This window comes from Neolamprologus brichardi, chromosome 1 (assembly GCF_056152115.1).
Source record: "Neolamprologus brichardi isolate AB-2024 chromosome 1, ASM5615211v1, whole genome shotgun sequence".
Lineage (NCBI taxonomy): Eukaryota > Metazoa > Chordata > Actinopteri > Cichliformes > Cichlidae > Neolamprologus > Neolamprologus brichardi.
The window spans coordinates 12,198,088-12,328,981 of NC_142104.1; the positions used below are offsets into that span (position 1 = coordinate 12,198,088).

Sequence of the window (130,894 nt, forward strand, 5' to 3'; positions counted from 1 at the left end):
GTAACGGTGTCTCATAGTAACGCGAAAGGTACCCTTCTGCATCTTTATGAGATGCTCTGTGTTCTCAATTGAATCCAACAGATTGCCGCTCGTGGCATTAACATACGCTTAGGGCAGAGGCTCCAGCCGTCCATTCCAGCCCTAACACTAACCTTAACCCTAACCTTAACCCTATCACATAGTGTTTTCTTAAGTGATTCATGATCAAAACGTAAAACACATTTACAGTGGGGCAAAAAAGTATTTAGTCAGCCACCGATTGTGCAAGTTCCCCCACTTAAAATGATGACAGAGGTCAGTAATTTGCACCAGAGGTACACTTCAACTGTGAGAGACAGAATGTGAAAAAAAAATCCATGAATTCACATGGTAGGATTTGTAAAGAATTTATTCGTAAATCAGGGTGGAAAATAAGTATTTGGTCACCTCTAACAAGGAAAATCCCTGGCTCTCACAGACCTGTAACGTCTTCTGTAAGAAGCTTTTCTGTCCCCCACTCGTTACCTGTATGAATGGCACCTGTTTGACCTCATCATCTGTATAAAAGACACCTGTCCACAGCCTCAACCAGTCAGACTCCAAACTCCGCCATGGCCAAGACCAAAGAGCTTTCGAAGGACACCAGGAAAAGAATTGTAGACCTGCACCAGACTGGGAAGAGTGAATCTACAATAGGCAAGCAGCTTGGTGTGAAAAAATCAACTGTGGGAGCAATCATCAGAAAATGGAAGACATACAAGACCACTGATAATCTCCCTCGATCTGGGGCTCCACGCAAGATCTCATCCCGTGGGGTCAAAATGATCATGAGAACGGTGAGCAAAGATCCCAGAACCACACGGGGGGACCTGGTGAATGACCTGCAGAGAGCTGGGACCAAAGTAACAAAGGTCACCATCAGTAACACACTACAACGGCAGGGAATCAAATCCCGCAGTGCCAGACGTGTTCCGCTGCTGAAGCCAGTGCATGTCCAGGCCCGTCTGAAGTTTGCCAGAGAGCACATGGATGATACAGCAGAGGATTGGGAGAATGTCATGTGGTCAGATGAAACCAAAGTAGAACTTTTTGGTATAAACTCAACTCGTCGTGTTTGGAGGAAGAAGAATACTGAGTTGCATCCCAAGAACACCATACCTACTGTGAAGCATGGGGGTTGAAACATCATGCTATGGGGCTGTTTTTCTGCCAAGGGGACAGGACGACTGATCCGTGTTAAGGACAGAATGAATGGGGCCAAGTATCGTGAGATTTTGAGCCAAAACTTCCTTCCATCAGTGAGAACTTTGAAGATGAAACGAGGCTGGGTCTTCCAACATGACAATGATCCAAAACACACCGCCCGTGCAACAAAGGAGTGGCTCCGTAAGAAGCATTTGAAAGTCCTGGAGTGGCCTAGCCAGTCTCCAGACCTCAACCCCATAGAAAATCTGTGGCGGGAGTTGAAAGTCCGTGTTGCTCGGCGACAGCCCCAAAACATCACTGCTCTTGAGAAGATCTGCATGGAGGAATGGGCCAAAATACCAGCTACTGTGTGTGCAAACCTGGTAAAGACCTATAGTAAACGTTTGACCTCTGTTATTGTCATTCCACCCTGATTTACGAATAAATTCTTTACAAATCCTACCATGTGAATTCATGGATTTTTTTTTTTTTTCACATTCTGTCTCTCACAGTTGAAGTGTACCTCTGGTGCAAATTACTGACCTCTGTCATCATTTTAAGTGGGGGAACTTGCACAATCGGTGGCTGACTAAATACTTTTTTGCCCCACTGTACGTATAGGTTCACTGCAACTGCCTCCCATGCCCCTGAATGCGTAACATACTGACGATTTGTCACATGCGTCGGTATGTTACACGCTGGGATGAGAACGTGTTGTTCCTGGCTACCTTTTGGATTTTAATGCAGCAATCTCAGATAACATTTTCTATGCAGTCAATGTATAAACCATTCAAAAAGTCTGAGTTCAGATGTAGTTTTTATTAGCATGTTAGCTAGAATGTGCCTAATTGTGTGTTCAATTAGACGCATGCAGCTAAGGCATCAAAAAATCCTGGTGATTCTATACTGTTTTTAAGTCCCTGTGTCGCGACTGAAATTGAAGTTAGTTTAGTTAACACTTCAATATGACCACATGATCAAGTGTCTACCAGGTTATGAAAACTGCTTCTCAAAGGACAAGACAGCAACACAGAAACTCTGTGAAGCAGAAGCGAAGCAGACTCACACAAATCAACCTTGGCTCACAAACCACTGGATGACACCACAATTGCGTCATTGTAGCAGGGCGCATGGTACATTGCTTTTTCCTTCCAGCAGCCTGGTTGCGAAAAAACAATCTACATTCCTAATGCAAATTTCTATTCAGCCACTCAAATGGCAGCAACTCGATGCATTTAGTAGCATGGTCGCTAATCTGAGTCGTTCAGAAACTGCTGATCTACTGGATTTTCTCTTACAACCACATCAAGGATTTAAAGAGCATGATCTGAAAAAGAGAAAATGCTCAGTGAGTGACAGATCTTTGTACGAAAATGCTTCAATGATGCTAGAATTCAGAGGAGAATGGCAAGGGTACTTTAACCTTATAGTAAGATAACAATAACTTCAGCACCACAATGAGCTTCAGCATCAGAAGACCACACTGGGTTCACCACTGTCAGTAAAAACAGGAAACTGAGGCTACAGTTTGTACAGGCTCATAAAAATTTGACAACAGAAGACTGGAAAAACATTGGGTAGTCTGATGAATCTGGATTTCTGTTTCAACATCAGATGACAGGGACAGACATGGCATAAACATTAAAACATGGATGGGTTCAGGCTGATGGTGGTGTGATATTGTGGGATATATTTTCTCGACTCACTTTAGTATCAGCTGAACATTGGGATTGATTGCAGACCATGTCCCTGACCACAGTGTACACATCATCACCATGTTGCCAAGTTTAAATTTCAAATTGGTTCCTTAAACACAACAATGTGTTTACTGCACTAAAATGACCTCCACAGTCCCCAGATTTTAATCCAACACAGCACCTTCGGGATGCGGTGAAATGGGAGATTCTGTCTCGAAATCTGTGACATTTATGACTCAAACTGTAATGAGTCACTCCAATCCCTCCAGCCACCAAATATGGACTTTCCCCCCCTTTAATAAGGGAAACTATTAATTTCATTATGTGAACATGAAATCAGTAAAAACAGGTCTGAAGAAATTAAAAACCTTGGTCAGGACACGAAAAAAAAAAAAAATCATATTCAGAAACACAAATCAACTGATTAAAGGTTGTGACTATTTGTCTGTGAAGGTTGTGACTATTTCACAAACTGCTGTGTGGCTTCACTGCGTCCACAGAAGCACACATGGTACCCCTGCAGATTAAAAGGGCTATAGACCTTTGGAAACTATAAAATGTTAATTTAAAGTTTTACAATAGGGAATTAAAAACAACACTACATTCATAATTTTCACTTTGATTTGATCAAAGTAGAGACAGGCACACACACTTATTAGAACACTACATGGGCACCAGCTCACAATGACTCCCAAACATAGACAATCAACATGTGAAGCATCTAAGCGAAGCCTTCTGACTTGCACATTTGTCATGTTTTAAGAGAAAAACAATCAGCCTATTCTCTTTGTCTGCGTGTGTGTGTGCCACAGCATGATGCCTTGCCTTTGAAGCTTGATTAAAGTCATCGCCTTGTCAAGAGCTGTATTATATATTATATCCAGGTAATCACACTTGAAAGTCAAAGGACTGGAGACATAAAACGAGCTGCACTGTGTCTTATCTTGGAGTTTAACACTGTTCATTGTGTTCCTGTTATTCAGCCGGATGATTGGAGCTGTCTCATCCTGAGCTTTATGTGGGGAAATAGAGAGCACAGTCATTCACCAAGCTATGGTTTTCCCGGAAGCTCATAGGGGTCCTGATGACTCAGTCAGGCCACAGACGTCATGTTATTCTGGTTATGCACCAGCTGCGTGCAAAAAGGAGTTAGAGAGAGAATATAGGGCAAAAGATCTAACATGAGAAAGGGGCTTCAATAGAAAAAAAGCATAATATTACAAAAATCTTTTTAAGACCCTTTTGGTTTTGTATGTTATTTATCTATACTGTAAATATTCTGATCTGATCGATATGCTGCCAAACAGACTGGACACCTGCTCTGTTGTGATGTGACTGACTGACAGTTAAAGTAGTCATAGTCAGTGAGCAGGACAATAACAAGCAGTCAGGATTGCCTTGATTTCCACCTGAGTACTCCATTGGCATTTTTACAACTTAAACTGGAGAAAACATCATGTTTGTTCATATTAAAGATACTTAACTGTTTAAACTACCAACTGAACATAAATAAAGAATTAATTCCTGTGTCTTTTAACCAGTATGTCTGTGTATTGTGTTGGAGAGACATTAGATGGAGTTGACCTAGGGCTGTACTTGAATATAATACGAGTATTTCCCAGCAAATCAGCACAACCTTTGTTTAACCCCACAAGTCATTATTATTGTATAATACTGTCCTGGCAAAAGGAAATTCATCCTGAATGAACAGTGGTAGTTTAAAAGACATATCAAAAATCAGCACACATCCTAAAATATCTCAACACAGCTACTGGTAAAATGCTGCCCCCTTGTTGTGAAGGGTTTAGTCAAATTGTTCCAAGTGTAAGAACAAAAAGTATCATTAATGCACAAATATTCCAGCTGATGATGGCTTTCTAGAAGAAGCCTGTTGTACTGTTTTTGATTTATTACATGTTGAAGTTCTATTTGGTAGTTATAAAAGGTTTTGTGTGTATTTACACTAGGGCTGGTTCTCTTGTTCCCTCTCGCCACTCGCCTGCTGGCCTGCGCTCACACTGTGATTAAGCCTCTGGATATGCCTCAGTTTGTCTTTTTGATCTCTTCTTTATTTTACTCCACTGCTCCTCTCTTTGATTTTCATCACAGAGATGACACTTTATTAACATGGTTTGTTTTTGAAGAAAAACTCTAAAATAGCACAATGAACTTCATGATTATATTTACTTTGTGGTGGGAATTGGTGAGATTTAAAAATAAAAACCAAAAAAACTTAACCACTTATAAAACTTTTTTTGGGTCCAAATTCTACATTTTCCCCTGAAAAAAACAAAACAAAACAAAGAGAAAAACAAGAATAAACAATGAACCACCAAGAACTAACAGATGCCAGCTGGATAAAGAGTGTGAGATTATATGGTAAAAAAATAAGAGAAACATGCAAAATCAAGGACTTTTTGTCGTATTGACTTATTTGACTTATTTAAATGGAGGCTTTCCCAGCTGTCACAGGACAAGAGGTGGAATACACCCTCAACAGGTTTCCGATGTGTCCCAGGGTTAACACTGAGGGATAAAGGATTATTTACACACTCATTCACACCGGCAACCAATTTAGAATAATAAACAAGCATGTCTTTGGATTGTGGGAGGAAGTTGAAGTACCTGTAGAGAACCACAGGGACAATGTGCAAACGCTAGACAGAAAATCCTCAGCTTGTCTCTGGATTCAAAGCCATGACCTTCTTGCTGTGAAGAGCCACTGCTAACCCCTGCACCACTCTTCCACCACTAGTGTTCATTCAAAATGCCTATCTTTACTTTGTGGTTCAGTCATTTGAGGTGTTTCTTTGGCTCTGGCACATCTGTTCAAGCAAGCCAAACCATGGTATTCAGCAAACACACAAGTCAAGCTAACTGGACTTACACTTGGGGTCAAGTGTTTGTTCACCCTTACAGACTGATGACCCTTTGTCATGTGAATGTGGACCAGAGGCTCTGTTCAGGTGGCCGATGGACCAAATATGCTCCGATCAGGCAGACTTGAAAAGTGTTTTTAGGTGATGATTTCTTTTAATTGTTAGTAAAAAGAAAAGGATCTCCTTAAAAAAAATAAAAAATAAAAAGCAGTTTGCAGCTAAAGAGCCTGAATGGATTAGACTCTGTATGAAGAAGGTAATAGTATTCACAGTGGAATGAGCCAGAGAGACTAAAATCCAAATTCTTTACTAGGGTTATGCATGAGGAGGCGGTCAGACAGGTGATAAAAAATGGAAGGCATGAAGGCAAAATAAGGGTAGGCTGGAGAGTGAGTGGATGAAGGTGAGTATTGGGCAATTAGACGCAGGTCTGATGGAAAACTAAACAAAGAGAGGAAGTGGACGTAGTGAGCAGAGAGCAGGAATTGCATAAGCATAAACATAAAAATTCTAACTTTTGTTATATTCAGCATTTGACACAAAAGTGTACTTTTTTCATATCCTCTGTGAGGTCTAACATCTGTTTTGCAGTACTCAAACTGCGTCGTTTCAAGATGAAGGCATACAATAATGAACTCCCACACAACACACATTGTGTTAAGTATTCATCATCATCTGCATAACATAGGCTTTTATAGCTGAAGAGCTCTGGGAGCTGCGGTAAGACTAAAGGAACACGATGCATCTAATTCCATCCTTCATAATATTTGTCTCCACGTGTCCTCTCAGGGAAAAGGCACTGTGGATATTTGTTACTCGTCACGCCAACAATAATGGGCTTCACTGTACAGAAACATGCTTCTGTGCTCTCTCACCTCTGCTCTGGTCCCCGGGGCCCTGTCTCGAGATGGGCAAGGGATTCCCATGTGTCCTGCCACTCAGCTAATTGAGGCCTGTGAAAGGCGAGTTGCTATGGAGGAAACTCCCACATGTGGGATGCTACTTTTAGTGACAATCTTTTGGGAACATGGGTAGTGTGCCGAACACACACACATATTTGTGTATTTTTTTCATAAAATCTTAGTACAATTTAGTACATGTCTGAATAATTATATCTACACTTAGTGCACTTTAACCAGAGAAATTGGTTAGTTGTTAACTAGTCCAATGTACCTGTAATAATTATATAAACAGGTGAAGAATTAATTAGTTTAAATGTTTTTCCTAACTTATTTTCTCCTTTGTTAACAACTCACTCAGCAGTGCAGCGTAATAATGCTGTTTCATATCACATTTCGAATATTAATCTTAATATTTCAAATGCATAAGTGTGCTCACTCAGATAAGTACAACTATTTGAATTGCGCTAAGAAGAGCTACCTACCTTTTAACTCATAATGGTCAGCAGTAGGGCTGGGCCGTTTCATACCGTTCACGGTAATACCGGTATAATGTTGGGCAACGATAAGAAAATAAAATATCGAGATAGAATATGGGTAAAACGCGCATGCACAGTGCCTTTTTTTCATAGGCACATGGCGGAAAAAGCATGGCGGTGACGGAGAATGAGAAGGGCGAAAGCGGATCGTTAAATGAAATGAATGAACCAGAATTGGTTTGTAAAAATGCTGCAACTTCAGTGGTGTGGAACTGGTTTAGCTTTCGTCCATCAGACACACAACAAAGCACTATTTTTGGTAGAGCATGCTAGCGGGCCGTCGTTGTTACCGTGTTTTTTGGAAAATACGGCACACTTAAAATCAATCCTTTGATTTTTCTGAAAATCGACAGTGCCCCTTATAATCCCGTGTGCCTTATGTATGAATTGTGGTTGTGTTTACTGATCTCGAAACAATTTTATGTACACGGGGCTCGAAAATCTGTCAAATGTTTTAGTACAACTTTGCTAAGCTACGAAGCCACACCGCTTGATGGATTGTTGGAGCATTACGGCTGTCGTAGGCAGGAGCCTTGTGCAGTAATATGTACGGTGCTTCAACATAATATTACCGTATTGTGTGTGTATAACCTCTTTTTAAGTTTTGTGGATATTATACATGGTTATACTGAGGCTATGTTGGCCAATTTCCACTAGAAATGCCTTTTGGTTAAACTGTCAGCAAGGAATTTGCATTTGCACTGTTAAATTTTTATATAACTTAATGCACATAAAAAAAACAGCTGCTTGTTTAAGTGAAAATACATTGATGCTTTTTGGGGGTTTTTTGCACTAATAAAGTTGTGGAGTTGTAAAGTATTTTGTCTAGTGTCAATTATATTGTCAATTACATCGTTATCGCAAATTTTCAAATGTATATCGTGATAAATATTTTTGGTCATATCGCCCTGCTCTAGTCAGCAGATTACATCAGTACATGGTGGATGATAGAGCGGATAATAGCACAGACGGTAAAGCCAGTGGCAGCTAGCAAACTAATAGCAGGAGATTTTAATCAGCAATGACACTGACTTGGTGTCTTTATTGCAGGAAGGTTAACAGGCTAACGTTAAACAGGCTGTTGTGAGTGGGCTGAATGGTTGTTCTCCTGTAGAACTGTAATCAGAATGCTTTATTTTTATCTATTATTTTGAGTAACTAATAACTGCTAAGCCACTTTGTTGACTGATTGAGGGCTAATTCCACCCTTTGACAGTTGGAATGGTCCCTGTTTTGACCTGAAGTGAAATAAATGGTCAAGAAAATCGATTTAAAAGATGTAGGAAGTCAACCTTCTGAAGTTCAAATTGAACACAGAATGGTCCAAAAAGGAAAAAGTGAGCTGTAGTTCTCTGGGAGGAGAGAATGGCAAGACTGCTTACAGCTGATAGAAATGCAAGAGTAATTCAAATAATGTCCAAGGTATACAGAAGAGCATCTCTTAACCTGATTGGGTACAATTCACAGGAGCTCACCAAAAGTGGACAACAGAGGTTTGGAAGAAAAATTTCCTGCTCTGATGATTCTTAATGTCTGCAGATGGACGCAGAATTTCACATAAACAGCAAGAAAGCAGGACCCCATTGTCCCCAAGATGGCAGTGTGGGGTGTATTTGTGTGGGGTCCCTTTGCACCAACTGTCCTTCATTTAAATACAAATTCAATTTCTAGTGCCAAATCACAACAACAAACACCTCAAGGCACTTTATACTGTAGGTGGAGGACAATATTAGAGAAAAAACAACAACAATTAGACGAAGATGAGCACAGTGACAGTGGGACGGAAAAAACTCCTTTTTAGCAGCAAGACACCTATGGCAGACGCTGGTTCAGAGAAGGGCAGCCATCTGCAGTGGCCAGTTGGGGGTGAGGGAAGGAAGATAGCACCGAGGACACACTGTGGAAGAGAATCACAGCCTTCCTGAGTATAGTTTCTGACCATTTTCATCTCGTTATGACCATCATCCGATGGTTGCTCCCAAAAGGATAACCCACCATGTTACAAAGCTCAAATCATGTCAAACTGGTGTCTTGAATATGACAATAAGCTCACCGTACTCAAATAGCCTCCACAGTCACCAGATCTCAATCCAATAGAGCACCTTTGGAATGTGGTGGAACAGCAGATCCACATCATGGATGTGCAGCCAACAAATCTGCAGTAACTGCTGCCATGTCAATATGGACCAAAATTTCTGAGGAACGTTTCCATACTTTGTTAAATCTGTGCTATTACGGCAGCTTTGTGTCACGATCTATGTGTGATTTTTTTGTGGGAGGACCCAAACGCAGAAAGAGGAAGCTGGACTAAGACTTAACCAAAAGTAAGTCGTTTATTGTGGCTGGTAGCAAACATGAACAAAAACTGAAAAACCAAAATGACTAAAACGGAAATAACACCTACCACCTGAAATCTGAAACACTAGGAAATAACGAGGGAACATGGAGACACGAGGGATGATTAACAGGCGATTTGCAAACGCACCGACAAAGGACAAGAGGAAGGCCGAGACAATAAATACACTAAGGGATAACGAGGGAAGTGGAAACTTGTGGGAACACAGCTGGAGGAAATTGGGTGTGACGACACAGGGGGAAGCAAAACTTAACACAGCGAACACAGGACGAGAGACTGTCACAATAAAACAGGAAACACTGAAACGCCGACTTAAGACACACAACTTGACACAGCAATGGGGATAAACAAGCAGGGAGGCAGATGAGACACAAGGAGAGGAACGGGAAAACAGATATGGAAGACGAAACACAGCGATACAACTAAGATTCACGGAGGGGCGAGAGGCAAAAACACGGGTGACACGACAGACTTTTAAACTCGACAAAGGGATGAGACGGAGACACAAGAGAAACCTAACAGACAAGGAACCACAAACTGGGGATGCAAGAAACTCAGAAACATAGAAATAACTTGAGTCTAACTGTAGAACTGGAACTAAAACCATCTTTATAATAGAAAAGTCACAAAAAAACACAATGAACTCAAAACCCTGACACCTTGAAGGCAAAGTACTAATAAGTGATACCTAATCAAATGGCCAGTGAGTGTATATGGCTGGCTCTTCTTGAGTGGCCCATAGTGAATTTAAGTCTGCTACTCCTGTGGTATAAAGATATCAAACATATAAAATCAAACTGTTATGACTTTAAGTTGCATTCTGTCCCATCTTATTAATCTAGTTTATGTTTTAAAATATGTACAAAAACCCTTTAAAGCTCCCTTTTTTTGCGAGAGACACCCCGTTGAGTTCACTGGAGTCTGAAACATGCTGTGCATACAGAGTATTGTCAGTGATTCTGCACTACCTGCCACAGAGATAGAATAATTTTCTGCACTTTACATGCAGAGTGAAGAGCCGTCAGTCAGGAGACAGAGACGAGCTTATTCACAAAGACAGATGGGGAAAAAAAGCAACATGTTTACAAAAATAAGAGATTGTGATCCATATTTTGACAACTATGAGTGGGCTTGTGTGTCTGCTCTGGTGCAATTATCCCTTTCCAAACTCAATTTGAAATTGAACCATGTAAGCCTGTCAGAAGCATTTGGTATGATCCAGCGCACCATCCACTGTTATGTAGTCATCCCTAAACTCTGGACATCATGCATTAGCTGAGAAATGGTAGTTACCTTGGCAACCATTGCCAAACACATCATCTGGACAATGTCACATTTTCATTTCATTATTGTAATGAGACCGGTCTTTTTGCTCGGCATGTTGAAAAAACGGTTAATGAAAATCTATAAAACCACCTCACAGATTCATGTTTCTTCTTAGTCGACTGCTTTAATGTTGCAAAGACTAAAGTAAAGAACAGCTGATTTAACGCATGATGTTTATATGCTGTGGTAAAACCAGGTTACAAACAAAGCAGGACTAAGTGTACATCTGATGTAAATTTAGAAAAGTAAAGCCATCATTTTCTCCTCGGATGATGGCTTTTGTTCCGAGGCAAGTAAAAGAACATTTAATTAAGCTGTATCAGAGGACAGGTTGTAATGTTTTGCTCCTCACACTGCAACATAGCTCAGTAAAATCTAAAAGTGGCTGATGGGAGCAATTTTGTTAAACAGCAGATGAAATTACATCGGCTGCTTGGTTGTTATTCTCATAAAGTCCACACGTTGTGAGGTGTTATCACGTGAGTAGTGTTTCTCAGCACCCATTTCCCCTCACAGTCTTAAGCTTTCAAGTTAAAGGTAACTAAAGTTCTTTTCATATTCATGATTGTTTCACGTCTCAAACAAAAAGCTTTTTCACTTCTAACAGCTGATGGGGAGTCCCAGGTGTTTTACCTCTACTGTGTTTGTCATCTCAGACGTCATCATGAGTCATAGACCCACCGTATTGTCAGGTGAGGCGTTAGGGTCACATGAGTGAGCAGTGAAGTGGCTGGGAAGGGGTCTCAAAACTGCATTTTAGGAGGCTGATGGTGTTGTAGGCTAACACTTCTGTTCAGTGGTGCTCATTCCAGGTAGATGCAGCTTCCTTTATTCCTCTCTTAAACCATTCTGTTGTTCTCGGTCCAAAATGTTAACTGCAACTTGTCCCAGTGTGTACACAGTATTCGTAAAGACACGGACGTGGACATTTTGGCTGGGGCTTATAAACATAGCATAGCGGTGTTTAGGGGTATAGTGTGCCAAGAAAATATCCCCCACACAATCACACCAACAGCAGATCCAGAGGTGTAGTGGTATTTGTTGAAGTAGCAAAACAATCACGTGCCCATGTGCACATGTAGGTGTTATTTGCTTCTAAGATTATTGCATAATGTAAGTGACAAGCTTACACTATTCAGCTATAACTGAGTAAAAGTGACCAAATGTCAGACTGAAATTTAAGATAATTAAATCCTCTGTCTTATCATCTTCAGCACCATCATACTGCTTACACCTGTGTCCTCTCTGGATTTATCTTCTGTCTTTTTCATTTATTTATGTGGGTTTGTTGGGTCTCTAACTTTGATGCCCTTTGATGCTCCTTCACTTATTTCCTGGTGAATTTTGAATTCTACCACCTCACACATAAGTCAGAGATATAGATATACCTGACAGCTTAGGTGTAGCAGAGGATTCATCTAGAGGGGAGCTCCTTTATTACAAACTACTCCACCATGTAAACCTGAAATATATGTTGCAGCTGACCTATACAATCGTCAATTTATATACTGCGAAATACTCTTTAGTAATAATACCAGTATTTTCTTTAAACTGAGCAGAACTGATGCAAATTGAATTGTGTTTCAGATTTTTTGTTACATCTCTAGACAGATGTGTAAATAACTACAGTATCTTTGCTCAGCAGTGCACACACAGAGAGATTTTCATGTATTTTCTTCTGTTAACTTCTCTTTATTGGAGCTATACATACATGAAATGTCTGTCAAAATTATAACACCTGCAGCTTCACATAGCCTGCAGAAAAACAATGGCAATGCATGCACGCATTTAGGCACGTGGCACAGTAACAGCACGTTCCCTAACACATCGATGGCTTAGGATCTCACGGCAAATAATGTTTGGTGTTCTTCTACAGATTTCAGGTTTAATGGTGAAAATGTTTGTTATACTGTGGCTCGCATCTGAATAAATCCTGTGCTCCATCTGAGTCTAAATCCTCAGGACCTCACACACAGAGCCCCCAGCAATTTGTAACAGATGAGTTCATTCGTATTGAAAGTTATATTGATTCTCCTTCAGCCTTCTCTTGTTTATCATAATTGCCACGATGTTTTCAGCAAGAAACACGTATAAAACCTTTCATTGCACTGTATTATTTTTGTTAGCACTCACTCCCTCGCTTAGGTGTGGTCATTTTTGAGCGACTAATTTGTGCTGCTCTTGGCTGGTAATTATTTCAATATAATTAGAGCACTGTTAGTAGCTTACACACATGACTTTCCACTTTCATGGACGCATTTTTGAATGCATCATCAACCTAATTTGCCCCACAGTCATAAAACTGACACTGTGCCTCCTTACATGCAACGTTAATACCTGGTTACACCCAAACTCCTGTAAGAGAAATTCAGCTCAGTCTAACCTCCAACCGCCAAACTGTGTTTCCATGGCACAGGATCGGCCAGGGCAACATCTGCACTCCAGGGCAGATTATTGTTACACTCAACACATCCTCATTTGTCCCCAACTTTTGATCATGTGCACTAGCTTCCCGTCAGGCATGTCAGGGTTAAACAATGGCTTCCAAATCAGGTGAAATTGGAGTGAGAAGTAGGAGGGGTTCCTTTTGTCACGCTACAACAGCAAAACCCTCCCTCCACTGACAAGAAACAGGTGGACGTCAAAGCCTGTTACTGGATCTGTCTCACAGAAGTTTTATTTTTGAAAGAATATTGATTCATGTGCTGTTTCCATTATGTCCCAGAAAATATTGAGAAAAGGAAAAGGAAAGATTTATGTCCCTGAATAACTGTTTTACTTCAAGCAGTGCATACATACAAAAGACTTCCTTTTTTTTTTCTTGTTAAGAATTGATCTCATTTTGGCAGAAAATCCACATCACATGCCAGAGTGCACTATCTTTTCCAAACCATGTAAAATATTTCCACTTTTAAATGGTATTTTCCACAGTAAAACCTGTGTTTATACTGTAAAAAGTTCTCTGTTTGGTTCAAAGGAGGGAAAAGGCACAGGTTATAAAATAAAGGGTGATAGAGGTCTCTCAATAGTGTGATGCATAATGGAAATGGAGAACGTTCGACTTCAGAGGAAAAGTTAAGCCTTACCACTACAACAAACACACCCCAAAAGGTGAATATTCTTAATTTCTGGTTCTTGTTACAGTTCTCACAGTTTCACCACAACTAAATAAAGCAAACTTTATCTCTGTATCTTTGAATTAATATCATTCATTGTTAAAATGTTAAGAGTAAACGGCTTCTTTTGCTTGTTTTGATCATAATTTTTCCTTCCCTATGTGTCTTAGTGGTTCTTAAACTGTAAGGGACACTATTTTGGTGGGGAATAAACCCACTGTGTGAGAGTGTGCATGCATGCATGCGGTATGGTTTATGATTATTTAGGGAAAATAAAAGCTTGCATGTGTGTTGACCTTAAAAATTGTTTTAAAATGTTTTGGGGTTGAGGAGGGTTAGCTGTTTTTTTGGCTCTAACAAAGGTTATGCCAGAAAATGTTTGAGAGAGTCAGCTGTAGATATTAAGTGAAAGTTAAAAACAAAGAAGATCATTTTGTGGTGGGAACTTTAGACAATGTGTGTAAAAATGGTCCCAGTGGATCATGTATTTAGTGACTTTTATGTTGCTAACTAACAATTGTGTAAATAACGTTCTACAAGAAACAATAATCTTTTACTTGAAGAGATATGTAATAGATTACTTTTTTGAGTAATGATAGCAAAACTGGTGAAATTCTGAGACAGCATTTTGGGATTTTCATTGTGAACATGCTCGCATGCTAACTTTAGCATTTAGCTCAGATATAATAATAATAATAATGGATTGGATTTATACAGCGCTTTTCAAGGCACTCTACAATGCCACTATTCATTCACTCTCACATTCACACACTGGTGGAGGCAAGCTACGGTTGTAGCCACAGCTGCCCTGGGGCAGACTGACAGAAGCGAGGCTGCCATATCGCGCCATCGGCCCCTCTGGCCAACACCAGTAGGCGGTAGGGTAAAGTGTCTTGCCCAAGGACACAACGACCAGGACAGAGAGCCCGGGGATCGAACCGGCGACCTTCTGATGATCTATCAGAAGGTCGCCTTCTGATAGATATGCTGATCTATTTTTGTACAAACACTCATTTGTTACAGATATTCTGAAGGAACGGAGGATTCACACTGAATACAAAGCAAAGTTTGACCTTGTTTTACTGGCATAAATTCAGTCGTGATCCTAGGTTTCAGTGTTGGAAACCTATGGATACTCACCCCCTTTGTCTCTATACACAAGAGAAGAACTATTCAGTTCCAGCTCAAACAGTGTAAATAAGGTTGTCCTCTATTTCAGATCACTGGTGGCTGTCATCAGGATTTGAAACTGTGCGTGGTGTGTCTATGATGACCTGCAATTTCACCACCAAAACCCTAAGCAGTGCAATTTCTCTCTCTCTCTCTCTCTTTGTGTATTGATCCATTCTCTTTGAATCAATTTGAAGGATGGTAGTGGAGGACAAAATGATTTTTTTTAAAAAGATAATTCCATTACTTACAAAACCACCAGCCCTGCTGGCAACTATCAACAAATTTTATTACGAAATTCTTGGAAAAACTTGCAGAAAGTCAATTTAGATCGGTATTATGCAAATTACAGATTTCTCACTCTTTTCAATGTGGTTTTCAAAATCAGCACTCCACTCAAATCACTCTTATAAGGATCTATAATGATCTTTTAATGATATCTGATTCAGGGAATTGTTCTGTACTCAATGCAGCCGTTCATGCTGTTGAATAGTATGTTACTTAATAGGCTTAAGTTTTTAAAGTTGTATCTCCAGCTCAGCATTAGACTGATTTTTCTTCTATTTATCTGCCTTTCTCTGTTGGGCTAAGCAACCCCATTTCTACTGCTGCATCTCTAATCTGTGAGGTTCTATAAGGATCAACCCCAGATCCATTATTATTTTTATTGCTTTGGCTGGCATTATTAAATCTTTTAACGACATTTATTTTTTTTTCTGATGATCAAGCTTTTCAGTTTGTGGCAGCAAGGCTACGGAATGGTCTCCTACATCATTTAGCTGGATCTGTTGACTCCTTTAACAGCTATTAAAAACTCATTTAATGTGGCTTCCTAATAATAGTTACTTTTTAAAATTATTTTTTCAAATAATTTCCCCTAGGGATCAATAAAATATTCTGGTTCTGATTCAGATTTTTTTTAAATTTTTCTTTTATTATTATTATTTTTTAAATTTTGTTATAACAGCTATAAACCGTAATTGAATTTTCTACTCCATTTTATTGGCATTTGTCTTAGTTTCTATTATTTTGATTGTACAGTGCTTTGCGATTACATGCCTGTGAAAAGTGCTTTATAAATAAATGTTACGTACTTACATAGAAAATGTGTTTTTCATAACAGTGAAAGAATACATGTAGAGTACTTTCAGTATAGAGTGTGCAACATAATCTTATAGCCTCCTGTCAAAATTAGCTCCCAACAATCAGGGCATGAGGGATATTAAGGGAATGCAGAAGATGGGATCAGCAAGTCCCATCAATCATCGATGACAGCGGGCAGGACTCTGGCAGCGTGATGGATGACAGCGGTGAAATGAGACAGAGAGGAATGCACCATACGTCCAGCTTGTCACACTTAGTCTATACTGCCACACATCAGTGCTTCCAGCACTTCATGATCAGCGTGAACAGAGATTGGTCCAAACAGTGTAGCCTATATGCATGAAGACAAATTTGGAGGCGGATTCAGTGGAGGCTGTCTTGTCCTCACGTCACATTATACACACTCCATGATTTCATGAATCATCTGTCACCTGTTGGTCTAAAAAATCCCAATCTGTTGTACAATCATTTAATATTGTTTCTTAAAGCTTAAATCCAGGTGCCAGTATTACTTTTTTGCATCACATAGCCGAATCTGTACAACAATTTTTTATATGCACAAATTGAACTTCTGAATTAAAATAGATTTCTGCCACAGCACATTTCTATGCAATGACAGGAAAAAGACTCTTACTGTTAATGTTAAATTTTCTGGTTAAATATAGTATGAAATTAATGGAAAACTGGCTTCCCCTCCCCCTATCATCTCCCTTTGATTAAATTGGAGACACGGCGTGAGGAGCACCAGTTTCACAAGGACGGCATTAACAATTAGAGGCTTTGTAAAGCAGAAGCAGTCAACACTGTCAAAATTACCAGGTGGTGATAATTGCACTCGGAGACAGAAATAGTTTGCTTTAAGCTCGATGCTGTCACTGCAAGCAGCTGTGGGGAAAACAAGTCATAGGCAGACATCCTGGGCTGCCCTGCGTCGCCAGAAGCCCAATAAACTGACCACAGTGTTTGACACTGCTGTTCTACAGGCGGTTAAAGTCTTCACACTCCAGCACGCAAGTGGCATGATGAAGCCATGGCTGTTTACCCACTAGATCCTCTGCTTGCAGTCGCTAAAAAACTATCTCCTAAAATTGAATCCCCCCATCTAGGGTATTTATCAAGTGATATATGAATGATTTTGGTAAAAGATGATTGCATTTCTGGTGCATAAACAAGAAAGTTAAGACAATTCTAACCCCTTCATGAAGGGACTGAAGCCGGACAGCATGATAATGTAAGTACGATTCCAAGGAGAAATAGATGCCTGGTAATAATCGCTTCACTCTCTTTGAATATGTTAATAAAACGAATTCAAATATATGAGCATGAACATTCCTAAATATAGTATGTAGATCACACTTATTACTTCAAGACACATGGGTAGCTTTTGAAATAAAAAACTGAATTTGTCCCCATCACCAGGCTTGGGTGAAAACTGGCTTTTTTAATGGTTCCATTTTTACTTTACCAACTTTAACAACCAAATCACAATAAATGGAAGCAACAAGTTATTAAATTTGTGCTAAGAATCAGATGAAGCCTAACAAATCTGCTGCTGGAGAAATGAAGCAGATCAAATGGTAAATCTATTCAAGTTCTGTTCTGTTCATGATCTGCAGTGAATGAATCATTATGATTGTGGAAAGAACTAAATAAACTGCAGCATTATTGCCATGTTTGGCCAATACTTGGTTTAAGATCAAATACTTGCACTACAAGTGATATTCACACCAGCCTCAGCTGTATTTTCTTTAATATCACAGAACATTAACACGTAAAAGGAAATAACTAAAGCTACCAGCATAACATGAAAAAACAACAAAAAACAAAATTAACTGTTAGCAAAACTGCAGTAGCTTTCAATGCAAGCATGGTAAATCTCTCTTTTAGGGTTGGCTTGGTCAACATGGCTAAAGTTTCTTTCTTAGAGACAATAAAGTTTTATTACAACATTTATTCACACTGGGCTTTCTTCTTCAAACTGAAATAACTTTCAGCTATTTGGAAAAAGAAATTAAATCCAAAAATGTTTCATTAAAGCAACTACTCCTTAATATGTTTCTTTAAATAGGTATTTTTTAATGTAACTCCATCTGAGAATCCTTGTGCTGCCAACACTCAGCTGCTGGCTGACTTTGAGCTTGGAGTTATTTGCCAGGTTAAGCTCAAATAAAATATGCTGCAGCAACAGCCTACAGTAAAAATCAATACAAAAACAAGCATTCTCTTTGCTGCTAAAGGTGCATAAATTGCACTCCAGCCAGTGATGTATGACTACCTGTCACAAGGACATTTCCAAGGGACTGTTCATTATTTTTGTGGTAAACACATAATTTTTACCTGTAGGATTTAATGAGAAAAAAAGGGTATTTGATCATGAGTAAGTTTTTAGCCCAGCATGAGGAAATAACATGCAGAGAGAGCTGCAGACCAGAACAAACTTACAGAATATAATTACAGTCTAAGAAGACCTTATTCTTCACCCAAATAGACTGTTGGCTAGACAATTGCAGCAGCAGTTTGATAGTTCATTGTATTCAAACAGTAATTATGTCCCTAAAATACAGTATTTGCCTTTGAGAAAGAAACCCAACCCTGTCTTCATTTTCCTCCTCCAACTCATTTCCACCACTATAAACACAATTTGGGATTTCTATTTTTAAAAAATGCACACACACTATAGCCGACACTGGACTCTGTTTCAGTGTGTTGTTCAGTTTGTTTCATATTTTTATATATCAACATAAAATAAGAAGTAAATACATAAGGGTATTAGGCAATGCAAATTATGTCTTTGTCTATTCATAGCGGTGGTGTCTGTGTACAAGTTCAGTTTTGGGCAGACATGACTCAGTCATTTAGTGTATTTAGCAACCAGACAGCGAGTAAAGAAACATGGTTTTCCACTTAACAAGCCCCCGTTTTGCTATTCGCCTTAACAGAGAAATGTCATATTTTAGATGATTTCAGAGAAGTTACTGTAGCTTTTTGTTTCAAGAGTTTTACCTGATCTTATATGTTTTTGTATTATTATTTGATTGAAGCATTTTAGATATGGAATAATTAGCTTTGATATTTTTATAGTTTAAATGCTTCGTATAAAGTATGTAAATCTCCAAATATATTGTTTGTGACTTCTTTCCAAATTTACCTTAGTATAGTCTGCCACCTACTGGCATCTTTGCAGTCAGCTTTTTAGGAGTCACTCACCATCTCAGAAAACTCTAACCGATCTTTCATTCTACTAAATCAATATTTGTAAGCATCCTTTGCCAAATTTGGACTGCATCTTGTGATGTTTCATTACACAATACCATTAAGGAGCATCTCACTGGTTTCACATTCAGTGGGTAGGCTTGCATTTGGAAAGGAAAGTTTATAGTTTTACTTTGCCAAATGAAAAGAGTCACATAACAGGAAATAAAAGTGAGTACGAGGTAGCAAAATTATTCAACATGCGGTCACTTGGAATCAAATCAAATCTGATGCTAGAGAAATGAACCACAACAAATTTTAAACCTACCTCCTGTATGTATTAGATGATTTGAAAATTATGAAAATTATGGTGCCAGTCATATTCTTAAAACAAATACTACTGTAGGCAAATCCAGGGTGCAAAGAGTTGAAATGCAAGTTTTATAATATGTCTTCTGTCTCCTGCTGTTGATCAAAAGACCAATTAGGCCAATCAGGATTCATTAGGAGTCACTAGGATCATCATTTCATTGTGTGAAAAGTCAAAATCTATAAAAAAATAAACAAAAATATAACAAACATTTATGATCAGCGCTGCTTTATAGTTGGAGATGACTTGTAGCCTTTGTATCCATGATGAAAATATTTGTGTGCCATCATTTACTTTAGTATAGTCTGCCACCTACTGGCTTCTTCGCAGTAAGCTTTTTAAGGAGTCACCAACTTTCTAGGACAGAGGTCAGCATTCAATACTAACAAATGTTTTGGCCAAAAAGAAAAAAAGGAAATCTAGCTAAAGACAGTCACACATGTTTGGACAAAAGCATTCAGCCAAATCTTTCCATCTACCTCTGAATATTGGTGTTTTTGGTCACAGCCATGCAGTCTTCCTTTATAAATATTTGAGAAATTAAAGATGTAAAGTGTATAGAATGACACCATTGCACCAAGTTAGGTCATGGATTTTCAACTCTCTCAGATAATACACAATCAGCTCTAAGTGATATTACTGTAAAGTGGAAGGGCTGGTTCTAGACCCTTAATCTGGCAGAAAGGTCATTCAATATTTGTAAGCACCCTGTGCTAAATCTGGAGTGGTGTGCAAGAATCTTTGTAATATTTAGGTTCTCATTCATCATGTAATACCACCAGAGCGGCAGCTGACTGACTAAACCACTGATACAAGGCAGACTAAATTCTGATTACTGTCATCTCTTGGCATCCTGGTACCTTCTCTATATTTCTCCACCACCTCAAAGCGAACATCAGATCTGGAGTTTCATTCCTTCTTGGAATGAAGCCGTACTGCACACAGATTCTTAACTCTCCTCTTTACTTAGCTTTAATAGCTCTTTACCATAACCTAATGGTTTGACTGAATAACTTTATCCCTCAGTATATAATTATTTTTTTGGCTTGTATACTGAATTTCCTATTTTCCTAGTAAAATATAAACCACTGAAGGGCATGTCAAGACTTTTGCTGTGCTGTATTTACTGCATATACTTTGTACTGTACATACTCCTTTAACATGTCTGTTAAGGTTCTCAGTCATCCAGGTCATTGTGGTCAAAGGAGCTTGCAAAGAAAAGCGTCTGGACTTCTTTAAGTTACTTGAAGACGTTTCACCTCTCATCCGAGAGGCTTCTTCAGTTCTAAGGTCAAATGGTGGAGAGTCCCAGATATAAACCTGGTGGGAGTGACCATTTGACCTTAGAACTGAAGAAGACTCTCGGATGAGAGGTGAAACGTCTTCAAGTAACTTAAAGAAGTCCAGACGCTTTTCTTTGCAAGCTCCTTTGACTACTCCTTTAACAGTTTTTCCACCATTTAAATTTTAACACACCGATTTTGCAGTCCTTTGCTGCCTCTTTCCCAACCCTTTTTGGTAGCGTCATATTGACAAGCATACATTTGAAAGAAATAAAAAAGCGTCATAATTTGAACATTTTGTATACGGTTCATTGATGGTCTTTGTATTTTTTTTAACACGTGGACTACATGATTTGCAAAGTCCTTGCAAAATGCTAAAAAGTAAAAATAATAATAATAATTTAAAAAAGTCACCCCTTTGCAACTTCACCGTCGTGGCATGTTGACGACTAGACTTGACGCATGCGCGTGGCTAAACGGAATGTTCTGGTTCTCTTGCGGAAGTCTCGCGCATATTTGGCTCGCGACCAAACTGAAAAACAGCAACGGGAGCGTCGAGAAGGGAGTCAGCGGCCCTTTGGCTGAGCTCGTCTGGATTTTTGGGGGAAGAAGACTCGATCACTAAAATGACTAGTGAGTACCGACATTTATTACGCTCTGAGGGATTCATGTATTTGGTCGGATGCTTGTTTTCCGTGTTTGTTATTTTTGACCGATGGTTGTCGTTGATCGACTTGGGTTCCGTCTATTTCATGTAACATACATTATCCTATTTGACAGATTCTATAGAGGATTGTCGTTTTGGGCAATAACTTAAGGACGCGATTAATTTGGCTGTTTTATTTGGTTTAATTAAGGGCATAGACTTTTGCTAACATGTGTTACATAACGTCCCGTTGTACGTGTGTTGGCTTTGGGTCGCTTGTTGTCCGGGCGTTACTCTGAGCCCTGGCCTGTATGTGTGGACGCAATACAGAAACAAAATATGGGTGTTCTGGTCTAAACGCAGCTTCCGTGTTTTTACTAGTAATATATTTTTTTCAATCCTGCACATGAACTTGGAAAAACCATGATAGCAGCGGATTCTTTTGATGCCCTCTGTGCTGTTGCTCTGGTTAAGAAAATGCTCCGGAGCGCCTCTCTGCCACGTCGGCTGCTTTTGGGCGATGCACCATCTTCATATTTCATCGTGCAGATCATAGCATACTGTTTTTCTTTTAACTATTCGACTTGTAGACACACATATTTCATTTTTTTTCTTTTTTAAATTCAGCTTGTGTTTTACTTCTTTTTTGCTGGAAGCAACTTAAGTCAAGTGTCTCATTACAAGGCGCAGCTTTTTCATCTGATTTGTTGTTGTTTTTGTTTTTACCCTTTTTATTGACATGACAGGAGGAAACCAGCGTGAGCTTGCACGCCAGAAAAATGCTAAAAAGCATACTGAACAGACTAAAGGCAAGAGAAATGAGGATGGGCTATCTGCAGCTGCCCGGAAACAGAGGTAAGCCTGCACTCTGCAAGAGGTTAAAGAAGTGTAGGATGCACACAAACTAAACAAACCAAAGCATAGTTTTCTAAACAGCACAAGGTGACGGAAATGGTGCGCATGTTAAAGGTAAAATGTACTAACAATTAGAAGAATTCATTCGTTTGTTTTTTAATTATTTTATTTTATAGTTGTATTATAATTGTCTAATTAAAATGTGTACATTATTATATAATATTTATGAAAATACAAAAATTATAAATGTATATGTTACATATTTTATACATCATTATAATTATATATATAATAATATATATTCCAAGGTTTATTAATTCCATACCTAATTATTACGTTTTTAAATAATTCTTAATTTAAAAAAAAAATTAAGGGAAAAAAACCCTGTACACCATATTCAGGGGTGTCTGGCTTTTTCACTGGAACTTTTGTACATGTAAGCACTGGTTCTTGTATAGTAAAGGCAATGAATCAGTGTTGTCTTACCTAACAGAAGTTATTTATCCTATATTTCTGAACCGTTATTAACAACAACAACAACAACAACAACAACAATAATAATAATAATAATAATAATAATAATAAAAAAAACCAAACACACAAAACCATCTTATGCTTGAGTAAATTAAACCACACCAAAAATCCCCAAAACAAACAACAACAAAAACGTGTGTTGCAGTACTTTAGGCAAGGAATTTGTCTTTCAAACAGTTAGACATATATTACACATAATGTGACTGTTTGTGTGTGTGCGTGCACGTGCGTGTGTGTGTGTGCACGCACATTTCAGTCTCCTAATAAAGCTTGTCCTCTCTTGAAATGTCTCCTTTTTCTCCTCCAGGGATGCAGAGATAATGCAAGAGAAGCAAAAAAAGGCAAATGAAGCAGGGAAAGGAAAGACCAAGTGAAGAATGAAGTCTTGAGACGAATTCAGCTCGGTGTCTCAAGAACCTGTTCAGCATTCTACCTGATATTTATAAGAAAGGATCTTTTAATTTTTGTCTAAACTCAAGAATCCAGGATCTGACTTTCCTCTCTATGGCAAATGACATTGCTTGTTGGATTTGTTGCTTTACACGATGAAATTATGTCTGAGCAAGTTAGCGGTTGTGTCACTTTGGTGCTGCATGCAGGGGCGCATCAGTGGTGTAAGGAGCAGAATAATGATGAACAATTCTCAACACAAAGCATCTGTGTAACAGTTGTGTATTTTTGTACAAAGATGTCCCCTGCTGGTTTCAAATAAAGTGTATCTTTTTTTTTTGTTTGTTTCATACTTGTTTGACTTATTATCAGCATGTCAATATTAACAGTGAGTCTTTTACCAAAGGACCTTTGTAATGGTGCCACATGTAGGTATAGACTGAGGGACAAAGTGGGGTTATAAATGCAGCTACAAAAGGCCTCGCTCCAGATGTGTTTATAGCTGTTTACTTGTATACTAGAAGGGAGAAAACAGGTCTTGTAAGACAGTGTCTACAAGGCTTAAAATTGGCTTAAACCTGGATTGAGCAACAAGAGCAAAAGATTAAAGATATATGGAAACAGTCCAGTATGTGTGGTCATTTATGACCATAGCAACCGTATTTACTTGAATTGTGATATTTGTAATTGTAAAAGTGTATCCTGCCATTAATTATTCAGTCTACTAATACAACTTTTCATAGTTGGGGTAGGGTACTGGAGAGCTGTGTTGGGGTCATTTGTGACCTTGGAAATGTTTGGTTTTTAACATAAACCTTGGTTTTGTTTGAAATTTTATATTTCACTTTTGTAGTAAACCATGGTTAACAGAACCAGCATCAACACCAGAATCATAGTGAACTGAAAGTGGGTGTTTAGGGGAAAAGACACTGAAAAAATAAATAAATTGGATCCTGAAAGAAACATACTGTTCACCCATAAAACTAAAAGGTAAACAGGAAATGTTCTCTTCTCTCATTGTGGTTAAACAGGGTGTGTTTTTGTTACTAGGATACTATGTGATCCAAAGTTTTGTTACGTAATGCCTATTCTTAACATCTAAAAACCTTTCCCTGAGAAAAAACCCATAAAGCTAAACTGAAACAGAACATTTTCAAGCAAAAAAACTAAATGGAAAAGGGCAAATCCACTCAGGAAACTGAAACTAAACTCAAGTGTAGGTGTGAAGTATTGTACTCCATGTAGCATAGCTTAACGCAAAATTAGTGCGTTCCTATTGACTATGGTAAAACATTTCTTTCTCACTATTTTCAAAATGATATTCATAAAATATCTGACTCTTCTTGCGAAGCCACCAAAACGGTGCTCAGAACTGCACTACTGAGTGTTCAATAGGCATTTGTTCAAATAATAAACATATACATAAATAAATAAAAGAAAAATTGAGCTCCAGAAAGAAATAGCTAACTTTCTGAGGCCATCATCAGTTCCAGCGTGCAGTAAATAAAGACAATAAATGTAGTGAGATTAGGTGAAGGTGTGTCCCTCTCGATTACATTGAAGATCTGCATAATGAATTTTTATGTTCTATGTTGTGCTTGCAGTGGACAGGGGAGCCCTCTATGAACCTAAACAGGATAACCAAGGTCACTGAAGGTTTGTGTCCACAGTATGGAGCTTTTCTAGAGTTGGTCATACTTGCTGATGATCAGTTCATCAAATGCATCTGAATAGCAGCACCTGGCTATAGTTGCCCTATATATATATATATATATATATGTCATATACTGTCATCATTTAAATAATTTAAGAACCTGCTGAGCTTCAGATGATTTTTATGCACTGATGCATATAACTTTATAAATAAAAAGACAATTATTCAATAAGAATTCATTGAATTAATTACTCTCATAATCAAAACAAAGAACCCTCTCTCATAGTCTGTTTTGTCCTTGTGTCTCTGCATTCTGGTTTTCTCTCTTTTTGAGGCCGATGGTTCTGCTGGAGGTGTCTTCCTGTATAAAGGGAGTTCTTCTTCCATGCAACTGCTACTCATGGAGGATCACTGACAGCACTCGATATGGTCTTCTGCTGCTTTGGGCCATTGTTTTCCAGGTTCCATGTGTTGTGTGATCAGACATGCTCTTCTGCATATCTTGTTTGTAACGAGTGGTTATTTAAGCTGGCTATTTTACTCTGACATCCAGCATGAACATGGCATTTTCATCCAGAGGATTGCTGCTCACTGGATATGTTCTCTTTGTCAGACCATTCTTTGAGTAGAGATGGCTGTGTGGGGAAAATCACAGTGCCACATGCGTGTTCACATGCCATGAACAAGAACATGGTCTTTCATAGCTGCTTAAAGTTAATGAGAAATAACTGTTTTCCTTTTCTTCCTCCACTACTCATGCACTCTTTCTCCTCTGCCTCTCAGATTCTTTATATAGATTGTTAAAGTCATGCTGGCTGGGCTCTCTGACCTGGTGTGTATTAGTCAAATTAGTTACACAATTAGGCAATAAAGACAGATGAGTTGTTGTGCGTGTCACTGTACAACATGTTTTGATTTTAGTAAATTAGAGTGTGCTTAGAGCTTTATAGGAGTAAAGTGATCTGTAAGCCACGTCTAATGTGACGAAAGCTATTTAACTTATGACAGTGAGCATTTAGTTAAGAAGAGTTTGTGTTTTATCAGTTAGGGAAATAAATCATAATAGTACATAATTGGTTTCCACCTTATATAAGATACATAACTTGACGTCAGGGAGAAGAGACTTTGTGCTCTGCTTGTATACAAAGTGTATACTTTGCTTGTACAAACAAAGTGTATCGCCAGACAGCGAAGCACCGCAGTGGCATAGTTCCACCACTAGGTGGAAGCAAACTCCATTGTATTTTTGAAAACAATTATCCAGTAAAGGAAATCCAGACTCTTTTGGGATATATTTTATGTTGCGTTCTCATTGCTCGGTGCAGGGCTAAGAATCAGTTAAAAAAAATTAAGATATTTTAATTGCTTTACTGAAACATCTGCCTCTCTTGAATGCAGATAACCCGCTGGAGCACTGCTGCTGTATACTGGCCAAATCTAAGCACCAGAAAGTCCATATTGCTGATATTTGATTGCATGCAGCTCTGCCTATTTATAGTCAATAATCGGTGTGCCTACTTACTGAAATCCACCGACTTTCTCTCCTCGGTTCTCAGATTACAGGGCGTATAATTAAGTCACCACTTTAGCTTTTTTCCGTCTCCGATAGCAGGAGAGCAGCTGAAGAGCTGAATACTGATGAGGAGCAAATGCTAAATCAGCAGGTTGCTTAAATTCAAGAGATTTCAAACCTTATCCGCTCTCATCCACGGCGCTCTGCTTACAACTCGAAACAGATCTCAGAAAAATTCAAGCATAAGGCCCAACAGACTGACTGTGGGTTCTGGCAGGTTTTCTTAAAACAGACCATGAGAGGAGCTCAGAAGTAGTGAGAGAAGCAGAATGCAAAGAGAAGCAGAAGTCAGCTCCTCTAATTAAATTCATCTCTTTAGGCTCTCTCTGCTCAATTTATTGAGATATGGAAGCTTTGGGGAAAATGCATTGTTGTTGCAGGGCTCTTGCTGATAGGAGGGTACTTTATTTATGCTATTTACAACATTAAACTGCTCAGTGTCAAAGCACAAAAATGGGGAAGATGTACTGCAGCTGCTTAGATTTACATATGTTAAATATGGGCTCGAATTATCCAAAGAAAAGACAAGTGCGTTTCAACCAAATTTTAACTTTAATTATACATTTCACAATTTTAAAAATGACCCTCAGGTGCAGTGCAGGTGAAATTTAAAGAAAGAAAAGAAGCCCCAGATAAAAATAAATGGTATATCAGAAATGGTCTGAAGCTGGTCACTGTGCAGAATGCTTGTGGTAACTTATGTAGCTGAATCCCATCTCTACAATGTGTTTAAATGATTCAACAATGTTAAATTGTTATGAAGATTCAATAAATTTACATCAACAGCTTAACGTTCCCATTGAAACACAGAGTTTATATCTCAGAATGGCAGGAAAATGCAGTTTAGACTTAGATGGACTTGGAGGATTTAAGATATCTCCCATTCTTCAAGAACCATGTACAGCTCATAAGATCCAGTCCTGATATTTTTCACTCTCAGGAGTCAACAGTGTAAGGCTGTGGTTGTATGCAGGAGCTTAGCTGTGTGAATATTAGAGCACACACGCTTTTTTTATCACCTAGGTTGAAAAAATATTTTTTTGGAAAGGAAAACAGAAAATTCTACCAGTTTTGATCCCATTCCAGACTGCAAATGGACTAATTTTTAGAGAGCCTAATGGATACGTTGGCAAAAGCGATATTGGTCACTTCAGAAAGTATTTGGAGCCCTTTACTTTTTGTACTACATTTAATTTAACATAACTAAAGCTATTTTCCCCTATCGGTGTATATTCATGGATAATAGATAGTGACAAAGCAAAACAATGTTTTCAAGTATATTAAAATTGTGCTCATTTAATACCGATAAAGAAAAATAAAATCAGCGTCACTGCGCTGTATTACCACAATGTCACACAACTGGTAGTTAAAACTGTTGCCTCACGACAAGGAGATCCTGGGTTTGAATCCACCTGCCAGCTGGGGTCACCCTCCCGACGCCTGCTGGAATCCCTACACGTACTTCCTCCCATACTCCAAACATCCATATTAGGTTAACCGATGCTTCTAAATTGGCTGTAGGTGTGAATGTGAATCTGAATAGTTGTCTGGCTCTCTGTGTTGGCCCTCCAGCACACTGGCAACCTCCCCAGGGTATACCCTGCTTTTTGTCCTGTGACAGCTGGGACAGGCTACAACATATTTTTTGTCTGTGTACAAAATTCTGTTGGGTGTAATTCTGGGCTTTGGCCCACTGACACACTCCTGGACACTCAGTCCTGAAGTACATGCAGGGCTGTTTTGGTTGCTTCGGGTCACTGAAAGAAATGAAAGATGAATGCCCGATGTTTCCCCAGCTCACTGCACTTACATTTTCCTGTGTTTCACCTCATTCACTGTGAAGCTCTTTCATTGCATGATTCTCCCACCATACATGCGTCGCTGCATTAGTCAGGTGGGGAGGAATAATGGCCATTAATAGTGCTTTTAGATTTGCCCAAAGTATTTATTTTTCTATTCTGATAAAAATCTAAAATAAAACAGTTTTTGCTTATTCACACAGAGTCTTTTAAAATCAAGTTGACTGTCCTATCTTTTGATTTACATCAAGCTCCTGATTAATGAAGAAGACCCTTTTTCTCAGTTACTCATCTTGGGTGAATGCTGAGCTCTCTTCCAGCTCAAACTGGAGGCCTCTGTGCTTCCAGGGACACCCAGAAACCGTTTTATACCTTTGCCCCGATCCAAGTCTTGATTAGAGAGAATTTCTGGGACTTCATAACTTGATTTTTTTTCTTTGTCCTTCAGCAGGATGGAGGTGAAACGTCTTCAAGCAACTTAAAGAAGTCCAAGCGCTTTTCTTTCCAAGCTCTTTAAACTACCATGACCTGGATAACTGAGAACCTTCACAGACCCCAAGTTTTTTAATCATTGTGTCAGTTTAACTTTTATGATTTGTAATTTAGAAAAAAAAGCAACATGTTTTTAGTCCATTGTTATGGATGATTACATACAGATTAATGGGAGGAAAATGCCACTTTTATCAGTCGACCAATAGATAGTGGGGCGTCTTGTAATTTTATTTATTTTATCAATTGAAATTGAAATCCACAGCAATATAAAGTGGGCAAAAAGTAAACACTGGTGCACTCTTCCTGAAGTGACTATACGAGCAATGTCACGCTTGTCTGCTTACAGCAGTTCCACACAACCTTATGTTACTCTGACAACATGTGTATACAAGGTTCTCCATTAAGAAGAAGTGTGATTATCACATCATCATCATCATCATATAGCTGATAAATGTAGCCACAGGCAGGTACTCCTCCTGCTTCATTTTTTCAAGGGTGAAAGCAGCACCGTGTTTCATCAACCCTTTAAACAAGATACTGGTGTGCCCATTTATTTGGATCATGACTGCACGAGGAATGATGGATGTTATAAATTATGTATCTAGTTGATAGCAACAACGTGTACACAGCGCCTTATGTTATCACAGAAGCTGTCTCTTCAGAGTTATATTACTACAAATAATGACAGGGCAGGAGGAATATGTTATCTGTAAGCTCTCAGGCGCACCTCATCCTCCTACACTGTTAAGCTGCTGCTTCAGCTCGAGTAAATGAAATCAGACATGTCTGTAAATATTTAATCATTTTATATCGATCCAAAGACATGTCAATGCATAACACTGCACTGATATATTGTAGAGAGAAACTTTTCCAACGATGCTTCGTTCTTTTAATAGTTTTCTTGATGCGTATCCTAACTTTTACACACGACTACGTCTCATGATAGAGAATTGAAACCTGAGGCTAAAAGAGTATCTCTGAATTATAAAGTTTGCCAAGAAGCTGAAAAGTAAGCACAAAAATGTCTGCAGGTTGGCAATAAGGACTTTGTATCTGCATGAGGGGAAGTCTGTGGCCTCTTAAGATCCACCAGACCATTAGTGACCCATCTATTCTTATGCTTGGATAACGTCCACTCTTTATTTTGTAACTATTTTTCCTGTTTTTGACAATCCATGTGAAAATTCTTTTAAGAGAATAACTTTAAGATCAGAGTCAGGGTATTAGACTTCCTTTCAAATCTAACATCTCCTACTGTCTGAAACAAAACGCAATCCTAGCCTCAAATGGGTCACTGGTCATTTGGTGAATGCTAAGAAGGTAAACGTAGTGTCGACATTAAAAACATCATAATTCATATCTGAAAACAACATAATATCTGATGGATCCCAAACCCTTTTCATACAAATCTATTATGTGTAGTTAGAGATACGTTCATAGGTTTTTGCACAAGAGTATTTGTGTAATTTTGCCCCTGTATCCCATGTAAAGACCTCTGTACTGTTCTGTTGCCTTTGCAGTATACGTTGGGTGTTTATCCATTTGCACAGTGAAACACTGTCCAGTTGGTTTTCAGCATTTGGCTGAATCTGAGCAGAGAGTATAGACCTGGGCGCAGAATCCATCCTCAGCAGTCACACACTCAATAAGCATCAGTGGCCCGGTTCTGGTGCTGAGCTGGTGAGTGCATTCTTTCTTTGTAAGAATGCCGCCTGATGGGTTTAGTTGTGTTTTTCAGTTTATTTTAACTGACATGTCTTTGGTGTACAGAGGCAACATTTAAAAAAACTTCTGGACCTAACTGTGACTTCATAAATCGACTAACAAACTGTTAATATGAACCTGTGATTATCACTAAATCAGACAGTATTGAAAATGAAAAAGTATTAGCATGAAAGGTATGAATATTAATGGTTCAACATTATGTTAAATTCCAGTGCATGGAGACTCAAGAGAATGACTGCTTTTAGTTTATTATCTAACTAACAAATAAAACTGCAAATTCATGTTTTTATCCTTCTCGTTTGAAGCACATTCATAATCTGGACATGTTGCGTTAAGTTTCAAGTTTCAGTTTTCATGTCAGCTACACTAACTTTGTACAAGGTGGGCTAAAAGTCAACAATATTAATATTATAATGTGCTTTTTGAAGGGAGTTGAGTTGATGTATGACCTGGAAAGTTGAGTCGGGATTGATTTAAAAGATTTTCCAGTTTCCTTCATGGACTGTGAAAAGTAAATCTGCTTTTCAATTTCACTATCAGCGAAGCGTTGCCATGAAATGTGCAACGCAATCGCAGCTGAAATGCACGCTGACTGTAATTGTTTTCAAGGCTGCTGCAAACAAAAGGCACTTTTCACAGTGCGGTGATTTGCTAATAATGAATAGCAAATTACCATCTTTGCTCTTCATCAAATGCTTGGTGACAACAGATGAGGTGCTGGTGTTGAAAGTAAATGGGATCTGTCACAGGGCATCAAAAGAGAGACAACATGCAGAGAAGCAGTGGGAGAAACAGAAAAGAAAGGCTGACACAGGCGTGGGGAACAACAGTGAGAAAGAAAATGCCAGGACAGCGCAAAAAGCTTTTTATTTAATTATCTGTGAGTCATTCTAGGGATGGATTTGAGATGAGAGTCCTCTGCCTAGTCACAGTCAGATCTTTACCAATGTGACCATCAGAGCTTTTGCACACATGAAGTCTGTGAAGGGAAGAGGCCTATTATTCCCGCTAGCAGCTGATCTCTATCACAGCAGGGGTGTTGAGCTATCAGCAAGGTGAGATTTACTCACAGTGCACCACTGTGTCTGAGACTTTCCTGCAGAAGATTTTGTGCTCAATAATACTGGTTTTGTCTAAACAGATTACCTACACTGGGATGACCATAAGCATCCACTTTCACATTAGTGTAGTTACTTACTGGGTGACTTGAGTTGCTTTCTTTCGTTTTAGAGCCCATCTAGTGCAAACAACACATTTATTTATTTGTTGAGAGATTAATTTGAAATTGCTATAAAAACTAATGTCAAAGTTGTATATACAGCATCTGACGGAAAGCAGGAATAGTTCAGCTCTGGTTTTCTTTGGTACACAACTTAGAGAAGAAATATTTCTTAACGATAAAACATTTGCTTAGTTAAACACACGGACTTTCTGCACAGCTCTTTGCTCCATACAAATTTACCCAGTTAACTGCAAATGTGAGTTGGAAACAAGGCTGAATAGGCCTATTAAGGTAACAGCAGATTGTTCCAGTCACATTTGAAGAAAATCAGAAAATAAAAGCCCTCGCCAACATTTATTCTTACAACAAAACGGTGAATTATCAAGGTAAATAAATTAAGAGATATGCAGAGCAAAGCCCTTATCTGCCTTGGTTTGATGGAAGGTTTGTCACAGAGAAACGAACAATATCAAAACTGCAGAGGTTGTGCACTCTGCACAGCACAGCAGCACAACAGAGGAGCCACATTTACTCCCAGTTCATTTTCTGGACTCCTCTTTCTTTGCTTTTTTTCACTGAAATTTAGTCATTCCTCATTAACATTATAGAAATCTGCACATTGTATTAGTTTCAAATGAATAAAATCACCAGATCACTTCACAGACAACTTGATCACTGAGTGGAGTGTAGAGGACTCAAATGCAGGACAGGAAGACAGGCTATGTAAAACAAAACTAAGCTGTTTAAAGAACAAAATCTAAAAACCAAAACAAGAATCCAGACCAGAAACCTATAGGAAGCAAACAGACAGTACAGTGAAGCCCAGAGACAAACAATCTGACAAGGACAACTGGGGAGACAGGACTATTTATACAGACTGGGCTGATTAGGGAATGAGAAACAGAAGGAGAACAAAACACAGGTGAGGGTCAAGACAACCATGACAATTACAAAGGAGGAAGCAAAGCTGACATAATGTGTGAATACCTGAATACCTTCAAAGTAAAACAGGAAACAAATAAAAGACAACAAGAAAAATAAGAGTGGATATGTCAGGGGGAGAAACAGACCGCCAACTAATTACAGTAAAGCTCAAAACCCTGGATTACAAAACTGAAAATCCTGGATAAAGCAACCATAAGGTAACTTCAGGAATTACAATACACTCTCAATACACCAGAATCATAGAAGAATCAAAACAGGGATCCGAAGACGCCACAAACAAGCAAGCAAATATTAAAACATCAAACAGTAGAAAAACAGCAAAACCAAAACCCAAATTTAAACATTAATAAATAATATACACCAAAACCCCAAAATACCACAAAACAAAGAGAAATTCTTCTTTGTAGTTTTAAGAAAATAAAACTACTTTTTATAAAAATGTTAAAATTAGACATGCATTAATTTCTGATTTGGTAGATAAAGAACCCGCTAAAGTTTATTACTGGAATATGCACTAATGGGGTTAAATATAGACAAAACAAAACAACTTCCACCCTGAAACTTTGGAAAAATGTGATTAACATTATCATGTAAGGAAAAGAAAGAGAAAGAATATAAGTTGAGAAATAATTTGTGTGTTGAAGATAACTTATCTAAAGTTCAGAAGCAGGACTATACTATTTACCCTGTCCCCAGTGGGACATACAGCTGCATGTTTTCTCCACTTAATGCAGTCTTGGCCTTAAGCACTCTGCCTTCTCTATACTCTTCCAGGGGTTCTCCGGCCTGCCCCCCTTTCATTTTCCAACATGGGTCCATTTCAAGGCAGATTTATCTCACTGATAATTTAAGCTATCTTTGATGTTTCAAACATGGTTCACACATTTCACGGCACCGGCCGGATAGTGGTTATGGGTCCCGGATGAGCTTTCATCTGAAGCTGTCATAGTGCCAATAATCTGGTTGGAGTCCTCTGCTGGTACACTGGCTGTTGATGGTGTCCTTATTGCAGTCTCTAAAGATGATGGAGATGTAAGCATGTCAGGAGAGGGACCACATCCCCAAGTACCCCCCTATGAGTATAGGAGCAACCACCAATCCTCATGAAGACCTTCCACAGAATGCAGCTTTCGGTCGATCTCATTGCTTTGTTATTGATAAAGGTTTAAATTTCCATTTAATTTTTGCCAGTGAAATTAAGATGAACTGGTTCAGGGGTGAATCTTGTCATATGATCTATAGGTACCATTGTCTTTTTAAGTTTTCAGTAATGTTGGTACCACATACCATATTACCCCTGCCAAATCACAACCCTAAGCATTTTCTATTGCAGTTGTTCTCAATCTCTATGTTGCTGTAAAATCTTAAAAGTGGCATTCATACAGCTCTAGAAGTGCTCACAAGTTGTCATAGGAAGAGAATACAAGCCCAGTGTGCTGTGTTTCAGTGCATTTGTAAACATGAGCGATGAGTAATAACCCTGGTTTCGATATTCTCTGAATAAAATATGCTTCAGTGAGAATCTGGTATTTGAGGCCAGATGGCCAAAATTTACATTCAAAAACTGCACTCAGTCACTAATTTTAAGCACTTAACCACCGCCTGGAGACCAGCGGCAGGTCAGATAAAAGCTGTCATTACACAACAATGACAGATGATATATTTTTTCCTTTCTCTGAAGAGACATCTGCAATCTGGCCCTTTTATAAAGCAGTAAATTGTGAATCATCCAAACAACCTGGATGTTTGCAGATGTTTTGTGAAAATGATGGTGGGCGATACAGAGCACACATGTTGCAGGATCTGAATACTTATACTACTCACATTTCTCTAATTTCTGCCTCCTCTGTCCACCGTCTTCCTGTCTGTGACCCGATAATCAACCTCGGTACACTACGCTAAAGGATGTCTCAGTTTCTAAAAGCATCTGGAGGATAGAGGAGACAGCAGGAAGACCTATAATTGAGCGTTCACAGGTGTATCATTGAGGAACTGTATAGCATAGCATATTTAATAGCGTGACACATTACTACACCTTGTTATGTATTCATTAAAAGTGGCCCTTAATATGACAAGTGTCCCAAAATGGTTACAGCTGACATCATTACATGCAACTCTAGCTTGGTCATGATTAAAAAATGCGTCATACTGTTGTGTCAAACACCATATTTAACTGACATCACTTTAGAGTAAGGCTCAGAGGTTGGGATCTCTCATTTTGTTAAACTGGTGCTGCTTGATTCTCTTCTTCACCTCTCCTCTTCCTCTTTCAGACCAGTCTCTGTAAATCCTAGAGATGATTTTGTGGGAAAAGTTTGAGTAGATGAGCAGCTTTAAAGATACACAGCCAGCCCAGCTCATATCAAAAACCATACCATGTTCAAAGTCACTTAAATCACTCTTCTTCCCCATTCTTTGTTGCTCATCTTAACCACCTTGATGTGCCTAAATGCACCGACTTGCTGCCACACTCATTTATCTGCCCATTCTCATACACACACACACACACACACACCTTCATACATCAAGTTACTTTTTGCACAACCAGCTGTCTTTGTTGCACTTTTCTATTGCACTGTTGTGTCTGCATCGTTTTATTCTGTCTGGTGTTGCACTGTTTTTGTTTGGATTTGGGGTTGGTTTTTTTTTTGCAATTTTTGCACACTTGCATTTTATGTAGTCCTGTGTTGATTGTCTGTTATAGGTTACATGTTGTGCCATGATCTTAGAGGAACACTGTCTCACTTCACTGTGTACTCTAAATGAAATGAAATGACAATAAAGCCACTTGACTTGGAAAAAAAAGTGTGATTAGCTGACTAGATATTTGTGTTACCAAGCAGTTGAACAAGTGCAACAAGTGGTTTGACAAGTAGCACTAACATGTAGACTTTAAACAAAGATGGGCACCTGCTCGTCGTCCTGCTGATGAAAACATCTGATTCCAACATCATCTTGAAATTTAATGCCAATCCTCAAGGTTCACATTATTTTGCCCCTCACAGACATAAAACTGGATTTAGTTCTCTAGTTTTAGGATTTGTGTAAACATCTTATGTGTTGCATTTATATAGAAAACATGCAACTCTGAGCATATTTAAAGTATAAGGTTATATAGAGTCACTGCTTTGTTTCCACATCTAAAATGTCACAAGAGCCACAAACTAAACTGTAATCTGTAGTGCAAAAATGGACTTCCACATGCATGTGTCAAAACATGTATTTATTCATTTATTTAAAAAAAATTAAAATAAAGTGCCTTTTATGTACAATATAATAAAAACAACAGTCACAATCTCAATGATACAAAAAAATACAGTTCACAATGTTATTTGTACACAACAAATAAAAAAAAAGAAATCATGCAGGCAAGACCACATTTGTCTAATCGTTATTCAGTCAACTAAGCTTATGATGTTCGATACGCTGAGGCGAGGCTGTCGCCGTCTCATGGCTGAGCTGATATGGAGGATCTGGAGCTGTGCTTGCATCTTGTTCACGTACTATACCATGCAGCACAAATGGTTTATTAACTGTATGATGTCGTTTCTTTGCATTTATGACTGAAGAAATAAAATCCTAAAAAAAGATGTTGCAATGGATTGCCTACTTAAGCCATTTTAGGAAAATATACTGCAGTACGTGTTCTACAAATATATAGTTGGCTACATTCATATCCAGTACAGTATGTTGCATTAATAAGGAGCTACTCAAAACTGTTGTACTACTGTTTGCCTTTTATGGAAAAGGCCCATCATTGATAAATATGCAAAGCTATCACACAGTATATATTTCATCTAAGCTTATTAATTGGCAAGGTCCAACTGCATTTTAACTTCAGCATTTCTAAACGAGATCAGGTGGTGAATTGTTAAATAGGTGACCTCACCAGAGGAAGTGATGCTTCCAATGTGTACAGTACCATTTTTTTTTCTTAGATGAGCAAAGGCTGCAGAATGGTACAAGATTTTGAGCAGCTCCCAGTCTAGTTAGCAGGTTAAGTTAATGGTGGCTTAGGTGAATTTGTAAATCTACTGTTGACCCGTGTTGCGTTGTGGAGTTAAACATGCCCACTGAGGGCTACAATCACGCCATTCACCATGTTTCTGTTGGTGAGGTCACTGCTGGGTAGTGTACAATGTGGCACGTGGCTAAAGGCAGAGCAATGTGATATCCAAAGGCATTTTATGCTGTGAAGTTATCCACCAAACATATCAAAGCAGGCTACCAAGATATCATATAGTTTAGAAAAATCTGTGTTAGCAGAAATGGAAAAACACAAGCCTTCTGGAATCAGTTTCATTTTGGTTATCCATCTGTTGGCAAATGCAATACTCTGGTTTGTTTGCTCGGTCTCAGCTTGCAATAGTTTTGGAAAAGAATATTTGTTTTCTTGCTGAGAGTTAGATAAGATTGATATCGCGCTCGTATTTATGCACTACAGCTAGAAGCCTGATACCCCAGCTTAGCACAAAGTCTGAAAAAAGGAGGAACCAGCTTGTCTGCTCATACCAGCATATGCAAAGCAAACGGCAGAAAAGACTGCATCTGCTTTTGATAAATAGTCTAAAGCCAAAGTGTGAAAAAATGATACATTTTCAGGGAACTTTTTAGACTGACACCTAAAGAACAATTTGTCTAATGGCTACTTGAGGCTGGACCCAAAGATAAGTTAATCCCCATGTCAAAACTCCCAACTTCAAGGCAGAATAATCATGTACACAGCCTGGTACAGAAATGACTTGAGTAATTTTCCCGTTTAAATTCCATTAAAATGATATTTATGAAAGTGGCAGCTTGAATGACAGATCAATGCTGACACAGGCGCTTGTAGCTGCTAGCTGTATGCTCGTTGCTAAAATGAGGGGTGTGCTAAGGTTATAGTTTCGCAGCCATTTTAAGCAAAAAAATCAGTTTTCAGAATCATAGAGGAGGCTCTCCTTTCACCTGGCTAGATCACTGTGGTAACTTCAGATGAAAATAGAACCCTAACCATAATTATACGTTTAAAGTTTCAGGTTAAAATAGTTATTTTATTTATGACATGCTTCAATGTCTGATCTAGATTTTCTTTTGGGAGTCGTGCTTTATATAAACAACCTGCTCAATCATTGTAAGTCATTTTTAAACGATCAAGTTTCAGAGTTTGAACGTGCAGCTGTCATATGAGAAATAAACAACAGCACTGAAACTGCAATAAATAAAAAAAAAATACAAGTTGAGTTTATTCATTTTGCCACTTGGTACCCTTGTGATGATCATGAATTCACAAGATTAACAACTTTTGGATTATTACTGTCATTTTCTTCGCAGCTCTGGTTTAGCAATTTACTGTCATTTTCTTAAATAATAATCTTTAGAGATGTGCCCACTCCTCTCATAATGTGACTGGAGTAGATGTGACTCAGTTGATCCTTTTCGAGTGGAAGAAAAGCCAAATGATACGTGAAAAGCTCCTTTTTGCATGAGCAGAACCTGAAGCAGAGAGCTCGCGGTAAAACTGAAAATTGATAATCATTGTGATACTCGTCACCTCTGACGCAGGTTTTAGGTTTTGTGAAGCCCACTAATGCAAAGACTGGCTACGCTGAACTTGATTGATAGTTCACAGCTGTGGACCTTTTAATTATGTCTGTGGTGCATTTTGAAGGTTTCAAATGCACCAATAAGACAAAAATTATAAAATGTTAAAATCAAGGCTTCATAAGAGGGCTTTAAAACCAATGGGTAGACTTGGTCCATCTTTTTTTATTATATACGGTTCATAATGGCAGACTAAGATTACCTATGGACAAAGTCAGACAGAGTTTCTCCTTTTAATGCTAAGCTAAAGTAACTAACAGAAAGCTGTGGTATCACATTAGCTACAGGGAAAAAAAAGATGTTGATCTCTTCATCAAACTCTCATCAGTAGCATGAAAAAACCCCATCTCTGTCCTGCTTTGATGTGCTTGAGTGAAAACCAGTCCAGATGCTAAACTAACAGTGTGGTCAAATGTTTTCTAAATTAGGCAGTAAAGCACTATTAAAGAAGAAGAAAAAAAAAAAAAAAATCACCAGTGTTCACTCTCTAGTTTCACGACTATCTCTACAACACATCTTGCACAAGGTCCCTTAAAAACACACAATATTAAGCACAGGTACTGTATATACACAACAAAAACCTAAAAAACAAAGGAAACACTGACCACTGTTGCGCAGTATGCTGTGCAGTTACTTTGTCAACTTGTAGCAGTTACATAGCATTTCATCTGCTCAGTGTTTGAAAAAGCAAAGTTTTGATCCTGCATGACACTGGAATATATATTGTAGGCTTACATAATCAATACAGTGACCTGGTGTTGTAGTCTAAGACATGTGGTGCCATGTTGTCCTTACGGCTGTGTAAATGTTTCTCATTCAGATTTACACAACATGATCGGAGTTCTGCATCTTTGGAAAATTCTGCTCGTTAAGTCTCAAAAGTCTAAGCAATGTGGGTGCGAGAGTGTTTGCGATGGCTGCACTGGTCCCTGTAATAACTGATTTCTAAAAATTTTCCTTAGCAGCCATACCGTCCACCTCAGTAGTTGCATTTCTTGGAACAAGCTCTGATTTTAGTGAAATGTGCAAACCTGTAAGTATTCAACACCCTGATTACTTGTGCTTTCACATTTATGTCACCTCGACTTCTGACTGAGTGTGGCGAGTCTGGGACCTGTAACCTGGTGGGGGCGGGGTCAAACTGAGCTAATACAAAAGGTCTGTGTATCTATGCCATGATATCATACAGCTGTAGTCTGGACAAGAGAACTCGCAACATTTCCTGTCCCCTACAGCAGCATTAGTTATTACTTATTCTGTAAGTTTTACATTTCGAGTGGCTTGATTAGCACTTAAAGTAGACAAGCTGAGCTCAACCGTCTCAGATGTGTCTCGGTGAGATGGCAGAAGGAAAACTGGAATATTTTCACACCTGACAACCACATGGCACGTAATCGCCATGTAAAACATTTGGCCCCGGTTCAAAATTTACAACAATTATTTTGCCCAACACAGTCCGTAAAGTCTGCTATGAGCTAACAGTCTTAGAAATCCCCAACCTTGCACTTTACATTTATTTATTATTAGTGCCACAATACTTTTAGCGAAACCCATCCCCTGGGTCCGTCATCATGTGCTCTTTGACAGTGATCAATGCTAACACGAGGCATGAGATGGGCATGTGAGAATGGCACTATTGCATTTAGATAAGACAATCAAGTTATTTTTGTTTAGCTTTTTTTGGCACAGTGCACAACGATGATTTTGGTGCTGCCCCAAATGTGGTGGAGGTGTAGCTGTCCCCATTTCTTTTTGTTCCTTTGCCTCTCTGCACTTGGAATTTCAGTTCCATTAAAACAAAACAAACAAATACGCACACGCACATAAAAAAAAAGGGGGCAGCTGTTTTTAAGTCCATTTAGAAACCCATCATGGAATCTGCAGGTCAACACTCAAGAGCAGGGCTGACTCAGATGAGCGAAAATGCAACCGTCTCTCTAAATCATCTGTGGTGCAGTTTTGTTTGAGTGAAACAGACTTTCTCTCGACGACAACATACATTCAGGAGGTAAAGGTCAGCATATAGGCGTAGCATCGTATATAATTACACATATTCTATCATCTTAACGTTGCAGTCCTTTTTCATTGAGACAGTGGTGTGGCGTATTCTCCTCCTCCGCTTCAGCTTTCATCTTATTTATCCTCATACAGTCATGACGTTTATTCAGCGAATGGGGACAAATGTGTTTATGACTTGTGTCCATAATGCGTGGATCTTAATGAATATGCATTTCATGTACTATAATACTTCTAAACCTGAACTCTTGGTCACCATGTAGCTGTAGCTTGGCTCTAGTGTGCATAATAACAGACGTGTGGCTGCCACACTCTGCAGAGAATGTGCAAGATTACTCAAACAGGGCTGGGTAAAATATAAATATTTTTAAATTCGCTGTCTGTGGTTGTAATAGTATATGATGTATATCTAGACTAGACAACTTTTTATTGTTGCATACCTAAAAAGACAGTGTGATAAACATTGGAACTAAAAGGTCTTCTGTTTATCTTTTTATTTTATTTTTTTAATCCCCCATATTGCCCAGCCTTATGCTCACCCACATATGGTGTTAGTGGCCATGAGAATGACTCCAAGAAAGAAAAAAGTAATGTGTGAGAATTATTCTTAGCAGCTGCCATGGTTCCTGATCCTGGCTCAAACTGGAGTATTGTGCTGCTTCATTTTATTCTGCCTTACACAGCAAACCGGACCGACCTCTGGCTTCGGAGTGGAAATGACTAAACAAAATGACCTCCACACTGATCACAGAACTAAGATGACAAAAATAAAAGATGTGCTGTGATATAGGAGGATGTCTGGGTCTCCTCTCCTTTGCTCGGTGGCCTGTATCCCTCGTGAAGATACAGGGTGTCGTCGCTTAATGAATGCTGTGCTCTCATACGATGGAGTCTTTGATCTCAGAGCCTAACCTCACTCTGGGCCGAGGGCAGGTTGGGGAGTATTCCACGTGGCTCTCTTTCAGGTTAAGCGGCCGCCTGTCGGAGGCCTCGGAGAAGCTCTTGCTGTTATCTGGCGAGGACTCGTGTGTCGGCGTGCTGCAGATGTAGTTGTCGTTTAACGTCTGGTAGCCCTTGTGATCTGAAGTAGAAACGGGGATTGTGTTACCGTTGAGCGGTAAACTCTCTGTGGGCTTTCCAACTATCCGTGGCTTCTTCTGCTGCATGTTAGGGCACTCGCCCTGCTTCAGCATGGACTTCATGTGGTCACGGTTCCTGTAGATGACGAACAAGGAGAACACCACGAGGGAGAAGGCCAACAGAGCGCACACCACAATCAGCTCGTTCCAGTACGTCTTCGTATGGACCTGCTCAGAGCGAGACTCGCCAGGCAGGATGATGGTCTCCTCGCGCATGATGTGAGGCGTGCGGGAGTGACCAATCAGAGTGGTACTCTCCTGGCGTGGTTCTGCCCTCACACAGTAGTTAGCCAACAGCTGGTGGAAGCCTTCCTCTTCTGACCAGCACTGATAGGTCTCAATCCTTTCAGACTGAGCCACAACTACCAGGTTTCCCTCGGGGGTAGCATAGAGGAACTGGCTGGCGCTATCACTGTAACGCCACCTCCTCTGTGCCAGGTTGGACCGCAGCTTACATGGCAGGACTCTAAATGTGTTGGCTGGGATGGTAATGAGCTGGCAAGGGGAGCCACCTACAAACAAAAATAAAAGGAATGTTGTTTCAAAACACTGAAACATGCCAGTAATTTGACCAACTGCATACCGACTTGGGATGCAATGAATCTTTTAACCCACAGTTTGGTTCAGACCTCAGCTGAGTAGGGATTGAATAGGGAAAGAAGAAAAAAACCACTTGCATGATCACTTGATTAATTACTGGCAATTAGCAATAGCATATGTTAAGACCACTAAGCCTATATTTACACACATGCTGTGTAAACCAACACAAAACATCCTTAATAAGACAGACAGAAGACAAAACATCTAACATGAGTTTTTTTTGTGTTTCTATCACAACTCATCTTGGTCTTATAAACCTGGCAGTCATGATGAAGAAAGTCTCATTTGAAGGTGTAGTTTCACATTCCAACAATGAGGGGATCAATTAATTTTAAGCTACAGCCAGGACGAGTTAGCTTAGCTCATAGCTTAGCTCATAGCTTAGCTCATTAGCTTAGCTCATTAGCTTAGCTCATTAGCTTAGCTTAGACCGACTTGAAAACAAAGAATGTAAACAGAAAGCATGGCTCTTTTCTTAAATAATAAAGAACCACCGATGAAGCTAACAAATTAACACCATATTTCTATTTCTATTACTTAAATCCATTTAAAATCTTATGTGCATAAAACACATCAGCAAAAACATTTTAGTTTCAACACCCTTCAACTATTTTCTGCCACTTATCTGGGTTTGGGTCAGCCCTACCTCCCCCCAGCCATCTCCCTCCAGCTTTTACAGGATGACACCAAGGTGTTCCCAATCCAGCTTAGAGATCTAATCTCTAGTCTCAGTAGGACATACGGAGAAAACCTCACCTAGCAGGTGTCCAGGAGGCACCCTAGTTGGATACCCAAAATCACCTGAGGGTAGGAATATAGATGGGATGGTAAATCAACAGCCTTGTTTTCATGTACAGGACTCTCTTCCCCATTTTAGACTAGTACAGCACCCGTATCACTGTAGATGTTGCACCAATCTGTTTCCTGCTCCTCTCTACCCTTACTTGTGAATAAGACCCTAAAATTCCTCAACTCCTCTATTTGAGGCTACACGTAATTTCTCAATCAAAGTGGGGAATCCACCTTTTTACAGCTGTGAACCAAAGCCTCAGTCATGGAGGTGCTGATTTTCATACACACCGTTTGAGTCCACGACCCACAGGAAAGAGAAATATGACGTAGTGCTGGCATTAAGAACGAAGTTCACACTGTGGTTGTACAGGAACTGGAAAGCCTGCAACAGCTTACCCAATATCCCATACTCCTGAACCCCCACTAGACAAGCTTAGGGGTGTGGTCAAATGACTTTTCCCCAAATCCAGGAAACCCATGCAGTTATACAAACTCCTACAGACCCATGAATATCGTCAAGTAGACAGATCTAGGATGAAAACTATTGCTTCTCCTGTATCTGAGGTGCAAGGTTTAGTAGACAAATTTTTAATCTTTAATCTTTTTTTTCTGAATGCTGAGCCAATTGTCTTTATATCCATTAAATATAAGCCTGACGCTCCTACTACAGCACTTTAAATTCAAAACTGAAATTTGGAAAACAACTTGCATGAATATGCAACTTGTTTTTTCTTACAACTGTATGTGCATGACTTGACAGTAGTGGCAACATGTTTTTGTGAACTCTAAGTGCATGCTGTTTGTGCGTGAGGTGACAGACACACTTAAATTAAAGGCCACTGTGCAGAAAGAACACACTCACGAGAAGCTACTGGTCTGGCAGATCTGGGGTTAGGAAGAGTCCTGTTGCAAATAGCTGATGTGTCAGCCTCCTCCACGTCTTGCTGCCAGTGGCTGAGGCAAAACATACCAAACAAAAACAACAGGCAGATGTAATGACAGGCACCTTACATTACATTACTGATGTCTCCTATCGCAATCGCCAAGTCTTTCATTTAAAACTTACTAATACAATGACTAATGTTGCTCTGGGACATAAAGCAGATCCTTGAATGCTTATTTTGTGTGTTTGTTTGGGTAGACGTTCAAAGCAAAAAGCACATTCGTAGAAAGGACATAAGGTTGAGCAACGAGGAATTTTTATCCTTGCATATTTTCCTGCTTTTAACAGTAAAAGGCACAGTGTAATTATGTCTTCCTCCTGCGTGCTGTAGTTCTCACCTGTCAGGTGGAGCCATCCTGACATCCTGGCACAGTTGTCCGGTCCAGGCGCAGTAAGGGTCTCTGGACAGCACACACTCACCACAGCTCAGGTAGTTGGAGCAGTTAGCTACAGGAACCTCCACCAGGCCAGAGTAAGATGACACAAACAAGAGACCCTGTAGAGGAGGAGGGAGGGAAGGGGGTGCATTTCAGATCTAACTACAATATAAAAGGTAAAAAACATTCTGCTTTTGGTTGCAGAGTAAGACGAAAAATGCTAAACAATTAATTACAACAGAAAAGCATAACATACACAATGGAGTAGTTCTGACCAGCTGTTCTCCTTGATACCATCTGAGAAGCATCTTTAGCACTTTTACTACCTACATCTGTGCATCAGATATGCATTTGCAACATTAATGTTCCTGTCATACTGACGCACAATTCCCCTTGTTCCTAAATATACAATCTATATTTAGACCAGCTTTTCTGGCCCTTGTATTAGACAGACACCATATGCATTCTGTCTTAGTCTTTCATTTCCCTATTTGGAGCTAAGAATACACTCACAAACAGTATCTCAGACTTTATTAGAATTACATAATCTAAGATAAGATTTCAGTTTGGCTGCTCGCCCCGAGAGAGGCCATTATGTAATAAAGAGAGAAAAGGTAATGAAATTTAGCTCTGGGTAAAATGCCAGAGAGGATCATAAACTCTGTTCCAGACGGTGCTATAACTTACAGGAAAACTCAATGGAATGGCCCCTGTGGAAAGAAGATGTCTGAAGCCAGTTTGAGGTCTGATAAAGAGCGCTCTTCCACATTTTCATTAGTTGTAAATTAAACACCAAACATTAAAAAATGGGATAAAGTATTTATTATAAATGGATACAAAGCAACACTGCCACTATGGTTGTATTACGCTGTTATTAAGTTGTAGTAAATCAATTTTACCTTATTTTCTGCTTTAAATATTGCTAATGATCAAAAAGACACCTTCAGAGTCTAACAATAAAGGCAAGAGAAGAGTGCGCCAAAAGAAGGGCTAGCTATTTTAATGTCCACAGGATAGCCGGTGAACTCAACCTTTAAAACATTCTTACCATTTAAAGTTAGCTTTGACTGGTGGTTTTGACTGACAGGTGGATGCGGACACAGATGTCTGTATCTCGTAGTCGTTTCTTAGAGTTAAACTCTGTTAACTGAAGCCAGTGAACTTGAACTTTCGACTGCTGTTATGGTATTTCAGGAGCATTTTTAATAGAATCATACTTTGTGATCAAGTGTACCGTATTTTACACACTATAAAGCACACTTAAAATTCTTTAATTTTGTCAAAAATTGACAGTGCGCCTTATAATCCAGTGTGCCTTACTGACCTTGAATTGATTTTATGTAGTACACGACACTAAAAAAATCAGTCAAAAAATGTTTTAGTACGACTTTGGTAAGCTACAAAGCCGCACCACTTGATGGATTGTCAGAGCATTACGGCTACCGTAGTCAGGAGCCTCGTGGCCATCCAGTTCAGGCCCCAAAGTCAAACGAACACTGCGGCATCACTGAGAGTTAAAAACTGTCTAAATTCTTTCATCTTTAATAAAATGATCAGCATTGCTGCTTTACCAGGTGTAACAATTAAGTTTAACATCCAGGCATCCATGAAAACAGAATTTATTACATTTAGCGGAGTTAAGTTAGCAGGAAGTTAGCTCGCTAGTTTCCACCTAAACATGATGTAGCATGTTCTGACTGAGAGATTTCTGAAAAAATTAAAACGCACAGCTCTGCTATCACTTCCAACATAAATGAAGACAGAAAACTAAACAGCAGTGACTTTTTTAGGGTTACTGAAGTTGGACTAGCTGTTATATAATGATGTGGTACGTGATCGCTAGCAACACAGCTATGCTAGCATAACATAAACACAGTGAAGTTGGAGGATGAACGCTAACTTTATTTCCACTCGATTAAAGTTAACGTGAGGGTTCCCGATGGTTAGGGACAATTGCATGGCAATTCAGTCAGGAGAACAACTGAGACAATCCATCCATAATACGAGGTTAGTCATTAATATAGTGCAACAAAATGGGAATAGAGCAGCTGCGAGAGAATTCAACATTAATGAATCAATGGTACAGGAGTGGAGACAGCAAGAATAATGAGTTGAGTAAAATTTGACTTATGACTTTTTGTTTCACTTAGTGCGCCTTATAATCCGGTGCGCCTTATGTTATGAAAAATACGGTACTAAACCAAATGAAGTCTGTGGACTACCTCAGGTGAGTGAAATTTTAGGTTTTTGTTTTATATGTTACTCAACAATAATGACCAGCACCTGTGTGCTGATGAGTTCTGCTAAAAAAAGCTTGGCAGTGTTAGCTGATAAGTTCTCACTCTCTCTTGTCCTAATATGGTCACAAAAAAAACAAAAAACAAAAAACATGGAGGCAGCAAAGACACTAAATTTAACAAATTGGGAGTAGTTATGTTCATCTTTTATATACAGCGTATATGGTAAAGGTGGTGATTTACCCTTTGAGGATCAAGCTCAATGTGCTGCACTGGCTGCGGCTCAGCGAACAGAATCATCTCCTCTATAATGTGCATCTTGTCATTGGCATTGATGGCCTTATGGAGTTTTCCATCATCTGGAAGACACAGAGAACAAGCGGAAGTGAGATATATAGTTTTCAGAGGACAGTTTTCTTCTGCTCTGTTTTTGCTCCTATTAAATGAAATGCTTGTAGAATATATTAGGCTCCACCTGTGCCAATAAAGAGCACATCATAAGCTCTCTCCATGCCCTGGATCTTGTGCACAGCGATCTGCGTGTAGCGTACGCTGCGTTTGAGCAGCAGCGGCGTGCTGCGGATCGCGCTGTCCATCAGGAAATGGTCCTTGACAAAGTTGAGCACTTTATCAGGCATGTGCAAGGATGACTGGATTCCCATTTGCCTGGCGTGGTTGGTCACGCACTGTGGGGAGAGTAAATAACAAAAAGAAGAAGAAGAAGAAGAAGAAGAAGAAGGAAAAAAAAGAATCTCTGCTTATTATTTGAGCAGTACTGAAAAATAGATACAATACGATGGGGTGTTGAATTACATTTGACCTTGGCTTTAATTACTTAAGAACACAGAAATGAAAATGGAATCAGTGAGATAAGGAGCTTAAAACTACCACATTGGCTGATGGGTTTAATCATGTTCTTAAGCTGTATGTACTATTTTTATGCTCCGAGGCATTTCTTTGGCTCTTGTACAACCCACAGCAGGACAGTACTTTCTGTTTTCCAGCAGACAAAGAAAATAAATGGGGAACATCTGCTTCACATCAGACTTGTTCAACAGCCTAAAATAACACTACAGGTAGGACGGGATGTTTTGTTGGTGTGTTTAATATAGCTTTTGTACGCATGACAAAGACAGCTCTTTGTTGTCATTTTATCTGTTACTGAATGAAGAGCCACAGAAAGAAGTTGTGTCTTGTTGCAGTAAATTGCACTGTTTGTCATAAGATATGGCCTTCACAACTCACCGCCCCAGGCCGTGGTTCTGGTACAGGGTGGTTGTAGGTGTACCACTGCTGTGTCTCCCTGTTAACCTCTCGGTAGCGCCCGCTGAAGGCTTTTTTCACCTGCTCCATAGTGAAGGCACAGACCGCGGAGCTTCCCGAGGCGCCTTTATACCTGTAAACGTATTAATGAGGATGTAAGGGTTTCAGCTGGGAACAACTGGTCAATGAACCAAAATGTTAACCTATCAGAACTTGACATTACACAATTTTCCACATGTTCTGAGATTTTTTTTGCAACGGCAAGAAACTGGAATGGCAGTTTCTCAATGGAGAACAGTTGCAGAGTGGGCGCCGAGCGATTTCCTTATGAAAACCTTTATTTTGTTGATACATTAACTAACCATTGCGATCACATTGGCTCGTATTAGCAGTTAAGCACATTACAGCTGCTCTAAATTCAGAGGAGCCAAGTGAAAAAACAACAACTTGCCAAGTGCGAGCGCAGATATTAAATAAAAACTGGCTCTAGATGGGGTGTGTGCGAGCCGCGCTTGTGTGTAAACTTTGACTGTAACAGTGTGACAAATCACAGTGTGTGTGCGATTTATGTCACTGTCACAGCTGACATACAGCACTGTCACAGTCTCAACCATCGACTGCATTTGAGTCGTACCACTGAGAAGTGAAGACGCCGTAGAACACTGTGCTCTCCCAGCTGTCTCCCGTGGGCTTCAGGACAAACATGTCTTGGATAATGTTGAAGGGGAAGCCGTCATCGGGGAGGGAACACAGGAGCTGAGCCTTCAGGAAGGTAGTCCACTTTTTCTGCAGGACTCGCTCACCCCCTTTATCACCCTGAAAAAAAAAGAAGAAAAAAAAAAAGATTCAGCAAGTTTATTAGAGGACTTTATGTCCTTGTAATAATTTTTTATTAGATTCTGGCAGGGTTGCAATGGTTGTACAAGTCTGTACTTATTTTTGGACTTGAGTTGATAAAAAGTATTACTTAATTATGACTGCATTATTCTGATATCTCCAGTTCATCTGAAGAAACCTTAAACATTTCACTAGAATCCTTTAACCAGGCTTTAACAACAGACAGCTGCACAAAGCTACTAGCAAAGACAACATGAGCACATGGTTAGATAGGATATCATTACATAACGCAAGTATCTATTTCACAACTACAATTACACGTCACAAAATAAATAAAACACACGATGACTACATAAAGACAAAAAACGCCCCGTAAAAAAAAAGCCACAAACTCAAAGTGATCCCTTCATTTCCCAGCCATGTGTCACATGACTGTGACATAATCCTCCTGGTTTGTTTGGGTTTACTTTCCTAATTTTTGTGTGAAGAATGTACGAAGGTGGAGGCAGGTTTGGTGGAACATGTGGATATTTGGCTTAGAAATGTGTTTTCTCCATGAGATAATCATGGAACACGCTGATATCTTGCGATAAAAGCAGGAGGAGTGCAGAGTAGTTGAGTTCAGAAGGTCAGAGCTGTGGCAAAATCTGGGAGTTCAACTTTGCTATGACTAAAATCTGCTTTTAGCTGGAAAGGCTGTGGCTGTGGCAGGAAGGGAGGACACCATGAGCTTTGAGTCAGCTCTGGACCAGGAGCCTTACAGAACCCTGCCCGAGTACACCTAAGAGCTCAAGTGGATTTTAAATTTGCTGTCAGAAGCATGAAAAAGCAAATAAACCAGATAGCAAACAATGTTCTATATGAACCACAATAACTTTCCCTAGAAAAACTTTTATAAAAAGCTAAGAGCAAACTGCATTAAGTTCCCTAGATGAGTGTGAAAACAGCCCCAAACTGTCAGATCATGAAGGCCAAACATTCCAGTGAAATTACTGAAGGGACTTAAAATATGTTGCAATGTACGAGCTCCTTGAAAAGGCACGCATTACTTTGGAGCCCATGTTTTGCATCACAGTTGCAATCCATCCCCTTTGCTTCAGAGGGTGCTGTTGAGAAACGGAAGACGCTCATGACCCTCCTTTTTATTTATTTTTTATAGCATTTTAACAATAAAATATGTAACACAGAAAAAACAAAAATAAAACTGCTCTGCGTAAAAGATGCTACAGCATAAAATATCAGCTCCCCTTTGAAGGAGAGAGCATAGCGAAATAGAAAAACAAACAATGGTTAGTTATTAATTACAGCTTTGAAATAAAGATCAGTCCTTCATGCCTGACTTCACCTGCAGCTCACAGACAAGGCATTCGCTCTTCTTTCAAGCCGTTGCAAAATATTCCCATAAATACTTATCAGAGTTTTCTAGGACTAGCAATTATCAAAGTGCTTGTAAACACACACCAAAAGGAACTCCTCCCAAATACAGCGAGCAAGCTCGAAAACACTAGAGGAGCACGACTAGGAGGAAGGGGAGGAAGAGCAGGACCGAAAACAAGAGACCTCGCCCAGGCTCAAGACAGCTTTCCTCCCTCAAATCCAAATGTTCCCGTCAGCATGGCCTCCCAAACCCAGAGCAACTCCTAAATAACCACACAAGGAGTAAGGAGGTAATAAAGTGCAAAACTATAACTACCTCCGTTTCCTCCTCCATGTGCTGTCACACACACAAACAATCACATTGCTCAAGAGTGAGGTGAAGCCACCCTCGTGGGAATGATGTAGGGCCTGGGAGCCAATTACTAAGCTGAGGTAGTAGCCCGTCCACATAATGAGGAGACCACATTCCTGCTCTCTCAGCTGTCCACTGCTATTGTTGCCGTGCTCCGATGCACAGCTTGTACAATCGCATCGACCACTCCCCTCTGATAGCTGCCCTCTGAAAATAAACCCGCTTCTTTGTGCGGCATTAGCCGACTCTCATAGTATTTATTGCATCCAAGATTCTCATCAACCTGAGATGTAATAGATCACGAGGTAAAGAAAATTGCGCCATGCAGTATTTATAACATGCCCACTTTTCACAGCCCTTCAGAGCGCACACCTGAATAAACAAAAGAAAGGAGGAGGGCAAGAAGGGAGCGGGGGCAGGGAGAAGGAAAAAAAAAGTAGTAGAATAAGTAGAATTATTTGGAAAATGTAAGTAAAACAGTAGTTAGAATTCCATTAAATTAATCTTATCTAACAAGAAACATACTCTCTTTTTCTAAGTGTCTGTCAAGATAAACTATGACACGCAACATGGTTTTGATATATTAAATAAAACCGCATACCAACATATCAGGAGTTGGCCTGACACAGAAAGAAAAGGGAGTGCATGTTTTCTGACAGTTTGCAAAAGTGCATTAGATTTGGAGCCTGCCAAAAGGGAGGGGTCTTCATACCTCAGCTTTACTTAATCTGAGTTTAGCACTCACTCCTCAGCAGAGGAGGAGCACACAAGACGCACATTTAAATGTGATACACTGACATAAAAAAAGAAAAGAAAAAAAAAAGTGGGAATTTTTGTGCTGGTCTTGATTTAGTCTTAGATTTTCTCTACTAAAGACACCTCCAACTGTGAGGTGCACCTTCCTAAGGGGTCATGGGAGAGGCAGGGATACTACACATGGTGAAAGGAACAGCTGCTTACTATCATTCTCAAAACAACAGGGAGCGTGTTCTACACTGTGGCCGCCGAGATCACTGCTCACCTATGCAGTTCACACACAGCTCACAGAGGCAATTAAACCCTCATATGCCACAGTGACACAATTTGCAATCAAATATTGAGTCGTATACCTCAAATCTGAACACGTACAAAATATTTTTATATTCTGAGTGAATGACCATTTCAGAGAACTTCATTATCTCAGAGGTCTCCTGCAAAAAAACAAGTGTAAATCTGTCATCTTAGGTTAGGAATCTAGCAATAGTTGTTTGTACATGCATAAATATTTTGCATTGGAAACAGGACTTCAAATAGCTGACAAGGCCTTTAGTGAAGCCAAGACGCCAAGAAACAAGGATTTTTCTGTTTTTAAAACATGCTTTAAGTGGTCCTATATTTCTTTATTTATACTGTTGGACAGCATAAACATAGCCGCCATTTTCAGGTCAGCGGCTATACAAGTAATCCCTGTGAATCACTGGCTCAGACTTTAGACTGCTCGATCTTGACGCGAGTGGATGCCCCTAATGTGGTCATCTCAGCTGCAGAAGCTCCACCCATCTGCTATTCAAACATCTGTTTGAGAAGGGCAGCCAATCAGAAGTAAGTTGACTTTAAGGAAAGATGGCCTTAAAAAAAAAGGGGGAGAGGAACTAAAGTAAAAATGTGGCGCTGTAAATAATCGGGCCACCTAAGATACAAAAAGAAAAAAAAGAAAAAAGAAAATGCAAATCACTTATTGATGCATTATTTATCCTGTAAAATGGGTAATAAACCACAAGCAGCACTACCATATTGCTATAGAAGAGCTTCAACTGAAAAGACGTCAGAAAGTGAAAAGGGAGCTGCTGCATTCCTGTGAAATAATGGTGCTTTACAGAGCAGAGAAAGCTATTCTTCTGTCTCTATTGCACAGTTCATCTGCAGCAAGTTGCCACAGTCTGGGGGCACTTCTGTCAATGATTTCCATATATAGAACCCAGGAGGTGCTCTGCCGGCAGCAAGAGGTGCCGCCGCACCGAGTTCCAGAGCCTAGTAGGACTAAGTCATTAAGCTGTCACTTAAGATTACATGCTGTCCCCACGATTACTCACATTACTGCCTCCATGAACAAGAGACATCAGTCAGGTAGGGACGCTGAGTGCATGTATATCATGCAGCTTCATAGCTTTTTAACTGATCTGACGACAGGTGAAAGGGAATGGAGTTTGTGGCTGATTACCCAGGCTGATCAACCAAACTGAACTCTCGAGGAGAGAAGCGGACGGAGGAGGAATGACGTCAATGGTTTAAATGATCCCAGTGAATTCTGCAGTTGCTACAGTTTGCATGCAAGAAAACAGGCCATATCGTAGGGTGGAAGAAGCATTTCATATTGCTGTGAAGCACTCTTGAATACTAATAATGCCTGCAAAGCTCAAAGGGCTGGCGGAGGAACGGCAAGGAGCTGGAGGGATGGACGAGTGCAGCTGACATTGTGAGGGAGATGGAAGGAGAGTGGGATATGACATTGCAGAGAAGGGGGAGGGAGGGAGCCTGAGACGAGGCAATGATTCAGGCAAGGGGAAACTATATCTGCTGAAAACATGCCTGTACAGTTAAATGGAGAAAGGTTTAAATGTGCCAGTGACATGTTTCCATTGCAATTACTCAGGCATAATATACAGTTAATGTTACCTAATGTGCTTTGACATGGGAGTGTCCCATCTTGTTTTGAGGCAGTTGTGCCAGGATTAAGGACAGGAAGCTTGAGCCCTGCTGTGCCTCATACTTTTGCGTGATCATTTTGTGTAATCGCCTCACCCTAACCCCGTGTACATTACCTTACACACGCGAGCAATCCTCGACACTATGGTGTTGTCAAAGAAGTCAAATTCTTTTCCCGCCTCACTAAAGAAGAAGTAAATCTTGTCGTCGTCGCCCACAGAGTTGCCTATAGGCTGACTCTCCTCGATGTAAGCTGACCCAACAAAGACGGGATCTGTTAGAGATAGAAAAACACAAAAGCAAACGTGTGGTTAGACAGCTGCGTTGCACCTTTATAATCGACACAAGGGAACCTTTTTTTCCCCACACTTTTTTCTGCCATCATAAATTTGGAAAAAGTCAGTGTCTGCACCAACAAGCTGTGCTACAATCCTGCAAGGGAAGAGGAAACAGAATCCTCTTTATAATTGTACTCAGATGCCTCATCAGGAGCAGTCTGCATGAATTACCTAAAGATCAGAAGACAAGAGGAGTCTTAATTGTGCGCAAAGTGCAGCTTACTCTGGCGAAAGCAGTGGCAGCCGGATGAGGTTGTTTTGATGTGCATGTGCAACGGCTGATAGGCTGGGCTCCCGCAATCTACAAGCACTTGTCTTTGCTCTCCGTCTGCATGCATTAGTGAATGTGCCTCGCTAATGATCGCTGCTTTTTGGAGCTTATCTGCAGTGGTCGGTACATAATGGAAGATTTGTGGAAGGAAAAAAAACACATGGGAGTTTACCTTGCAGCCATTTTAAGGAGTTCTCTGTCTTCAGAGCAGTTCCCTGACCCAAACTCTTGTAAATGACTGGTTCATTCCCTTGAAAGTTACTAACAGTACCAGTATATAATTCACCATCTGGAGGAGAACAAAGGAAGAGAAAGATTGAACTGAATTTGGAATCAATAAAAATAACACACAACAAAGAAATAATAACAGGCTGGAGCTGAAGTCGGTAATAAAGTGAAATGTTAGCACATAACAGTCTGAGTGAGAATAGACAAATCATTTCTCCTCTTCATATCCAGTTCAATTATTTACTAATTGCTTGTTAAAGAAGTTGAACAAAAACAATGTCTGCTGCTGTCCGGCTATTTATCAGAGAGTCTGACGCAGACAAACAACATTAGCAGGCACATCATGACTCATTACTGAATCAAAGATGGAGCTGCCATCAAAATAGTTTCAGAAACAGCTGCGCCCGCTTTCCCCGTCTAAAAGGAAGCCATTCATATAAGTGCGCATTAATACATACCAACAATGATGGCAGTTGATTTATACTCTGGATTAAAGGGGCAGCGACTGCGCCCATCTTCCATCATGACCTCGCCCTCTTCATCTCTCTCCAGTGTGAATGTTGACGTATTCTGGAGGCAGACACAAACAGCAAACGTCCCTGAGGCTCAGGCCAATTAAATTCTACTTATAGTAAAATGGTGAGTTAAAGTGAGCTCAGTGGTCTCAAGATAATTTTCTCCTTTACAATACACGCTGACATTTTGGATGTTTGGTCGCTTGAAATCGCCGTCGGACCATTGACGGGCTGTCTGATTAATAGAAGGTTTCTTCTGTGTACTCTCTGTCAAACAGGCTATTTCATTAGTATGAAAAGGAAAACTATATCTAATGCGCCAACCAACTTTAAAGAAAGATATTAAGTGACAATAAATCAAAAATCTCACAAAACTGGACAATAAAGGCATCTTACCAAAAGATTAACCTCTGTAGCAGAGTGCTGACATTTTATTGCTGTTGAGCTGTTGTCTAAAAAAACATCACTGAGCTGCACTTTGCCTTCATTACTGTGAACACGGCTACCGTACTTTATCCTCAGCTCTACTTCCATAAATATTCGCTAATCCCTTGCTCCAAATATTCCCTGAAACATTTCCGACATGGGTCGAGAGACATGCTTTTCCAAATTCTGCAGTGACCAGCTATTCTGGCAAATTATTGCTTTAAAAACAAACAAACAAAAAACCATAAAATTTTGATTTACATCATAAGCAGGTACACGTGAATTTAGAGCCGTGTGCCAGAGATAGCAAAGGCAGAAAATCATTTTGACTCAAACACAAATGATTCATTCATTGTAGAAATATACTTTATTTATCCATCTTCCAGTGTTTCTCATCATTTCTGATTTTAATTTCACAGTCTCTCCCAAAAATACTTGAATACTTAATACAAAAACAAAACCATAAATAATATGAAGAAGCTTCTCAGAGGAGAGGTGAAACCCTCAAGAAACCCCAACAAGTCCAGTTGCTTTTCTTTCCAACCTCTTAGAGAAACATAAATAATACACACGTGAAACAGTTACTGAACTTCCACTGAAGTCTGACTTCAACAAAACAAGCCTGTATCTTTAAATGTTTCAGTATTTTTAGTGACATTTTGAGTTTCCACAGACATTTCTTTAAAACCCTCAGTCAAATAAGTCTAGAAACTCATCAAAGATCTTTTTCCAATCACAGGTCACTGGGGAAAAAAATCTGTATTCCTGACTGGTTGGTGAGTGGTTTTCTGGAAGCTGCTGCCAGTTGCAAGCTAAAATTGTTTACCAAAAAACTGCTTAAGATTGCTTTGGCTGCTAGCAGGTTGTTGCAGGCGTCCTTAATTTGAATGAAAGATGCCGACTTGCCTGCAAACATTTCTCGAGTACTAGTGAAACTCAAAAAAAAATTCAATGCAAACCATGAAAGGAGAATGTTCCCCTTGGCAGTTGGGCACTCACACTGGCCTTCAAGCCTATTTGACTGAGATCTTATCAAAGAATGGTTTGGTATGAAAAACATACTGGTCAGACTCTGTTCCCAGTGCATGTATATTAAAAACTTCTGCAGCCAGCGAGACCGTGGATGCTTTAAATAAGTTAAATGAGTTAAATGATGTCATTATGTTGTCTTGTTAGGAAGTGACTTTCAGTGATTGGACATGTCAAATTCCAATAGCTCATGAGGTCCACAAAACTGAATAACTCATCAAAATGGACAACTTTTGCTGTGGGTGACAGACACTGCACTGAATCAAAATGCAGTCAGTCTATCAGGCTTTAGCCGGTGCCTTTTCAAAAGCCTGACAAAGGGAGCGAGAACAGTGAATTACAAGAAAATATATAGAGAACAACTGACGTTTCCACTGCTACACACTGTGGTCTGCTCTGTGTAAGGGAAAAAGTGACAGCATGTTGGCTAATCAGAAAGCGTGCATCGTGACGCTTTCATTTGAAGCGTCCAACACTTGCACATGCATTTGGAAGACATGTCGATAAAACACCGAATAGCCTCAGACTTGTATCAAGAACGCGTGGCATAAGTTTATGCACTGAATCTAAATGTAGCTGGTCCGTCAGACAGCATTCGACCTTGTTTGTCTGAGCTTCTAGTCCTGTTTGATAAAGCTAACAGAGGGTATGAGGACACTGAATCACAGAATACATATATGGAGAGCAATTGCAGTTTCCACTGCTACACACTGGTCTGGCTAATCAAAGTGAGCTTCTCATGAGGTCTTCATTGTGAACAGTTTTAGAGCCTGAAGCGCTCTGAGGTCTTAAGGCTGCAAAAGCTTGAGCTTAACTTTGTAATACATTTTTACACAGGAAAAGGATGAAAGATTTTCCATTCCCATCACTTCATTTATATAGTTTTAAAAAAGAGATTCCTCTGCTGCCACACAGCAAGAACAATTACATCTATCGTTAAAGCATTTAATGCACACATGGGAATAGGAGCATTGTCACAGGACGCACATAAATAATATATAAAGATAATTTATAGCATGGAGTTCCTCTGTTGCTGAGAAATATTCCCATGCTTCTTTATTATTACATGTTGTGTTAATCTTAAGCTTGTTTAAACTTGTGTCTTTAATTTGATTGTTACTGTATCTTTTTGGCTGACCATAAAACGTTCTGTGAGAAGTGGTAAAAAAAAAAGAAAGAAATAAAACATCCCTCACTGGTAATACTATACATCTCAGATCGTCTGGCCGCGAGGAATGCCCTGGGTGACACACAGAGTTGTGGACTCCATCAACAAGACGAGTGTTCACCCAGACCAACTCAGACTTGCTTGGAATCCCAGATCAGGGCCTAACGTCCTGCCAAGCGATCCTCAGTCTGAGACTCTGACGTCAAAGGGCAGAGTTTAATGCCCTGCTTTGAGAAGCTGCGCTGTTGCCAAACTCTACTGCTGGTTACCATCACTCCAAAATGTACTCATCTGCTAGATAAACAGACCTACTGCTTCCCCTCTATCTGGAAACCACACAGCTCGTGTACCCCCTGTTGACTTGTCTGGCTCAAGTGCCTCAACAGGATTTGGTAACGCTTGGATAACAACAGATCCAATACTGACATGGTGGATAAAGGGGCTTGATTCCTAAAGAGTACCCCTAAAAAATATTTATAAAATTCAATCCTGTTCTTGTGAGAGGAGAGGAACGGAATAAATTAAGACTCGCTTTAATGATGGGAGAAAATCAAGTCTTGCAGGTGAACAATGGGTAGATTGAGAGGTCATTACTTACTATGTAGGCGCAGACAGGACTGAAGGCATAGGTGCCACACACATAGAGATGAGTGCTATTCAGCCGCAGAAGAATTTTGATGTAATTGAAGCAATCAGTCTGGAGAGAACAAATGGAGAGCGTGTCAGGTCCATAAAAATCACAAGAGATTCTAAGAATTGAATGTGATCTTCTCGAGAGCCCCTTAAAAATCGGCCTATAATACTCCTAATCATAAGCAAATCTTTCAGAGCAGGAAATGTAAATATTATTCGACAGAAACAGAAAAGTATTCCTCCTCTCCTCAAATACTGCTGGGAAAAACCTCTCACACAGCACTTTGCCTGGTGAGTTTTTTGTATTACACAGACCAGAGATTTACACAGATTACTGAGGCTTGTCGCCCAGAGATACAACAGCTGGCATGACAACAAGGTAAGAGACAGACAGAAGAAGAAGAAGAAAGAGCAATTCCCCAGTGAGCCTGCACACTTGATGAATCCATTTGTAACTGATGGAAAGGTTTGTCAACACACAGCTCCACCGGAATTTTTTTCCCCCCTTACAACACTACTCAAACAAACAGAAGAAAATGTCTCTCACCTCCAGGTTCTTCCCTTTGAAGCTACACTCGTCTCTTTTTCCAGCAGGAGTGCCCCATGTCAGCTGAAGCAGAGAAAGAAACCCTGAATAAGTCATGTGATAGATAGTGGAAACCCACAGATTCAGAGCCAATGTATAGAGAGCATATCCACTTCCACTGTAATAAAATGGGCTTCGATTTGCACGGAGTGGTTTTAAGATCGTCCTCGATTAGTTGCTAAAATATTATTTTTACCTGATTTTAGAGAAGAGTTAGATTTTATGCTGAAATCCAAATGAAAACACTAGTGACATCATTTCATCTACTCTTAGAGAGAGGTCGACTTTGTCTATAAAAAAAGAGTTCTGTTATTGTACGCTGACTGGTTAAGGACTAACGACAAGACGTACTCCCGTAATGGCACCCACTGTCAAACAATAACTGTGGCAGATCAAACAAAACAGAAACTCAAATGTGTGCATAAAGCTGTGGTTGTGTCTGACGCATTGGCCACTGCTCGCACAAACTGTGACGTCTGCACATCACCATAACTGTTTATGTTTGCGCTCAAAGTTTTTATGACTCGCTGCAGTCGTCTAAACTGTGAGCGTCGCTGCTCTGAGAAAAGTCACCGATTCATAGCAACAGAAGTCCAAATAGTAAAGAGACTGAGCAGGTGTTTGCACACTTTTTTTTAAACTTTAATTTAACTGTATCTACTCTCTTGACTATATAAAAAAAAAAATATGGTGAAAATTGCCAGGATTTATTTATTTAACACCATCGGCCTACAGCTCAAATTAATGACAAGTCCATAAAGTGGTAATTCAGGGCTTTAGATATTCTCCCTGAACTATCTACCAGCAAAATTTGTCACATGCGCGAGCCTGGCGAACCAGCAATTCGGGTTTTAAACATGCAATTTGGACTCGGATGAGGCATTTGGGATTTTGTTACACTCACGTTCTTCTGTAACTTGATTTTGCTGATGTCTGAGAGGCTGAGGGCGAACAGTGCCTCCCTGGCTCCCACATACAGCATGTCGTCTTCCTGGCTGAGCAGCAGAGAGGTGTAATTAAAGACGCCGTTTGCCGAGAACCTCTTAGCTGATCTTTCCTTTGCATCTGGAAAAAGACAACACAGACACACACAGACACACACACACACACACACCAGATTATTATCACACAGCAGAACAGAAAGGAACAGATTAGTACAGAACATGTCCTGATGCTCAAAGCACAGAAAAACAGATGACTGATCTGATTTTATTTTTAAGGAGGGGGGGCTTTTAAGTCCATGCACTCAGTAGCACTTAATCATGGACACCTGTTTAACCCAGAACTGTCAGTCAACCCTTGCAGAACACCATGACATGCATCCCGCTTTTCTGCAGGCCTCTGACATTCAAATTCCAACCTGAGATGAGCAGAAGACAACTGCTCCTTAAGCTGACAGGAACTTCTGTTTTAGCACTCCAAAAAACTGAGAATCTCAAGGTTACATAAAGAACCACAAACCAAAACTACAGCCAACACTTGCTTGCGAGATTCAGTCAAATTAATCTTATGACACACAATGTGAACTCTTATCAAACCCGTCTTTCTTGAGCCTCACTCTTGGAGGCGACCGTCTTCTTCGCTTCTTTAGTCGCAGCCACCAGCTTCTCCATGAGAAGACACACACCACTGAGCCACGTCTACGCTTCTCTGTGCTGGCCGACCCCCTTTTCGTTCGAATCATTACTGGCAGCGGGGTAAAAGCTTCCTCTGCTCAACACTAATCTAAATCTCCCTGATTCTGCAGCTTCTTCAAAAAGATCTCTTAAGCAGTGGGCCAGAAGTCAAATGAGCTACTTTTCCCCCACGTTGCTCGATTTCCTGCAGCTTCAAATGATTCTTCTGATTAAATACAGACTTGATGTACACATTGCTCCTTTTATAGCATTCCCCTTAGCATCACAGAGGACTCAGTGTTCTCAATAGTGGCATCAGAAGCTTTTTACTGCTTTCTACTGTGAAGAGGATTGGATTCATTTTTGGAGCCAGCTTTTATAGGCAGCAGGAGGTCTGACAATTGGTCACTTTTCGCTTGGACTAACCGTATAATACACCTCAAACAGACCAAATATAAAAGCAAAACAAAACCCAATAAAGCGTTTTATTCAAAACCTTCACGGTTTGGACAAATCACAATCAAGTGGGGCCCATCTTTTTGTAGATGAATGTTACTGCGTCATATTTGACATTCGTTTTCTCAGCTCAGAAAAGCTGACCAAGTGCATGTAATATAAGATCAGTGTATTCTCTGCCTACACGCATCCCACTCTTTGCAGCTTTTGACCATCTATGTAAATGTTTATCTCTTGCCTCCCGTTCCAAACATATTAAAACACACTCTGTGTCCTTTGCAAGCCAAAACACTGGAGGTCACGGACTCCATTTGCTTGTCCAAATAAGATTACTGGCTTGAATCTGAGGTCGTAAACACTAATATTTGCTGCAGTTAAACCATTTACAGCCTTTTCCACATGTATAACCAGTAAGCTGGATTCAAATTTAGACACTTCTGACAGAAAAAAAAGACACCAGCAAGAAGTTTTCCCTCAACACTACCAGGTGGTGCATTGGCCTATAATGCAAATGGAGCTGATAAAGCTGCAATAAATGTTTACAACCCTACAACCCATGACTTAAACTTTTCAATATGCTCACAAACAAATCTAACACTCAAGGCACTTTGGCAGATGATGGTCTTCCCCTTGTGGGAGTGAAAGCCAGCTGCACAAGCCACATCTTGTCCACAATCAAAGTTTAGGCTCTTTCTGCCGTTACAGTGCTCGTTCTGTTGAAAACATTGTGACATCTGGAGTCAATGGAGACCAGGGCCCCATCATTAAAATTATGGTGAGGGGATACAAAATAATTATAATAATAAAAGCATATTTCCTATAGTCATGCAGGTGTCCTTCTGGACAGGAAGAAATTGAATTTTTCCTGTAAAGAGAACGAAAAACTGGTTTTATTTCAGGGTAAATTAAATGTGCTAAAATATCCTTAAATGCTCATAAAGTGAGATACACTCAGTCCCAGCAGACCCTGCAGACAAAGGAGTGCCATCTCTCCTCTCAACAGGGGGACATATCATAGATTGTGATTGTCAGGATTCCCCTGGCTTTTGGACATTCACTCGAACCAAAAACAGACTTTCCACCGCATATTAAAACTCCCTGACATAAATCACAGTGACAATCTCTTAGACAGACAATGGAATAATGAGCAAGGAGGAGGGCAAAGTCATGAAACTTTTACTCTGGAAGCAGGATGAGGCAACTTAGCAGGAGGTTGGGTTTGAGGTTGGGGTACTGAGTGGGAGTTGTGGTAACCAGGAAGACTGGATTGAGATGTTGAACTATGAAGAAACATGCAGACGGAGGAAAGAGAGCTTATTTTCAAAGCACTTTGAGATGGATTTCTGATAAGAGCAGAAGGTCAAGTAGTAACAAATGTCAGAGTTGTGTCAAGCTGCAGTGATTTCAGAAAGAAAAACCAAAGCTTCTCCCTTCAGAGGCTGGTTTTTGAGGGAGATGTCTGAAGTCTACGATGCAGTAGATCGCTTGTGTGTTTTGACATGATTGCAGCAGAACACCGGGCATCCACAGACAGCAGCAGCAACTGCAGGTCATTCCACAGCCAGGCTCCAGTTCCATTCATCACCCGCTTGTTTAATCAGCTGGCTGTCACCAAGTGAGGCCATCAACCTCTGCCAATGGTCATCACATCACACCTACCAGCAATATAACTGTTTTATTACTGGTGTTAACATGCTGAATTAGTTATCAGGTTCTCTGAATTCCAACATGGAAGTCAAATAAGGTGATTTGCCTGAATTCTCCATGGTTATGGAGAGTGCAGTTAGAAGAACAAGGTCTGCATGCAGCACTAACACAGCATCCAAGAGCCCAATGTCTGGTCTCCACTGAGACTTAATCACCTCCCAGTTATTAATTATGTGGAATTCAATTTTGCAAGCGTATTAAATGTATTTATTCACTGGGATTTTCTTCATTTCACTGGAGCTAGAGATGGCAGGAAGAAATCAGATCACAGAGGATTTCAGCGAACAGATGCTTTGTGATTACGGAACTGTTTGCTTGAGAGTCAGGGAATCAAACTAATTCTGTGCGCACACAATGAGTGGCTACATACGTCATGAATTTAAGAAGATATTTGGAAGCCAGCCAATGCAAATGCATATCCTCCTATTTTTCATATATTAAATGTGTTTATGGAGGGGATTTAATATATTCTAATATGTATACAAGCCTATAGATATGAATTCCAGTGTGCACGACCGAACCTAAAATGCGATGTGTGTATGTGAATGTTGCAATGTGAGCAGTGTTTACTGGTTTCAATAAAAATGCTTGGAGAAAAAGCTGAAAAATGCAAGTAGTACTGGAGCATACCCCCCCCCCCCCCCCCCCCCCCGCCAACATACCTATATTATATGCATAGCTATTGTGACATCACCTCTGATTTCTATAGTCCAATTTTGAACCCTTGAGATGATGTTCCTAATGTCATCATTGTGGTTGCAAGAAAGTGGATGTCACAAGGAGGACCGTGTTCCTCATTGGCTAATGGATTTCAGGCACTTCTGAGTTGGCTTCAAAAGCCCATTGGTCTGCCAGGATTTAAATATGCTGGCCTGCTTTGACCCACCACCACGGGTGGTGCTAGTCGTTAGCTGTCTGTTACTTTGATGGGTTTCTAGCGCTAGGAGAAACTAGGAGGTGACCTTTTTTGATATGTGTGACTTTGCGCTTTTTCAGTGTAAGCATCAGACAAAAATCTTAGTTTACTGTGTAGTTAAATGTAATTAAGTTACTTAGCACTAATGCACAAGTCTGTGGATGCACCTTTCAACTAAGCTAGCCAGTGTTAGCTCATAACTTCATGATTACCTCTCACTCAAACGTGACTTCTGGCTTCAAGAAAAAAAAAAAGTGCATGGTAACATAATAAACTCAAGGCTTCAGCAGAGCACACACCAGTTGGTGGAGGTCACAACATATGTCCGTTTTTTGTATACAGCCCATTACCTTTTATTTCCTTGTTTACAGCCTTTATGTGGTAAGCCAAGTGGTGCTGCAGCTGGCTGAAGGTCATATTTATAATGCACACATGAGAAAAATCAATCTTCTCATGCAACTTTCAGAAATAAACTTTCAGAAGTACAGTTCTAAAAAAGGTTCATCTGTTCTTTTAACAGGAACCCAGACCTTGAGAAAAACAAAAGGAATACACTAGGATTTACTTTCCTCTGAATCCCTTTATTCACATCACAGCTGCGCAAGTTCAGTGGGTGCTTACTCACCATCGAGGTAACTAAGATATCCTCAGGGCGCCAGCTTGCAGACGCAGTGTTACTGAGAAATACTATTCATGGTAGCACTTTGGCAGGAATCACACTTGGGGGGGGGGGGGGGGGGGGGGGGGGGGGGGGCACAGGATAAATTTTTTTCCAAAAGGTTTAATGGGAGATTTTAGGGTGGGGTGACTGATTGGCTGCTTGGTAGGTATACGCCTGCCAGAACACTGAGTGTAAACATGCCCCAGATTTACTATAGCAGCATGAGCCAAGTCACAAGGCACAAGGGGGCAATGGGGACAAAGGGGCTCGCTTGCAGCTAGGATGAGAAAACCAAAAGGAGGAGAGGGTAACAAAGCTGATATCAATCTCAGACAGAGCTTGGCTTATCTTGCATGCAAGGCACCAATTTATATATTTAAAGAAAAAAAAGAAAAGCAAAGCAAAACAAACACTATCTCTGCCCTCAGCTAAATAAAGCTACACAAGAGTGCACAGCTTCAAGGCTCTGTTTGACATGATTTGACAAAGGGTTTGATAGCAGTGCTGGAGCTGACAGAAGCCGACAGAAGTCGCTTCAAGGTCATCTCAACTCTGCTGCTTCCGATGCTTAGGCGAAGTGATGTTATTTCATCGCCAGTGACTACTGGCAACTAAAAGCAGAGCGGCTCTGATCTGATCTCTACTGCTGTAGTTTACCTGCCAAGTCAGCACCGAAACAGTTTGTCTGCACAGTCGGACCTCTGATGAGGAGACAAAGTGTGTTAGAGGAGCAGGGGGTACTAACTGGGAAACACCACAGGAAAATAAAAATGACTAGGGCTATCCGAGTAGATTCCGTTTCCGTTAAAGAAACGTGACGCCAATTCTGGGAGATATTTGAGTTCTGCACTTCTTCAATGTCACGTGTATGTGGCAGGTTTGCAAAAGCATCTTTATCCAAGTAGTGTCTAAAAGATATTCCTTTTAAAATGAAAAGTGAAGAAAAAAAAAAAAAAAGGGGAAATTGACTTTACTGGATGGGAAATAAAGCTGACAGTACTGAACTCTACGGTATCCACAAAGCCAGGCCATGAGGCTTACATGTACTGTGGTGTTTGTAATAACGGCTTTGCTGCACTTGTAGATGTGTGAGTGAATATGCTGTCTGTTCTGTTCATGTCTTAATGTGTGTGTGAGTGTGTGCATGTCATACTGAGAGACAGCTGGGCCTTGCAGATAATAACCAGAGCCTGACAGTGTGCAAGTCCAGTGTTTGTTTGCATGTGAGGATTATTTTTTTTCTTTTTTTTCTTTTAATGAAAAAAAAAAAAAAAAAAAAAAAAAAAAAGGTGTTAATAATGCCATATGGTTACAGGTGCATAAATACATCGGAGCAGCAACAGAAAACTGCAACGGCAGAATGTTTGTTTGAAATGTGTGTAGCCTACAAGCCATGCAATTCTTGAAAAAGCTTCCTTCACCAGCTGAAGAAGAAAACATCTGTCCAACACATATGTAACAAGGATGAGGTCAGTGCATAAAGCACAGCATAGCTCTAAAAGCAGAGGAGCTGACAGAGACAGCATGCTCTGCCCTGTAATTAAAGGCTCTTAGGTGTCATCCTGATGCACTCAGAACTGGCATGCGCCCGCCCAACACTCAGACCAGCAAGGCGATGTGGCGCAGTGTTCCATCCCAGCTGAAAGCTTACAAAATCCTGATGATGAGGTATCTGAGTGAGTTATTCAAACACAGACCTTGAAACTCAGAGAGGGAGAGAGGAGGAGACAAATATTTGGCATCATTTTCCTCACTCAATTCAAAGCAGACGTGCCTGTGCTTGTCGTGTGTGGTGCCTTTTCAAACACTCCTCCTCCATCCTCTTTAGTGGGGGTGGGCAATACCACCACATTTAAGATATTAACAATAAACTCCTGCAGTGTTTACAGTTTGCCTGCTTGCTTTAGCTCCAAGGGCACATTTGGTTCAAGTCCTGTATGGCACAAGTGGGTGGTGGGCCATTAGCTATTCTGTGTCAACAGGAAAAAGTAATGCTTGTCATAGCGATGTAATGTTTCAACAAAAACAAGTGCTCCTATAATTTGAAGAAACAGATGGGAAAACTAGTTTTAGACTCCAATAGGTGTGAAATCTCCGCAAGTGCTAAGAGTTGCTATTGCATACAAGTGACGCCAAGATGTAACAGTAGCACAAATGCACATACCCCTGTATTTATGTGCCAAGAACTAAAATGTGTGATGAATCACTGAACTCAATACTGAGACTTTCTCGCAGTAGTATCAGTGATTGAGGGAATTAAGCCCACCTCTATTATACAGATTTTAAAGCTGTAACAGGCTGATGTGATTCATATGATGTGCAGCTATAAATGTTTCATATCGCCCAGCACTAAAGCACAGAAAAGGCTAATGGGAAGGCCAATTTGCCAGGTGTTTCAGGAGGGCACTGAAGAGTTTTCATCAAGCATCAATTCAGGATGTTAAGTCCTGAGAAAATTAGGGAACTGCAATAATATTTGGAGGAGCTAATTAGCTACACAAAAATTTGTGGCGAAGTAATTGCCGTTAAAATATTTAATGATATAAGAAAAAAAATAAAGAGGGTAAGAAAAATAATGATTCACCCTTCTTAAAAAACAAACAAACAAACAAACAAAAAAACACAGGTAATGGTAATCAATCCAACCACTGTCATTTTTGCTTGCGCTAAAGAGATTCACTTACACTCCCTTCTATAGACGGGAGTGCTTACTGAATTGCTTGATAACTATGTCCCACCCAATTGGATTTGAATAGGGGGGAACAAAAAGTCATGCGAGTCCATAGCACAAATGTCCAAATCTAGCTGGTTTGCAACACTTACAGATTAGTTTCTGCTGGAGTTAGAATCCCATCAAAGTACATGTCGATGGGCACCAGTGGAACTGCTCTCAGTTTACAAAGTACACACACTTAGGACTGGCATGTGCTGAAAGTCTTTTAAAGTGCTACGACAGCATATAAACACAACCTGGTGAGTGCGTACGTGTGTGCATGCGTCTCTCTGGAGAGGCTCTTGATGAGAAGAGCAGGCCGGAGTCGCACCGAGTCTCATGCTCTCCACTCATCCACCACATAGTGACCAAGGATGAGAAGTGGTCAAGCACACTGGTTTACACTAATGGCTTTTCACCCACACACTCAGACACACCTTGGATGAAGGGCTGCATGCTTTTCCTCTTGCTCTTCTACCGTCATGTTTGTTTCTAATAGCCCTGCTGATATCAGAAGCCTGGTGAGTTCAGGATCAGCTGCACTAGTCTCCACACTTGAGCATAAGGGTTACATTGACCTGCCATGGTTCAAAAGCATCACAACCTAAAGACAGATCAAGTGGCTGATTTTTATTTTTTATTTTTAAGCCAACTATTAAAAGAAAAGAAAGGAGAAAGAAAAAAAGTGACTTTATCACATAAAACACAGAAGATATGCAGTGAGACACTGCACTGGAGGACACACGTGAGTCTCTTTTCCACACACATCCACTATAGCAGGAGTAAAATGCATATGGAGTGCATTAAATACTGGAAGCAAGTCAGGAAAGTTCAGACTTCTAATGAAAGATACATGAGACGGCTGCTTTTAACCATTTCAGTACAGCCTAAACTGAAAGGTAAAATCCAAAGAGTTTCTTGAAAAGTGCAAGAGTAGACACCTTTTTTTTTTTTTTTTTTTTTTTTTTAAATAAAGTGCACTGCATTCTGAAATGTTGGTGCTGTTATATGAATCAGTTCTGGCATATAATCATATCACCATATGGACACCAGGTTTTAATGCAATTTATTCAAAGTACTTTTTTCCAGAGGGAAAAACCCCCAACAACCAGAACACATGTGCAATTCAATAGTGAGGGAAAAGGCGTTGCTATTCAAGTGGCTTTAAGCACAAAAAAAATAAATGAATAATGGAAAGATGTCAGAAGTTCCACAAATTTCAAGTCATCATCAGCAGAATCCATAGGAAGTCAAACAGTCATGGTCTCTGCTAGAGGAGGGCAAACCTGCTCTGAGCTAGCCATTATGTACAGTTAGACCATTACAGACACACGAGTGTAAACAATAGAGCCAGCAGAGAAGTAAATCTCCTTGTGATGCAGCAGGTTTAAAGGAGTTGCGATTTGAAGTCATTTCTGGTAAACCAAACATTTCATGGCCTTCAGGCATTCGTCACACTGCAGTTTGTGGTGTGTTGTAATAAGTCAGTTGTGTTGCTTTCCGTGCAGACACAACTCTATAGCACTTGTTGCATAGGATTTGTTCTTGGTTAACATCACTTGCCCTAAATCCAAAGCATTTCCGAACAGATGATCTGCTTCAGAGGACGAGCTCTCCGCAAGCCATGCGGTGCATGATTGGCATTAGATGGTCATTTGTGAGGTCCAATATCACATGCAATATCATATGATAAAATTGTGATCAAGATTAAAACGTAATTAATTGTGCAGCCCTACCTTAAGGTGGGTCTACATTCTACTTGGTAGCAATCCTGAAAGAAACATTTTGAAAACAATGAACGGCATTATTTAATTTCATTTCTCAAATGCCAAATAGCTGGAACGGTTGTTTAGGAAGAAAAACTCATGAAAAACTCAAGTGTTTACAAAAGATGTAAAACCTTTCATTAATAAGCAGAACATGTATAAAGACAAATGACATCCCGTTTGTTTCAAGCTATTTAGTCTTTGTGTTTTATTTTCAGGACTGTTTGCTGTGTCTGTTCATTTTTTCCTATGGAATGAGTTGTTTTTACTGCAAATTGTCGTGCATGGACAATGAGCAGTAAATTGTTGTTGGGCGTCTTTTTCCCCCCAGTGGTTTTCTTTTTGTTTGTTTTGTCATTCTGGTTTGAAATAAATAAATAAATTCTTGAAAGAATGCCTTTTCGACAGAAATGTGTGCAAAAGCCATTTGTTCTCAGACAAGTCCACTACAATGCAGATTCAGCGCCACAGAAACCAAATGAAAGCTTTTTCATGTTACAGTCGAGCAAGAAAAAGCCTTTTTGTGTTATAGCAATGGAAAAACTCAGAACCTCTGCTGTTAACTTTTTAATAGTGATTAGGCTAACCAAATGTACACTCCAGCACAGCTATCCAAAATTGCCTAATGACACTCTTTAACCTCACATTCCTCGCTGTCCATCTAAATTATTTGCTACGACCATCATTTCGCGCTGCTTGCTATTTCCCTTAAATCAAATGTTCCTAATCAAAATTTGAAAGTTTAAACTTTTCTGTACTTTCTCTGGACCGTGCGAGTGATGAGTCCATTAAAACATCTGAAAGAGACAGGGTTGATGTGCTGCAATTATCTTCCATTGTTGTGGCTGTTATGGTTTTTGTATGCAGGCACTTGTGAGTGCCACCTCTGCTGGAAGCCACAGACCGCTTTTCTTTCAGGATCAGTGGGCGTGTCCTTGCTGGGTTTTAGGTGGCCATCGGAGCATGTCTAAAACCTCACCAGCCTTTGCTCTGAACATCCACCCCCAGCACCCCAGCCCCACCCCTTCTTGCTGCCCCTCCTCTGTTTTTGAACCGCGATCCACACACTGCCAAGGTCAGTGGATTAGCATGCATGAGAGAAAGCGGACAATATTCGCCTAACATAAACCAAACGTACACAAGAAAGGACACTGTGTACACAGAGCATACACAGCATGCTCTGTAGCTTGGCTTAAATGGGCATTTTCATTTGCTCCTCTAAAAGTGTTAAAGCTGATCTGATCTGTGCCCTTTGTTTTACACAGTCTATACTGCTGCACATGAAAACACTAATGATAGAAAACAGTAACTGACAGACTCTCTAGATGCTACTTGTGTTCAGAGCTGGATTATGTATCTTTTGTTTTAGAACCTTTCTTCCAGATTACCTCTTAAAATTATCACAGTAAAAGCAGATCTTCCCGTTGTAGGCAAAAAAAAAAAAAAGCATTCAGGAATCGTAGGAAACTTACACATTAGATTTAAATATAGCAGCAAGAATTGATTTGAACTCATCTGTGTTGTGTCTTGTGCCTTAAACCAACTAGAAACCAAAAAGCAGTAATAAAAAGGGAACAAAGGAATGGGTGGAGGGAGGCGATCAGCACCTAATCACATTAAAACGCACCACTGAAGTACTGTGTTTAATGTAGAACACGATTATCTGGCATTTAGAGAGCTTGTTCAATCTGTACAAAAATCCACTGAAATGTAAAAGCACGTTTTTCCTTCAGTGTGAGTAAGGCTACAATGTTTTCTCTGCTGTCGCATTATCCCTAACAGACAGACACTGCTATGAGGCAATCATTTCAAGCATCTCTAAGCATATTTCTTTAAGGTCAAATTATTGATTCAAGAGGAAGATGATTAACAGCACTAAAACGATGATATTCAATTTAGTTCCCCAAATAATTAGACTGTGGTGGCGGTAGGGGTACAGGGTGTGTTTGGGCACGCATGGACACAAAAGCAAGCACAACCACACAATCTTAAGATACCATATACTTTTGTTACCGACTTGGTTCATAACCTTTATGGACAGACTTTCTAGGCACAGCCAAGCAGCAGATGGTTACCAGTTTGGTGACCTCAGGATTACCTCTGCCTTTTGCGGATGATTTCTTCTGGATTCATCAGTAGCTGACCTCAGCATGCATTGGAGCAAACTGCATCCGAGTGTGAAACAACAGGAATGTGAATTAGCATCTCCAAGTCTGGTGCCAGAAGAAGGTGATGTGCCCACTCCGGGTCAAGGCAGATTGCTACTCCAATGGTAGCAGTTCAAGTATCCTGGGGACTTCTTTACGACAGAGTAGAGTAAAGCAGTAAATGCAAACATTGGCATGGATTGGTAGTGATGTGGATTCTATATCAGTCTGTTGTGGTAAAGAGAGCTGAGTGTGACAGCAATGCTGCTGATTTACCAGTCAATCTACGTTACAACTTTAATCTATAAACATGAGCAGTGGTTGCAAGCGGCTGAAACGACCTTCCTTTGTAGGGTGTTGTGGAAAAGGAGCTTTATGGGAGCTCTCCTAGTACCTTCACAGCTCAGTTTAACTCAACTTGGATTTTAAGGTTTCTCAATTAGGTTGTAGGACCTGGTACAGGGTATCTACTTAGACGGTTTCCACTTAATCTGAACTGATCCAAAAATGAAACGTTGGACTGTATGCCACCGGTGGCCAGTCAGTGACAAATTTTGATGACTCATGAGGGTGGCTCCTCACAAAAATCCGCCAATTTTGAAACATGGCAATGAAGTAAATGACTAAATAAAAAAAACCCCAATGTGGTCCTTCAGTCTAACAAAAAGCCATACACCGAGCAGCAGAATACCATATCTCAACTTCCACTGTTATGCAGTTTGTGTCGCATACAAATGATGTCATTTGCTATAACAAGCCCACGCACATTAGTACTCAATTGTAATGGGAAACAACTGAAACCCCGTACTTTTAAGTTGAGTAGGTACTAGCGGAAAATGTCTATTAGAGAAAGGGTGAAGCGTTTGGTCATTTGGGAGGGGCTCAGAGTAGATCTGCTACCCCTCTACATTGAAAGAAGCCAGCTGATGTGGTTTGGGCGTGTCCTACTGGCGAGAGGCCCAGGACACCCTGGGGGGATTACTTTGTGGTCTAGGAAAGCCTCTGTGTCCCTTGGAAGACCTAGAGGTGGCCAGGGAGAGGGAGGTCCAGGCAACTCTGCTTTCAGGGGTGGTAGTCTAAGCAGAGAAGTGGCAGAAAATGGATGTAGAGGTGGATGGATACTACTCTCCAGTAAGTTCCTCATCCTGTGGACGGAAACTTTACGGTCTCCACAGCAGCAAAAGCCCTTCTGCTGCAGTCATAGTGAGCTCAATTTAAGCCCCTTTTTCCATTAGTACATACTCTGTCCTACTTGCCACAACTCGACTCGGATCAACTGGTTTTCCATTACAATCGTGTCCCACCTAATGTTTGCTGTTAGCTGAGCGTCCCGTGACGCAATTAGTATGCAACACAAATGCTACAACAAAGGTGGACGTCGAGGCAATGATATACCTGCTGCTTGATCTGTCACTTTTCAGCAGACTCGGGGACCACAGCACTGTTTTTTTTCCCCTAACCATTTCCCTCGTTGCCGGGTCTTAAAAATGGCAGATTTGATTTTTGTGAACGAGATGCTCTCATGACTCATTGAGTGTCTCCACTGACCAGTCAAATGGTGGCATGCAGTCTTACGACATCACATTTTAGTACCTGTCCAGTTGAGTAGGTACTATTGGAGCTCCTTGTACCGGCTACTATCACCTATTGGAAAACCTTGAAAACCTTGGCGAGTCGATCCGAATGGGTACTAATGGAAAAGGAGCTACTGTCAGTTGAAGCAGTTCTCCATCTGCTGAAGGTTTTGGATATACTACCCTTCTCATCTACAATCTATAATGGTTAACTTGAGAGTATGTTGGACAGTGGGCCTAGCTGGTTAGTGATAACTTTCCAAAAATAAAAGTGAGGAGTTTGTCCAGTACTGAAGAGACTGTGTCAGTGGATTGTGGGGGGGGAAAAAAAAAAAAAAAAAAGACAGATTGCAAAATAGAATTTAGTTGGGTGGCTCGCCCAAATATGTGTGTGACAAACACTGTAGTTAACGTACTCAAGTCTGAACTCAAATGTCTCCTTGATTAAACTGAAAAGAAAAGAAAATTAAAGGACAAAAATAATCCATCTCTTCAGTGCACCTCTTCAGAAAGTACTGTCTGAGAAGCTTCTGATAACTAACAGGGATACACGCTGTATGCCTAACCATTGCTTACAGCTCCAAGTCCCATGATCTTTTGTGCTGCTCTGCCTCTGCTCAAGAACCATAATGAAAAACAGACAAGCTCTCCCTTTGCAGCAACCACAAAAACCCCTACTCACTACACATGAGAGATTAGCTTGCTCATTAGGAGAGAAGGAAGGATGAGGAGAGAGGGAAGGAGGACAAAAAGGAAGAGGGATGCTTTTCAAGGAGGAGGGCAAGGGTGCTCTCTCCAGAAAACAGGCCGGGTCCCCCTTTTCTTACAGACAATGCCAATCAGAAACGGCGATGTAAAGAGGTGACCTGCTTTACATGTTTTGCAGCAGTGGTGGAGGTCAAACAAAAGTTAGTTTATATATGAAGCATGCTAGTGTTTGTGCAAAGCTGTTGTCTCATTAAACAGCTTATAATCAGTGCCAGTGACTTTTAAATAAGACTTTCTACACGAAATTGTCAGTTGAAAAGCAGTTTTCTCACACTACTACTTATGCTCTCCAGCTGACAACCTCAATCACTCATCGTTCATGTCAAAATACATGAATTTAAGATGATGAATGCCGCGTGGAGTGAGGCAAAGTAGGGGGGAAGAAAGAAACATCAGTGGTTTGCAAAACACTCACTTGCTGGGAACCAGCCTTGGGCCAATTTAGTCTATTCAGCTCTTAGAGAAATAAGCTAAATGGCTTAAGGATGTGAAAGGTTGTTCTTGGGTATGAGAGATGCTAATTTGAGGTGGTGCATGTGAATCACAGGATGACGGCTCACTAAAGTGGCTAAAGAGGAAAGGAAACAAACCTTCTGGGGGGGAGGGGCTTCAAATTCAGGCAGGTGTGCTTAAAGGAGCCAATATACCTCTAAACCTTTATGAACTTATGCTGTGGTTAATGTTTGACTAAACCATTTGCCTGGATGAGAACAGACAGATGAACGAATGAAGCGAGAAGCTAATTTTAAGGAGCATCTTGTTGGCCATGTAAAACTGCACATTTCAACAGCTCTAATTCAGAATGTTGAAATGTGTTTAGTGAGACTTTCCTGAGAGGAGGGGGAAAAAAAAAAAAAAAAATCAGTCAATTTCCCCTGTGAGCCACATCCAAACAGCTACCTCATTTGTCACAAGCTTCCATAATGCATCAATCAATTACCAAAAAGCTGTCGGCAGAGCAAATACAGGAAAACAGCGGCATGTGTTTAAATTATGGAAGCTTAATCCACAGTTGTTATAATAGAACGTGTGGCAGTGTGTGCGGAGTAATTACATACAATGATGAAGTCGGGTGCAAAAAGGTCTCCCATTCAATCAGTGGATTTTGCCAGGAGACACATTAAGTTTATATTTGTATCATAAATTGTTTCACTCAGTCGCACATTAGCAAAAGGTCAATTAGAAGCAAAAAGCGCGGAGCAACCAAGTGCCTTTGAAGGTATGATGCCAGACTGTATGTGCTACAGAGCAGCTACTGGGCCCCAAATTGTTGCACTTCATTTGCTCTGAACTCTGCAGAGTCACGTGTTATGCATATTTTCCCCCAATCTTTCTGTCAAGGCCCAAGAGGGGAAAAAAAAAGAGAAAGAAAACAAAACACAAGAGAGACAGTAAATTTTGTGTGAAGTGACATCTAATATGAAAAAAAACCCTCAGGGAACAAAACTTGTAATTTCATGTATCTATGCAGAGATGTTTGTAGTGCGGTTGTCCTTAAGTTGGCATATGTGTTTCTGGGCTGGGCCTGTAGTCACTTGTGGTTTCGTACATGTATCTATGCACACACTGCTCCACAGCCTCTTTCCCTGCAGACTTGTTGCAGCTGTGTATGTTGTTTTTGCTCATCACTGATATTTATTATGTTACACTGTGAAAAACTGGCCCTGCCCCCTTTATTTACTACCGTTATGTCGGTTACATATTCAGCACATAATGTTTTCAGTAGAAACAGCTGTGCATTCTCAACTTAATACTCAATATTTTTGTCTCTTTAAGTTCAGAAGAAAGATGAAAGCAGGTTTCTCATTTCTAGGTGGTGGCTTATCATTTGCTGAAATTACAACTAATGGGGCAGATTTCTGGCACTCACTGGCTGGTTCCCAATGAGTGCCAGTTCTGTGTGAAAATGGCTTGTTGATGCCATAGGTCAAAGAAGAAAGGCCCGATTCCAGCTGACAGGAAGGCCACAGTAACTCAAGCAATGGCTTTTTACAACCAAAACATGCAGTAGAGCATCGTTGAATACATTGAACCTTGAAGCAGCAGAAGCTAACACGGGGTGCCACTTCTGTCAGCTAAGAACAAGAAACTACGGCTATAGTTCACATGCACTCACCAACATCGAAAAAACATCGCCTCATCCGATGAGTCTCGATTTCTGTTGCAACATTCGGATGGTAGGGTCAAAAATTGGTATTAAAAAAACTAAACAAAGCAAAAACAAGCATGAATCTGTCCCAACTCGTATCAATGGTTTAGGTTGTTGGTAGTTGTGTAATAGTGTGGAGGACTTTATCCTGGCACACTTTGGGCCCCTTAGTACCAAATGATGGTTGTTTAAAACATTGTTGCTGTCCATATCAATCCCTTTGCAACAACAGTGTCTCATCTTCTGATAGCTGCTTTCAACAGGATAAGACAGCCTGTCATAAAATTACTCAATACCCTATTTACAAGACTGTTGCAGACAAACAAATTAACAAATACAAATAATAAACGATATCTCTCAGACACACACACAAGCAACACTCACCTGTTCTTTCAGAGGTGCAATCAGAAAAAAGCTGAAGTAAACTAAAATTGAGAAGCTGTACCAAGCCCCCAGAATACGATAAATCAGGGTTAATTTGAACTGAATCATGCATAGCTACCGTAATGAAGTACGAGCATAAAAATATAGAGCTGAAAATGAGGATAATAAAACCTCAGTAATGAAGTAGGAGCAAGTAAAAAAAAAAAAAAAAAAGAAGCACTGTTGTGAGTTCACAGTGCTGAAACGAGTCCTCTATTTAATTCTGTTCATGTTTTATTTGCTTGATTTGCAAACCGAGACGAGCAATATTATATTTATACTTTATTGTTGTGGCATTTGCATTTTATTTTAAGCATCCAAAGAAAAAGGCTTTTAAGACAGGGTCATTTGCATGTAATATTAAAAATTTCTCTTTACATTTGGTTGTTGTAGTTTTTTTTATGAAAGGATGTAAAAAAGGAAACCATTACGGTGATATGCACAGACCTGCAGATTTTGGAGAAATAATGCCAAAACTCACTCACAGCCACAATGTTAAGCCACAACTGGTCATCAGTGAAAACTAATTACACTTACTGTATGGGAAACTGATGCGAGGTATGACATCTTCCTCGGTGGCGATCACTGACTGGAGAAAGCTAGCCAATAGCAGTGCAGCAGCAGGAAGACAGTGGACAGTCCCAGTTAATGTCCACATGGTTGCCTGCTTGTCTAAGATGAACACGGATGTACACAGTTTGTTTTAAGATTCCTTTGAACACATTAAACTCCTATTGATGCCACAGAGGGTTATTTTCTCACTCCCATCTTCCTGCAAGTCAGAGGGGGGTGGATCGTGTCCTTGATTCGAGTCTTGTATTCCCAGTGGTCTTTACATACAGTTTGTAGCCTCTTAGTCTAGAGAAGGGGAATCCTTTCTGGATTAAAGGCTGCAGGATTTCATCTTCTCATAGTGCTCTGCGGTGGATCAGTGCTAAGCTCCAACCAGACTCCACTTAGTTAAAGTCATCTTGGATCTGTGGAAAGGAGAGAGAGAAGTTTTTTCTTTATGTGCGTTCCAACAACAGTTTAAAAAAAAAAAAAAAAAAAAAAAAAAAGATGAAACACAAGCTGGAATAACAGATCCTTATCCAGCGTATAACCATAAACTACAAACGTAAAATGACTAATACATTCAAGCAGGGGCTCATTCTAGAGGATGCTGTGGATTTTAATTCAAACAGCTGTTATTTGAGAGGAGTGTTCATTAGTTTTGCCAGCAACAACGGCATCACCCAAAAATGACCTTCCACATCCATCTGCCCCTCAGCTTTCAAAAGTGAACAAACAACCTTTTGTTTTAGTTTTTTTCTGCCACAAAGAAAACTCAACAAAACAGATCATTCAGCACTCTAACCAGCTAAAATGAAAATACTCATCATCTGGTAGCTTGAAGGGTTTCACAAACTTAAGTCTAAGTGAATATCCAATTTGCTGTTTGAAAGACGAAACGCCTACTAGATTTTTTTTTAATCTCTGTATTTAATTATGCTGTCAACAAATCGGTGAGCGATCCCCCTAGAAGATAATACGGGAGTCTGGCTCCAATTTTGTGGCTATGTGGGGAAATAAAAGAACAGTGACTCCCAAGACAGCCTGGTAATTTGTCACAAGAAGGTGCAATGAACAGCTTTTATTTGCTTTGTGTGAGTACACAGATCAGAAGCATGTTATGTAAATCTATACTGGTATTTTTGTGCTTTGTGGGCTGTCAGTTTTATTGAAAAGCACTTAAAGTAAGCACCAGCCCATTCGTTTCAACCTTCGGAGTTTTTTTGAAACGACATCAAACCTGTCATAATTTATTTTTGCTTGTTTGAGGACAACACAAATTGTTAACACCCAAACCTTCAAATATGAAAATGCATTATGTTTCCTTTGAGGTCACGTTTATTGCAACTAGGTGTTGAAACATTTCTGCCTTTGCTAGCCAGTGACAGAAACAGTGGTCTATTACAGTCATGGTCTATTTTTATTAATTACTGCCTGCTGGTTCAAAGAGGTTATGATGAACCGGAGCTGTAGCCACGAGAAAAAAAACCCCTCTTTTCCTGTGAAATAAAATTGTATATGAGCAAGGTAGAAATTAAGTAAATGACCAGTGCAATACTTTAAAGCAGGAAATGAGCAGCTTTATGATAGCTGCGTCAGACAAAACTAACACTTAACCATCCGAAGCCACCTGTCCAGAATGTGGACGCCAACCTGCGTAGAAGAAAGGATATTTGTGATTAGCACTTTCATGTTGGTCTCCAACAAAACCTGAGGAAGATGGCTTTTTGAGCTCTCTCTCAGTTTACTATCTAGTTGAAACTTTGCTTGTTTACCATTTGAAACTGAACACAGGTTGCACCTTTTTATGAGTTTTTTCACTGAAAACAAAGCATTTCTTTCACCAAAAGCAATGTCATGAGAGCACAGATACTGAATCAATAAGAGCTGTGAAAAAAAAACCCAAGAGCCTAGACTGTTTTTGTAAGCCTGGAGAAGTATTTTCTAAAATTTTGACCCAGTGATGATGCGAGTTGAAAGTCCAGGGGATCACCAAAGTTATTACAACCCTGTCTGAGGTGGGGTATGCACGCTTGCAATATATTTCAATCTTGGTCCAAGTGATGGCCTTACTGACTCCTTACAGCAATACCGCATGCCTGTTGTACACCCAAAATAGCCGTAGATCATATATTTGCCAGTGTTTTCAAACCTAAACCAGAGTGCAAGCTATTATTTGATTCTTATGAATTCACCAATAACCTGACCGGAGTACAGATGCCTCTGTTCAGTGAGCTCAGTAAAGCCCTCGTGTTTGATATAACTATAATACTCCTTATTGCCCGGCAGTGCTAGATGCCTCCCTGAAGAACCCACAGAGGTGGTTAGGTTTAGAAAGTAAACACTGCAGAGCACATGGCGTCTCTTGCATCATTGAAGGAACTCCCTGAAGACCTCATGCAAATATTTATGACAACCAATAAATACAGCAGACCAAGATGAGCGTGGGACAATAAGTAGCTCCTGGGCATCTGCGGAGGTAGGGCCCAGCTGGAAAGTACCATTTTAAACTTTTGAGCAGCCTGAATAATACTTTTTAACATACTCTGCTATCTGCCCAGTCTGAAGAGTGGGGAGCTGACTTGAATGCATCTGTATCTCAGTGTCACACCCTGGTCTCCCCGGGGTCTGCAGCATCCAACTAATATGTCTGTGTCACTCTTCACTTCACTGCGAGGCCTGCTGTGGTTCTTGCTGCTCCACTGAAGCTAGCTGAGTCACTGTAGGCTGAAACATCCACCCACGGTACTCTAACATTTCCTTTTGCCTCCGGTGGTCCCTCTCATGCCTGCTGGGACAACAAGCTTGGCTGCCCAGCATCTCTTGCACACCTCAAGCCTCCATGTTCCCAGGGCACATCCTTATGTAACTGCAAGTGTTTTAAATTTTAATGAAAAGAGAGGCGTGCTGTTAGAAGTGTTTCCTGCCACTCTGCTTAAAAGCTTCCTAATTCATCAAACTCTTTAGGGCAGTAATGCATGAAGAAATATCTCAACACACTTAAATTGACCTTTTACCACCTCAAAAATGTAGCTAATGCCCACCAAAAATTTCACCCAAATTTCAGTCATGAGTAATTTGGTTCCAATTTAATTGGTTCAGAACACATTTTATACAGTCGTGTTTGCTTAATTACAGCAAAAACATTCAGACCTATCACATACACACCTAGTCGTGACTTCTACCAAAGAATTAAGCCAAAAAACAAAAACAAAAACACATTTACTTTTAGTTTTCAGTCAGTTTACTCATCTGCCTCCTTACAGAAATATTGGCCTCAATAAAAGAGAAAATAAAAAGTTTGTTTTGTCTTTTTTGACAAAACTACGCCAATAGCAAGAGGCCCATGCACCCGAATAGGAAACAAGGTATCTGGGGAATCCAAGACGCATGATGACTCATAAATGTTCATATAACTGGGCCCGGTGCCTGAGGAGCACTAGATGGACACTTTGCAGGCCTCAGGCAGATCTGTTCAGCCTTAACAAGGGCGCGAAGGCCAAGTAAACTGATGTAATGCTGCATTCATCCTCTTTTCTTTCAGATTTTAAAAAGACCCCATCATACGTAAATGCATTTTAGTCAAAGTACTCATGCAGTGTCCTAATCCAATCTGAAAAGCAATGCAACAAGGGTCTGGGAAAAAAGTACTAAATATTAATAAGCATTAAATCATATTTGACAGCAAGTGCTCGACCAAAGAAAGTGATCTAATTAGACGTAACAATTATAGGATTTATAGGATTAGAATTCTATTCAACCAGAGCTGTTACAGTAAAAGTGAGCAACTATACTCAATGCCACTGGACCCATCTGCTCATGCAGGCGAGGGTCTGCTGCTCCTTGTATCTGTGAAGGGTGAATCTGGTGCCATATTGCTTAAAGCTACAGATTCATTAACCTTCTGAACCTCCCTCGAGGCTCCCTATTAATTCCTGCATCTGTTCATATGGCAAAAGGATGTGAAAGACACATTGGGCGTTACACTCCGTCAGGTCATGTCGAGTTCATTGGAAAGGTAGCAGCATGAATGCTAACCATTCGGCTAACTCTTGATTAAAAGACTGGGCTTTGTGCTAGGCTACGAAATCTCAATAACTCTTCTCTGCAAAGTGACTTGTCTCACATTTGGTCTTTGGCACAAAATGAGGCACTTATGGAGATAATCAGCAGCCAGGCAGGACCTTGTGATGAGAGCAGTATGACTGAGTTTGACATGAGGGTAGATTAGGCTGCGGTCCAATCCATTAACAGTATCATGAGCACATCTAAGTGAAAGGGAACTATAAAAGCATTTTTAATTGCACAAGTTGCCATCAAATCTTATCTGTGTCCGTCAGGGCAGATTTAAGGGTGACTTTGGGGAACTGTATCCAAAACGATGCAATGACTTCTTCCAGTAACAAAAAAGGACAGCAATGTTTAAATCAAATAAATGTTAACGTTAATGTTTAATGTGGCCTCTTGGGTTTAGATCACTATTTACAAAAGATTTGTGGAGCTATTATCTTCGGCAAAGATCGCCTCAGCAGGCGACTGACAAGGCAGAGACTCCTTACTGTGTCTGTCATCATAACTCAGACTAGCAGCCTGCTTTCTTGGGTGCGCAATGCATAATTATTGCAAAAATCAAGCAGTTAAGATCGCTGAGGGAGGTACATTTTTTTCCCCACCCAAATCAATGGCATGCACTCCAAATTGTTTTTTCAACCCACTTTGATAGACATACCGGTAATATTTACTTTATTTTTAAAGAACACATCATCAGATAAATAGTTAATAGGTTAAACTAGCTTTAACCTTTCTGAATCTCAATGAATCAGGGGTAAAAGGTGAACTACTTTTCAAATATCCGCGAGGTAAAACATTGCATGCGCTACTTTGCAGGAACATTAGGTGAAACGTTAACGCTTACTCTGTCCACCAGGGAATAGGACTGTGGGTAGTAGAAGGAAAACTTTCAGGTGAGCAGACTGCTCCCACACCAAGAAGGGAGCGTGCTAAATAAATCACGACTGGGTTAAAAATAAACCATAAGCACCCAGTGCAGCAGTTGAGACAGCACCAATTGTTTGCTAAGCTGGCAGAGCACATAGTGAATTCATCATCACAGTGACTCTGTGAGTTTACATGACGGTTAAGCATGAGTCAGCATGTCTGGATGAGAGAGCTCAGGAATAAAGATGTCAGACAACAGAGATGTGTAGACAACTGCGATGATGTCATTAATTGCAAACTACAGTAGCCTGCAAACTCGCATGTAGATGTCACTCTTAAGCTACAATTACTTTTTCTTAAAAACAAAAAGAAAAAAGAGAGACAAGCGTATTATCCTACGCAAATTCAACCCATCTCAAAAAGGGTTCTGATCATCACCATGGTGATAACATACTCAAACGAGGTGGACTTTTAAAAACAGGAAGTCCACACTCAAATTTGGCTAAAATCTTGAGTGCCTCTACAGTAGTGCTAAATTGGCTTCTTTCTTTCCTAGCTACTTCTATCAGAGAAATCTTCAGGATATCCTCTCTCAGAAGCCTTTGAGTGGTTTCTATATGGACAACCTCCTCATAACTCAACAATGCGGGCTTTGAAAAAAAAACAAAAACAAAGAAAAAAAAAACATTTTTCCATCAAAATATTTTTGTCTTTGCTTCTTGAAAGGAACTTCCTCTAGATCAGGCAACTGAAAGTGGACTGAAAGTAAATATTCTCAAAAGCATAAAGTAATAAAATATAAATACAAAAGTGCATCAATGAAGGCCATCAATAAGGAGGCTTCCTCTCTGCTTTCACTTATTTATTCAACAGAAGAGAAAAGAGAAAAAGAAAAACATGAACACAAAATGTTCAAATTCAAATTCAAATTTTTTTTTTTTTTTTTTATTTGTCACATACACAGTCATACACAGTATGATATGTAGTGAAATGCTTGGACAACTGCTCGTGACCTAAAGAAAAAGAAAAGGCTATGAATAAGATAGGAAATAAATAAATATGAAAATAAAAAAGGGTAAATTTAACCAGGAAGGAATAAAATAAAATATAAAAAAATTAAGTTAAGAATGAGATAACTGTACAACACAAAAAGAATGAAGGGTAAATTTAACTGGGAAAGAATAAGATAAAATATATAAATTAAAGTTGAAAATAAGATAACTGTACAACAAAATACAAAGTATAGACATTTATAAGAATGTAAGAGAAATATAAATATATATACACACAATAACAGCAGCTGCAATCCACATTATACAGTGTCTTGTGCAGTGCAAATATGCTTAAAGTGATGAAGTGTAAACAAATGTCCAGAATGTCCAGTGTGTGTGTAAGAACTATATGTGTGGGTCAGTACTGTGTGGTGGTGTGATTGAGAGACCGTATCGCCTGCGGGAAGAAGCTCCTCCTCAGTCTCTCTGTGTTGGTCTTCAGGGAGCGGAATCTCTTTCCTGACCTCAACAGAGAGAACAGTCCGTTGTTGGGATGGCTGAGGTCCTTCACGATCTTCCTGGCCTTGGTCCAGCACCGCCTGCTGTAGATTGAGTGCAGGTCAGGGAGCTCGGAGCGGATGGTGCGCTCAGCTGAACGCACAACCCTCTGTAGAGCTCGTCTGTCCTGCATGGTGCTGTTCCCGAACCAGGTTAAGATGTTTCCCGTCAGGATGCTCTCTATGGTGCAGGAGTAAAAGTTCCTGAGCACCTTGGGGGGCAGTCGGAAGTCTCTCAAGCGTCTGAGGTGGTAGAGACGCTGACAGGCCTTTTTCACCACGGTGTTGATGTGACAGGACCATGACAGGTCCTGCGTGATGTGAACTCCGAGGTATTTGAAGCTGTCCACTCTCTCCACTGGGCACTCGTTGATGACGGGGGTCTGGTAGTTCCTCTCCTGCTTAGTGCTGAAGTCCACTATCAACTCCTTTGTCTTACTGACGTTTAGAAGGAGGTTGTTCCTCTGGCACCAGTTCTCCAGATTCCTAATCTCCTTCAGGTAGGGCGTCTCGTTGTTGTCAGAGATCAGGCCCACCACGACGGTGTCGTCAGCAAACTTGATGATGGTGGTGGAGCTGGTAGTGGCCACACAGTCATATGTGTACAAGGAGTACAGCAGGGGGCTCAGAACACACCCCTGGGGGGCTCCAGTGCTGAGAATGGTGGAGGCTGAGACATGTCCGCCCATCCTTACTGCCTGTGGTCTGCCAGTTAGGAAGTTGGAGATCCACTGACACATAGATGAGCTGAGTCCCAGATGCTCCAGCTTGGTGGTGAGTGTGGAGGGAATTATGGTATTAAATGCAGAGCTGTAGTCTATGAAGAGCATTTTAACATAATTCCCCCTTCTAGTGTCCAAGTGAGTAAGTGATGTGTGGAGGAGATGAGAGATGGCATCGTCTGTGGAACGATTTGGACGGTAAGCGAACTGTAGTGGGTCCAGTGTGTCTGGTAGTGAAGAAATGATGAAGTCTCTGACCAGGCGTTCAAAGCACTTCATCACTACTGAGGTGAGGGCTACAGGGCGATAGTCATTGAGAGAAGCAGGGTGGGGTTTCTTTGGGACAGGAACAATGATGGACTCTTTGAAGCATGTGGGGATCACCGACTGAGATAAAGAGATGTTGAATATCTCAGTGAACACAGGAGCTAGCTGGTATGCGCAGGCTCTGAGGATACGACCTGGGATGCCGTCTGGTCCTGCTGCTTTCCTGGTGTTCACTCTCTTGAAGGCTCTCCTTACTTCATGCTCGGAGATGACGAGCACGTTTCCGGTGCTGGCAGTATCTTCCTGTCTGCAGCCGTTAGCGCCGCTAGCACTAGCATCGTTGGAGTCCTTAGCCGCAGCCTCGAAGCGAGCATAGAAAGTGTTCAGCTCATCTGCCAGAGTCACGGCCGTGTTCGTCATACCGGTTGTTGGTGCTTTATAATCCGTTATTGTCCTTAGTCCCCGCCACAGGCTCCTAGAGTCACTCTGTTGGAGTTGTGACTCTAGTTTCCTCCCGTAGCGCTGCTTCGCCTCTTTCACCGCCTTCCGCACGTTATATGACGCGGCTTTGTACAGGTCCATGTCCCCCGTCGTGAGTCCCGTGTTGTAGGCAGCTGTGCGGGATCTCAGAGCGTCGCGGATGGTTTTATCCACCCACGGCTTCTGGTTGGGAAACGTTGTGATAGTGTTCTACTGCCTCTCCAATATAATTTCTACCCTGCAGGTAATGTGAATTTTTATTCTTGGCTCTGAAACCAAATGGAGACCTCGGTGTCAGCACACAGAAGAGATTTTAACCTGGAATGAAATGAAAACCTTTATGCATGCTCCAACGTTTTGCTCTTTAATATGGAGCAGCTGTGAACTGGGAATCCTGGTGCCTAAAGGCAAACTTCCTCTGAAAGAGCCAAATTTGTACAAACGGTTCAAAAATCAGATATGACTGCTTATCAGGACCTGTTCATTTACTATAACTTTTTCCATTTTCTTTATGCAAATATCCACAAATGGTCGACATCCATCTCAAAAAATTGCTTCACAGATTTCAGACCAAGCAGTTTGATACACACAAAGTTTGAAAAAGCAAAGAAGAGGGAAATCTAAGAAGCAATACTGACTTGTGAGCTGTAATCCACTACCTGTGCACTGTACTGGGAATCATCAGACACTAATGTGGAACTCCTGAGAACTGAAACTCAATTAAGTACTCAATTACTTATTCATATGTGTGATCCCAGATTGATACGAGGAAGATGACTTTTCCCTGCATGAGTTATTAATTATTCACAGAATCATCTTTGTGTTGATGACTGGCTGTAATGCATCCTGCTGTGGTATCTCCCTTCTGGATTCAGATACAAAAGGATTTTTAATGACTTTCAAATGATAAAATTACTGGAAAAACTAAGCAAATTAGGCATTCGCTGTGAAGAAAATTTGCCTGTGACCAAACAGCAAGTCCTGGTCTTCAGTTCATAACCCAGTCACTTTCCATAAACCCCCAAATACTCGCTCACTCATGGTTCAAACTGCCACTGCATAGAAATGAATTTAGATCAAAGCTCCTTTTTAGCGTAGCAGACACAAAGCGGACTTACTGAAAGCACAATATATCCAAATGTCCACAATTTGTTAATCTGCTTTGACAATTAACACACAGAGGCAATGAGTTCAGCAAAATCCTAACCATAATAAATTATAAATGACAGCATTAATAAGACTAGTAAGCATTTATGACAGACATCTCTTGTTCGAGGTAAAGAGTAGTACCAATGTATCTGACAGTTTATGACCAAGAAGGCATGTATAGATCGCCGGTTATTTGTAAAATAATCTAATCAGGAACAACTTTAAAACCATTGAGTCTTGATATTCATGTCATGTTAACCATTTAAACATTCATTGTTGCAACAGTCCCCGATCGTATCCGCCTCGCCCACTGTGCTCCACCCCGCATACAAAGGAAATGCTTGGAGGCATTTACCTGGCTTCCTTGCTAGATACCAATCTGATCTAGTTTCAGCAGGATGGCTCAACATAAGTGTTGTCCATGAAGGTCTCCCCCGACTACCAATCTCATGGCACGAGAAACCACAGAAAACCTGCAAGAGGCTCCAGGTCAGCATCCAGAAACTTAAAAGATCTTTTGGTGTGTTTTTCATCTTTAGTTTTGCTCCATGCTCTGCACAGCTTCAACCTACCTAAGAGCATTTCAGATGTGAAGCACCTGGTCTACCGATAGCAAACACAAAACAAAACTTTTTTTAAAGCGATGCAGAGCAGAAACCTGCTTTTTTTGGGTGCATCTGGTGAAACTGCAAGCTTTGTCTTTAGTGTATGTAAACAGCTCCAGAAGTCAAGCGACGCAACCATGCCTGATGTATTCCCACAGTAAAATGTCCCTAAACAGGTTGTTTTAAAGTAGTAACAGAGCTACCAGAGAACTGAAGCAAAGTGTTGCAGTGTAACATGTTTGGTTGGTGTTCATTTGAATCCTTATACATGCACTCAGCAGTTCATCCAGTTCTATGTGCCACACCTCCTTCTCTTATGTTAATCACGTACCAGGCCGAGTACTGAATGTGCCTTAATTGGCTTTGCATGACCTTAAGCTACCAGCGAGATGTGTGTTAATTGTTTAACTACAGTACGTGCTCCGTTTCCATGATCCCATCACGTCTGTGTGTCAGAGTCAAAGGCATTCATTGAAATGCAGGAACCCAGTGATTTTACATCCCTGAGTGGCATCTATGAGGCTACTTACTGGAATTGTCTTTCTGTGACATTTATTCCAACATGCTACAGCCACAGAGTGTTGAAATTACACCATGATGTGACAACGCTTCAAGTCTGATCCAAAGCTAGAATTGGCTCTGAGGAATATTCAAACCCCCTTTTTACATTAGTGTACATACTGCTCGGCTTTGCCATGCAGGAAGTAGCAATTATCATTTCAAACGAGTGAGTGAAGCAGAACTGGCAGAGGAGATAAGTGCTTAAAGGAGAGTAAGGGTCACCTTATTCCCTCTGATACAGACTTGCCCTTCCCTGAAATTATTCAAGCCTGACGGGGAACGGTGGGAGATCAGTTCTTGAAAAACTTGCAAAGCGTCAATAATGAGCCGTGCGTCAGTCAGAGCGCAGTGTGATAGGAGGCATAATTTCTCTCTCTTGACACAGTCCCAATACAGAAACTACAGGAATATTTGGAGACATGGAGCTCTTATGATGATAAAAATTTAATAGCAATTTTCCCCCCTTCAGTCCACTAAACTACAAACTGTTTATTGTGTGCTTCTGTGTTGAAAAGCTCACCACACTTTGCCCTAATGACCCATTTAGACTAATATGGTGTGCTGATTAATCAGGAAATCCTCACGATTACAGACTAACAATGTGGCCTGGAAGACTGAACCACAAAAACAGAGAAAGAATTTTACGTTCCTACTTGCTTGGGGCTCTTGACTGCTTAGTTGACAGAACTAAGTTTAATGATTGTCCGAAAACATTAGCAGTGAGGGGAAAAATCCTTTCAATTGTTTTCCAGTGCCTCTGGCCTCCCTCTGATTTTGCAGCCCAGATATGTGAGGCACACTGGTGCTGTGAAAGTTGCCCATGGCCACGACGGACCACAGCATCTTATTCATCTGCTGGGTCAATGACGATATCAGGCAAGACTGTGAACAAACTCTGTGGTGTCACAAAGGAGAGTTGAAAGTTTAGAGTCGTGCAATTGCACAATAGAGGCCTTTCTGAGGTCTGGACCATGCTGTATTAGCATCATAGTTCATCTGCTAATTACACCATCAAATCCAAAGGATTGGCTATCCATACTGGGCTATTCATCTCATGACTTACACGTCAAAGTGGTGGTGGGGGGAGTGCGGTGCACGATTAATCCCCGTAGTTAAACCGATGTGAGGACTCATTTCCTTACATGATTTGACAAGCAGAGCAATAGGATTTAAAAGCATATCAGATGACTATATTATGTTTCAGGCTCCACTTCACCTCGTCAGACCCAAACTCACTTCAGCGTGCTCAGGTAAGAACTTCGATGACCGTGACCAAAAGGCTTGACCACAAAACTGTTCTCATTACTCATTCCAAGTGGAAACATGACACAGTTTGTCTGAGTCATTTGTCAGGTTTGCCGCTTCGAGGCAGTTGGCTGTTGACTCTCAGCAAACATCTGGACTTCAAAAAGAACAACCAAAGCAGTACTGCTTTGTTTACCGTCAGGCGTGAGCTCTGTCTTTGTCTTTGCCAGCAGTTGTAGGCAATAAAGGAAGTAAAAGGTCAACAGTTCTGTCCCTCTGGGCAATGGTCCTACTGATAATAGTGGAGACTTGGAACAAATAAGGGAATGATATCATAATGCATTTGGAATTCAATAATCATTTATAGGGAAATAATTGGAACCGATCTAAAAGACTGCTAACAAAATGGCAAAATCAATTCTTAATTAAAGAGTGTACAAAAATTGCTTGGCTGGGGAGTGAAGGCCTGGGAAAAAAATAAATAAAATCCTGACATCATTAATATTTTCTTTAGCCTCAATTTAGTCATTGGACTTACTGCAACAACCTCTCACAAGGCTACCACTACAATAATAATGATCATTATAACGTCATTAGTACCACTCAAAACAAAATTAAAACTCCTGAATATCTTAATTTAACAACAGCAAAGCCCTGTACAGCACATTAAGATAACTTTTATAATCATAGAAGAACTAGTAGGCCAATTTGTTTAACTATTCACTTACAGTGAATTCATTGAGCACCATCTGCCAAATTCTTCCCATTATGGTACAAAAAGCATGTCAGATTTTCTTTCTGTTTGGAAACATTTGCAAACATTAATCTGAGAAATACTGCACATATTTTAAATCCAGCACGGTTCACATTAGTTGATGTTTCTTTATGCTCCTCCATGTTTACTGCACTGCTGTATGTGTTTGTGTGTAACCACCACCTGTTGAAACAAGAGGCCTGTACACAACAGAAGGATCTTCTGTTATCCTGATAACTTCATGGTTAACCTTGGTTTTCTGTTCCACGAAGGGGGTTCATTTCCTACTGGAGTATATCGATACAGCAAGCAGTAAGCATGTGTCGTTGCTGGGTTTCAAAAATGGCGGTTTTAACTTTTGTGAACAGGACGCTCTCATGACTCATGGAATGATGCTACTGACTAGTCAATCGGTGGCATGCAGACCGAAGACGCCACATTTTAGTACCTGTTTGGATCACTTGGAACACCGGGGGAGCAGGTACTGAAAAAAAGTATTTGGTATCAGGTGCTATGACCTCATGGAAAACCCTGAAAACAATGGCAAACCGTGCCCGTTTCCCATGAGGGGGAAAAAAAAAGAAGCAAAAATCCAAACACGGGAAATAAAACAAAAACAGCTTATACAAAGAAAAACAAAACAAAATGGTACAATTCCCCTCCTCCTATTGTGCCACTTTACACCTACCAATACCGGTCATAAAGGTCCTCACATAAAGGAGTTTTCTTCCTTATTGAGTGCACAGCCCTTTTTCATTATGTAGGAAAAGGTGAGGTTTAAATAACCTAATAATGTGGGTCTCTGGTAATTTACTATATAAATAAATACTGGATCTCAGCATTCCAGGCACATCGTAAGTCTGTTTTCCATTACAAAGTCACTGTTTATATTTTTCTCCACACTTCTTTCAAAATAAGAGACGAAAAATGCAGAAGACGTTCATTTGTCTCTGGAGGAGAGCTCCACGTTACATAACATGTTTCCATTCGAAGACAGCTACCTTAGTTAAACCCTCGTGGAAGTCAGAGAGCACTTCTGATGAACTTGTCAGACAGATGCAGCCAAGTGGTATAAACCGTCCTTCAAAATAAACCTGAGTAGCTCGACATGTATTATCCAACATGTTTTTGCAATTCTGCCCCCAAACAGAGTTCAACAGGGGTCTGCAACTGCTCAGTTTCATAACAGAAGCATGAGCACAAACTTGGATTACATCTACAGAATTATCAAAGACTTGCTACGGAAATGTTACAGGAGTATATCGACCTCAAGAGGCTTCAGTCGCACTGGCTGCCATGTTTGATCTTCAAGAAAAACAGTGGAAAAACACCAAATATAATAAATGCCATGAGACTTAAGCAAGTACCTGAAGCATTTGTCAGTAGTGGTACAAATCTCTTTAATTCTCCAGCTCCATGTGATAGATGAACAGGCATGACAGCAGTCTGACTTGAATTAGTGAAATGCAGATAGAACACATGTTTTTACCATCAAAACCAGATTTGTTTATGAAAGCAATGCCAGAGTATAAAGCAGCAATAAATGAAGAAAATCCAATTTGCTGAAGAATTTCTGGCTCATCAGAAAAAGCCTCAGAAGTGTCACCTGCATTCATAGTCTTCTTTTGACCCAACATCGAAAACCCCTGCAGGGCCTGGCCAGCCTTTCTACACGACCTGCAGGTCATACTGAATATGAATGGCCTTGCAAATGGCAGGCGAAGCTATGCAAGGACACAGCGATAAAGTCAGCAAAAAGGTCTAGAGCCAAGTTTTAGTGAATGCAAATGTGAACCATTAAAAAGAAATGTGAACTTATCACCAATGTGCAAAAGCACAGTGTGACTTTTCACGGTTTGTGTAGCGTTAACACTCAAAGAATTCTCACAAATTCCTCAAAGGGAGGTGCTGTTACTGCCAAACGTTTACGTGGCAAAACATCAGCAAAGCAAACCATGCACATTAAACAAATTTATGTTTAGGACAGAGAAACTCTTTTCTGTCTTCTGCACAAACTTAACTGGGCTGATGAAAAGGCAGCAATGGCTGGCTTAACGTCTGCCTTGTCGCTGGGTGCGATCTGGCTTCGGCCCAGCAAAATGACTGTGTTCCCACATCTGGGGCCTCTCAACACGCAAGTTCCCATCAGTTTCGCCCTGAACAAATCTAGTCCCTCTAGACATGATATGGAACATCACTAACCTTCTGAGGGTTAAAAGCAACAGAGTGTCTCCTCTCCTGGGTCTCCACTTGCCCTCCCAGTCGTTTACCACAACCTCTCCACATGCTGACCATTCCTCTGAAGTTGTTATAGTGGGTGGAGTGCTGGGTGGAGAGTGTGTGTGTTTTGAGTGTTTAAATGTGTGGGTGGGGGTCTGCTTATGCATGAGTGTCTATGCGTTTCAGAGTAAGACACAGAGGATAAGATGGGAAGCACACATTATGATGCTGCTGCATGTGCTCCTAGAGGGAACGTTTCTTCAGTTTGTTTACAGTATAAATGCTAGAGCCCATCAGTGTTAGCTCTTGATACAATATCACACAGAGACGAAGAACAGCACAGCCCTGAAGGGAAAACTACTCCACTGGTCATTTACAGTCTTACTCTAGTAAATCATATCAGTGAAAGTCGTCTGCTCTCACATGCATCATAACCACCAGATCTGATCCAGCAGTTCAGGATAAAAAACCCGCCTTTTCTAAGAAATCCCTACCAAAAACAGAGGAAATGGGATGCTTTATCTGCGGTCAAACTGTGTCTGGTTCATAGAAATGCAAAGTGATACAGGAGGTATGTCAACACAGTCTCCAACATGCCAGAGGAGATAAGAGGAGGTGGGTATTTGGAAGAGAATAACAGGAAAGGTGTCATTAAGCAAGTGTAAAACCGGACAGAATCTACTCCAAAACGACTCCACGTGGTATTTACAGAAATGAGTGACTGATCGAGACTTAGAAGCAACACTTTTCGCTCGATGTTTGGTGAAAACAAAGCAGAGTCACGTCATCAGAACGGTTTCTGTTTCGTTGTTTTATTGGGTTAAATGGAAATAGCAGCTGTTTACCCACATGTGCAACAGAAAACACAAGAGGCCAAGTCCAGCGGCTCTCTCCACACCTACATACAACATACTGCTTTTACAACAATCCAAAAAAACAAAAACAAAAAACAAACCCTTTCTAAAGCTGCAAAGCAAAGAATTCTCATTTTTTATCAAAAGTAATTAATATTTGGGGCATTCTCTTTAGGAATAAACAGGGAAAATGTGCATGGCATGAATCAGCACCGTGATGAGCAACAAAAAATGTAAACTCCAAATAGAAAAACATGCAAACTAATTTTTAAAGCGAAAAGAAATAATAATAACAATAATAATTAAAATGCAACAGTAACCTACACCATTACATTAAAAATCCCAGTTGCCTTTAAAGCCCCATCTTACAATAAACTACCTAAACAATTAAAATTCACACTTATGTCCCGGACCACAAATGTCCTCAAATAATTTTTTCCTCTAGTAAAACATTAAAAAACTGTTCCCCTTTGCCTCTCATTTCTTTTCGTTAAAGGTGTTTAAAGTGGAGACAGGCAACAAAAAGTACGAGGAAGGCACAAAAAGACCTTACCATCCACGAGCAGCAGTGTAAAGACCTCGGTTACAGCTGAAATCTTCACGGTCACCGGAACAACTGTCGAAAAATGGATCGATGTATCTTCTAAATCCGCAGTAAAGTGCGCTTTAACGCGTAGGTTATTGAGTCCATTAACTCGTCCGCGAGGCAAAGTCCATCCTCCGTGCGTGTGAAGACGAGCCTCCTCTACTACAAACTAAAGGCTGGTCGCTTTCAAGCATCTAAACTTTAGCTCCTCCCACAGCACACGCACACTGCCTGCAACCATTGAGTGCTCAGCAGGAGTCTGCAGCACACATGTGGGATCGCCTCCGGTAAAACAAAGGGAGAAAGATGTCAGAGGCGTTACGGCCGCCCCCGCGATCATGTAGTTTACAATTACTACGGGAAAAAAAAAATAATATTTACGTGTAATGCAACAAAATCTTACTATAAAGAGCTGGATTATTTGTTGCCAAACGCGGAAAATGTTCTATCGACAGTTTAATGTATATTGTAAATATACATATTGTAAGTATTAAGATATTTTTTGGAGTGAGACATAAGGACTTAAAGGCAAGTCCAAACCATCAAAACATCCGTGGAGTTAAAAAAGGACAATTTAATTTAATTTAATAATTACAAAATTCCCAGCAAAAAACAAAACAAAAAACAAGGTAGTGTATGAACTGAATGGGGGGTGGACCACTTGATTAACACTTTAGAGGAACTGAAAATTGAGCTGTGGCTCACGTCTAAATAAAAGTATATTGAATTTATTTTCTTCTATAAGGCTTAAGAGAAATGGAAGAGAGAAGAACCTCCGTTACAGATGTCTTTGTGGAAAGAAAGTTTTCCTGCTCTGCTGTGTTGGGTATCAGCGTTTCTCTTCTCAGGGCAACCCTGAAGCCATCAAACAATGAGTGACAACTGAGAGGGTCCGCCACAAAGAGAATTACAGGGGATTATGTACAAAGGCAAAGACCTGAGCACAACAAGACTCAGCCATTCATGTAATCTCTTTTTGCAGCAAGAAAGGGGTAAAAAAGAACTGTGGACTCCACTCATCAAATTTTCCTCTAAGGCTCTAAAACAACAGACAGTGTGTTTGTCCCTTCTCCTGCACACAGGACATCCAATCAAAATGATCGCTAAGGAGCGGGGACATAAATTAAACTCATGCACAGCACACCACCACCATTCATGTCCGCAGGGAGGAAGATAACATTAATAATTAGTCTCCAGTGCCTTGCTTTCAGTGACATGTGGCTATGTGAGAATTTGTCAGATTTCTTGAGTGTTAACACAAAGAAATGTGATGGAGAGTGCTCCAGGCTGCATCCGATAGCTCAGCACGACACAGTCCTGACACTTTATCCTCCAAATGTTGTCAATCTCCGACTGGTTTTGCGTGACTGTGCCACAGATAAAGGAGAGGCCAGTGACCCCTCAGCATAAGCAGACACACACACACACTCACACACAGAGGAATAAGTGCAAGCGAGGGTTGAATCACTGATACAAGCCCATTTTCTCTTTGGCCCTCTGTCTGTGTCTCTTTTGCTTTTTGGCTATACAGATGTCTCTTTCTATCGTATGGTTTCTGATAGACACACAACAAATCAAAGTTGTTCTTCTTTATCTGCTGAGACCTTAGTAATCCCTCAAATTCAAACAAGGATTACTAGTGAGAAGATTAACATCTTTCAACTCATGCAAAAGTCAGGCTGGAAACAACAGGGGGTGGCCATACCACTCAGCAGGGCGAATTTCTCTAAAACAGGCAGAATTTACTTTTCTCTTTTCACTCTTAAATCACTGATGGCAAGAAAATCTGTTACCTACTTCAGTGAAAACATACATATATTTAACAATCAGGAGAGAAAATTAGTCTCTACTTTCTACTGGCAACAACAGAAAAATTACAGTACCAAGGAGTCCTCACATTTTGGTCCTCACAAACAGAAAACGCAGCAACAAGATGCTGAAGCTGAGTACCTCTGCAGCTTCGAGTAAACCACTTTGATATGATTATAGCCTTCTGGTAATGACCATACTGGAGTCTATTTGAAGCAGTTTACACTTTGCACAAATTACTTCTGACTTTGACAAAAGCCCAGTTGTTGATCACATCACCCTTAATCTGCTGCTGCACTCAAATAATATCCCCTTGTGGTGGCACGCGAACTTAAACACAGGGAGCATACAGCAGCTATTCATATTAAGGTCACGGCCACCGTGGAGCTTTTATTGGGGTTAAGTAAATGACAGACAGTCAGATGTGGATTTTCACCCAGTGTTTTGTGGATTTACTCACCAAACAAAATCTCTAAGTAGCGCAGCTCACATTAAAGCCAAGCTTGTGTCAGTGAGTTTATTAGATATTTTCGTTGATAAATATTTCTAAGTCATATTTAATACAGCTACCTGTGGAGGCAGGGGAAAGAAACTGTTTTGTTTTTAAAGATAGTCACAAGAGCAGTAGCATACTGGATTCACTGCAATTTAATTTGTACAGAAATTCATGGAAAACTTGCAACCATCAGCTAAATCGAGACTGTCTGATGATTTAGCATTTGTGGGTAACAGCCAATGTCTCAATGCTTCAGGCACAGCCAGGGACTGTATAATAGATGAAAAGCCTCTGGGTCTGAAAAGTAAAGCCAAAGCAGAAGTGACTAAGGTCTGGAGTCTTTCTAGTGGTCAGCAGGGGGCGACTCCTCTGATTCCAAATAATCAGGTTGAATGGAAATGATGGAACGCCAATATTCCATCCCAGTTAACCATTCCTAAAAAGTTCATGGTCTTCAAGTGTTTCACACATTGAAGTGTCCTCCATTTCTCAGTTAGAGAAAACTTGATCAGCTTTTGATTGTTCAAAAAAGACACCCAGGAGTTGGCTGTTCAGTTTTTCCAGTTATTATTTTAACATAGTCGCATCAGGTTTCACTAAGCTTGTGACGTTCAAATGCCCAACCCAGGTAGCTGCATTCATCTTTTGTATGAATGGGTGAAGCCGGTGGATATCCAAGCCAGTGTGCTGCTCATTGTTTCCAAACAGATACATTTAACAAGCTAACAAAAGCTCAGCCTTTGTCAGATAATAGCCAATAACATATTGAGATGGCATTTCACCAAATCTCCCCGGCTTTGCTCTCCACACATACAGTTTACGTGCCAGCAACTAAAGATATCACTGCTGTGCCTATGTATATAAAAATAGCAGTATAGCTGTAGTAGCTGCTAGCTGGCTGTAAACTTGCAGTATTCTTGGTAAAATTATGAAAGATTTTGTGACACTAGCCATAAGGTACACACTTTATAGGAGTAGGGAGCAGATGGAAGACTGCCTGGAGAAGTGGAGGCAAGCTCTGGAGAGAAGAGTAATGAGGAGGAATGGAAGTCGGCAGAAGCAAGACAGAATACAGGAGGACGTGTGTCCGAATGGGAGGGAGGTAGAAATGTGAGGGTGCAAGGAGAAGAGGCAGTACAGGTGGATGGGTTTAAATACTCGGGAGGGAGGGGTCAACCATCCAGATCAATGAACCGTGCATGAGAGAGGTGAAGAATAGAGTGCAGGCAGGATGGACTAGGTGGAGACAAGTATCAAGGGTGATTGGTGACGGAAGGACAGCAGCAAGAATGAAAGGTAAGATTTATAAGACAGTTGTGAGACCTAAGATAAGATGTATGGTTTGGAGACAGGGGGCAGAGCTGGATGTGGCAGAGTTGAAGATGTTAAGATTTTGGTTAGGAGTGAACAGGAGAGGCAGGATTAGAAATTAATATATCAGAGGTGTAGCTTGGGTCGAGTGGTTTGGAGACAAAGTAAAGGGAGCCGCTGAAAGAAGAAGAATATACATGGCTAGGGGCAAATTAGCTATGTACCATAGCCACACAGTATATAATTTAGCATCTTGTTGTTTAAATAAATGACATCTCTTTGAACTGTACACTTTACAAACAGTATCTCTTAAAGGAAATGGAAATGTGAATTTTTCAGAAGCTTCAAAGTCAAACCGAAGGCGTGCGCTCACCTGTTGGATGCCATGTTAGTGGGAACCAGTCCATGTGTTCCTGCACAGCTAACAGCACTAACACTCAACTCCATGTCCTCATCTTGCCGAGCTCTAACAGACCCCAAAATACCCCCACATTCAACCGCTCTTTAAACTGATGATTGATGACTGTTGATGACAGCACTCAGATCTGAAAGGTTCCAATTTGCTTCTTCTATAAATGACCCTGAGATGTGTTGTTTTGACACTTTGGTCAGAGATAGTGATAATGTGAGGTTTTGTACCTGTAAGCAAGGGGAAAATGCTGCTTGCTGTCTCCATGTTTTTCTTCCTTTCGGATATTCTTTCTTTCTCACATGAATTAATATTTCTGAGACCAAACGTTTGTTTGTAAGCGATGAGAGACCATTCTCATACCTGAATTTTCCACATGGTACAAGGACCCCAAACCAAAATCACTTGCCATAATCTATATAACAAAAAAAGCGAAATAGCTAAAATAAAAATTGTTAGTTTTTGCCAGATTTTTTGTTTTATGGTGACCCACTTTGCAGATAAGAGCATTTAAATAGTATGACTCAGGAGCTTGGCAACTTTGCGCACGCTAAAGGCTAACACTGGCTTGTAAACGTTTTCACGCTGTCAGTGTTAACCTGTTTATAATGTTAGCGATCTTACTTTAGTGCGCAGACAGCCTGATGACTAAATGCACATTTAAATACAGCTGGTCTTTAAGAGCGTAGCCACAAGCGGTTTGCTTGGCTTTACGTAGCCTGCCATATTTGTGGTGTTGGTCCCTTTTGCACCCCTCCACAATCGAACACACAAGATGTGTTTATGGTGACAGGAAAGATAATTAAACATGAGATGCAAATCGTGCCATCAGCTATAATTGGCTTGTCCTTTCATTCCATACATGTTCAATTATCTCAGAGTGAGGTATTGGTTCATCCGAATAATTAAAGCTTAGAGATTTACCAGCTAGCTTTGTCACCTTAAGAATTAAGGTCTGAAACAAACAACCTTCATATCAAGGTAAATTTCACAAAATAAAGCCCCCAAATAATGTGAAAATGTAAAGTCAGCAAAGTAAGCAGCCTATCTATGGATTCACGTTATGACATTTCTGCTCCAGAGGTCAGTAAACAACAGAAAAATTATACACAAACACAGAGAAAGCCAAAGAAAGGCAGATGAAAAGAGTGAGGCAAGTGGTAAAGATTTGATGCTACGAGCCCATACTGGAGCCAGCTGGACTGTTTGGGTACCTTTTTATTCACTAATGAAATAGAAGCAATATCTGTCTGACAGGTTCAGAAGAAGGAATGACATGAGGTGATAATATGAATTCTGTAGGATGTTATGAGATTAATGCTGCTTAATGTGGTTTGTTTTTCCCCTGAGGGCTGGAGGGAAGTGATGTCACTCACGGTCAGCCCAATTTAAATGAACATGGTGGTGTGTGTGTTTGCTCAGTCTTCTTTGTCTGGCTCTTTCTTCGTGATTTTGAAGCTGGTGCCGCAGCAGGAGGGCATAGGTGAAGGTCCTGCACAGCTGCAAAGCGGAAAGGGGGAGGGTGGTGGAAGAAAGCCTCCAGGCAAAGAGAAGGATTGAATAAGTTTTGGATTTTTTTAAATGAATTTTCCAGCACAAATAATGATTACAAAAATGAGATTAAGTATGGTATGTCATTAAAGTGCAATACCATTAAAAATTATAAAATAGCTTTTTTGGGGGGGCAAATATTTGTGATTCCTCTCTGGAATTAAAGAGCAGAAAATCTAAACTTGGAGCTGCAGTGTTTTCTGTGAAGCTCTGTGGAGGTTTGAGGAATGTGAAGAAAAACAGCTCATTGAAAACAGAATGAAATTTCAGTCAGCTGCTTGGACGGCAAAGATCTAAGCAATCCAGGCAAGTTTTCAGGCTGTTTAGTTTTTAAAAAAGTGAAAATGTTAAACAAGGATCATCCTCTATATTTTGCTTTGATTGCAGCTTTCTGTTCTGTGTTTAGTCTGTGCTGAACCACTGCACAGTGCCAGGTAGCATTACGCTTTAGACTATGTCATTTTGCAGACCCACAGTCCCCCTAATTACCAATAGGGTTAGATTGCAGACAAGTCTGAAAGTTTGTTTTTAATTTGTTGAAATTCTGTTAGTGAAATCCCATATGTGTAGCATTTGCTAGACAGTTTAAGTTTGCTTCGATATTACTGTAGAGTAAGAAAGTTTCCACTTTAGAATGGAAGAACCAGAGCAGCTGTCATGTTTTTTTTCTCCCTATAACTAGGCCCCGCATCATCACATGTTTTATTCTCAGAAATATTTGTGGTGCCCCTGTTTAGAGCAAATGGAAAAAGACAATTGAGCACTTTGGAAAAATAAAGAGAAATAAACAGTTTACGTAGAGGCCCGTGTTTAGATTGTGCTGCAGAGGCTAACACAGTCTGCACTACAAATGTAAGAACTATGTGAATCATTTTCTTGCTTTAATTAGAATCCAAATTGGTTATACCGTTGGAAGAGTCAATGAACTATTGACTGAATTGATCTTTTTAATTTGCTAGTTCATCAATACTTTACATTGAGTTAGCATGCCTTCATTTTCGCTCCGGCCTGTCGGTTTGACGTCAGTGAGCCCATTGGGGGCAGATGCAAAATTAACCAGTTGAATCAGGCCAGCAATGTTCTGCAACTTCAACTCCACGTTACAGGAAGTGATGCTCCAAAGGCAGAAGTTGTGCCAAAACATGTTAAACAAGAGAACTCTCGCAATCAGAGAAAGATCTAATAATTTAAGAACTCCTTAGGGAGATAATTAAAATGTAAACTCTCTGCCAAATTGAATAAGTGCGGCATGGCTGCAATCTCAGCTCCTGGTCTTCCTTTTAAAGGCTTTAGGAGACTGGAGAGACACAGTGTCTCTTGCTGTCTGTAATGAGATTCAAACAGTAAGAAATCAATAAACTATCTTAGTATGACCACAAACTAACCTTTCAAGCACCAAAATAGTGCTTCACTGGCCAATAGGAACCAGCTCTGCACACTTTCTTATTGCCTAGTGGTTTATTTGTTTTTTTTGTTTTTTTTTGCTGGACCACCATTTTAATTACTTTTCATTTATGCCTACAGAGGCTATGTCAGAGTTAAACAGCCTCGAGGAGGAGCTTTTTCATGTGCTAATCTTCGATTAAAAAAACCCACCAATATATTTGCACAGTTCCATGAGGGACTGTGGAGATTCTGAATAAGGTCAGCTGACTTTGGAAATATCTTGGATGAGTTTCTTCTTTTCCATGTGGTCATAACTGCAATCACAATAAATACAGAGGGAGCTGAAAGGCATAGCAAAGCTAATTTGTTTGTTGGCTAATTGAAGAACGGCATGCAGATTATTGAGCTTGGACAATATATTGTTTGGTTTACAGCTAGTGAGCTGGTGGCATTTGATGGATAACACTTCCCTCCAGATTTTCTCGATATTTGTTTTGAAATATGGATCCCATCATTGTACTACCAACTAAAAAGAATGAAGACAGTCAAAAAGGAACCATCATTTATAGTGAAATGGAACAAAAATGAATCATGTCTGGCTTTTTTAGCCCACTACGTGTAACGCTGAAATGGAAACACATCTGGATGAATTAGTTATGAGAGTGCCCACATGTGAACTCGCCCAGCCCTATAAAATATTAACATTTCAACACACTAGATTTATAAGGTAAGGTTGCAGTGCAATACAACACAGAATAGGAACTAGTCAAACTTGACTAAAGAAGAAAAATGCACCAGTGATTTTCATTTCATTCAGTTCCATTATCATCAGTGTGTCATTTAGCAGTCAAAAGCCTTGGCAATAATAGAATTACTATTCCTATTAGACTCAGTGTCATTGAGCTTCACAGTGAAAGAGTCTAGTGCACATAATAGGAAAGGATAAGACATTGAGAGCATTGCAAGTCTCTAAATGTCAGAGGTGCTCAAGTTCACACCACATGAACACACCCAGTTTTGTCAGCAACACAAGCAAAACAGTCTATGTAAATAATAACACTTTACTTTTATTGTAGCCAGTATAGTTAGCACTAATCAGAACAAAATAAACCCTCGCAGCAACTTAACCCAGTACCAGATTTGCATTTACATTCAAACCGCTTTTTCCCCCTCCTTTGTTATCTCAAACCAGGTGACTGACAATTCTCACAGAGGAAATCACATCACACACACAACACCCTGGAGCATATTTAGGTTTCCTAATCCGGGCTGCACATGCACACATATGCACACAAATTTCTCACCTCTCTGGGAGCTGACGTCCACATGCACCTCACTACGGCTTCAAGCACCTTACTAGGATACACACGCAACATGCTGAGACCCTGACCAAATACAATCTATTGCCATGGCACCCGGTGAGAGGTGACCGGTATCTGTAGTAGCTGAGCAGCCTCACAGCACTTCATTACTCCAAGCACAAACTCAGCTGCGAGCGTCTCCTCCAGGCTGCAGTGGCAGCAAAGCCTCCCGGTGTTTGTCCGTCACTCTCTGCAGAACAAAACACCGTCCCTCCATCCTTTTGTCTTATTGTCAGCCACAATCGCCGGCTGTCATGAGAGAAAGGGACTCACCGTGCTTGCCCCCCACTGTGGAAGAACAGGAGCCAGGTGGAGCAGCAGAGGCTGCAGCGACGGAGGAATCCCCCTGGTAGTGTATGTGTAAGAGTGTGTGTGAGAGGGAGCATGGAAGTGTGTGTGTGTGTATGTGTGCATGTGTGTGAGTGTGTGTATGTGTGTGCGCGCGTATGCAGGGAGTCAGAGCTGATCCAGCAGATGCAGGCGGGAGCCACCAATAGAATAAGGAAGAGGGAGAGGAGTGTGTGAGAGGAGAGAGAGGGAAAGACAGCAGAGGAGGGGTCTGGTAGCATTACATCATAGACTAGGGAATGGTAGGTTTGCAGGGGGTGGACTACGGGTGGGGGAAGGTGTGTGTGTGTGTGTCCTTGTGTTTGCGTTCGTGTCTGCATCACCGTATATTCTCCCTCTGCAGCAGACCACACGATGATTAAAGATTGTGTCCATTCTGCATGCAGTGCATTGTCGTCATGGTGCCTGCACCTGTGTGTGTGTGTGTGGTTGTGTACTCATGAGCAGAGCATAAAAAACACCTATAATCAGGAAGGTAGAGTAATCACAAGGACATGAACCACTTTTTGTTTGTAGATTATGGATCCAAACCTCCCGGTGGCTATAAATAAGTGCTCAGCTTACAGCTTTTATGTACAGATGTATCCCAGATGCTCATTTTGCTTTCCTTTTTGTTTCTTACACACTCAAACAGGCACAAAATGACAATCCAGTCTCCTTTCACCATAGGACATACTGTAAGCTAACTAATGGCTGCTATGTCAGTTTGAAAAAGCACTGATGGACACCCTGTTAGGAAGTTACTGACATTTCAGGTGAGTGATTCCAAACACTTTCTGCTTGCTTTGACATAAATGGAAAAGGGAAAAAAAAACACACACACACAAACTTTTCTTGTTACCCTATAGCAGCAGCAGCAGCAGCAATCACCTGTCTTTGTGCAGCGTGCCATCCCTAAAGAGAGACAGAGAGTGAGAAGAGAGGAGAGAAAGAGGGAGTGAAAAGGAAAGGCGTTAGTAGAAAAAAAGAAAACAATGACAGCTCAGGGTCATCCTTGCACCTCTGCTCTGTCTCTAGCAATCTGGCACAAGACAGGCAGAAATCGAGATAGGAAAGGTGCAGGTGGCACAAACACAAAGATAAGGAAGTCTCTTCTTCCAGCTCTCTTCATTAATTTTCATAAGTTGTCGGTGTTGAGCCCTCCAGGCTTTCTGTGACTTATAGCACATTTGTATGTTGCATGCAAGTTGAAGTCTCTAAATATTTGCTTAACGTCTCCTCTCCAAAGCAGACGCCACAAAATGTCTTTGCTTGTCCACACATAATATTTGAGAGTGTTGGTTAAGTTCTCAAACAGTCATTTTCCATTTCCTCTCTACTACTCTGTTTATTTCATGTTTCAAAAGCTCACAGAGTTTATTTAAAAAAACGTATTTGAAACAACATGTTTCTAAATAGTCTTTTTCTTTGACAGAGGAAATTAAATAAAAGTGGCAACATAGATATTAAACACATTTACCATCCTCTATTTTTGATGCTCTGGTTAACAATAAATGGTAAATGAACTGGATGTTATATAGCGCTTATCTACTATACCTGAACACTCAAAGCACTTTATAAAACATGTCTCATTGAGTGACTCATTCAAGCACTTTTTTCCATGCTTAAGTGGTTTCTATCTAACATTCACACTTCAGTGCATGCACTGGAGAGCAACGTGGGGTTAGTATCTTGCCCAAGGATATTTGGCATGCAGATTGAAACAGCCAGGGATCGAACCACGCGCTCTTCCTCCTGTGCTATAGGAGATTTTTGATCAAAGAAAAAACACTGGTTGCTACACCATTAAAATGTGAATCTGTGAATGAAATGAACCACATGGATTATCTCCTTACAATGCAAGGTTCTGCAAGGAAATTGCAATTATGCGAATGTGACACTCCACCCAGTTAACCAGTGTTGCTGACCAAGCACCCCATCTATGGCCTGACAGCAGTGCCACCCAATATAGACAATAAATGTTCCAGACCAGTTCAAGGTATTGACCCAGCTTCTAAACTCCCCAGATCCGAATCGGATTGAATGTCTGCAGGATGCACATTTCATCATGGCCCCACCCTGCCTGCAACAGGACCCAAAGGATTAGCTGCCACCAGCTAGACACAGAGGTGGCTATAGCGACATGCACAATAGGTAGTTTTAATGTTCTGGTTGATCTGTATTCATTATGTGTTATACTACAGATCAGGAAACAGGGCTTTGTTTAAAATTTAACAAACGCATTGTGACATGGGTTAATGCAGCACTTGTGCAGTTATCATACCTCAAAGTACAGGGGGAAATCTCTGTGGGGGAAAAAAACCCAACAACAACAACAACAAAAAAGGTGGAATGATTGATGATTGTTCTCCATTTACAGCATTTTTGGCACGATCGCTGTTGTGCTTTCAGAAGTGCTGCCTCGTGCTTCTCCTGCCAATTTACTTTTATGAGATATTGGATATTTTCACACTTCTTCTAATGATTCTTGCTTCTCTTTCAGTTTAGGGTTGATTTTCACTCTGATCAGTAGCTGTCCAAAGGAAAAGGAAAAACAAAATAAAACAATCTTTATCCTCTCACTATATGCAAAATTTTGTGTGAAAATTTGTTCCTCTTCACTGAGGATAGCAGTCAGAGCTCATAGTTGTACCATATTAGTTGGCCATTTTCTTGTTTGCAACTTTGTGGCAGGGGTCACTATGAGGTTTATCTTGTGAAGGGTAATGCTGCATACTTTTTCAGTTCAGCTCAATTAGACCTAGCCCCGTTTCAAGGTCAATTAGGTGCAACAAAAACTTTGCAATGTTTTCACGCAGATCACATTGGCATGTTTAAAGAATGAGACATTCTTCATGTATCCCTCACTCTCTTTTTATTTTCTCTCAACCATCTTATTCGTTGCAAGCTGTTAGATGAATTGTGACAAAGTGTGAGTGGGGGTGAATGATTTAGTCTAAATGTTCTTATAGCATTTGGATGTCCTAATCTGGCGCCAGGTTATTGTAGGAGTGAAAGTGACATTAACATTTAATTTGTTATCACAGCTATTCAATTCAGATGAGATTCTGAGTTAAATGATGCAATCAGAGAGCAAGAATTGTGATGTCAGAACTCTCGATCAAACACGTACAATTTATGACTATTAAACAGTTGACAGGATCAGCAAAAATCACTTCAGCTTTTGAATACTTTGATTTAGGTGTGGTGGCACTCCAGAAGGCCTAAATAAAATAAGACAGCATGAAAAAGTCTATCTTAACCAACTATTGACATAAACACACTAAGTGCAGGCAGCCTGATTAAAACGCATTCACTCCCCAGGGCCTTGCCACATTAAAGAAGAGAAATGAGAGGAGCCTTGATGATGCCCAAGTCTAGACAGGCCAGGAAGAAAAACTGTTTCCATCAGTCTCAAAAAGATTTTCAGACTCAGCCAGGCAGGAGCTTTCACCTTACAAAGAGTAAACATACCAGACCCCACATTAAGTGATCAGAAGTTCTTGTTGTCTAGATGAACCTGCATATCAGTGCCCACTTTGAACTGTTTAGATAAGAGCGATCTGCCTGATAACGCAAAAGAAAGATATAAGAAAACAGCTAGGGATGGGTACCGGTGTAGTAACCAGACCGAAAAGCAGCGCACATTTCGGTGCTTTATTTCGGTGCTTTTTTTTTTCCTGAGCTGTGACACACTTTAGATTCTAGCCAATCATTTTACGTTTCCGAGGATAGTAGGCGGGTCCACGTGCGTACGTTCTTTTAGAGCAGAGCTACAGATTAAAATGCCCAAGGCGAAGCGGTCAAAAGTCTGGCTGTACTTCACAGCAAAATATGCAAACTCAGCAGCCTGCAACAAGTGCTTTAAGCTGATACTGTGACACTGTCAAAGGAGGTAACACCTCAAATCCGATGAAACACCTGCCGACGCATAGCGTTTTTTTTTTTAAAGCCGTGAAATGCGCCGTATTTGATAGCTTCCTGCGAGACCTCACACCGTGCACATCTACTGCGGGTGTGGTGCCTATTATCGGACCCGGAGCCCTGCTAGTGTAGCAGAAATGATGACGGATGATGATGGCAGCAGCAGCCGTTCTTCTCTGCGTGAGTAGCTTCATGTTGTTCGTGTGTAATTTACGTTGAGTAGGCTAACCACATTATTAAATTAATGCATGTAAGGTGAACTGGCAAACACCGTCGTAGTTACATGAGGCTGTCTTCTTGTTTGATGGCAGATACTCCCTTCACCCTGGCCAAAAAGGCTAAAATGACCAAAGAAAAAGTGGAAAACAGCTTAACATGAGAGGTTTTTAGACAAAGTTTGTGTTTTTTCCATTGTTTAAGCACTGCTTCCAGCCAAGAGTGATACCATATATGCCCCATAGCTGCAGAAAAGGCTAACATTGTTATCTTTTTACAAAAAAACAGCTAAACATGAGAGGTTTTTGGACCAATTTTGTGTTCTCCATTCTTTAAGCACCGGTTTGAGCACCGTTTAAGCACCGGCACCATTTCAAAAGTACCGGTTTGGCACCGGTATCGGATAAAACCTAAATCCTGGCTAGAGTGTTGTAGTCCCACCTTGTGCTCCAGGTGCAGCTCTTCCTTGTTCTCCCTTTCCCCCCTTATCTGTGTGAATATAGGCATGGGTGCTACTAACTCTAGTATCTCACTTGTAGGTGTGGTTTTGGAAAGTTTCGAACAGGTGCATCTAAAACCATTTGTTGCTCTGTTCATGTGACAGTATAGCTATTTGCAACTCTGCATTTATTGACCTACTTGTTTGAGTCCTTGTCTGTTTTGTGTTTACTTGCTTGTCTTCGCTCCTATCTTAGAAAACCTGTTGTAAGGCCTCCCTAATACTTACCTGAATACCTGCTTGAGCGCCTCTCACCTGCAACTGGAAACTTGCCTGCAATTAGGCTCTTAGTTACTGGAACTCTAGCCCCGCAGAATGAAAGCGGGTTGTAAATTCTTGTCTTGTTATTTAGTGTAATCCCAGCCTCAGAACACCCATTGTTATTGCTGCTTCCTGAGTTCAGTTCATTAAAGCTGTTAAACTTCTGTGTCCTGAGTTTGAATCCTTCAGGTGAAACCTCGACAGAGACGTGAGTTGGACTGCAAAGTCTCCTCTTATATAGCAGTACAATTGTGTTATCAGCTCATGTTCTTTGCAGACATCATGTAAACTGAAACCATAACAACAGGCAAATACTGGTTCATCACAGACACTACAATAAAAATCTGCTGACCAGCTCAGATGTGAACAGACCTGGTGCAGCTTGACCCCAGCGTATTCGTTCAAGTCCCCTGCTATCTTTACCAAACTCCAGGTGGTGCTATGCTAAAATGATAAATAGTAAGGCCAGGATCAAAGTTATAAACATGGAGGAGAACACTGTTCTGGTGGTTAACTTGTTTGGACACACCCGATGCTTCCAAATTATTTCAGAGCTGCATGGCTATTGTTGAGGCTCACATAAAACAATACACATGCAGAGCTGTGAATAAGAGAATCAGGACGGCTTTTGCCAAACAGTGGAATGAGAATGCTTTTGCAGTGTGAACGTTAACAGGACAGCTCTAAGAGTTGGGAGATCAGTATTGTATTGCATATATTGTGTTACTGTAGTCACTGGAGTCAGAAGTGACCATATTTGTACAAGAAAGTGGAGGGCTAAATGATCAGTTAGTCTGATGCTCCGTCCGAGTTTGAGTCAAGATTTGCACTCTTAGACTGTAAAGATGCAGCAGAGAGAAAAAGATATGTGTTATTAGTGCTATGAATGAAAGCCTGTACAAACAGAGCTAGTCAGATTATTTGTCAAACAACTCAAACATCCTGTCTGTAGAGACCAAAGTCATTTTTTATTTTAATTTGTTAAGTTTTAACATGCAAATCCATTGGGAGATTGGCTCACCTTTGGAGCCAGCTTCAAGTGGCCACTCAAGGAACTGCAATCTTTGCCACTTCAGTGTTGACTTCATTGTTGCTGCTTGGTTGGAACTGTTGTGTACCCACACGACACTGGCTGAAGTTTGGAGATCATTAAACTGAAAAAGTCACTCACATTTGCAAAAACGTACCTTTGTAACCTCTTTGTTGGCTCTTTCTGACCTCAAAGTCCTTCTTACAATTGGTGTTGGTTTGTGCCTCATCCTCAGCATGACTCATCCACAAACATCTCTCCACCCTCTTGAAAACTCAACCATCACAGTAAATTCATTTATATACAAACTATATTGTTTATATCTTGAGTTTTTTTGCATGTGCTGTCTGTATATATGGTGGTTAAAACTTTTCAATTGCTTACCATGGGTTTGTGCACTTTCATCTTCACAGGAGGGTTGCACTTGTGCAAAGGTTAATGCTTTGAATGAAAGATAAAGTGACACCCTGAAGCTGTTTACAATATTTTTAAAGAATGGTCATTTCTTGCCCATGCTGGACAGTTTGTTATGGGTAGGTTTCAGTACAGCTCTGTCTTTCTAGTCTTACGAAAACAAAACTATGCCCTGTTGGGAACGGGCCACATCTAAAGTCAACATGGTGGCAGAGTTCCCAGGCTCTGGAAACTAAGCAGTCATTAAGACCACTGACATGAGAATGGCAAGCTAAGCTACAATGATTAGTTATTCAGTATGGCAGCATGTACAGTACATCTAGAAAAAACTGAATATTGTGAAATAAATAATCATTTTTACTTTAATTTATTTCAAAAAGATAAACTTTAAGTTTATCTTAAATTGTCTATATTTACTGCCAAATTTTTAAAATAGCAGATTTTGAGTAAATGAAAATTCGAACAATGTAAATACTGGGCATCTCTGTCTGGTTCAGTACACATAACTACAGTCATGGGGAAGACTACTGACTTTAAAGTTGTACAGATGACTAACATGAGCACTGTCCACACAGAATGTCATCTTCACTCGGTGAACAGCCAGCCTATTAAAGGGAAGCTCACTGGAAGAGAAAAGTGTTTCAGGAAAAAGGTGAACAAGAAACAAAGGTGACTGCAGCCTTGAGGGGAATGTCAAGCAAACTCAATTCAAGAACTTAAGATAGCTTCACAAAGAGTGAACTGAGGCTGGTGTCAGCGCACCAAGAGCCACCACACGCAGATCTCTACAGAAAAGGAGCTACAAATGTTGCATTCTTAATGTCAAGCCGCTCCTGCGCCATAGACAATGTCAGAAATCTGTGGGCTGAGGAGAAAAGGAACTGGACTGTTGCTCAGTGGTGCTGTCATCTTTTTAGACAGATCATTTTTTCATTTAATTTGGAAATCAAGGTCCTAGAGTGTGGAGGAAAAGTGGAGAGGCACAGAATCTGTGGCAATTGAAGTTCAGCATGAAGTTTCCGCAGTGATGAACTGTGAGGCCATGTTATTTGCTGGTGTTTGCGGCTGTTGATCCACATTCAGCATCTGCCTGGAGATTTTAGAGAACTTCATGTTCAAGCAGAAATACTTAATGAAGATGCCATTTTTTTTCTAGAATGTAAAAAAAAAAAAAAAGGTTTGTAGATAATGTTTTAATGTGATTGATTGACCATCCATCCATCTGAACGGAAGGTATTGCCAAGAAAAAGATTTGAAACCCTTAACCTCATAATGCAGGTGAACTGGCCACTATCAAAGAAATCTGGGCTTTGATAACACCTCAGCAATGCTGCAAGCTGATCGTCCCCATCCTACACCATATGTGACGCAGTAATTCATAGCAAAGCCAAGTGGTGAGTGTACAAATGAACATACTTTTCATGGGTTGGACATTTCTGTATTCTAACCCTTCACCTTCATTTTTTGAGTAAACTTATATTTCAATCTGAGAAAAAGGAAGGAAAATATTTGCTTTTGGTTTGTTAAGCTAAAAACTCCTCCTTCTATTTTTTTCTAGTTTTTTTTAATGAAAGACAATTTGTTTGTCATGTTGTCCAGCCAGCTATACAATACTACTATCCTTTTTTGTCTTATTTCCCATCTTCTTTCTCATCACCTTCCAACCAGTCCAGATGGCTTCTCCTCCCCGAGCCTGGTTTTGAAGGAGCGCTCTTCCTTCCCTTGGTTGCCAAGTGCTGCTTATACGAGATCATCTAATTATTGGGGCGCTTCCTCTGATACTGTCACTCTCTTAAACATCTTGAGATGACTGTTATTGTGAATCGGTGCTTTATAAATGGGACTGAATTAAAGCAGTTTACTGTTTTGCTGTTTCAGTTATACTTGGGATTTTCCCTGTTTTATAGCTCAAAATGTCTGCTGTGAAAAGGGTCTGTAAGACAGAGCCAATCAATAAGGGCTGTTAAAACAGTGTTTTCTTCAAAGACAGCAAGTCAAATTGCTTGACACAGTGAGGATCTCTGTGAAAGCTGTGTGAATTGATTTTTCTGATCTATAAACACACAGAAGTGCTACTTATAATGTTGACCTCTGGTATTACAGTAAATTTACTTACATCCGTTTGGAATGAAACAGTTTTAATTGCTAAATTTAAACTGGGGTTGTTCTGCTTTTATCTGACAGCTTTCACTGAACACAGAGAGGACACATGCAACATGCAACTCACTGAGCCAGAATAATGCTTAATATGCACCACTCTTGAACCAGCCTGCACAGAACCTGCTGTTGGGAAATGCAGAAAATCTTTTAGGAATTTCCAGGAATAGCTCGGTGAAAGTTGGAAAATAAACAGATTCCTTTTATCATATAGCAAAGTAATGAATGTATGTGTATACATTCTTGTATAGACAGGCAAGAAAGCAAAGGAAAAACAACATAAAACATCTTACTAGTAGTAAAGTCATTTATCAGATATTGTTAGCTGTTGGATAGAGAGTTAAGCCTGTCACCTCACTGCACGGAAGTCCTGGGTTTGCTCCATATAAACACGTACAGGTTTACATGTTCTCTCTCTGCCTGTGTGAGTTTTCTCCTGGTACCATGGCCTCCTCCCTGCTATCTGTCTGTGTCTGCTGACAAATTGGCCCCTGTGATACACTAAATCCCAGTACTGAGAGGGCATTATGATAACTTGGATAAGTGCCAGCCTCCCCATGAGTATGGACTAGATAAATGACAAGTGACTTAAAGTGACGAAAAAAGGTGCAGCAAGCATAGCCTTTAAAAGATGGACATAGTCGCTGTGAAACTGCCCGTCGGTTAGTGGGGTTCCACTGTGAAGCACTGAGCTGACAATTTCACTAAAAACTTGATGGTTTGAAACAAGATATGATGAATAATGTTTGAATGTGACACACCCAATGGCAGTTACTTGTGAATTAAAAGTAGACCTGCTCTGAAGCATATCCATCATAATCCCCCAGTTTGAGAACAACAGGGATCTCAGTTTACAAAGTGAGCATCATATTGTATTCAAGGCTTGAAACTACAAATTGAGATCATAAGGTTATCAGAAAAGCATTTACCAAGTTCATCAAGCAGCCAGGCTGAGGGCCATTTTATTAAAGATTTCTAAATAACTGGAGATATTTAGGATACCACAATTGAGCTTTGCTGGCCATTAGAATGAATCCAGTCAGCCACCAGATCCACTCATTGTATTGGGTGAATGGTTAAAGTTCATCTTTAGTTTCTCTACATAAATCTTACCTGCATTTTATTTTGATGTTAAGAAAAATACTTGTATTTCAAGAGCGTTCCCTTTAAGTGCACTGCAAGCCATACATCTAATAATGGGGACATAAGAAATAGATCAAAGTAGCCTTTTACCCTGGTCCAGATAGTGTGAAATGCTCTGTGTCCACCCGTGAGGTACATTTCATGATGTTGGGTTTTTCAATTTCAGACACTGCCTAACCAGCACTATTTATGGTTTCATTTAGTTTGGTTTTTCCCCATTAGAAAAGGGAGAGTGGAATACCTTAATGCACAAAGGTGTCCCCTGGCGCCTCAGCTCTCCCTATCAGCCCAGACACCCTCTTCTTTCAACATCATGCCTGCAATGTTCCCTGTTGCCTTGGCAACCTTACGGCCAGCCAGGCCTTTTACTCGCTCTGGATACACAGCGACTTCTGTTCTTGCCCCCAAGCAGCTGAAGGAGGATTCACTTAGGTGGTGCAAAGAAAAAAGGTGCATGCATGCCCTTTTCCGTTCTCCCCAATGGACGATTACCATAGCTCCACACAAACCGAAAAAAGCCTTTTCAAATTGATGTGGTGGTGGTGCACTGCATACATAGTCTGAAAACCACTAGTGTGCATATAGGAACAGGGTAAACGCTGTTAAGGCTCAACGATGTAACGTTTTGGGTTAAAAAGACGTATTTCCACTGCGAGGAAATGCCATACAGAACTGTTGAAGAGTTTGCTACAATATACTGTAAAGAAAAACACTGTTTCTCTGTTCCTTTTATCCACAGCTCGAGTTCACTGTACAGGGCAAAGCCATCCCTTTTAAACAATTCAGCATTTTTAGAAATAAGCTTATGGGTTTTATTTCCAATGAGAAGACAACCATCATACACGTGACTTTAAAACAGGCGATGGGGATTTACCAGGCTTAGGATAAAGATTGGAAGCAAGACGAAAGTGATAGCCCGGCTTTATAGCTAAAGTTAAAAAAAAAAAACCTATGCATCAGCATTTCAGGATGTATGTATAAAAATTTGTAGTGAGTAACATTTGCACCAAATCTCTGATCATTTGTCTTAACTGGACCATTAAGTATGCTATATTTTTATATTTTTAAGGAAATTTCTTCTTTTCCTCCTACGCACCTGTCATTGACCCAGGTGTGCAGGACTTTCTAATTGGTAGTCAAAAGGTGAAACTGGTCACAAGCAAACAATTGCTTACTAGCAGGCTGCCATAACTGCCCACAGTGCGCATGGAAGATGCTGACTTGCAAAAACGTGCCTATATTTGCTGAGCAATAGTGTGAAAAGTGACAATTGCACTTTTTAAAACATGTTGGTTTAGGTGTTGAAGCACAGCTTTACTTTAAAGGCAAACTGAAACAGTTTCCAGTTTGCGTTGCATTTTATCAAGTTTCACTGCAGCCTGGTGAGTAGTTGTCCAGCGTCTGCAACCCAGTCAGCATATTCTGCACAATCTGCTAGTTAACAAAGTTATTGCAAAGAAGTTTTTGTTGCAGCACCATCTTTGTGACCAATTTCACAAAGCAACAGCTAGGGACCTCCAGTAACCACCTGCCAGCCTGTTGGAGAATATACGTTTTACTTCAGGACGCCTGGGGGTGTTGTCAGCTGGTCACAAGTGGCCTCTGTGACTGAGCCCTTAGCAAAGTCAAATTAGTTGACAGGAACTGCAACTATCTGGCTAGCGAGAGAGATATCACTATCAACACCAATGGAGTGCTGACAATATATTACATTTAAGATTAAAGCACACACACTGAGGGTCAGTCAGTGAGATACAGCACCTGTAAAGAGACAAGTGGCATCATATGAAAGATGAAAAACAGTAAAAATGAACACTGTTGTTGGCAAGAGAGTTTCTGAGAGCACACCATCAGTAACTTCAGGTTATTAGTGAATCTACATGCTGAATATTTAGTTGGTCAAGCAGCAGATTTTCTTTTTTTGAGGCCTTTAAAATATTGGTGTGTGAGACACTAGTATACGTTCTGTGAGAGTGTGTGTTTTCTTTTTAAAGGAGCACAGCACTGAGACATGTTAGCAGGAAAAGAGCCTCAGTCAGTGCAGCAGAGATTTTAAACTGTTTTCTCTGAAGGTCATTACATCACCATTTGGCAAAAGATTCCTCCTGGCTCCATCTCTTAACACATAGATAATGGTATAAAATTCACTACTCATTTTTGAGGTTTCTTGCCTTTAATAGGTAGGTGAGTGAAGAAGAGACAGGAAAACAGGGAGAAAAAGAGCAGGGGAAGAAACGTAGCAAAGGGTCTCGAGCTGGAATCAAACGCAGGTTGCTGTATTTGAGTCTGAGGCACATGGTCATCTGCTCAACCACTGAAGTAAACGGTCAACTACCAAACATTTATTTTAAAAAACATGTATGAGATCCAAAATGCTAAAGTATTTATTTAAATTCAAACAATATTCAGAGACACAGTGAGATGCCCGTCATATGTCACTTGCTCTGCTCTGTTAAGCTAAGTAATTAAACAGGTTTACATAACTGTGGATTCTGGGACGTGCCAAGAGTGTCCAGCTGGCAAAATTGTCTCGTTCCTTAAAAGTGACAGTACGAAATACCAGCACAGATTGCTTGTAGAATCAGCACAGGTGTCTTTAGCACTTTGCTTTATTGAGGAAAAGTAAAGTTTAAAAAAAAAAGAAGTAAAAAATGTTGTAAGGGTGATAACTAAAGAGCAGTTTCTGTTTCGCCATAATATCCCCAGCACACAATGTGAGACATGTACTGACCAGGGGGACAGTTCCCAGGCTCTGTTACGAGGGATTGTAACGAGGATGGTTATCACTTTGTCTCCTCAGCTGTATCTCATCAGCTTTGACTGCCTGGTTTTATCTTGAAGGGCCTTTTACTCAGTGTATGTTTTCCTTCCCTTTGGCAGAACAAATTGTTCTCTTCTTAACAAGATCTTCCAGTCTTATAGACTCCCTAGTCAAGAGCCTCTTAAAGCTTACAGAAACAAAGAAGGAAAGAGGCAGGTGGTGCACTGGAGTTTTTTTTTGTGTGTGTTTTATTCTGCTTTTCAGGAAGAAAGTCCACACACAGTGGAGGTTTTCATTCTGGCACGTTACTTCCACTGAAATCTTCCAAATTGCACATTTTGTAACATGTTGAACTGAATTTGCAAATCCTTTCTACAAATCCTTGGAATGTATTAGCTTTAAGATTGAGCTAGTACCGAAAATGATGCTTTAATGATTATGAGTGTGCTAGAGAGTGAAAGAAAGAGACATGCTGTTTTTTCTGCCTTAAACCTCGACTTAACAGCTGAAGAAGAAGGACAAATATGGAGTTTTCTTGGAGAGATCCTTGACTGTGGCCATTCAAGGTGACGGACAGATAACTCTATTGCAGCAGTTTTGTTGACACTGGCCATGAAAGACACAAATCACTTGAGTAACCTAATAAGATAATTACTCAATCATGAATGTAAATAATGACTGAAGTAGAAGCTTTGAGGCTGGGATAAGCTGTCCCTTCCTGACCTCTTTTATCTGCTTCAGTCAGCTTGGCTGATCTTTCACAACAAGTGAGCCCAAAAGTGTGTATTAATCCAAACCTTATATGGGAGTCTAACATTCATGTCTGATGCTCACATGTTGCTATCTCGTTGTTTTGCCGCTTGCTTATACAGTAAAACCCAAACACTTAGCACAGTGGTTCTCAAACCTTTTTCTGGCATGCCTCACTTCAGAAGTTTAAAATAACTTTAAAATAACTAAAAACCACCTTGCTGATGCTGAGTTTGAACTTCAGTACATTTTATTGATCATGCCATGTTCAAATACATTAAATTGCTACCACGTATTTGTCTGATTAGATAGACAAGTCCATTAATATTCTGTATTTTATTTTTTTTACCTTACTAAATCCCATTTAAAAAATCCAATATAAAGCTGTACTAATCAGTGTTGGTCAAGTTACTTGAAAAAAGTAATTAATAACTAATTACTGATAACTCCTCCAAAAGAGTAATCCTGATTACTTATTTTCAAAAGTAATTAGTTGCTTTTGTTACTTTGTCACTTGATAGACCTTTCAGCCCAATTCTGCTTTTTCTCCATAATTTATTATATAAAATGTAATCAAATTAAATAGTCTCCTAAAAAAGTCCTAGCACATAAATTAAAATATTTTTTGTGTTTACACTTCAAATAGATGCAAGTAAAACACAGCAGAAAATAAAATCAAAGACTCAGCTGCACTGTCTCCTGTCGTTCACCTATTTTCACCTGTTTAGCAGGAGTGGAGCAGGCGGAGGTTTGCTCGTTGCCGCAGCGGTTATCTCAGTGGGATCTGGGGTTTTCTCTGTGAATTTCACATTCACATCAGCGTGCTAGGTACTTGCTAAGAAGTTTAGGAGTTTTTTTCGCTGTAAAAATAAGTTTTCTCCCCACTCAGTGTACAGCGGGCGCTTATATTTTTGTCACTTTTTACAGAGTCAAACTCAAAGTAAGGTCAGTGCTTCCACGCTTCAAATGCTTTACGGTCATACTCTCTGCCGCACTCGATTTATTATCCGTTGTTGATCTGCACATGTATGTTACCACAAACGTCGCACGCGCTTATGTCATTGTCGTGAGACACTCTCAAAAACAAATTCACGGTTTAGTAATGCAGTAACGCAGCATGCTTACAGGAAACTAACAGTAATCAAATTACTTTTTTGCAAAAGTAATCACCTACTTTACTCGTTACTTGACAAAAGTAATCGGATTACAGTAGCTTGTACTGCGTTACAGCCCATCTCTGGTAATAATCACAAGTACTGCCTGTATAGTGAAAGCCTGGAACTCCCTAAAAAATAACAGCTAACTAATTCAGTTACATCTGCACTGTGTTCATTAAAGTGAATGTGGACACAGCCATTTATTTTGAGTCAGCCTTACACTCATCATTCTCTTTACATGACAACTCGCAAGAGAAAAATCACATATTAATCTACTTCCAAAACTGGTTCTCAACTACTCAGCATTGGCCAGCTGTTTTAAGTAATAATTCACCCATAAGCCATTTAATATATTTTTTATTTACATTTGTTTAACATATTTGACATATTTTTGGGACCCATGATGGGGACAGAGAGCCAAAGGGTAAGAAATTAAAAAAAATTCCATGAGACCTTTGACGATACCTAAAGCCTCAATCCTTACTTATTAATGAAAGCAAATGATGTCAGAGTCCCCCAGAAAATCAGTCAGTTGGTCACCTTGAAAAGAAGTCAGAAAAGCAGTCAGTCAGTCAGTCACAGTCGGATTGGAAAGCAGCTACCCAGCCAGCCAATTAATCAGCCTGACAGCCAGTCATCCACAAGACTGATGACATAGTGGGAACATACGGGAAATGGAAAAAAGCTGATGAAAGCTTTTTTTCATTTCAGACAAATATCGTCATAGATGTGAAGCACTTTGCACAGCTCAGTAGGATAGGACAGGAGGGAGAAGTTGAATGTGTAAATGATTGTGTGACTGAATGATCAATGTATAAATGAGTCTCTGGTCAGTGCTTTTTTTTGGAAAAATTTGTATGATCACCTGCACTAGCACCATATTTTTTGAACGTTTTATATGTGTTTTCTTCTCTCTATTATGACCAATAAAAGAAGAAAGACCATATACAGTATATCTTCCAGTCAACAGAAAATGCACCATAAAAACCGTTTTGTTCCTTCTCTTTGATTGGCTGTATATTATCTGTCAGGGTCATGTGCAAATGTCAACCAGGCCATGCTGGGCTTAGTTAAATGTTAGAGGCATTAAACTCTGAAGAACCAATAAGACCTGTCAAATAATGGCAGACGTCCATTCACAGCCCTGCAGGGGAAGGCGCTGCAGTTGATTTTCTCATTGTGACTAATGTGACGTCAAGGGGAGCTCGAGGCGGATGCCCCTGACGCATCTCAATAGTGTTTTGTGCTTGGACCGGTCCAGGGATGAATGCACACATATTCTGCCTCTGTCCCACCAAAGAGGAGGCACACACACCAGGAAAGGGGGAGAGGAAACGCTTTGAGATGTGGCAGGGGGATTATTAGTGCTGTGGACACGTTCTCCATGATGTCAGCCATCTGACGATTCTCATGTTGATGAGGTCAACTTCCTTCTGGCTAAATGGGAACGGATTATGGTTTTTCTTGGATGTGTATGCCTTTTCTCACACTCTTTCCAGTTTACACCTAAGGTAGAGAGTATTTCTACCCCAGTATTGCAAAAGAGTCCAGTTTTTGCACCAGTTTATCTTCTTTAAAAAAAGAAATTTAATTTAGTAAAAAGACTTTGCAACCTATTTAACTCTTATAATTAGAAGTTATATTTTCTCTTTTAAAAAAAAATCAACAGATTGTTGATGCTTGTAAAAGGACATCCTCAATTATGCTTTATATTGCATCAAGTAATTTTCTGTTAGAAGTGGCTTAAGGTTAATGTGCTACAGAATTTGCATTCTTTTTTTCTCAGTAACACAGTAATAAGTGGAATGCACTTTGATTTCCTGCTCTTCCATTATTTGATTTACGAATAAAATTCCAACACAAGTGCGGTTTGATCCAATCTATGAAGCGCTTATTTTGGTTTGGCCCCTCTTCCCCTTCCACTGTCAGAACATGTGTGTGCAAGGGGAAAGAATGCTATTTGGCAACACAGAGTGGATGCTTTGGCTGAAGTGAATGTACTGTTGTTATTATTATTACGATTATTATGGTTATTATGATTACTATTATTATTGTTGTTGATGTTTTTAAAACCAGCTTGCAGTCAAATATAGGTCCTTTCAAAACCTGTTGTCAAAGATTGAACTCATTAGAAAATTTACCAATTCAACTCATTTACCAATTCAGGCTGGGGGCTAGAGCCTATCCACACACTTGAAGTCATACTAAATAAATAAATACATAAATAAATAAACATGGTGTTGGTATGCTCTGGAGAAAAGAAGAATGAAAGTCAGCAGAAGCAAAACTGAATACATGTGTGCGAACGAGTGGGAGGCAGGTGTAACGGAGAAGCTGTGAGGAGTTCAAGTGGTGAAGTTGGATGAGATCAAATACTCTGGGTCAACAATCCAAATAAATAGAAAATGTACAAGAGAGGTGAAGAAGAGAGCGCAGGCAGGGTGGAGTGGGTGGAGACGAATGTGAGGGGTAATAGAAAGATAGCAGCAGGAGTGAAAGGAAAGGTTTACAACAAGCTATGATGTGCGGTTTGGAGACAGCGGTACTAACAGAAAGACACGAGGCACAGCTGGAGGTGCTGAGTTTTTTGGTTGGGAGTGATCAGAGAGACAGGTCAGGTTGAGCAGTTTGGAAACAAAGTTTGAGAGGCAAGGCTGAGATTGTTTGGACGTGTGCAGAGTAGGGATGTATTGGATAAAATATGCTAAAGATGGAGGTGCCAGACAGGAAGAAAAGAGGAAGACAACTGAAATGATTCAAGGCTATAGTGAAGTAGAAAGTTGATGCGACAGCAAAAAGATGGTCCGCTATGATGAGCTCTAAAGGAAGCAGGTGGAAGAAGAAGATGATGATGAGGTTGTTAGCACTGTTGCTTTGCGTGGGTTCCTTGTATAACCCAGCTTCCTACCACAGTCCAAACGTATGCATATTTGGTTAAATGATGATTCCAAATTTTGTGTAGATGTGAAGGTGAGCGTGATGGCTGTCTGTCTCTCTGTGCTAGCCCTGAAACTGAGCGGGGGACTGTTCAGGGGGTAACCTGACTCCAAATCCCCAGCAACCCTCAGTTGGATGAGTAAAAGATGAATGGATAGATAAACAAATAAAACATAAAGTACTCATCTCACTGTGAGTAATAATGAGGCTCATACCACAGCAACATACTTGTATGCTCACTGTAACAGAGGGAAGCAATCAGGCATTTGAATTACTCCATCATCATCATTGTAGAAAAGGAATATGTAATTAAAAGTTAGTGTTGAGAAGCAAAAAAATCATACTTAAATTACATAAATGTGTAGTAAATGTGTAGTACACACATTACATAAAGTAATCCAGACTCTAAGATAAATACATGAATTTAAAATGACATGTGCAGTATTTATTTATTTATTTATTTATTTATTTATTTATTTATGGTCCTGAGAACCGAGCACAGACGTCAGAGTGCTTTTCTTCCCAGCTGGACCAAAAGGGTTGTGTCAGTTTTCTCGGAAGCGATTGATTTGGGACCAGCCATCTAGAACAGTAATTCAATAGACACACATTACTGATATGTGTTTGTCTAGTTCCAGTAAAGCTATTCTGATTCAACTGCTGGTTTCGTGTTATTCTCAAGAAAACTTTGTTCTTTCACAACGCTCTTGACTTTAAACTCTTTGAACCTTGAGTTTTTCTAAACACAAGACTACGTCAGAGAATTTAAAATAAATAACTGGATCACTGGTTTCCCGTTTCACATCAACTGCTCTGGACTATGATTCACCTAACATTGTTATTGCACTCATCTGTTGTGTAACAGCCAGCCCATGTGCGTGTTGTGTTTTTTACGACATCGCTACGCAGGAGAAATCATTTCAGGGTTGTAGTGCTTTAACTAGTTAAATGTTTGACTTTTCCGAGTCTGATGTATGCATGAATTTGACTGTATCGTTCTTCTCGTGTTTGAATACTGAATGAGCAGAGATCCAGTGAAAGGATGCCAAAAGAGCAAAGAAAAATGACAAATATGAATATTTCCATGTATTTGTCGTGTCTCCATAGCAGCAGTTTTACTTCTAAGAACTAAAACAGCTGCTTTGTCAAACAGCCTTTGCTGTTTTGAGCATTGTGTTGAGCAAAAATACAAAATACTAGCTGTCGATAGCAGTCGCATATTTGAGTGGCCTCTTCAAAAGATGTTTTTCCAAACACATGTGGTTCTGCCTGTTTAAAGCAAGGATTTTGATTTAAAACTTTCTTCAGGCATAATCTCTGCCCTAAACCAGAAACCAAGGCCAAACAAACAGAAATGATATTGCGGCTAAGCCAGTGCTGAGGGTATATGACCTGCTCATTTACATGAATATGTTACCGTAGGCACCGAGGAGCTGAGTGTTCGCATAAAGCTTAGAGTTCTGTTGCTGTGGAAGATAAACATATTTATTCAGCCTTTCCTCACCTTTGGTTTCAAAAAACGCTGATCCATGTATAGGGAAATGCAGTTTCACTGGTTTGTGAAGCTGCATAATTGTGCCCGTTGAGGCGTCTGCCGCTCCCACATCGTCAATAGACAATACAAGACAAGAACAGATGCAGCTTCTGCAATACAATGGGCTCTGACAACATGGAATTACAGCCCATGCAGCTGAAAAGTGGCTTTTTATTCCTCTGTTCCTGGGAATGGCAATAAAGGGTGTGACATACATTGAATAAAAGCATTTATTCTCAAACAAAGATGGCAAAAAGGAGACATAGCTGGCATCTGGACGTATATGTCAGTTGTGAATTTCCGCTATAAACAAAACAAACATGAAGAGGAAAAAACTAGGCGGAGAGAAAAATACTGGATGCATGAGGATTCGTGAAAAAACAGAGGCATGTGATACATCAGGCTTTGGACTCTCCAAAAACCACATCGGCTCAAAGGGGGCTTATATTATGCTGTGCAGAGTTGTGTGTTCTTGCATGTGGGCCGGTTCTGAGCTCATTGAACAGCTGTGAGGCAGGCTGCAGGTGAAAGATGAGTCAAATCCTACGGGGAGACATCAATCATTGATGGACTGACACATCTGAGAAGAAAGGCAGGGAGAAACAGAAGGAGAGCCAGCAGAGAACAGACAACAAATGCACTCTTACACTGTAGAGCTCTGACCTTGTTGAGATGTAGAAGAGTCATTGTTGTCCAGGCCAGCCAAGCCCCTCGAAGCACATTTGAAATCAATCATCCTGGAGGGGAGAAGCAGGAAATGATGCAATCTGTGACAAGGAGTGGGACCCTAATCATACTTTCTTCCCAGAAACACTGGTCATATCCTGTACTTACACATTCATTTTCACTTAATGTCAAAAGTTGGATTTTGAGGGCCAGAGTTGCTTAAAGATTTTCAAATAGCGTCACATAGTCCTCTCTGTGCTCCAAGATAGCTTTGGTTAATAAAAAAAAAGACATGCAGAACCTGGAGTGATTTCTTGTACAGTCAGGAAAGTGAGTTTCTTATCAAAGACGACATACGTAGGAATAATTAACACAAAATGTTTCTTTTTTTGGTGTAAATTCTCCCCAGCTGTATAAATATAACCTTTTAGAGATGCAGTTTCATCATTTCCAACATGTTAATTAAAAATGCACAATGCAACAACAAGAAAGTTGACTTACAACAAGCTGTTAAAGTACAATAGAGGAATTCAGGAGAGTATTACACAGATAGGTATCCAGTAGTGGCAGGAAAGAGGGGGCAGGCAGTGAAGTTTATAAAGGATACACTGAGAGCCTGAGCAAGACTGCTACATGAGTAGAGGGAGTGATCTCAGGTGGATAAGCCGGATGGAGCAAAAACAGATGGATAAGTCGGTGCTTAAGAGCAGGAGGGGATGAGGTTATGCAGGTGTGTCAGCTGGTAAGCTGAGAGCTGGAACCACAGGAAGGTGACACCTACGCTAAAGGTGAGCAAAGGTTGACACTGGAGGAGAGCGTACTCCGGCATTAAAATATTTGTGCACACAGATTCATGTTTAGAGACCTACAACCTTTTCTTGCTAGTATCCTTTCTAACACTCAGTGCCAGACAGGCAACACACTTTCAATTTCAGTTTTCTTTGTATAGCAAAGAATTAAATGCTGTACTCCTGCTTTGAGCAAGCATTTGGGAATGAAGAAAATGATGGAGGAAAAAAAAAAAGAAAAATGATCCCTTTAAATAAGAAAAAAAAAACCTCTGGCAGAGCCGAGCTCAAGGAGGGCAAAGACACAGGAATATAGAGAGAAATACAGTTGCACTTCCAGTGTCTACAGAGGCTCTAGGCAAAAATTCACAGGAGCCCCTCAACCCAGCATTCATCACCATTATGTTATGAATAATTTGAAACCAACAATGACAGTCCTATAAAACAGCATGTCCAACATTACCCTAGAAATAACAGACACCATGTTTTTGATGATAACAATGCTCAAGACCAAGATGGCTAGTTAGGAAGCGCTTGACCTGTAACCGCTGTCTTTTCTCTTCTTTCAGCCTGTTAGTGATACCAACAATTTGACTGCAAGTGTCCAGACTCTGACCCCTGGCCTCACACACCCGACTTGATCACGTCACGGTCAGCAAACTGCTGTAGCTTCTGTTAAAAAGGTGAACCATCTGGGCTTTTCTGTATGGAGTTTGCAATGGTTGTCTCCGGTTAACTGGCTTCCTACCAAAGTCTAAAGACTTGCAATTAATGGGGTAAAGTTAATTGGTGATTAAATAGGTGTGAATCTCTCTGCGTTAGCCCTGTGTCAGATTGGTTACTTGTCCCGGGTGTACCCTGCCTCTGTCAGCTGGGATGGGCTCCACTTACCTTATTTTACCACAATATCATCAATATAGCAAATGGAAGGTAAAAGTCACAACTGGTGTTTGACATAAAGCTGTATTTAAACCCCTTTATGAAACACTAAGACTGGGGACAAAACATAACGTTTTTGGACTTAACTTTTTATTGCTGAATAAACACTGTTAGAGGAATGAATCACCAAGTGTATTTCAGCCAAGAACAAACAAAAAGATCCTAGCACAGTGTGTTTGTAGGTGTAAAATCCTTATTAAAGAGCTCAAGGCAAGACAGAAAATGAACAAAGAAAATCTGGATCCAACTGGTGAACAAAAAAAAGCCCCCCCAAAAAATCAAATTATGCTAAAATGATCTAAACACTGTGCACGCAGAGTCCCAGTTTCATACAAAAACCACTGCCAAACAAAAAACGAAATAGTACTGAAGTTTAAATGCAAAGCAACTCTCCTAGGGTATCATTAAAATCACATTTCAGCCAAACTGATGTTCAAAGCAAATTCTGACCATCAAGAACTGAACATCTCAGCAAAGAGCTCGACTTAAATGGCTTAAAGCACCTTTGGGAGAAGAAAAGAGTACTAAGCAATCACTGCCCACAATAAAGTCAGAGAGATGTGACCAACAAGGCCACTGGGACTTTTTCTCTTTTATGATACAATCGGTCTTTTAGTGTTAAAGTGACTCATTGGTAACAGGATGTGCGGGAGCATCAGCACAGGCTCATCTTTTGACCCTCTAGATACTGAATAACCTTTGGCTGATGGGATTTAATTGATACATAAAAGCATGTGTGAGGCTATGACACAGGAATGTGCTGCGCTGACATATGAGTCAGTAGCCGGTGTCAAGCTTTCATCAGTTATAATGGATGTGCTTTTTGATGGAGTGAAGTGGTAAAGTTTTTCCCTTTCATTCCACTTTTAAGTGCTATCCCTATTAAACCTTCTGTTGTCAAGTCCACTGAAAAGCTAAAGAAAAAACTGCACTAAAGCGAGACTTTTATAATATTCAAACATGTAAGGATTATTATTTTTAACAAAACAGCTTCCCAGCAATCTTTCTGCGTTAACAACTAAATGATACACCGACAGGTTATGCAAGTTCCTTCACACACTTGGGATCTCCTAAGCGTAAAGCCCCATCTCATATTTTTAGCCATGTGGGTAATGTGGTCTCTGTGACACTTAACTCGCCTGCTGCAAGCTCTTAGCAGTGTTTCTCTTCCCTGTACTTATGGAACAATAAAGAAGTGGAAACAAACCAGGTCTTATTTTTTAAAATGTGTTTTCCAACTTACCCCATGGAGAAAGCCGTGCAGACAGTTTTGGTTTTTAGGTATAAGTGCTGAGACATCTGCTCCGACCAGTGGGGTGAACAGACTTTTATTTGTGCTGGCCTGAACGCGTAACATCTACACATGAAAGCCATCTGTTAGTTTCTTGTCTTTTGCAGTTTACAATTAATATGTTTAACATGTGTTTTTGAAAAGGCAGTAATGATCAACATCTGCCAAAGACGCTTGATTGATTTGGTTTGTTTGCACAGTGATTCAAAAGGTTATGGAGAGACTTGCAATTTCAATTTAAGAGAGTTGGAGTTTGGCCCAACTTAGAAGTGGGATCCAGATCTGGGAGTCAGTGGGAAAGATCTCATCCCATCTCCTCCTGGGGAAATACTTTCCTTCTTTCCATCTCTTTTCAGGGGACACTGAGGCGTTACTAAGACATCTAAAAGATAGAATCTCTCCAGCGTGTCCTCGGTCTGCCTCTGTCTCCCAATGTGACATGCCCGGAATACCTTACCCAGGAGGTGCCGTGGAGGCATCCTGGTCAGAAGCCTGATCCACCTCAACTGGCTCTTTTTTGATGTGGAGGTGTGGCCTTTCCATGAATTACAATCTTATCATGGTGAAGGGGTCTGTGTGCCGTAATGATCCTACAAGTTATGTTGTTGGGGGCAATTTGCCCCAAGTAGGCTTCCCCAAGGCAATCTGGTTCTAAGTGAATTATAGTAAACTAAGAGCAATTCACGAGATCTTTTGGAAGAGAAAACACTCCCTACATTACTTGAATGTGGGTTACTGAGGCCTCACCTTGGAGCCAGGTCCCAGGGTGGGAGGCTTGTCAGCAAGTGTCTGGTGGTCAGACACCTAGCCGGGCTGAGTCTTAAGGAGTCAGATAGGCTGGCTCTCCTGTTGTTGTACCACAGGAGGGGCCATGGTCAGACCTCCAGTTACTGCAACTGGCTTTGCATACAAGGAACACTAAGGGAAGGTGTTAAGCTCAAACAAGCACCCTAAGTGTATTTTAAGTGTTTTTTTGAAAGTGTAATTTTCTGTCACTGGAAAACCTTAGTAATGAAATAAAGCATAAACCTGCAAACTGTCTATAGTCTTTAGTTCTGGCCTGAACATCTGTAGCAAAGTATCGCTCAGGGTGGCCTCCTGTCAGCTTTAAATCATAACTTTATGTTTTTGAACACTCTCCATTTGATATCATGTGCCAAAGACTTATTAGATATCTGAAATTGTACTGTAAAACCTACTATGAAATCAGCAGAAAGAAAGTTTTCAGTAACTCAGATACACATAAAGGTGGGTGGATTTCCCCGAGTCAGAGTTTCTACATCAAACAGTAGCAGCACCTGTGCAAACCTCTCACCTCAGGCTAAAATATTCTTTTTTCCAAAGAAGGAGGGAGAAACCCCGAACAGGTGCGGGGCTTACATCCTCCTATCTACTAAAAATCACAAGGTTTATATCAAAGCTTTGTACTGGATACCAAAAACCTTGCTAACTTCTTTTTTCTGCAAGATGAACAGTATAATTTTCAAACACATGAGCTGCCCTCGGCTTTCAGGGAGATATTTGCATCCTCCAGGTTGTAAATGAACAAGGAGCACAAGTAGGCTTTTCTCTTTATCTTTGATTATTACTGTTACTGGATTTATACATAAAAAAAATATCCAGTGAGCAGTGGTTCTCTGGATTAAAATGCCTTGTTGATGCCAGAGGTCAGAGGAGAATGGCCAGATTGCTTCAAGCTCAGAGGAAGATAACAGTAACTCAAATAACCACTCTTTAAACTCAAGCTATGCAGGAGGGCATCTGTGAATGCACAGAATGTCAAACCTTGAAGCAGATGTGTTAATGCCACAGACGACCACACCAGGTGCCACTCTTATGAACAGGAAACTGAGGCTAAAATTCACACTGGCACACTAAAACTGGACAACAGAAGACTTGAAAAAGGTTTGGTCTTGATTTCTGCTGCAACATTTGAACTGTAGGGTCATGATTTGGCATAAGTATGAAAGTATAGATCCATCCTGCCTTGTATCAGTTATTAAGTCTGCTGCTTCTGATGTAGTAGTGTGGGGGATATTTCCTTGGTGCGCTTTGGGGCCCTTAGTATAGTTTAAACACTACAACCAACATGAATATTGTGGCTGACCATAACCACAGTGTACCCGTCCTCTGATGGGTGTTTTCAGTAGGACATCACACCGTGTCGAAAAGCTCAAATCATCTCAGACTGGTTTCTGACCAGTTCACTGTACTCAAATGACCTCCACAGTCACCAGATCTCAGTCCAACAGAGCATGTGGTTAGGATGTGGTGGAATGGGAGATTCACATTGTGGTTGAGTAGCTGACAAATCTGCAGCAACTGTGTGATGCTATCATGTGAATATGGACCATAATCTCTGAGGAATGTTTCCAGCACCTTGTTGAATTTATGGCACAAATAATCAAGGCACTTATGAAAAGGAAAGTGTACCTGATAAAGTGTCGAGTGAGTGCATATTTCTTTTTTGAGATTTTTTCTTGGTTTTTTTGTTTGTTATTCAACGTATTAACATTCAGTAATTTATTTTTATATATCATAGTTTTTGTTCATGTCAGACTGGATTTGGGTTTAAATGCTGGAGGAATTTCTAAGAATGTATTATCCATGTTACCCAGCCTAATGTTATCTTGCTGATGACACCACTGCTTCTCACTCTCTTTGCACTATATGCAAACAGTACATCCTGCTTCTTTGAAGCACTGAATGGATAAAACACATAATAGGCTTTAATATGAGCAAGAGACAGAAAGCATGGTGTATTTTTGTCCCAAAGGACTGCAGTATTAAACCACTTCAGAACTAAAATCTAATAATGACATCATTTTAACTCAATTAATCTGTTGTATTTGTAAAGTCATCATTGCTTAATGGGATCTGTCTTCACTGAGATAACCTGCAGCAGAGAGGTTATCACATTGAGACCTTTTAACACCGATGATCAGAGAACAGAACAGTCTGGAGGAAAGCAGCACCAATTAGTAACAGGACTGCTACTTGTGCAGAAAAAAAGCATTTCAGCAATTAAAAGTCAGCCTATGTTACACAAGATGTGCTTTTCAGTAATGCAGTACACACGCAAATGGTGGCCAGTCATGGAAATCTACTTATAGGACGGGTCAAAGACCAAATTTTATTCAGATGGAACATAAGGAAAAGTATTCACGCACAGTCACACACTAGCATATGCAGGACTGTGTTACTACAGAGAGTAAATTGGGCTGATGATCAGCTAAAGAAATATATAAATAATGCTTCTCAGTGCAGACACACTTAACCCAATGAAAGCACATGGCATCAAACTTCCAGCAACAGAAGTATTTATACCTGTGCAGCATCATCAGGCAAGATGGAGGAGTGGAGAATGACATCAAGAACAGGTTGTGAAAAGCCCGGTGAGTAATGATGAAAGGCATATGTAAATTGCCCCGGTACAGTCTCAGCAGCAAACTGAAACTCTACAGAAGCTGCATCCTGTCAACTCTTCTAAATAGGTCAGAATGTCAGTGCATGGCCAAGCACAATGTTGACAAACCGTCATCTTTGAAGCAAACATGCAAGCAGAAAAATCTGGCAAGTCTTACAGCCAAAGAAAATAAACAGTGACCTTCTCCATCAGTGTAATATAGATGACATGGGGACTATAATCACAGAGAGGGGATAATGATCTGTTGGTCATTTCTTCATAATGAGCAATGATCCCTTTACAAAGGTGGCCCTTTGAAATGGCAAACGGCTAGCAAAGAAGAGGAACGCCAAAGTAAACATGGAGAAGGACCGCTGAGGAGGAGAGTTGGGCTGTACATGGGCATCCATTGAGAGCTTGGCTAAAGAAGAAAAATAATGACTGTTTGCAATAGTAAGTGTAATAATTCAAATACAAACTGGAACGTGTGAGGTTTAGTTGCCTGTACAGTATGTTCTGAAGCACATCGGACCCAGCATCCTGTCTGTATGTGCTGCCTGACAGCATGCTTCTTCCGAACATTCCCCTCTTATGTTAGCCAGCTCTGCTAGAGTTTCTAACGCTTGTGTATTTTGGGTAATACTTTTCGCAGCTCCAAACAAGTGGATAATTTATCTGGATTAAGAAAAGTTAATGCGTGTGCCACACTGATTACCGCTTGTTGAAAACCCGACATTGTAAAGAGCCATTATTTAAATCCTTTAAGCTTTTCCTGTTTTCAGTGGACTCAGAAGCTCAGACATGCCGCAATACATCAGTATGATTTGATTTATCTTGCCACATGAATGATGTCAGCGCATTTTAAAGTTGACTGAAGAATCACAGTTAAGCACTTGATGCACTCCTGTAATCAAATCAAGCAGTCACAAATGAGCACTCAGATTAAGGACGGGTGTCCATTACCTGAGTTTTCCTTGTAAATACAAAGAAGATGAAAATGTAGAACTTCTCTGATTCACTGACTAGAAATAATAATGTAGTAACCATGACAGAGAAGCTCCATGACAGCAGACTTTCATGTGTCTTCATGTTCAGCCAGCTGCCTATGAAGATATCGCTTTCCTTTCATGTCCTTCTGCATGCTCACACATTTTTAACACCACGCACTCCTGAGCGAGCCTAACTGGAGCCACAGATCCTCAAATAACCTCCAGAGCAAACAGGAGGAAGATGCCCCCGTGTTAATTACTGGTCTCTCACCAAGGGGCTAGAAGGACCTCGGCTATATTAAACTTTCTGAGACACTCTGACCCCGCTGCGGCATTCACACTGCTGTCAAAGTTCACATGCATCTCTTACATTTTTCTGGAATCTAGAATAAAACATGTTATTATGTGTACTTGGAGACGCCTCTATCATTTTCAGCTGATTAGAAACGCTGAGCTGAGCCTACATACCTGCACAGCTGCAAAGCAAAGAATTCTCTGTGTTTTAAATGTTTCGTGACAACACGGGATTTTTCTTTGAAAGAGCGTCTTACACAACAGCACATGCTTTCTCAGGAGATTCGGCTTGAATTTGAACATGTGAACTTCAGTTGCCCCGACACGCCGCTGCCTGTACATCTCAGGAAAGAAATGGGAGCTCGGAGGACAAATGAAGTAATACTGTTACACCCTAATGAAAACCCACTGTAAGTGAATGGGAAACCAGAGTACTACACCGCCTGGAATGAATAGCAAACACACGGCAGCCCCAAGATAAAATGCACTTGTGTAACAAATTAAGCACGCTGGGCTCTTTCATTTTTATGAACATCTGTAATTTGTGAAATTAAATGTGTGTGATCGCTACAGTGTTGTTTTCCAGGCTGTACAGTTTAACAAGCGGCAAGGATGATTGGATTTTGTTTTTAAATGATTATACAGCAAGGCTCACGCTGGTGCTTATTCTAACTGAGTCACAATGATGATGTTAACTTGGTAAGGTTAGCTTAGCCACCACAACTTCTACTTCCTCTACTTTGTTATTTTCACCATCACAAACTTGTTACACAACTGTCTCGAAGATGATCTCATCATTGGCTCTATGTGAAGTTTTAGAAGAAAATTATACTCGACGCAAAACAAGCCCCAGCTAGCTCAGCCCATAACAAGTACCATATGGCAAAGTCTGACTGATGCATTTTCCCTTTAAGTCTGCTTCAGATTAATCATTGTGCAACTTGTTTCTAATCTTCAAATCATTGTAATGTTCTTGCGTTAGTTTGGAAATACTATGCAGGATGGACATTAGTTTGTAACACTATATGACAGTCATGAATCTACTTTAAGAGGTGGATTTACTGGCAGAAAAACAAATCTGCATTTGTATCTTAGATTTTTGTGTTTGTGGCTGTTTGTGTTTTGTGAGAGGGAGAGGGAGAGAGAGAGCTCAGCAAACAGTGGACAGTCCAGAGTGATGAAGCAGATGGTAATCACACAGTCTAGACAGGAGGTAGGCGAGTAGGAGATAGGCCGCACTGTTAAATAACCACCCACAGGTGCAACATTTTAAAGCCTATTTTTTCCAGCAGACTCTACTGCACAGATTTCTGCAACATAATAAGCAGGCAGTAGCTTATCATGATAAACTAACAGGACAAGACTTGAATATTAATATGTTTGAATGGGGGAAAAATTGTATAATCCCTTATACACCATCTTTTATTTGAACTGCACGCTTTGCTAACAGAAGACAAAAAAGCATATGCTAAAGCAAAGGCTGTGAGAGAACCTCAGATGGCCAGCGTGTAGCAAATATGAGTTATAACACCCCCACATTGTCTGTTGTTTGCTCTGGTACTGTTCGCTACCTGTGGGAAAAAGAGCGGATTTTCCCTCTGACATAGTGTGCAGTGCTCTTACCCTAGAGTCTTTTACATAGAAATCAATAAAAACTCATCTCACTCCACTGACACGGTTTTAACCAAAGTTTTGAGACCACTGACCCGCAAACATTTAAAATTCGCAGCGCATCTGTATTCACGAACCTGTGAATAATGAAGGGCACAGCGGCATCTTTATGTAAAAGATCATATTCTGTCAATAAGACTGGATAATCACAGACTGCAGGGGCCTGCCTGCGCAGCCTTCTGCATAGACTGATAGCACAGAACAACAGGACTGGAGGCCACATCTGCACACTGCACACGAAACCTCAGTCATTTCCTGATTGTCAGCAACAAATGAACTTGGTCAAGTGAAGATGACTTTCTTTCGTGTTGTAAAATGTAAAGGAAGCGCTATTTCCCACTGGACAGACGATGATGTGTCTGTCATAAAGTGCTGTTACAGTGGACCTGCCTTGGCCTGCGTTGACACTTCATAAAGATTAACACTGATGTAGTTATTCACACATTAACAGCAGCAAATTAAGGAATCTTAATCAAATAACATGTGAATCACTTAGAAAAAAACATACTGCATGCTGTCACAGGAGCTCAGTGGAGTGCTTGTGCCCTCTAGTGTCAGTGTTGTATGTTTTCTCACAGCGAAACATTTCATGAATTTGTCACACTCTTTTAAAAACTAGAAAAGGCCCATTTTTGCCTTATGCAACACCTACTAAGATCATGTTTGAAATAACTTAACTTTAAAATTTATAACTCAAGTCTTAAGATCTTTAATTTTATTTCACGTGTAATTTAATTACATCAAGCACCTACAGAAGAAGAAAAACATTTCTAGAATAGTGTCAATATGATTTTCTGTCTGTGTAGACCCTTCAACTAGCTGGTTACCTGTCAAGGGTGTGCTCCCCCTGTCCTATGGCACTATGGCACCTAGGACAGGCTTCAGCTCCTGTACTATGGATGGATGCTTTTGATATCCCAGGAAAATATTCCAAATTATTATTAAATAATAAATTATTATTGTTTGTGCCAAACCTTGCAGTAACACAAACGGCCACTTGAGGCTGACACGAAAAACTATGCGAGTCCGTTTACACTTTCCAATTTAACAACCTGCAATTTTAAAAGGGGTCCCTCTACTTTGTCCCTTTGTGACAACTGTAGTTACCTGTATAAAATAAATGAATTTATGGTAATGAACCATTAGAGCTGTGGCCACTAGTGACAGATCAAATACAGTTCATTTATTTATTTATTTACATGCTTCCCCCGTCCTGGCCAAAATAACCATCCCATTTAATATCACAGTGAAACACAGATTCACCATGCTAACCAAGTGAACTAACCAGTAATTACATTATTGGAATTTCAATTCAAATATGGTCCTATTTTGACATCCTATTTAAAAAGTAAGCAAACAAAGAAGTATGGTCATCATACCAAACTGGAGGCTTCACAATGTTAGTCCCAAAGCTATGGCTGCTGTCATGGTTGGACAGACAGTGAGAAAAAATTATGACGCTACATTGATGTTGCCCACTGTGTCCATCTGAAACGTATAAAGACTAAAATGTACAACAATGGACTTATCGTTTTATTCTGTGTGAGCGAAATAAGTAGCTAAGGCAGTACAATCATCAGAGAAGTGTTTACAGAGTTCCTGTCAGAGAGGTGTTATTCCACAGGCTCCTATAGGACCGGATACTTTTTTGCAACTAAAGTATCGCCCCTTGGTGGCTATAATAATATTGCTGGTTTAAGGCACCAGCGTTGAC

General features: G+C 40.3%; 2 protein-coding genes across 4 annotated transcripts; one reads left to right on the forward strand and one right to left on the reverse strand.

Annotated features, from left to right (window-relative positions):
• The first annotated feature begins 21,572 nt into the window (after nt 1-21,572).
• On the forward strand, nt 21,573-23,861 carry serf2b (small EDRK-rich factor 2b). Of its 2 annotated transcripts, XM_006779845.3 has the most exons (3): nt 21,573-21,728; nt 22,488-22,596; nt 23,438-23,861. In XM_006779845.3, the coding sequence occupies exons 1-3, from the start codon at nt 21,722-21,724 to the stop codon at nt 23,502-23,504; spliced, it is 183 nt and encodes a 60-aa protein (XP_006779908.1). In that variant the 5' UTR covers nt 21,573-21,721; the 3' UTR covers nt 23,505-23,861. The 2 variants fall into 2 exon arrangements, with proteins under 2 accessions (XP_006779908.1, XP_006779909.1); XM_006779846.2 differs by lacking the exon at nt 21,573-21,728 and having other exon boundaries at nt 22,481-22,596.
• A 12,277-nt stretch (nt 23,862-36,138) lies between these two features.
• On the reverse strand, nt 36,139-100,506 carry sema4bb (sema domain, immunoglobulin domain (Ig), transmembrane domain (TM) and short cytoplasmic domain, (semaphorin) 4Bb). 2 transcript variants are annotated; one of them, XM_087830381.1, is made up of 15 exons: nt 100,300-100,506; nt 75,759-76,198; nt 59,230-59,390; nt 58,287-58,349; nt 57,705-57,803; nt 54,427-54,538; nt 53,913-54,029; nt 53,248-53,405; nt 48,515-48,696; nt 47,863-48,013; nt 47,093-47,303; nt 46,861-46,976; nt 44,342-44,499; nt 43,923-44,014; nt 36,139-42,180 (listed from the first exon to the last, which is right to left on the reverse strand). In XM_087830381.1, the coding sequence occupies exons 2-15, from the start codon at nt 75,877-75,879 to the stop codon at nt 41,408-41,410; spliced, it is 2,514 nt and encodes an 837-aa protein (XP_087686507.1). In that variant the 5' UTR covers nt 75,880-76,198; nt 100,300-100,506; the 3' UTR covers nt 36,139-41,407. The 2 variants fall into 2 exon arrangements, with proteins under 2 accessions (XP_087686507.1, XP_006779910.1); XM_006779847.3 differs by lacking the exon at nt 100,300-100,506 and adding an exon at nt 91,671-91,855.
• Between the last annotated feature and the right edge of the window lie 30,388 nt (nt 100,507-130,894).

Excerpts from the sequence above, each read along its gene's own strand:
- serf2b (XM_006779845.3), top strand. Across the intron at positions 22,597-23,437 it reads GCAGCTGCCCGGAAACAGAG|GGATGCAGAGATAATGCAAG; the intron begins GTAAGCCTGCAC and ends TTTCTCCTCCAG.
- sema4bb (XM_087830381.1), bottom strand. The coding sequence starts at position 75,879 with ATGTGGACATTAACTGGGACTGTCCACTGTCTTCCTGCTGCTGCACTG. Across the intron at positions 57,804-58,286 it reads TCAAAGGGAAGAACCTGGAG|ACTGATTGCTTCAATTACAT; the intron begins GTGAGAGACATT and ends TGTTCTCTCCAG. Across the intron at positions 54,539-57,704 it reads GTCCTGTCTGCGCCTACATA|AATACGTCAACATTCACACT; the intron begins GTAAGTAATGAC and ends GTCTGCCTCCAG.